Source organism: Eumetopias jubatus, unplaced genomic scaffold, assembly GCF_037043125.1.
Source record: "Eumetopias jubatus isolate StellerSeaLion01/CBP00866 unplaced genomic scaffold, mEumJub1_p1.0 scaffold_6, whole genome shotgun sequence".
Classification (NCBI taxonomy): domain Eukaryota; kingdom Metazoa; phylum Chordata; class Mammalia; order Carnivora; family Otariidae; genus Eumetopias; species Eumetopias jubatus.
The window spans coordinates 40409462-40551731 of NW_028274812.1; the positions used below are offsets into that span (position 1 = coordinate 40409462).

At 36.8% G+C, this 142270-nt stretch overlaps 1 protein-coding gene across 1 annotated transcript; it reads right to left on the reverse strand.

Moving 5' to 3' along the window:
* Positions 1-20467: 20467 nt before the first annotated feature.
* Positions 20468-80625, reverse strand: CLVS2 (clavesin 2). Its single transcript, XM_028117001.2, has 5 exons — positions 80237-80625; positions 69132-69306; positions 34010-34120; positions 27604-27824; positions 20468-20555 (listed from the first exon to the last, which is right to left on the reverse strand). Exons 1-5 carry the CDS (start codon positions 80623-80625, stop codon positions 20468-20470), a joined length of 984 nt encoding a protein of 327 aa, XP_027972802.1.
* Positions 80626-142270: the final 61645 nt, after the last annotated feature.

Genomic DNA, 142270 nt, shown 5'->3' on the forward strand with positions numbered 1-142270 from the left:
TCCCATAAACAGTACGGCATCATGAATTATTTATTTTCAGAATTTCAACTGGCTATGCCTGATTGCCAAATTTCTGCTGTCATGCAAATTCCAAAATAAATAAAATAAATAAAGCCCAACTGACATATTGTGTAACAAGAAATGTTCCTTATCTCCACCACTTGAAACTGGGAACAGGGACAATTTAAATGTTTCCAATTTATGTCAGTAATGTTTTGTTGTCCCATGCAGAACATCTCTTTAGGTACTTTTCCAGATGATCTGCTCCTAATACCACTTATCTAGCTATACCCAGAATCAAAGGATTCAGTCTATGTAATTTCTCACTTTCTCAGTCTGGAGAGAGGCCATTCAGGAAAAAAATTAAAAATCAACCCAAATTATTTTACTCATCTCATTTATTTTTGCTGCTTTTTCTTTTCAAAACTCCTGTTCTTGTTTGCTCTTGGAAGACTGGTAGATGCCATATGGTTAATATAATCAACAAAGTAAAGATCTGCTTTGATTGTTAGTATTCCCAGAAATCTGTTCAATATCTTTTCTTTCTTCTATGTCATTTTAAGGAGTAATATGGTAGGATCAGACTAATAGAGCCAATATAACAGATTTTCCAAAATTAAAAAACATAAGAGTAAGCATTTAAGTGCTTCTCATGTTCATTCAACAAACCTGTCCTGTGAAGGAAGAGAGCAAGAGACCCTTCCAGTGTCCCCATTTTCTACTCAAAGGAGATCATAATGTATCATAAGCAAGTGTACTTGTTCATGAAGAATAAGTCATCAGAAAGTAGGTTTCTCACATTTTTCTTCTCTTATAAAATGCTTTTGACTAAAAATAAGTCTTTAAAAAACTCTAACACATGTAATACATGCTGCATTTTTTCTCAGTTGTCAGGAACATTAGAAGCCACTTCTGATGATCATTTCCAAGTAGCTTTAGATAATATGTTTCCAATATGAATCTTTTGGAGAATGTTCATTCTTATTTTCAACTTATATTTTTCCTTTAGTTTTTGTCTTTGGCATAGAAATAGTGACATTTGCCCTCCCGAAATTTCACATCATTAGTCACTACATTGCATGGAAACTACTTCAATATACATACATAAATTTGTTTTATAAGATGTTCTGTATATCTTAGATCTTCCTTTTATTGGAATTTTGCTAATATGCCAATAGTGAAAACCACATTGCATTAAATAAACATAACAGAGATGGGGTTCTTTTATTACTACAAAATGACAAAAATCAATTTCAGTAGCAATTAAACAATTCATCTAGTTGTTTGTATTATACATGTTATATATGACATGCCTGATAAACTGTACATTATAGCATATGTTATGTTACAAAATCTCTATTAATTAGAACTCTTTAAAAAGCAGAGTATCCTGATTAATTTCTGATAATTTCAAGATATCTTTAAGTAGCAGAAAATTGTAGTAGAAATAACTTCAGCACTAGATAACCACGTTTTAGAAATCCTGCTCCTTCCACTTATTACTCTGAACTCATCTTCACAAAAATCTTTACTTTCATCAAAGTGAAGCATGAGTTAAAAATACCTTCTTTCCACTAAAAATCTACTTGGCACATAATATGTTCTTTTCTTCCATGTTTATTAAGGACATTTAAAAAGTAGATTAAGCTATGTATTAAATAATAGTTAAGGTAAAGTAATATAATTCTGTCTAGTCTAATTTCATTTTCTGTACTGCTGATAATATTGAAAACAAAAATAAACTATTGGGACTACAACAAAACAAAAAGCTTCTGCACAGTGAAGGAAGCAATCAACAAAACTAAAAGGCAACCTACAGAATGGGAGAAGATATTTGCAAATGACATATCTGATAAAGTATTAGTATCCAAAATATATAAAGAACTTATAAAACTAAACACCCAAAAAACAAATAATTCAATTAAAAGTGGGGAGAAAACATGAATAAACATTTTTTTCTAAAGAAGGCATACAGATGGCCAACACACACATGAAAACATGCTCAATATCACTTGTCATCGTGAGGTATCACCTCACACCTCTCAGGATGGCTAAAATCAACAACACAAGAAACAACAGGTGTCAGCAAGAATGTGGAGAAAGGGGAACCCTTTTGCACTGTTGGTGGGAATGCAAACTGGTGCTGCCACTCTGGAAAACAGTATGGAGGTTCATCAAAAAGTTAAAAATAGAACTATGATCCAGCAATCACACTACTAGGTATTTACCCAAAGGAAAAAAAAATACTGATTCAAAGGGATACATGCACTCTGATGTTTATAGCAACATTATCTATAATAGCCAAATTACGGAAACTGCCCAGTGTCCACCAGTTGATGAATGGATAAAAAAGAGTTGGTATATATATATGTATATATATATATATATATATATATATATATATATATACACACACACAATGGAATATTACTCAGCCTTAAGAAAGAATGAAATCTTGCCATTTACAACAACATGGATGGAGCTAGACAGTATTATGCTAAGTGAAATAAATCAGAGAAAGAGAAATACCATATGATTCCACTCACATATGGAATTTCAGAAATAAAATGAGCAAAGGGGAAAAAGAAAGAGAGACAGACCAAAAAACAGACTCTTAACTGTAAAGAACAAACTGATGGTTACCAGAAGGGAGATGAGTTAGGGGATTGGTTGAATAGGTGATGGGTATTAAGGAGGGCACTTGTGATGAGCACCAGGTGATGTATGGAAATTTTGAATCACTATATTGTACAGCCAAAACTAATATTGCATTGTGTGCTAACTAACTGGAATCTAAATAAAAACTTAAAAATATATATTGATAGTGAACAGATTAACCAATATTAACATTCATTTGTATTTTGAGACTTTGTCAGAATTTTCAATGTTGCTTAATAATATTCATCTCAAACAGAAAAGCCTTGATGTTCTCTGGCTTCTAGTTCAGTTTCATGACACTGTTGCTATTTCCCAACTCCCCATTCACCCTTGGTAAGTTGCATTCTCCATTGATAGGGCATGAGTTTATAGTGGTAAGAGCACATAAGGATGGTTGGTCTATAAGGCAGGAAACATTGGTCAAAAGCACTGTAGTAGCTTCCTCTTTCTTCAAAGGGGGTCTGGAGGACTGGAAAAGGGCTACTACATATAGAAATATAAAAGATAAAAAAGTATTTGGAGCAGAAGAGGCACTGAGTTTATGATTTCCTCTTATAGATGTTCTCCTTTATACTAAGATCAGTTTACAATGATTAACAGGGTCAATCTTTCAAGAGGACATGCCAATTATAAACCTTTAAGTACCTAAGAGTAGAGTGTCAAAATACAGGAAGTAAAAACTGACAGGACTGAAGGAAGTAATAGAATAGACAATTCAACAATAATCATTGGAGTCTTCAATATTACATTTTCAATAATGAATAAAACAACTAAACAGAAGATCAATCCGGAAATGGAATACACAAACACTAGAAACCCACTATATTTAATTGACATCTTCAGAACACTTCATATTTTATAATGTTTTATCTAAATATAAAAATGGAAAGTTTCCATTGTACAATAATTAACACTAATAGTTAACATTTGCTATGTATATACCAGGCACTATCCTAAGTGTTTTGCATGTTTCTTATTTTTAATAGTCACAACAATCCTAATAAGTACAATGAAGATTTTAAAAATTATCCTAATGTTTCATAGCTGATGAATGATAAGCAAGGATGTTATAGTGTGAATTATGTCCCCCTACTCCCAATTTTTTATATTGAAACCCTAATCCCCAGGACCAAAGAATGTGACTGCACTTGGAGATAGTGCCTTTCAAGTGGTAATTAGGTGAAAAAGAGGCTCTTAAGGTGAGTTCTAATCCAATCTGACTCCTGTCTTATAAGAGGAGGAAGTTTGGACATGGAGAAACACCAGGGGCATGTGTGCACAAAGGAAAGACCATGTGAGGACACAGCAAGAAGACAGCCATCTGCAAGTCAAGGAGAGAGGCCTCATAAAGAAACAAAACACGCCAACATCTTGATCTTGGACTTCTGCCTCCAGAATGGCAAAAAAAAATAAATGTGTTGTTTAAGCTATCCAATCTATGGTATTTTGTTAAGGCAGCCTTAGTAAACTAATAAAAAGGGCTTAAACTCAGAGTCTGACCTGAGAGACCACAATGCTAACCACTACTCTAGAGTATCGTGGCTTACATGGTTATTTTTCTTTGTTCCCAATTTCTAAATATGTATATGTTAGTCTAATCTATACATATTATTAATAGTTGTTTTGAACCTTTTTCTCCAAATAATTGTAGAGAGCTATTTAGGAATAAAAGTCACCTTAGATTCTGAGTAACTTCAGAAACTTCAGGTTTCATGTCAGTTCACAAATGATGAATCTTATAAGAAACTGCCCTTGATTCTGGATCACCCATTCTGAAAGGTATAAAATGATTTTGTTAAAAACTGTTTTAAAGACTATTTGGAGCTTTCTGAGCACTAAAAAATTTAGAGATAGAAAAAATCCCACTTGATATCTTGGTTACCATAACATTTCCTCTAATAATCTTGCAAGGATTTCGTCTTTGCTATATGATTATTTAAAGAGAAGGAATCCAAGGGAAATGACTGCTTGTTGAACACTTTCTGTGTATCCATGACCTCAGAAAATCCTGCCAAGCATTATGGAAGAGTGCATAGGCAGCAGGTAAAATCTGAGAGCTTTTTGCCTAGGCTAATACATAAATTATCTGCAAGAGAAAAATAAATGACAAAGCAATTGTTATTATAAGAAAATTTACTGTCACTTCCAACCAATATGGAATACCTTACTTAATGTACATCAATAATGTCTAGAACATTTATTATTAGATTAGTACTTAGCTTCCTACGCCCATAATATTTTCTTTTCTTTCTTTAATTTGTAATATTGGAACACATTGCATTGAAGCACACATCAAAAGTGTTAATGATAAAAAAAAAATATCACAAAGGGAATAAACACCAGGGGTAAAGTTCCTACAATTTACATTTCTTTGAAACCTAGATTAGGCTTTTATTCCAATGATCTTATTCTGTTAAAGTTCAAAGTTCTTAAAATGGCAATCAATTTAAAAAACTCTTTGTACTATTGATTTGTAAATACTCTGGCAATACCTCCCTCTAGAGAACAAATAGAAATGCCATATTAAAAAAACTATTTAAATAATGTTAAATTGGCAATAAAATAAGGGAAATCCTCAGATGATAAATATAAGACAGGTGTGAGAATCCAAGGAAGGATATCAAAGACTGATGACAGAGATTATTTAAAAATAAAAATATCTTTCAAAGATTGATGATAACCATTGACTTGGGACCTTTTACAAACCCTATTTCACCAAAGATTTTGGTTTGAATAGTTACTGAAGGTACAGGAAATAAATAAGGGGGCCCTTACAAGGCTGGAGCATTTGAAACACAGAACAATGAATGAAGGCAGGACTACCTAAGACTGTTAGACACCTGATGGGGGAGAACAACATTTGATCTCCATCATTCACTACATGGAATCATCAATTCCACTGAAGTCAAGGATTAAATGTCAAAGGCAAACATGTAAAACATTTTGAAAAAAAAAAGGAAAAAAATCATTTCCTATAGGAAAAAATCCATAGCTTTAATAATTTTTATTACAAAATAGGAAAGATTAATAGTTTAAAACCCAAATTAAAAATTTATATTAAATAGACAAGATTCACAAAATTTAACACAAAGGACAAGGCAAATAAAAAAAAGAATATAGTGAAATTAATAAAACAGGAAGCAAAGGTACAATAGAGTTTCAACTGAGCTACATAAACTCATAAAGCTATATAAAGAAGGTTTATTACAGTATTAATAAAGACATATATGAATAATCTGAGGAGTAGAAAGGGGAGATGAATACAAACACTGCATATGTATGTTAAAAAGTAGAGATTATTATAAAATCTATGCAAATCAATTTGAAAACTTCATTGAAAATGGTCAAATGCCTAGAAAAAGAAATACAGTAACTGAAACTGACTCAACTATTAACTGGAAACTTCCATAGTCCTAAAATCATTGAGGATATAAGATTAAGAGTTTAAATATTTACATGAGGAAAATACTAGTCCCAAATCATTTTGACTAAATTCTGCCAGACATTCAAATAAAAGATAACCCAGTATTACAGAACTATTTGCAAAATGATGTTTTTCAGAGATGTACACATAAATGGTAAATTATAGAGAAAGTAAAATTAATAGTTAACATAATTTGAGATAGTTACCTTTAAGCATAAATCAGAGGGCATCATGTAGAGACATAAAGGAGGATTTAAACTATTGGTAATGGTCTTTATCTTAGGCTGAGTGGTTGGCACATGGGTGCTCCTTCTGTATGTATACTGTACTACAAACTTTTTAACTACCAGTAATGTCAAAATGCTTTAAGACAATAAAAAATTCTTAAGCTTTTTTTATTTGATTTTTCAATAAATAATACATTCACAAAATTCAACAATAAAAAAATGTAGAAAGCTGAAAAATGAAAATTTCCTTCTCGCCCTTGTCTTAATCTACCCAATTTCCACCTCTCCCAACATACAACAAATGTTATTAATCCCTTAGGCTCTTCTACATTTCCTTAACATACAAATATGAATGTTTTATTTCCACCCCACTTTTTTACATTAACCGTAACATATTCTTTACAATATTCTGTCCCTCGCTGTTTTTCTCAACAATATATTTAGAGATCTATTTCAGCACATAAAGTGTTTTGTCATTTTTTTAGATTTGTATAGTGTTCTTGTTTATTTAAGCAGATTATATCAGATCTGCATATATCCATGGATATACCATATATTTTTAAGTTTTTTCTTCCCAAATATTTTTCCCTGCAAACAATTATTCTATAAATATCTTTGGAAATATTTATCCTTGGAAATATATTTGAATATATCCTCTGAACTATTTCTCATGTGTGCAAGTATGTCTGAAGGATAAATTCCCAAAAGAGTAGCTGGATCAAAGTATAGTCCCATTTGTAATTTTGATAAATATTGCCAAATTGCAATCCTTCCTAAAAGCAATATAAGGAGAGCTTATTTCTTCATAGCTTCCTTGAGAAAGAGTATGTTATCAGACTACTCCACAGTTTGAATTTGTATTTCTCTCATTTTGAGTACGGCATAGCATTTTTTCATATTTTTAAAGATACTATATTTTCTTTTCTGTAAAACCATCTGTTCATATCAACTGTCCATTTTTCTATTGGGTTTTTCCTTTTCTTATCAATTTCTAGAAACCTCTTACTATAATAGAAAGCTTGACTCTATGTCTGTGACATAAGTTGAAAATTTTCCCAGTTTCTTATTTGCCTTTTGACTTTGCTTAAGATTTTTTTCCATACAAAAATATTTGAATTTCATTTTTTCATTTAGTCAAATGTATTTTTTTTAACTTTTTGGAATTTGAATCATAGTATAAAGGCCTCTATTCCAAGATTATCAAAGCTTTCTTTCATGCTTTCTACCTATAGCTCTGTGGTTCCCTTTTTTTAATTTGAAATTTTTAATATATTTGAAATGATATATGATATGATGTATGGAGCTATGTTGTTTTTAATCATAATTTCTTTTCCCAAAGAGAAATCATATCTAAAATAGATCACTCTCAACTTAGAATACAATAGTATCATAAGTACATCTTTTTAAAATGCTTTATTTTAAAAGAGCATGACTCTGTGTATCATTTATATTCTCAGTGTGCATCTAATGTGCATCTAATACAATGTCTTCACACATTATTTTAAAAGTCATAAAAAAGCAGTCAAAAAGTCACATAAAATGATAGTGGCCAAGTAATTCCAAAGCCACGCTTTCCAAACTCAACAATAGCAATGCTGAAGTAATCTCCAGTAAAATCTGATGCAGAGCCTTTTTGCTCCCTTTTAGTGAACTGACTTAAATATGTTTATGCTTACATTAGCCAATTTATTAAGATCCACACTTGTCTCCATTTTTTTAAGGATTTCAGAAAATCCAATCTGTTAAATACTCCAGTCCACAAAATTCCTGTAGTAAGTCCTATGAGAACTGCACATCAAAAATAAATACAGTAGGGGAAACACCTGAATCGACTCATGAGAAGTTCTCTCAGACAGTGACCACAGCTCTCCTATGTATCTGCACAGTGGTGTGGCAGCCATCATGGAAGTAACATTCTGACCTACTTGCCTTAACTCACTGACAAGTGTAGAGAAGATGGTCAAGAGCTAGATGGAGTAGCTGTGCTGAGATGCTTCACATCCCATTTTCTTCTTGAAATCAAGGAACACATGATTCTAAACACGATAGATGGCTTTACTAAATAACTATTTCATTTAGAGATAAGCCTGATAAAGTTTCATCTTCCTGTAGAACGGGGCTTATCCTGAAGCTATTGATTGCTAAGATCCTGAAAGGCTGGGAATAGTGGATATATACAGTCTGTCTCTAATTTGAAAATCCCTGAGTACTGCCCTCTTTGAATGAGTAGATTTCACCTAATGCAATACTGGTGGATAATCCCAAGCAATGGAGAAAATGAAACAGGTTCATACGCAGGCAGAATAGAGTTAAATAGGAAAAGGGTAAGGAGAACAAGGGGAAAATTATTAAAAGCAACAACAATATCACTGGACTGGTTGAGCCTTGGTTCTACCCTCAATTTGTTATATGACCTCTAGCAAGACAGACTATTTATAGGTCTCCATTTATATACTAATAAAATAAGCAATTTGGATTATCTAATCTCTAAAAGATCTTCCAGTAGTGGCATCTATTATTCTCGAGGAATGTAAGAACAGAGGTAGTTTTTGGTTGAGGTGAGGGGGCTATACCTGAGGGATAATAATAAAACTTCTCTTGCTTTTTTTTTACTGAAGTGTTAATAAAAATCTGTCAGTCTCCATTAATCAAATATATTTATAATTAGTAAATATTCTCATAATTATTGCAAGTTAAAATATTTTTAGGTTTTTGTTTGTCTTGAAGTATAGTTTCCTTTACTTCTCTTGAGAAAAGTTTGTTAAAACATGTTTGTAATGCCCATTAAATGACAAAAGGGCAATTGTGGCAAAATAAGGTTTAAAATTCTTTGTTCTAGAAGAATGCTTTCAATTACCCTTTAATAAATAAGTTGTGTAAAAAATCACTATTTTTTTCTAAGACCAGCTAAAATCTTCAGTATATAATCAATGAGGGAAATAAATTTATAGAGATTTTATAAACAAATAAGTTCACAAAAGTAGGCCATCTGAAGGGTGTCTATATCTTCCTGCTTCTAGAATCAAGATGTTTGATTATGACCATAATAAATTATGTCTTTTCTTCATAAATGTAATGAGTCAGTTGTTGATGTTCTTAAATATTTTTATAAAAGTCAGTATGTGAAATAACTCTGTTTTTCTGTGTATTGATTAACATGCCATCTAGGCTGCCCTAACATATACACTTTCCTTTAGTGATTTTCTATATGAACAGAAATAGAGAAGCTCCTCATTTCCTTAAGATGGAAGTCATTTGCTGTTTTTTTTGCTATATTTCATAAGAGAAACTTTTATTTACTCATGGCTCCTCCTAGATGAATTATAATCAATATTCATGGTGTCTTCTACTCTACCCATATTTTGAACCTTTCCCATGATGAGTTTCTCTAAGTATTTTATAATATGACTTTGCTTTTTAAAAAGCAAAACTTCTCATTAAGTTTCACATACCAGGATTACCAAAAGTAATCCTTTTAATACTACCTAAATTAGTACCTTTGGAACTACAATGGTCAGAGCTTCCTTTAACTGTGGTACATAGAATATACCCAAACCTATCCAGAAAAACAATGGGTTTGTGGTTCTCTGTGGATAAGGGAAAATAACAGATGAAATGGAAAGATTAAATTGTATCAGAATTTGCTGATCTTTGGGTCCTCGTTGTCTTATTTTCTGATGAAAATCAATGTTTGTTTTTCAGTTATAATGAGTTAGAGCAGTAAGGAATCTACCTTAAAAGGGAAAAAATTGCACAGGAGCTGCCACCTCTGGACCACCCTGAAAGGCAGACTGTGAGCTGCATTACCCCTGAGTGTCAACAGCCTTACCCCCAGCCCCAGAAGAAGGAAGGAACTAAAAAACTCTAATAGTTATCCCCAAAACAGCATGGATACGAGAATATGATATTGCATTTTTCCATGAAAAGGAAGGGGCCAGGTATCAAAACTGAACTCACACTGTTGATACAATTATTGCCCCATTTCACAGATGAGGAAACAGAGTGCCAGCAGTCACACAAAGTAAGCTAGGCAAGTTTTCATCACATTGAAAACACCACGTGACAGTATATAACTTTGCTTATCTGCTGTTTGTATGTCTTCTCCACTAGAATATGACTTTCAAAAGAGCAGGGGCTTTGTTTTACTGCATATCCCTGGAACTTAGAACAGTATCTGCAGCAGGACAAGTGCTCAATAAATATTTGTTAATGTTGAAATGAAATAAACTGAAATCATCATTCAATCCACTCCACTGCTTCAAGGGGTAGACTTTATAATTGACACTGGCTTGTATCTCCACCTTGTCATTCTAGAAGTCAAGAAGTGACTTTATAGTGATTTGAAGTTATACCAGTTTTATCAAACACATTGGATCAAATCAACAATAAATCAAAATGACATTACAATATGCCCACACGTGTTTAAAATCCATCTGAAAGGGGCGCCTGTGTGGCTCAGTCATTAAGCTTCTGCCTTCGGCTCAGGTCATGATCCCAAGTCCTGGGATCAAGCCTTGCATTGAGCTCCCTTCTCAGCGGGAAGCCTGCTTCTCCCTCTCCCACTCCCCCTGCTTGTGTTTCCTCTCTTGCTGTCTCTCTGTCAAATAAATAAATAAAATCTTTAAAAAAAATCCATTTGAAAGCATTATATACTTCCAAATACTAACACCAATGTCATGTCTCCATATTTTAATGACATATTTATTCATAGCTATTTAATATGATATATTTTCTAAATTTACAGAAATTTAGTTTTTGATAAAAAGATTGAAAGGGATATATGCACATTCACATTTTTGAATCCAAAATTTCATTTAGTGACATTTTATTTAACAGAACTTCATTCATCCTCAGAGATCAAGAGGGACATGAAATAACCTCGACGTGAAGTGGAACATTAATACTATGGTTTTAAGAATATAATAGAGGACTTGTAAAATTCCTAAATCCATTTAAAAGTGGATAGAATTAATAAAATTTACCAATGAATATATTCTTATGATTCAATCATAAAAATAATGCATTAAAAAAACAACAAAATTTGGTAGAAGATGACATGAACTACAGTATCTTCCACGCACTGTGTGTGCTTGAACTTGAACTCTTTATTTCTGAAGTGATACTAAACACATACTTGAAGATTGGCAAAAAAGGATGTCACAGAGGCAAATGCCTTCTACCGTCCAGATGGCTAAAGATCAAAAAGTAAGAAACACAAGAAAATTCTGCCTTTTTCCCGAACATGGGCCATTTAGTCTCTTCTCTATAGAAGTTTTTCCAAATTACCCATTAACCCTGACTGCCATATATTTATGTAATTGGCAAGAAACATAATCTACATTGATTACCGATATGCTACACAGTACCCATTATAAAGCCACTAAAAGACTGATTGTCTTCTGAAAACATTTTCAAACGTCTATTCTTATTCTTCAGGTTATAGTTCCTTCTTCAATTTCACCTTCAACACCACACTTATTTTTAGTATCTTCTTAATAGAAGACCTGGTAGGAGATGGTAAAACTGGAAGCTTGAATTATTATAATGTAAAGAAAGGCACACAGGGTCGTGGAGGGAAGGGAATAACATAGGTTTGGTAAGAATGAGAAGATAAACTGCAAAGGATAAAAATCAGCAACCCATCACACCAAGAACAAATATCTAAGATATTTGGTTACTAAAATTATGAAGCAGTCAGTCCTAATTGTAGGGGGAAAAAGTATGGGGATAGTCAAGGAAAATAAATGTGATTGTAAGGTTCAGAAAATAATAGCTGCTATTAAAATGCAGAGGAGAAGGGAGAGAACCAGTTGGAATAGATGAACATGAGCAGTCCCTGTCATGTTGGTAACAGAACTATAAACCTCCAAAGTAAAAAAATATACAAAGATATCAAATATAAAATGCAACTGATATGACTTCTGTTAAAGTGTTCCCAGACGAAATGGTTGGAATATATATTTCTAAGATCATGGGAAGATTTTAGAAACACCAAAAAACTTAATTTATGTTGTAATTGTTTCAGAGAAGAAGTGATCATAATTTCTTTTTCCTCTCCTCTTCTTTCTCCTTTCCAGCTAAGGTAACTATCTTGGCATTTTCCCTTACTCTGGTTTCCAATATTGGAAGAGTTATAGTCTTTCAACTTCCTGCAGATTTTAAATTGGAACTAACTAGGATAATCAACAAAGAACAATTTACTATGGTTTTGAGCTCAAAATGACTTTTCATCTGAGCTATCTTGTAGTCTCTCCAAAAGTAAGGGTAAGCCATGCATATTATAGATAAAGGGTCTGATGATCTTAGAGTAACTTCCAAAGACCAAGCTCAAACACTAATATAAAACTTGGGCCCTGGGGTAGAGACCAGATTTGAGGGAGAGTGGGATATAATTATTGGTTCATGTTTCCATCATCATCAGGGAGGGGAAAACTTCCCCTTTGAAGATGAATAACAAAAAAATGTTTCTTATTAAGGAAAAAAAGTGGCGCCTGGGTGGCTCTGTCCTTAAGCGTCTGTCTTCAGTACAGGTCATGATCCCTGGGTTCTGGGATGGAGCCCTTCATCGGGCTCCCTGCTCGGCAGAGAGCCTGCTTCTCCCTCTCCCACTCCCCCTGCTTGTGTTCCCTCTCTCGCTGTGTCTCTCTCTGTCAAATAAATTTAAAACAAAAAACAAAAAACCACCTCTCCTTAAGTGCATACTACTGGCTACTACATAACACAGCATGCTGAAACAAATGAAGATCTTCATGCAATCTTTTTGGATTTGCTACTAAATTCCAGGCACTATTAAGGCACCAGTAATGCAACAGTAAACAAGACAGACAAAATCCCTGCTTGTGTGTTCATATTCTATTAGGAAAAAGTGTAAAATAAACAAAATATATAAGCTATATGGCATATTAGAAGGTGACAAAAGCTATGGGGAAGAAATAGAGCAGAAAGGGGAAGTATGAAGAACCATAGGGCCTTGTAATTTTAAATAGGAAAATTTAAAGAGTTCTCTCTAAGAAGGTGACATTTTAGCAAAGATGAAAGAAATGAGGGAATAAACTATGTGGATATGGGAGATGGAAAGAGGCAGAAGGAACAAAAATGCAAAGGTTCTGAGCTGGAGGAAAGGTTGGCAAACTCTTGGCACAGCAAGGATGACAATTTGGCAAGAGAATAAAGAGTAGAAGAAACATTCTTAAGAAATCTCTAAGAAAAGCCAAGGTCGGGGTGAGAGGGTATATTATGTAGAACTTTAGAAGCAAGAAATTAAAGTATTTAACAATTACTTTTGCATCATACAGGTGAAAAGTCCAACCCAATCAGAAAATATGCTATTCTGCTCTGCTGGCGCTTACAGACTTCCTATCAACCCTCCTCATTCTCTACTATAAGGACATTGGTTTTTATTCCAGCAGGCTTTGAGAAGAGGGACCTGATCTGAGCTCACTCTTGCTAATGTGTTATAAATCCACTCTAGCGGCCAAGGACAGAAGCAAAGAGATTAGTTTTTGGATTATTAAAATATTCCAGGTGGAAAATGTTGAAGTCTTGGAACAGGGTAATGATGTCATGGTTAGAGAAGTGGTCAGAGTGTGGATATTACATTTTGAAGGAGATCCCACAGTATGAGTTGGCTGATTTTGGATGTGGTTTTTGAGAGAGAGAGAGAGAGAGGAAAGAGGATGATTGGAAAGTTTTGAGCCCTGGAGCCCGGAAGGTTGAGTTGACACTTAGGGAGATGGAAAGGTTAAAGGAGAAGCATGTTCAGGGTTAAAGAAGGCAAGTTTGGTTTTTTGTAAGGGTTATGTTCATTAGTCATCCACAGAGCAATGTTTAGACACATGAATTCAGAGGAAAGATATTACTGGTCTTCTCCATGAATGGCAGATCCAAAAAAAATTCATAATTTTCCAGCACTAAAATCTTATATATTTTTGAAAAAATTTTGGGTAAAAATTTATAAATCAATAAGCAAGCATTCAATCCTATGCAAGTGAGTGAATTATGTTTATATGTGTATAATGTCACATTTTTTCTTAAAAGGCAACAAAGTGTTTATGGTTTCTGTCTGATAATTTTTATGATTCCTGTTAGACAAAAAAGGGGAAGAAGAGAGCATAGTCATTTTTATTTTCCGAGAGAAGTGATATTCAGAGACAGGGTTTCTGATGTTGTTGCAGTGTGAGGATAGAATACACATCAGAGCCCTGACCATCATGTCCTCATGGACTCTTTTTATTGGCCAAGTATTTAACTCTTGATATCAGAAATCCTTGAATTTTGAAATCATTTTCTGCATGTACACTTTAATACACTTTAATGCACTTTTTAGTGAGGAGTGAATTCCATATCTCTGGTTTTTTATACATGCTCTGATTGCCCTGGGTTTATTCCCACTCAACATACTTCTTCAGTAGCTACTAGAAACATAGCCTCCTCCTGACATGGTTTCACAAAGAGGCGGCAATAATTATTCTTGATAACCTCAAAAGCCGTATACAGGGAAGTCATCTGCATTCGAGCCAGAGAAAGTCATAAAGTCTACCAAACGGGTTCTAGGTAAATGTCTCTTTTCCCTCATTAGATGACTTTTCATCTACAGGTAAGTTAAATGAGGGAAACTCACAGAAGATACAAATGTATCTTCTTAATCATGTTTTTCAAATCAGGCTGAATAATTTTATTTTATTTAACATTTTGAAATGGGGTATTTTAATAGAATTTATTTAAATCAATGCTTTTTTATAATTTTGAATTTATGTCTAATGCCATAACTTTATATTATTTTTTTAATGCCACTCCACACAAAGAGTGAATTGTTATTTACTGATCATTCCCATTGCTATATGCAACTTAAACATTGATTTACTTCTTCATTCAAACTATCCTTTGAAATCTTGTCTAAAAGTCATACAATATTAAAAATGACATTTTGATTGAATGAATTCCTTTTCCCCTGTAAGCTCCAAACATAGAAGTGTCAGAAAAATCTCAGATATTCTAACCTAAATAGCTCACTAAAATTTCTTTAAAAAATAAAGTTATTGTTCATTTTTAGATCACATTGTAGAAATTTACATTTTACAGGTGCAACAGATCCAATACTACCAAATTCAGCATTCCCCATGTGCAAAATGAATGCTTTCTTAAAAGCAGAAATGTATACTTATTCAAAAATTATATTACGCCAGTTATATTATTGTATTGGAATAAATAGCTCCCTCAAATAGTAAACAGTGTGCTTAGTATTCTTATCAAGGACTTGTATAATTACCTCTTAGACATCTTGTTTTTTTTTTTTTCTGAACAGTTTTGAAAACAAAAACTACTTGGTTTTGGAATTTTATTTATCTTTTAAATAAGTTGAAAACTGAACACTGGATTAGAAATAAAACAATGCTTTGAATCTCTGTTGTATGTAAACCAGCTTTCACCCATTGCAATTTTTTAAAATTATTGAGGATTGGTTCACTCTTAAAAGTTCCATTAACATTTATTTTGATTTCATCTAGGTCCCTCTCATCCACCAAAAAAATTATTTTGACAGAATAAATGCATTGATATTGATATCATTAAGGACACAAATATTTGTATTGAAACTTGAAACTAAGTCTAATACTGACCAAACAACCTTCTTCATTTTAACAATGTCCACTATCTACTATAAAAGTGCATAATCTATGCTTATTTTTTTGTTTTAATTTCAACAGTATCATTTGCATCCTCCATCTTTGAAAAATAGTACAATTTGGCTATTTCAATCCACAGAATTGCTCTTGTACATTTTTTCTCCACAATCCAAAGGAATAAATTTCCACACTCATCACAGAATAGACTTCATAACAGTATCTCCATGTGTGAGGTTAACCTATGGATATTTATCAAATTAAAACTTGAATTTGTGAAAAATCATGTTCTCTAAGCCATTAAGGTCATGATATAATAATGTTTCAAAGTCAAGCCTCCTTTTGTATTCTTACTTATTTGTCACCTTTCAAATAGTAAGTAGTGCTAAATAGTTCCAACTGCATATTGAAAAATCAGTTTATTTTCAACTAAAACAAAGAAGAAAACAAATCCTCTTCACTGCTGTAGATAATCTTACATCCTGAATATTTAGCCAATCTTCTACTTTTGTGCCAGTATATTTTATACAACTTGCTGATTCTTACATGATCTAATGGCCTCATAAATTTAAAATGCACCACTATTTTTAGGCCATATATCTATATAGCATATTTAAATGGAATATAGGCCTACGAGCTTTGTGATGTAAAAAATATGGATACTGTATCTGAAAATTCAAATATTATGCCAGAGCTCTGCTCTTTTTATTTTGTGTGTTGATAATCATTCTAAAAAGTCCTCATGGCTGATGGCAACTTTTCAAGTAACCATTAAAAAATACACACAAAATAACCAAAAGAGGTATTAACCAGACCAGTTAGACATTTAGATAAAACAACAGAAGAGTACATAGCCTCACAGCAGGTTTTCTTGATAGAATTTCTCTAAAGGACCACAGACATATCTATAAACCTTTAAGTTGTTTGGAGAAGAAAAGGAAGTCGGTTTCTGAAGATACACTGCCATGGCTCTAAGGGTTTCTTTTTGTGAGTGATAAACATGTTCCCCGAGGTCTAAAACAGTGCTTCATTTTCTTGATGCATCAGAGGGAACTCCGCTCCCTCAGGAATATTACAGAAACTTCAAATGTTTAATTTAACAATGTGACCCAGTTAACAATGTTAAAGAGAACCTAGCTGCTTGGCTTTCCTGCTTATGAATGTATGAATTTTCAGTCCTGTCAAGTAAACAAGCTTTCTCTGTGAAAAGACTTAAGGAATGTCTGCCTATACTACGCAAACTATTATTGAAATAAAAGAGATCATGTATGCCCACTTCAAAAACTCCCTTGCAAACACCTGTATATTGTTTTAGCATAATGCCAGATTTATAAATGTGTTCAAGTTATGGTATTGAACTGACACAATAAAGACAATGCTGTACGGGAATATTCAAAGCAAGGCCTTAACTACCCTTCTTCAAATGATACTCATATTTCACTCATGATTTGGATGCATGTATTTACTTTTCTGAAGAGACTACAAATAGAATCCATATTCTAGCATCACTGCTTATCTCATTCTTAAAGAGGCACTTCTTCAATTTTCTTAGAGTGTATTTTCACGATAATCTCTTCCTTTTAAGATATCAAGCAAAAATGTGTGCAAATATCACTGACAATAAAAGGAAAGTTATTTATTTTTAAACCAGCTTTGGAAGCAGCTGCCCCTGAAACAACGGAAGATAAAAAGGATATAAGAAAGAGCAGAACAGGCAGGGTGAGAGAAGCAGGAACTACTGGTCTGTTCTAAATCAAATGTGGTAATCCTTTGATGTCTACATGTTTTCGGTAACAAGACAGCTGCAAAAGGAAAGCATAGATCTCAAAATAGGCAAATTCATTAGGGCAAACAGCCATGTGCGTGCACGCATATGTATGCACAAAAGAGAAAGCGAAAGAGAGAGCACTATCACAATTAAATTGACATATAGGAGTGCTTGTTTACTAAGTTATTTGACAATAGACATAGCTACATAACAGGAAATTACATTAGGGAAAAAAAATCCCTAAATGGTGCTAGTTAGCTGATGGTGAAAGGAAGATTTATAAAATTGACCAAATATCCTTTGACTAAGTAGCTCCAAAAACATTCCTGGACAATTGAGCTAGATTGAGCTCACAGATTGAGCTAGATAAAGCAATTTCAAAAGGCATCATTGTTGTAATTTGTTCATTCATTTAAAAATATTTTACACAATGCAGCCAACTCTCAATTGCTCATTTGAAGAAGAGCAGACGCACAGCAATAGGATGCAAAGTTTCCAAATGTTGGGTAAGGGAGATAGTGGGAATCATACTTATAATTAGATAGGTATACACATACAATATGCCCCTCTGGTTATTTTTATATATGACACTAGCCTTAAGAGAGGGAAAGAAGCTGGCTATGCTGGTTGACATCTGAAGCCGGTAGAATTCTAAAAATTGGCAATAAACGGTGTATATCAAGAGAAACACATGAGAATGAAAAGTTGACCATCCTTCTGTACATTGTTTCTGTTTTATCTTAATGCATCATATTGCCTAACACTTGCTTCTATAGTATATAAAGTCCAAGACTATCAAATATATGTCAGGTAGGCCAAAATATAAGAATCCTGTGGTTAGGGTTCTTACAAAGGTAAGAGTTGCTGTAGCTTTTTATCCCCAATTCATGCCAAGGTCTATAATATTTATGGGTAGAGCAGAGGGCCTGACAGTTATTCTTCCAGACTTGATTTGAGGTTGGCATTTTTAAGGTATATTTCAATCATATTATTTATGTATATTTATGTATTTTTACAAACACTGGTAGTCCGTTCGTGATACTGCAGATTGGTGTACTGCTCTTGATATTAAGAGTTTTGGTATAGAATTGTAAGTGGAATTTTTGAAGCTTTTGGCTAAAAAGTATATAAAGGCTGCTACATGCCTTTATTTCTGTTGGTTTCCGAGAGTTCCTTGAGATATTTTTCTTTCAAAAGAATATTTTAGTGGTAAATTTTCAATCTCAAAAATTACCACTCTGAAAAGGTGGTAAAAATCTTGCTTTTTCACACTGGAATTTGAAATTTAAAGTAAGATTTTTAAAATGTGCTATAATTGCAGAATTTTTATGAAATGAAAACTAACATAAGGATTCCACATCTAGATTTAAACTATAACATGCTATCTCAGATGCCCTCAGATGCTTTCACTATGTCTTATGGATGCAATATGTTCTTTCAATCTTTTCTGAAAAGAAAATCTGTACTTATAGGATCATTAAGATAATTACCTTGAATTTGTGAGAAATTATATTACTCTTGGTCACCTGATACTGCCTACATTATGTTGAGACCTGTTGTTTTGTGAAGGAAAAATATATTTCACTAAAATGACACAGATTCAAGATTGCATTACAAATTAAATTAGAATTCCCTTAAAACAGGTTCACTGAAAGTCTGTTTTACTATACCTCATCTTCCTTAACTTTAGTGGAAGTAGTTTTCCAGAGTTAGCATCTCATGTAATTATTTATAACATCTCTAAGACCATTGAGTATGTATGATTTATTTTATAAGCCTGTCACATCAAGGATTTATTAGAACTCAATAAAAATATATATGTGCATGTGAATATATATATATATATATATATATATATATCCAACCAGTGCACAAGAATTAGAAATTAGCCCCTTATCTGTACATGGCAACTTTTATGTCCAAAGTTAGTTGTCAAAACACTATTCACGTATGAGTTCTCTTTCTCTTGGTCAAAGAGTTTTGGGGGGACAATATTCTTAAAGTACATCAGACATGGATACAATAGGATCTCAAATAAAAGACACATTATGAAGACAGCAGTTTAAAAAAATCCACTCTCTTAGAATTCCACATCTTAATTTGGGGAACATATCATTTCACAAGACTCCAGGAATTAAACAACATAGAAGAGTTCAAGTGTTTAGTTTACCAGCTCTTTTGCCATTCCTTGTCTCCAAAATTCAAGGCCAGTGATAGTCACTAGGACACATTTTCTGTGAAATGAAAATTACTAGACAGGAAATACATTTATCATACTAATTTCCTAGAATCATCTAGTTACCTGTGTTCATTAAAAGTACATTGGAATATGACAATTTCAGAGAAAAACATTGAAACAATCACTATGAGAGCTAAAATATGGCTTCATAGGAAACAGGGCTACATTAAATTAGCTTCCATCGTGTATGTGTCTTTTCTGTTTTTTGTTATAGTTCATATCACTGGCATGGACTCACGAGCCAAACTTCTTCAATTTCAGTTACTACCAAAGTTTACAAACTTGATGTGAAGATTAGATTATATTTACAAAGAACTTGGCACTTACAGAATAAATTATTGACTTTTTTCTTTAACTCCAGACCAGGTCACCCATGGTTCAAGCAAATGGGAAACCCAGTGCCTTATTATATATTATGCTACATTAACATGAATAAATAAGTTTCCAGCTGGTCATTCCTCCACAGTGCTGTCCCTGTTGCTGAAAACAAGTACCTTCCATTTCTAATCCATGGGGAGTGCAGAGAAGTTATCAGTCCAGAGATAGTAAAGGTTGCATGTTTTCTTCCTCATTTTTATCCATGCGTTTTAATACTGTAGGATCGACTACCGATTGGGATCTGGAAATGACAAGGCCAGTGTCAGTTAGTTATTACCAAATAATTACGTTCCTTTCTCTGTCTATTGTCCGTTATTACTTTTCTCATAGATGTGGATTATCTTCCCTACATCAAGGGATTTATGAACTGAGAATGCTGCACATTTCGAGAGGGACATGCTTACAGTGGATTTTGTATCAGAGGGAGAAAACAATCCCCTTTGAGCTCTAAATAGAATAATGAGCAGCAAAGGACTCTAAATGCACCATAATAAGCTTAAGTTCTCTTCTTCACAATTGATCAGAAGTCTTTTTTTTTGAGAGTGAGAATTTATAGTAGAGGACAGATGGATGATAACAGAACATCTCCAAGTGGGAAATTATTACAATGAAATTATTGTTATGAGAAATGAAATAGAAATTATAGGAGTCTCAATTCCTATCTTAAAGAGCTCTATGATCTGCGCCTGGGTGACCCAATCTGTTAAGCCAGGACTCTTGATTTTGGCTCCAGGTCATGATCGCAGGGTGATGAAATAGAGCCCTGTGCTGGATTCCACGCTGGGTATGGAGCCTGCCTGAGATTCTGTCTCTCTCTCTCTCCCTCTGCCCCTCCCCCAGTTCAAGTACAAGCTCTCTTTCAAATAAATACAAATAAATACATCTTTTAAAAAAGATCTCAATGAAACACATTCAACATGAATGTGCATTTTTTAACCATCATTTTTTATTTCCAATGGCCACATTAGAAAAAAAATCAAAATTTGAGAATTTTTGTTAAATTTCCCACCACAACATCTGAATAAAATCAGTCTTACTCTGGAAAATTTCATGAAACAATTTAAGACTTAAAAAAAAACCCTCTTATATAGGTAGTGGCACTTTCTGATTAGGAGAGCAAGTGATTTGGACTCCTTATACCCACTTTTGATAGTAGGTGGGAATTATATCTCAATTCATCATTAAGAAACAACATGAAACTGGGAAGGAGGAAAGTCAATGGAACATTCTACTGTTATGGCAGGAAACTGCTTTCTTAATAGCTATGGCATTAAAGAAGCAGCTGCCCTTTTAAAATTCTCCTCGGTAATGAATTTTCCCCCTGCTGCTGCATTCCAGCCAATTGGCTATTGCTGTGGCAATATGCCTCTTAGCAAACCTCATTAACTCTCAAAAAGAAAGACTATAAGCTAAAATACAACTGCACATGCTAATGAAAAAGAACAGCAATGGAACTAATTATCAAAGCAAAAATAATTATAGGATTAACTGATTAATTGACTCATTCATTTAAATAAACTTAAATTCGGTTCTAGAGAGGGAACACGAAAGAAGGCAAGGACATTAAAACAGGAACGTTTTACTTCCTGAGTCATTTTCACTATTTTATCTCAATAATAGGTTATGTATGTCTCTATCAGAAAGGAGATCGACTACAGTTGAATTAGCAGATGAGTGAAAGCGAGCGAAAGAGAGAGAGAGAGAGAAGTTGAGGGAGGGAGAAAAGAAGGAGGAATAAAAGATTGTGTACCATTTTTAAATGCAATGATCATTTATCTTAGGAAAAATCATTTATCTCATGAATAAAATGCATTTTAACACAGCAGACAGTTGTACAAAACACTTAGGAATTAGACCTTTACCACCATTTTACTTAGGTTCAACTAAAGAAAATTGTTTCCCAAGAAAAATCCATGCTAAAATACAAAAAAAGTTCAGTTAATGTCCTGTACCGAAATATTAAGTTGACAACTGGTCCCCACTTAACTCCAAGTTCCACGAGCAGGGACTTCATCAGCTTCTCTCCTTACAGTGAGCACAACGCATATCACAGAGTCTGTTACACAACTGAATCTAGATATCTTAATTCTACCCAAGAAATAGTTTCCATACTGAAAGAAGTTTGGTATTAAGCATTTAAAACCAAGAATAATAAAGATAAAGCAATTTATCCTATAAAAAAAGAAACTCTTAACAGAAAACATGTTTTAAAATTCTCACAAAGTTAGATTTATTCTATAAATGTTGATGCATATCCTATTAATATCAATCAGTACACACCAAACTCTTCAGGCAGCACAAAGTACACAATTTAAGCATTTGCAAAATATATATATATATTTATATAATATTATATAAATATATATTTATATATTTATTTTTATATTTATATATTATATATGTAATATATAATATATATTTATATAACATTATATAAATATATATTATAAATATATATTTATATAATATTTATATATTATTTATATATATTTTGTATACACACACACACACACACACACATGGGCACACACACCCACACACAATCTTTTAAATCCTTATGTTCCTTGACTATTAAAAAAATGATTAGAGGGTATGGTGATTTTAATGAAATATTTTAAATTACAGTGCACTATCAACCTGTGATTAAATTCCTAGTTCACTTTTATCATGCACGACCAGTCTCAGAATTGTTGGATGATGAATACTGGCTCCATATGTAGAATAATTCCTCAATAAAACAAGCCAGGCAGAAATGATTTCCGATTAAGATTTTTTTTTTTTGTATTTAATTGTCCCAAATGTACTGTTATTTTAGTCCAGATTTTTTTTTTCTGTTTTATCTAAAACAACAGGGCTATTTGTACAGGACCACGACTTGTCAATGCATTGGTCTGCTTCTGCTGCAATAGAAGGAGTTGTTTATCATTAACTCACAGCATATCTGAGCGGTCTCCACATAGCCTCTGCTGTCTTTGCAATGAATAACCTATATTTTCTTTTCATGAAACCCAATCATTTAAGTTTAATTATTCAGGTATCATTTATTCATTCATTGTGCATCCACAATATGGTGCTATACCTTTGTGTTTAAGAGGATAGATTTTTGGACAGAAGGGGATTCCGATTCCAGTTCTGCTATTTGCTGGCTCTTGTGACCAGGAGGAGACTATTTAAACTTCCTAGATTTTGTTCTTTTAACTGTAAGATGGAGAAAAATGACACCTACATCATACAGATACACTAAGGCTCAAATTCAATAATGCATGCATAAATCGCAGCACAAATTCTGGCAGATAGCAAATGGTAGCAGTTAGGGAGATGACTTACAGAATCCTAGGGCCTGTTTTCCAGTATTAGCCGCGCTACTTTGCCCCTATGTGCCATGTGGAAGTTACTTACCTTCTCTGTATCTGGGTCTCCTCACCAATGGAAGGGAGATAGCACTACCTGATTAGTTGTTTACAGAAGCAAAGGAGTCAACATATACAAAGCATTAGATGGAGTTTGACAGGTAGGAACAATAAATGTTGAATATTATTCAGTAAAATCGGAGCTCATATTACCATGGCAATGTTAATATTGCTGTTCACTGCACTATCCTAGGCACTATCCTAGGTACTGGAGATGTAAGGTAAAAGATGTTCCCCTAGTATAAGGCCCTACAATCGACAACTTTGTATCTTTTCACATGACCATGCTATTCCTCCACAAATTAACACAGGAAAACAAAGTCCTCTTCCTACACATCTAGATAAATTCCCCCGAAAGGAGGAAATATCTACAAGTCTCTGGTGAAGGAATGATTTTTTTTTTCCTCTCAACCTAACAATATTACAAAACTGGGGAAAAAAAGTGGAGGAAAGGAGAGCAGGGGGGAACCTGGGAACACTTCTGTCCCATCCTTGATGGGGAGCTGCCACTCCCTGACACACAGAAGGTGAGAATCAAATGAAATAACTTTCTTAAGCTCATTCTTCACAAGTTTTCAGATAGAACCCTAAAAGCTTCGTAAGATACAAAACCTACACCAAGCAAAGGATTTCTGAAATTCTAATCAATCCACGTCAGAAGCAAGAAACTCAGGGTTGGGGAGGTCAACGTGCTGTGAGCCAAGTCTGCAGAGGACAGAATGGCCTAATTAATTGGAGAAGAAAATCAGGATCCAGAAAGACTTCAAAAGGTGGACAGACCGAGCCAAATCTAACAAGATGGTGTTAATCAATTAAAATTATCTGCTTAGAGGAAAAAGCTAAACACAGAAAGAGAGAATTATGAGGACATGGATCTATAAGTAAAGAATCTTCTAGTGCTAGGAAGCTCAATATGAGTTAGCAATGTGCTGTGGCTACCTGAACCACAGCAACGGAGGCAACAACAGAAGCCAGTGAGGGCAAAGCTAGGGTTCTGGAACTTAGATGCAAGTAGTGATAGCAACAGATGTCACCTACTCAGTTCTGAACACTGGACTTAAAAGGGGCCACTGACAGACAGCAGAGCGCTCCTTCATTCAGTCCACTAATCCCCAGTGGGCACCCTTTGTGTTTCAGGCCCTACTCCAGGCACTGGAGATTCAGAAAATGGGATAGACAAAGTCATTGAAGTCTTCATGAAGCCTAAATTTGGGGAGGGAACATAACGTTAAATAAAATGAGTCATTTGGCAGGCAGAAAATAAAAAAGGTGACTGATAGGGAGTGACCAGAATAAGGAGGAAGTAGAGATTAAGACTTAATGGTTGACCTCTGAAACAAATAATGCAATATATGTTAAGAAAAAAAAGCAGAAGAAGATAGCAGGAGGAGAAGAATGAAGGGGGGTAAATCGGAGGGGGAGACCAACCATGAGAGATGATGGACTCCGAAAAACAAACTGAGGGTTCTAGAGGGGAGGGGGTGGGGGGATGGGTTAGCCTGGTGATGGGTATTAAGGAGGGCACGTTCTGCAGGGAGCACTGGGTGTTATGCACAAACAATGAATCATGGAACACTGCATCAAAAACTAATGATGTAATGTATGGTGATTAACATAACATTAAAAATTTAAAAGAAAAGACCTAATGGTTGATAAAGACTTAACCACTCTCTTAGGGAGGTGACCTTGGATTGGGAGATGCAGGAAAAGAGCATCCTATGCAGCCGTGACACGTGGAAAGGCCGTTAGAGAGGAACAAGCTGGAGAGGGAGGCTGCAGGAGCAGAATGAAGGATATTATGGCTGAAAGACAAGGGAGGAAAGAGATGGCGGGATACACTTAGAAGGGTGTGGGGGCAGGATCAGATCATATAGCACTTTGTAAGCCATGTTACAGAATTTATTTTATTCACTGTATGATCAGCAGTCATTAAAAAATTTAAAGCAGAGAAGTGAAATGATCTGACTTAGATTTTAAAAGATGCTTTAGATTGCCATGTGGATAATATATGGGGGCCAGGGGAGCAGGGTGGGGGTAGAGGCAAATACCCAGGTAGAAGTTTGGGAGGAGTGTGGGCATGCAGACCGCAGGTGATAGGATACAGCCAGGATGTGGAGGATACGGAGAGATACGTGCTCTGAGGAAGGAACCACGTTAGCAAACACATCACAGAAGTGGTTGAAGGACATAAGCATTGTTAGCTGGTAAAGGCAAAAACCAGGGATCACCAGTGATAGCGGTTTCCAAATCCTCATGTAGCTCAGTTCCAGAGTGACAGCCTACGTCCTATCTCAGAGGGTAGACAAGGAAGGCTTATGTCAGCAACACATTAGACTCTATACCTCATGGGTTGGAACCCCAGTCCACTACACATAGACTGTGTGACTTTGAGGATACAACATCTGTTTAACAGGGTTGCTGTGAGGATAAAATAAATTAATGTTACGAAAAAGATACCTAGATAGGGCCTGACTCATGATAAGTACATAGTAAATGGCAAATTCTAACAACAACTAGGATTATTATTTTTATTAGAAGGAAGTTATTCTGGGGCACCTGGTGGCTCAGTCGGCTAAGCATCCGCTTTCGGCTCAGGTCATGATCCTAGGGTCCTGGGATCAAGTCCCACATTGGGCTCCTTGCTCGGTGGGGAGGCTGCTTCTCCCTCTGCCCCTCCCCCTGCTTATTGATTGGTGGAGAAATTAAAGCTGGAGATGTCTCCAGCCTTTCCCTTCTCTCCAAGGCATCGTGGAGCAGCCTGGGGAGAGGAGGACATCACACACACCAACAACAGTAGCAACGACAGCAGCAGCTGCACGAGGAGGCCCACTCTGAGAACAGCGGTGCCCCAGCATGAACACAACTGTGACCAAAGGACCCTTGGTTTTCATCAGAGAAAGATGCAAGATAGTGTGAGGGATGACAGGGGCGATGCCTTGGTCCTCCCTGAGCCAGGTGAAAAGAGACTTGCAGGGGCTGTGGTTCTTATATTTCTGTGATGGGAAATGAACAGAGAAATAATATTCGTTACTATTATCCAAGTGAACTCTGGGTTTCTATGGCCTGGGGGTATCTTCTGGTTTGCTACAGAATGCAAAGTCAGAGGCAGCTATACATTTGGGCATGTTCAGCAACTCCCCCGCCCTCCATCACCACTAAGCTGTGGCTGGATGTGTGTATGTTCACAGTGAATCCAAAACACCTAGGGAAGTACCTATTACAGAGTATGTGTTCAATAAACCTGCATTGACTGAAAGAAACAGGCATAAAAGTACCACGAGAGTCAAAGCAAGGAATCAGAACCTCACTCAAAAATGAACTTTATAAAGAGTAAAGCTGTAGGAAAATAGAATGTTTTGCCTCAGGAATGGCTAGACCTTTAAATCAGAAACAGAGCAGAGATACTAAAAAGAGAATATAAGTTTGAAATGTGTGTGTGTGTGCGTGTGTGTGTGTGTGTGTGTGTGTGTGTGTGTTTGCCATGGATCCCTTTCTTCAAATGAAATCTTATACAAAAGTCTAGGAAACTGCTTGGATAGAAGGAGAGTTGTTCTCGTTGTGGAGATGGGCACTGTTCCCACCCCACCTGCTAGGCCTCAGGTACTCCCCCAGAACTCTGAGGGTACAGTTTGAAAAACCACTGGATTTAGTGATCCCTAACAGCCTTGTTAGACTGTCTGTGAACATGGAACAAAACTGAGTTGACACTGCCTTGAATGACTTTATCTTTGACTCAGAATTCCTAGACGTCTAATCATGGGGGCATAAAAGGATTTAAAATCCCACTGAATATATACTCCCCAAAAGTATAAACCCAGGAGTTCACTTGGGGCATTCCCACACTGGCTACAGCCCACTTCCCAGCCACCTCCAGCATACCTCTTCATGGACTTGGGGGAGAGTTCCTTTTCCACCTCCTTCATGGGCATGGTGTAGGAATCTACATTGTATTCACTGTCATCATCATACTCGTGGTCTAGCAGTGTTCTTGCCCATGTTCCCATGTCATAAGGGGGCAGCATTCCTCCAAACTCAGAAGGCAGGATCTCGGGATGAATTAGTTGATGTAGACTGTTCAGGTTGTTACCATGCAGAAATATCTACAAATGCAAGAAAAGGGTGAGGAGAAACACACACAGGAGAATAAATACCATCCAAATGCTAGGAGAAGGGAGTGAGGCTAGGAAAAGCAAAAACAAGAGTTTTCCAAGTCTGTTAAAATAGTTAAATCCTTCATCCACTCTGTGAAACATACAGGGATGGTACTGTTATTCTAATATTTCATATAAAAATCCTGAGGCATAGGCATCTTAAGTAGTTTGTAGAAAGTCAGATAGTGGTTGCCTTAAAGAGCTGGAACCTGAAATTTGGTTTCCTACTTTATAGTTGAGGACATGAGCAGAATCCAATGGGCATGTTGATCTGTACATCATCTTGATGTTAGTTGTGCAAAGCTAATGATGTGCATAACGAATGCTGTTAAAATAGACCATTCTCATAAGGGACTCATCAACTATAGAGCCCATCCAAGTTATTAAGCCCAAAAGCTGTTACCAGTATGGCTTTCTCTTTTATCATCAATAAAAATAAGAATACTGTAACCACTAAATTACTGCTTCATAATGCAAAGTGTGTGATGTAAATAAAAGTAGATTAGCATCATCATAATGAAAGGATGAGTGAAGGTTCACATCCCAAAGGACTTATATTCTATAATGTTGCCAGTATCTTCTCTACTAGAGGTCTCCATGCTTATTGTTCAAATAAAAATGCAATAATGGAGTGAAAATGTAAAGCTGTATGTATACATTAATAATTGGTATTACCTAGAGCTTTTTTTTTAAACTAAAAAATTATTGGGGCACCTGGGTAGCTCAGTCAGTTGAGCGTTGGACCTTTGGTTTTGGCTCAGGTCGTGATCTCAAGGTTGTGTGGTTGAGCCACACATCGAGGTCCTCGCTCAGCCTGGAGTCTGCTTGGCATTCACTCTCTCCATCTCCCTCTGCCTCTCCCCTTGCTCTCTCTCTCTCTCTTTCTCTTTCTCTCTCATAAATAAATAAATCTTTTTTTCTTGCTTTTTTATTAACATATAATGTATTGTTTGTTTCAGCGGTACAGGTCTGTGATTCATCAGTCTTACCAATTCACAATAAATAAATCTTTAAGCTGAAAAATTACTCAAGGTACATACTCAAGATTTGTTTCTCCATAAATTACTATCTCTTTTCTTTCATTTCAATCTCAAAACTGTAGATCGGTCTTCTCTGAAAAAGCATTCGTGTCATCTCATATAATTTATATAATATTTGTTTAAGGATTATAGTTTATAAGTAACTTAGAAATAGTCACTCATGGTTTCTAAGTGACTCATACTTCAGGTTTATGATGAACAGGCTAACATAATTACCTTTGCTTTCTGTAATTTTAGAGTCCACTGAAGTAAATATATTGGAAAACAAAGAAAAACTAGACTACAACATCCAACAAAATGATGGGGATGAGAATTAGAAATCAACAAGTAATTTCAACAGATTATGGACCAGTAAAAACAGATGAGAGCAGGTCACTGGCCAAAATAGGCAGAGCAAACGGCTGCCTGAAATACTTGATACGGAGCCTACAGAGGTGGAAGATGACATCTGCTCCAAAGCACATTAGGTTAATTGCAAACTTTACACCTTCCAACTCCTCTTTGCAGAGCACAACAGCCCCCCTACCACACACACACACACAAACACACACACACACACTTAGGTTCTTCTCATAAGAAATCAAAATAATTTGGGGGGGAGTTAAGTTCGAGCACCTGAAATTCTTATTTTATTAGTTATACAATCTTATTTCATTAGATGTTTTTTCATGTAAGAAATCTCTTCAAGTCATGCATGAGTTATCTTAATAAATCCTTAGAGAAGTCAATGAAATCCTAGCACACTACTTCCTCTCTCTTTGCTAACATTCTGTTACATCCTCCCTCAACATCACTTTCAGCTTTGGCCTTATTTCCTCTTTCACTGAAAAAATAGGGCAACCAGATGAGACCCACCCACCAGCATCTGTGTCCCTATACTTTGCCTCTGAGCCTAGTACAATGGAAAGATAAACTCTACAAAGTCCATCCGCTCTCAAACAGAGGCACAAAACCTCTCTTGGCCAGACTTCTACTTCCAGTTATTAACCTATTTCTCCCCTTCCCTTTGTTACAAAACTCATCAAAGGAGTTGTTTCACTGTCCAAATTCTCTAGTCCCATTTTTCCTGGGGGATGGGAAGAGAGGTGGGTTGTTTGTCCTCTGATGGGAAAGATCTCCCAGACAGAGGAAATTTGATGATGTGAGAAAGACAGAAGAGAATTGCTTATATATATATGCAATATAACTGAGTAGAGGAGAGAGGATGTCTTCTAGTGCACAGGTGGAGAGGTTGGCCTTTGTAGAGTTTATCTTTCCATTGTACTAGGCTCAGAGGCAAAGCATAGGGACAAATCCAGGCTTTGCTTCCCACTATCGCATGAAGATGGTTCTCGTCAGGCTCCTTCTCATTGCTAAACTCAATGTCCAATTCTCAGCCCTTATTTTTCTTCAACTCTCAGTAGCATTGGATATAAATGACTCTCGTCATTGCAACATTTATTTCCAGCATCTCTTGATTTTCTCCTACTTTGACAGATGCTTCTTTTCAGTCTCTTTTGATTATTCCCCATCACCCCAACATCTTAATGTCACAGAGCTCCAGGCTTCAGTTCTTGGATTGATTCTCTTCTCTAAGTACACTTACTCCTTGGTGATTTCATTCAGTCTAGGGCCCTAAATATCGTTCACACATTGAACATAGATATATTGCATCCAGACCATTCCTTTGAGCTTCAGATTGCTATTTCCCCTCCCCAGTTGACATCTCCACTTAAGAGGTCAATGGGCACCTCATATGTCCAAAACTGAACTCACAGCTTTCTTCCCCAAATCAGCTCCTCCCTGTTTTTAATGTCAGTTAGTGGTATGACTGCTTCTAGTTCCTCAGGCTAAAACCGTCGACTCATCCTTAATTCCTCTCTAAGTTGTCAGTAAATCCTTTTGGTTCTTCATTCAAAATATATCACAAATCTGAACATCTGACCAATTCTGCCCCTACAACCCCAAGTTAAACTACCAACATCCTTCAAGCTATATTATTGCACTAACCTCCTAATTGCTCTCCCCTCTTTCACTCTTGCCACCTACACTCTGTTCTCGACACAGCAGCCAGAATGACCATGTCACAACGTTAGTCAGATCATGTTATTCTGCTCACAATTCCCCACTGACTTCTCCTTTCTCTTAGAATAAATCCTGTAAGGCCCTCCATAAACTCCTTCTTTGAACACATATACTACTTCCTCCCTGCTGAAACACACCCTGTACACATTTGTCTCAGGACATTTGCAGTGGATGTTTCTTCTGTCTTCTACCATTTCATGCAAGAAATCTTGTCCTTGTGGGCTCCCTTGCCTCAGAGTAGCTTACTATTCTAAGAGTTAGCCTAAATAATACTTTTACTTTACCTCCCTACACTGTGCCATTAAAGAGGTTATGGTAGGTGACCTGAGTGGAAGGGAGAAAAGTGAAATACGTTTGGGAATTAGCAAGGAATAGAAGAGAGAGTCCCCCATACTGAGGAACAGGTAGAAAGTTGCACCAATCAGTATGGAAGCCTGTTTCCTGTCAGCTCTTGGGAGTGGCAAGACCACAACCCTGGAATAGCTGAAGAGTGCATGGAGGTTGAATCCTAGGCATTGGGTTCCAGCTTTAGTGAAGAAGCTATTTTTCTTTTTCACAGACAACTTAGGAGCAGAAGGAGACCTTAATTCAAGGAACTAATACTGGCTTGAATAATGAGGATGTCAGAAGTAGCCATCCTGGATGGAAAATTTCGTTCCGCATGAAAGATTCCAGACATTGATGAGATTTTGAGAAGGGACACCCCTACCACCTAGGGTTGCTATTCCCATTGGTCGGTATGTTGGAGACTCAAAGTCAGATTTCATTTAATTAAAAAAAAAAACAAAGAACCAGGAGTTTTCTTTTTGTGACAAAAGATGCACAATTATTCTTTGGGTTTTCTTTTGCCAGTTTTTCAGAGCACAGATTTATAGCATCTAAGGTATACAGTGTTTGAGTAATATTATGATGCTGAATCACTTGGAATACCCACAAAGAAATATAATAGCTTTGCACGTTATATTGATTATATAAGTAGAAATCAGAAGTGTTTTAACCTATAACTGTTTTCTCTTATGAAGATTTACAAGTCATATAGTTTTAATTAAAATGGTAAAGCTCAGATATCTCACTTCCATCTAGAATAATGTTAGCCATGAATTTTTCCAGGCATTGTCAAAATTATTCAATTCAATCAAATAACCCCAAACCTGGAGCTTGGGGTTAGACTTGATCCTCCTTAGTCTTTTTCAACAGAGCAGTACATTGTGCTCAGAACAAATCACCCCTGTATTCAGTCTTTCAAGTATTTCTCATTTCACTCTGACTGAAAGCCCAGACCCTTGCAATGGAATACAAGACCCCCTATGATGTGGCATACCATATTCCCTTCCATCCCATCGTCTGCTACCCTCCTCAGTAGCTCATTCTGCTCCAGCTTTCTGCGCCTTCTTGCTGTTTGCCAACTAACCCTAACCTGAGGACCTTTGTCTTTGCTATGCCCTCTGTCTGGAACCCTCTTCCCAATAAACCCACATATTCAGCTCTACTACCTCCTAGCTGTGATTTAGAGCAATTTGCTTGACCTTCGATGCCTCATTTTCCCATTTATAGAAGGAGAAAAATAACAATGCTTCCGCTAGAGCCATCCTTGTAAGGATTAAATGAGTTAACATATGTAAAGTACTTAGAACAGCATGTGGCCTAGAGTGAATACTACAGAAGCATTCACTAGTATAATATGTACTAAAAGCCCCAGCAGGTGTTTTGGATCACCTGATCACCTCTTCATAAAACAAAATTTGAAAGTGTTATTTGTGAAGCACATCAATACATTTTTTCTGAATTCTAACATGTAAATTAATTTGATTCTCACTGGTAGAAACAATTCTTGACATAAATTGTAATTGTTTACAGAAAGCTTCCTCCTATACTACCGGAACATCTTCAACAAATTCATATTCAGAAGACCTTCTGTTCAATGTTTGATACAAACACATACTTAACAATTACCTGTCCTCTATGCTCACAATGAGGTTTCTACAACACGGCTCAGAAATACCTGAAGTGCTTTCTCATTCATTGAGAAACATGGAAAATTACCTTCAATACACATTTAGAAGTAAAGTATATTTTACTCTGGAACTAATCATCTGAAAATTGGTCACAGCACAGTGGTAAAAATAGCTCTAAATCTGGAGATATTTGGATTCATATATTAGCTCTACAACTCTACAGCTGTGTAAATGAGTAAGCAAGTTACTTAACCATCTTAAGACTTAGTTTTCTCAGCTCTGAAATAGGAGATAAGGCTTACTAAATTTATGCTTCAGAGTCTTTTGGAGGATAAAATGAAATAAGGGGCATTAAAATGCATTTTAAAATCTATACTATTAATAATAACAATAAATGTGTTCAGCATTTACCATGTACCATGCACTGTGCTAAATACTTTATATAAATTGTCTTATTCACAGAAAAAAATGAATGATTATTTTGTTGTATGTACTTTGAATATCCTCATTGTTAGATGAAAATCGGTCTTAGAACTCAAGTAACTCACCATTTAAAGAAATATTAATATTTCTACACATCAGCATTCTTTCTGAAATGTGTGACTGATCATGACAATCACTACAAAATTATATTAGATATCACAAAATTCACTATATTCAATGTGATACATATTGTGAAATAACTTTCATATGTCAACTTATAAAGTTATAACTTTTCTCTAGATCTTACTTGAAATTAAGTGAAATTACGTGTACTAGAAATAACAATCTAGCAACATGGCACAATTTTTTTTTTTGCTTTTAAACTGAGGCTTTAATATATAATGAATGTAATGAAGTGTTCTCCCAATTTGTGGGAAAGTACACTAGCAGGCTTTTAAGTATTTCTTTCATACATACATTGATCAGAATTAATCATAAGGTCTTCAAGAATTTTTAAATGTCTTGTATGTTGAACACTTATATGCAATGTAGAGGCACATTTGACCACAGCCAATATTAGATACACGTTATGCAGTATAATTCATTGAATGTGGGAGGAGAAAGAGTATAAAAAAAAGAAACAAACAGATACCCTTTTCCGAGTCTTCTCCTTTAGGAAAGGCCGGATCACGGTGTAGAGGGCATGGATATACCATGGTTGATTGACAAAATGAATTCCTCCAAATCGTGCTGGGAAACTATCCTAGAGGAACACAGAGTGGGGAGAAAATCAACACATGCTTTAGTATATTGAGAAGGCTTGAGGAAAGTCATATGGTATATAAATGTTATTCCACACACTTAAATGAGATGATTTGTATAGTTAAAATGAATAAGAAGGAAGAAACTTACTGCATGAAACACTGTAACTTTCAGGCCTAAACTGAGCAATATGTAATAAAGCAAATCCTTCTCAAGCAGTTTGTTGATAAGAACCCTAGCATTTTTAGGAAGTGCCGTATTTTAAGCCTACAAACTGGTAACAGTCATTATAGGCCAAGAAACAGAAGTAAAAGATATTAGGAATTTGTCAAATACTGAATCTATGTTAGGTAAGTGTTTTATTTAAATTATTTCTGTTAAAGTGTATTTAAATTAATTTTTTTTTAATTTCACTATAGTCATCTACATTGTGAGCACTGTCATATATCAAAACTCACTTTATTCTACCTTGTTTTATCGACTTCATTATAAACATTCTCCTTCCCTTATTTCAGCCATAAAAAAGGGGGGGAGGGAAACACGCATAAGCAATATAGGAACTTAATGTTGTAGTGTAAGAAACGTGGGGATGCATTTTGCTAGGTTAAATTAAGTCAAAACCCTCTGAGTGAACCCCACAGGAAGAAAACAGGCCTATTGTAAAGCCAGCCTCCTCTTCAGCAAGAACTCACTTGTGTAAGGTTTGCATCTGAAGTGATGTAGAGAGGTGTTTTCTTCCTGTCTGTGATTAAACAGGTGCATCCCACTTCACTCCGTAATATGAAGGAAATCCTTAAACTGAATGAATTGCAACATCTGACATCACTTGAATACGCTATGGATTACACATAAGTAGACTGATTCTTGCTACTAGTTCAAAATCCCACACTGAACTGACTACAAAAGTCTCATTAAAAAAAAAAACAACTATACCACTAGAAGTGTCTCTCAAGAGGTATCAGAATAACTGGCATTCTTCTGGGTTCTATTTAGAACATGAATGGGAACAAAGGAAAAGTAAAGGAACTGAAATAATCACAGATGCATTTTTTAAATTTAAACTTTTTCTTATATAAGATTGTCTAATCAAAAACATGCACAGCATGACCCCATTAAAATGTTTTAGTTTTGGGGGGACACTCAGGAGCATTAATAATTAATTCATGGTTTTCTGTGTTGATCTTCAGAGCCAATAAGCACTTTTTTTTACAAAACAATTTCTATCTCTGAGAGTAACACACCATAAAAAGACAACAGTACTTAAAAAAATAAATAAATAAATTAGAATAACAGTAAAATATGTCTCCTTTTATGTCAGTGCCTTACTTCTTTTATAAACAAGTACTTTTCATTCAAGAAGTTATTAGAATAATAGAAATGAATCAGATAGAAATGCAGACATAGTATTTTTTAAGTCATGACATTTTTATAGATAAAAAGAAAATAAAGTATATACAATAAAGAGAATGCTAAGATAAACATCCGTGTGCCCTCCACTCAGCTGGAGGAATAGAACATGATTGGTAACCTTAGAGTTCCCTGTATTCATGTTCTCTGACCCTCTCCCACATTTTAAAATTTCATATTGTAATTCTCTTGCTTTTATTTTATAAATATTATAAATATTATATTTTGCTTGCTATTTCTTTTATAATTTTGTATGTTTTGTTTATGTTTATATTTTATATTTTATTTATTTTTATATTTTTTATACTGTTGGGTTTTCTAAGCACTTAAAGTTTATAAATATGTCACCAAAGTGAATATATTCGTCTGTTGTCACATTACATTGTTTCTGAGGTTCCTCATATTTGAGTTTTACACATGTGCAGTTGTAGTTCATTGTCACAGCTGTATAGACTACTATTGTACGGTACATCATAATTTATTTTCTCTTCTCAGTGCATATTGTTTTCCAAATATTTTGTCTGTTTTGTTATCACCAGCCCTGCTGCACTGCAGACTTCATGCTTGGACATGTCTCTCGGGCATGTTCAAGTGTATGTGTGGGGCATATCGCTAAAGTGTTACTGTTGAGTCAGAGAGTGTACATTCTTCAACTTGACAATTGGTAACAGCAATTATATCAATTTATATGCCTCCTTCCCCCAGCAATAAGGAAAGTTCTAGCTCTTCCACATACTGCACTCGGTATTGTCAATCTGTTTCATTTTTGCCAATTTATGGTTTTTGAGACAGATTTTCATGTAGCTTTAATTCCCTAGTTACTTGATCTTTCCTTCTTTTAATTCCATCATTAATAACATTATTTAATAATATAACCATTTAATACATAGGTATTTTGTTCCTTAGTCCTTGAGCACTTGAATCTGGTTACTGTCTCTGCTGATCTTGTTTACGCTACCTTGTTTATGGTGAACTCATATTTGGCAAATACTAATCACTGGGAATCCTGAAGAAGCTGACTTGAGGATGCCTTTTTCCAGATAAGGTCTGTATCAGCTCCTACTAGCTCCTACTCCTACACCTACCAGCTATCAACCTGGTTTGGCTTTAATTTAATTTCCCATTTGAGGATTTCTCTGATTGTACAGTGAGTATTCAAATCTCAAACTCATATGAGACAATTATGGTCTCAGATTATCAGAGACTATTACCATTATTATTAATACCAATATTGTTATTACTATTATTTTTCCACGTACTTTTTGGAGAGGTAGAGAGGTTTATTTAAAGGCTTCCTAGCCAGCAGGGATTTTCCTAGAACAAACCTTCCCTAACGGTGTAGCACCTGGATGAATGCAGTCTCACATTTAGTCCCCCATTTGTCCTCAGTGTACACAAACCTGGTCTCGGCTTCTGCCCACCCCAGGCCCTCTAAAGCCATAGGTTTCCCCAGTCAACATTTGCCTCCAGAACCCCCTAGACTTCACTTATTCTCCTGTTTTCTGTTTTGTTTTGTTTTTCCAGAAGGCTTTGTGTTCTTGCTTCATGGTTCAGGGGCGGGTGAGGAGTGGTGACTTCTCTCACATTCCCTAGAGTTCAGCAAAGAATCGGAAAATATTTTTGCTATGATTTATCTAACACTTCTGTGTTTCATGTCAGGAAGATCTTCAAGAATTTTTAACCTACTGCACTACCTGAAGCAGAACCATTTAGAATGCTTTTAAAACACACTCCCGAAAGGGCATTTAATCTCTAGAACAAAACTGAATAAACATCAGCTACCAAGTTGTGAAGCTAAATGTCTTAGCTCAGTGATTTTTAAACTGACAATCACATGGAGGCCATGTATCTTCTATTAAAAAATGAATATGCAGACATACACACAAAACTTACATGAGTTCATGGGCTTTCTTAGATATATCTCTACGTAAAGAAGGACTTGATCAGCACCAAGTCACAGTTGAGACAGGAGGAAAGAGAAGGGGAAACACTGACTTGGCAGTGAAGTTCATCTAGGTTAAAATTCGGATTCAGGGTCACCTCTCAGGCATCAAAGTTCAAAACAAGGACAATATAATCCTTGATTCCTTCCTTCTCCTCACTGTGATGCCCATGTTTCCTTCTTTTCTCTTCTCCTTGTGGTATTACAATGCCTTGCATGTTATGCCTTCCGTAGCTGTCCTCCAGTCCTTGCATATTCTGTTTCAGCTTTTTGTTCGGTGTTCTTTGTTTTTGCTTTTCAGTTTTGGAGGTTTCTATTGATATATTCTCAAGCTCAGAGATTCTTTCTTTAGTCATGTCCAGTCTACTAGTAAGTCCATCATAGGCATTCATTTCTGTTACAGTGTTTCTGATCTCTAGATACCTTCTTTTTCTTTCCTAGACTTTCCATCTCTCTGCTTATATTGTCCATCTGTTTTTGCATGTCGTCTACTTTATCCATTAGAGTGGTTAGCATATCAATCAAAGTTGTTTAAAATCCTCAATCTGATAATTCCAACATCCCTGCCGTGTCTGGTTCCGATGCTTCCTCTGTCTCTTCAAGTTGTGTTTTTTGACTTTTTTTAGTATGCTTTATAATTTTTTTCTTGATAGCCAGACATGATGTACCAGATAAAAGGAACTGCTATAAATGGGCCGCCTATAATGCGGTTGGTGAGGTGTGGTGGGAGAGAAGTGTTCCACAATCCTATGAGCAGGTCTTGGTCTGTTAGTGCGTCTTTGCCTCTGGACTGTGAACACCCAAGTGTTTCTCAGTTTTTTTCTCTTCCCTTAGGTGGGACAGGTAGCCTAGAGCTGGATACGTATTTCCCTTCTCCCATGTGGAAGGCTAGAGTTGGGTATCTTCCTACCCCCCAGGCCAGTTAGGTTCTAAACTACCCCAGCAGATTAGGCTCTGGTTAACTAGTTTCTCCTGCGGGCAGGCCTGTTAAGAATAGAGGAGGGCACTTGTGATGGGCACCAGGTGTTGTATGTAAGTGTTGAATTACTAAATTCTATACCTGAAACTAATCATACACTGTATATGAACTAAGTGGAATTAAAACAAACAAACAAAAATCTTGGAGAAAAACAGCAGAGTGCTCTGGCATATTTTGAAATTTTTTTTTTCCTTTCCCTCTGACAGAAACACAAGGGGATTTTTCCCTAATATTTCCTGAAAACCTGGTCCAGCTCCTGGAAGTAAATCTCACAAAAGTGTGGAGGGCCCCCTAAGACTGGGCTCCCTGGAATTTTTAACTCTCAGCCTCATTCCCAATGAGCCTCCAGCAATTTGTCGTTTAATGTTCACGACGTCCTGCCCCAACATTAGTTCCCACCATGGTTTGCTTCCCTTTATGTGTCTCTGCTCCAGTAAGCCAAGACTCCCTGTGTTCATCTGTCTGTCCCTCCAGTCTTGGTGACAGTGGTTTTCCCTGTTACCTCACTGTGAATCTAAGAAGGGTTGTTGATTTTTTTAGTCTGTCCAGTTGTTTATTTGTTGTTAGGACAAAGTGGGGTCTTCCAAGCTTCTTACAAGCAGAACTGGAAACCAGAAGTCTGATCCTCTCACCTCCAATCATGCCCCAAGCCCTGCAATACTTACATCCTCAGCTCTGTGTAGCTTCGTATTTTCATATTCAGCCTCACAATCACTGTAAAACACCGAATCCTCTGTGTCCACTCCCCTGCTTGGCACCACCTCACTTCGCTGAACGCTCTTCATGTCTGTTGATGTCCATGTGCAGTTTTATAGCTTGTTGACTTGTTCTCTCCCTTGTGCCTGGGATGACCTCCCCTCCCTTTTCATATTGTCTTCTCAAGCTGATCTTTTAAGACCTAGCTCAGGTGACACCACCTCCAGGAAGCTCTTTTTGATCCCTTCTCTCACTTTTCCATGCCTTGGTCTCCCCTTGAAACCCCATTCTCTGCCATCATGAGCACAGAGCCCAAATCTCTCACTGTACTTGCCATATGACCCTGATATTGTCTCTTCATTTGTCCGCCTCCAGTGTTAAACTGTGAGCTCTTGGAGTGCTTGATTATGTGTTTTATATGGTTTGTTGGTGCTGGGCCTACATCCATTTCCACCCTATTCATGCCCCACCCAATAGGGTAGGGGATGGAAGGCTAAAACACAATAAAAAAGTTGATTGGTATTGCCAACAATTACAAAATGGTATCAATCAAAGCAAAGCCTCTACCTTCTCCTCATTGACATATAAACTGTATAGACACTATAGATATTGGCACTATGGGCACAAACATACATAAGTGAGTTATTCATATACTTCTAGCAAAGTATGTTTGCCTCAAATGTCTAGTTATTCAAGAAGAAAAGTTGGAGAATGCATTATTAATATATTATTCAATTCTTTAATTGATTTTGATGAAATACAAAAATTATGTGTTAGGATAATACTATTACAAGTAAATTGTCAAATTTGGGAACAACATAAATCAGTATAATTTCTGGTACAATCAAGGTAAAATTTGCAGCTATAAATGAGCAAAATGAGGTTTTTTATGAGAATTAAAAATACAACTTTGGTCTTGTTTCACAGGACTGTCTAGAGTTCCTAAAATGATGAAGAATGTTAAGAAGTGACCTCAGCATAAACATAAAGAAAATTGTATGTGGGGCGCCTGGGTGGCTCAGTTGGTTGGGCAACTGTCTTCGGCTCAGGTCATGATCCTGGAGTCCCAGGATCGAGTCCCGCATTGGGCTCCCTGCACAGCAGGGAGTCTGCTTCTCCCTCTGACCCTCCCCCCTCTCATGCTCTCTCTACCTCATTCTCTCTCTCAAATAAATAAAATCTAAAAAAAAAAGAAAAGAAAATTGAATGTGTAGCTCACTCATTCAAAATTAAATTCATTAGCCTTTTAAAATATTTATTTATTTCAGAGAGAAGGGGGGACAGAGGGAGAGAGTATCCCAAGCAAACTCCCCGCTGAGCTCAGAGCCCAATGTGGGGCTCAATCTCACGACCCTGAGATCACAACCTGAGCCAAAACCAAGAGTCAGACACTTAAGTGACTACACCACACTGGCACCCCCATTAGCCTTTTTTTAATGTTTGTTTTTCCTTTCTACCTTTACTGCACTTTTATGAAGCATATAATTTCAACTATTATATGCACTATGGCAAAGTGCATGTAATGATGTGTCATAGTATGCAACACCTAGAAATTACACTTTTAATTCCATAACTCTAGCTCTAAAATTATACTAAGATTAAAAATATTGCACTATTATTTTATGATGATTTTAATATAGTTATTGGACATGATTATTGTAGAAATTCTGAACGTCAAATAAAGTATAATAAAAAAAGTTACTCATAACCTTACCAACCGGAGACAAAAGCAATCTTAGGGGATGCTTCTAATTTTTTTCAGTTAAGTTTTATATAGATGACATGAAATTCTATATAAAAGTCTGGAATTATGAGAATAATTTTTACAATGCTTCATAGGTATAAAACATATATGATAATATTACTCTCTCTAAAAGTGTGCCTAGGTATAGAAAGTAGAAGATGACTGTTACAGCAGTTGGTACTACTTGTTTCTTAGATTATATCAATATTAGTTTCCTTCAGATATGTTTAAACTTAAGATTGGTCAGCTTTACAAAGAAGGTTAGGAGGAGGGGAAGATGGGGAAGGCATCCCTCAGAAGGACAGATCTAAAATGCAGCCCAGAATATTGAAGAGAATGGAGTGGAAATGCAAGAGTCCCCAGTGAAAGGTTGCCAATGTGGAGAATACAGATTTAACATTCTGGATGGTAGGAAAGCCTCAATTAAGAGTTCTGTTAATAGAGAATTCAGAAAATGTTATTAAAGAGTTCTCTTAGCTAATCTAATAAAGGAAATCAGGACATGGCAAAAAAAAAAAGAAAGAAGAAAGAAAAGAAAGGAAAGAAAGGAAAAGAAAAGAGAAGAAAGAAAAGAAAAGAAAAGAAAAGAAAAGAAAAGAAACTGATGTGTCTTGACATACTAACCACACCATATTTTCCTAAATATGTCTTTTGGGGGTACTCTTTCTAGCTGGTATAATAACATTTGTATACTCATGTCTATCTTTTAGAATGTTGTGTAAGCTATTTGTATACACAACCCACCTGTCTTCTAAAAGATTAAGATTCCTGAAGGAAATCATATTTATCCCAGTTCCAAAGTTCTGCTTCCATTCCCCACCTCTACTATTCTGTGCAGTGTCTGGAACTAAAGAGAATGGGGCTATAGCTGCGATCCCATATATGTAGTCTCATTAATACTGGGCAGGCAGATCTAGGCAAGTCATTCCATTGCTTTCATGAGGGAAACAAGGATTTTTACCAAAATATTCTAACTAGTGTATTTTGCCAAATTGAGAGACAACAGCCAGGAAACTATTTAATGACCAACTAATTGGAATGTCTTTTTCTATGCCTGCCTCATAACTGGTAATGAGCCATGTGTAAATGGATGCAAATAACAGATTGAAAACAAAGGCTCTTGACCTGGCACAGAGATAAGTTTTTAAACTGGGGTTGTCAAATGTAGGAGGATGCTTCACCTCCAACCTCTTAACTTCTAACTGCCTGTTAAAACCTCATGCTATCCAGGTAAGCAGACAGTAAAGGAACTGGGTTAGATGCAAAGAATTGTGTAGAAACAAAATTTCACCAAAATAGGTAATTGCTCTGACATGTAGGGAAACAATAATTAACATTTTCTAAAGTTTACTTAACACTTGGGAGTTTGAGAAAAGAGAAAAAAATAATTAAATGGCTAAAAAATGAATAGTCAATTATTGTTAGAGGAAACAAGTCAGCCTTCAAAGATATATCACATTGTATTTCGAAATAAGCACTTAGCAAGATTTTCTATTTGATGAGCAATCTCCGAAACAAAATGAACATAAATTACAGATTTAAATTTTAATGATTCCTCAGAAAACAATGTCTTAATTTTAATAAGTGTTTTAAAAAACATGGATTAACCATGACAGTTCATTTAAAAGAGTAATTAATTGTATACATTAATTTCCCATTAATATGTGGCATTGTAGGTAAAAATTCTTTTTAGAATTAAAAATTTTTAAGATATGAATATATTTTGAAATGATTTTTCCCTCCCAAATGTTAAAATCCTAATCTAAATATGCACTAAAATATAGATAACTTTTTAGATTAAATTTTTAAATTCAAAAATTAATGTCCCTAGATTTGCATTTGCATACTTTACGATATCTGTTTGTTCTAAGACCTTTGGCAAAATGTCAGCTATTGTTTAAATTGTCTATCATGAATGTGTGTCAACATGTATTTCTCTTAAGGGTGGTCAACAGAATGTGCTCTACCCAAAGGCAAATACATATCATTTCTGACATTTCTATTTAAAAAGTAGCCATTTCCCCCCATCCTATATACATCAGTATTGAGCTAATGAAGACTTCATGACATTGTGACTCCTAATAATTTTCTTTTGCTCTGTCACTCTCCCTTTATGAAATTCAGTTCCAATTATAGAGATGTGCTAGATTTGTTCTTTTTCAGTTTTGTCTGAGGGTGTCCTCTGGTTTAATTTTTAAGTTAATTAGAAATGATGCCCATATACAATGAGGTTGCCTGATATTCTCCTTCACAGGGTGCATAAAAGAAAGCAACCAGGGACTTACAGAAGGGCTGTATGTTCTCGATGCAAATTACTGGAAAACCCGAGTGGATATATGCTATAGGGAGCTCAGGTCTCACACCAACATTTTGAATGCAGAAGGATTTTATTGCATTGCTTTCATGATTCTACAATCAGAATTTATTGTTTGGACTAAGAGAATCTTTTAACTTTCATGCAAGAAGACTAGGAGGGATCCTCTCAGATCACTCAGAACACAGTGGTGGTCAAGGGCTTCTCCAGGTTATAAAGCCACAGGTGCAGAGAAAAGCAAGAAGCTACCCTTTCCTCATCCAAGACAGCACCTGATTATCATCTGCTCAAGTGAAAATGAGTGTTTTGTGATGTTCTTATCACTGCTGTAATCTTAATATAGACCCATCATTTCTAAATTTTTAATTTTGTTTTAAAAGTCTTAAATAACAGTATAGTTGGCTTGTTTCAACCTACAAAGAATAACCCCAATTCCTTTTTTGACCAATAATTATCATTTGTAAATAACAAGTAAACATATCATTTGTAAATAACATGTGAATATATTGTAAATAACAACATAACTTGTTATACACTGATGCCACAGACAAAACACAATGTCATTCCATTTTTTTCTTTTCCTGCTAGTTTTGAACACATGTATTGAAGTAATCCATACATTCTTGACTTCTAGGTTCCAGTGATAAATCTACTTACCCATAAGATAAATGCGTCTCTGTCAACAAAATAATCCCTGCCACATACACAGAATTACTAAATAGAACAGAGAGGCTATTATGGAGAGAAAGCCTCCTAGAATTCACTATGACTATATGGTCAGGTCTCTGAAATTTGTGAGCTAGAACTGACTAATTTATCTCAAAATCTCAGTATATTCTAATTCTAGACAAATCATTATTTTGTTGTGTTTTTTTTCCTGTGCCCACCATTAATCAGTTGGTGCTGGCTAACTTTGCTTCAAACACGACGCTCCTCACCCTGCAAGGGTCATTGGAACACAAATGCTGGTTTATTAGTTTAGATAAATCCCTACACCTGAATAAAACTCTTAAATACACTGGTGACTCAGGGGCATCAACTTTGCATGGAGAGAGGAATGTCTGAGTCTTGAGGCAGCTTAGTGGGATATTATATAAAATATTCCTCCTCAAAAGAGCTCTTCCTAGCTAAAACTATTTCTTAAAGTAAAACCAACACGGAAAACTAATTGGAACATGTTTAGTCATCATATAACTGAATGGGCAAGAAGATCTTTCTTTTATGAGCAAAATAAGTGTGCTATTCTCCCCAGCTACTTTTTCTGTCAGAGAAGGTTGATAACAGATTGAAGCAAATCACAGCCACAGAGCCTTAACACAAAGACACAAGGCTTATTTAAGTTGATCACTGCTGGTGTGTGCCTGGTACACGCAGGAGGCAAGACAGCCTGGAGAACATGACACAGGGCCATTCTCACACCTCTTCACAACTCATGAAATACCAATTTCAATCTAGTATAACAGCAGGAGAGAACCCAAAGTAAAAATTACCAACTTATAAAATTGTTAATTCCTAAGTCAGGCTCTTCTGTTAAAAGTGAATGCATAGTAAATGTAACAAATAATTGTGCCATTTCTAATCAAAGTACAATATGTAGTAATTTTCTATGACCTATATATTGAGGCCTCTAGCTCCAATCTATAAGTCAACTGCAGCAGACCTTACTATTACCCCAGCCAGTATATCAATAACGGATTAGGTCTCTCACTAGACTTTTAAACTACTTTAGTAACACATATTCAGAAGTGCTGACATTCTCACATTCAAAATTGCCAAAGGGGAGTTAAGCTGCAGAACTTCGGCTAGAGGAATTGAGAAGAACAAATTATAAAAAGAATTAGGCAGAAGTCCTTAAGTGGATATTTCAGGACACTCCTGCCTACATCAGGCATGCGAAACTAGACCAGATTATTTTTAATGATGAAACTCAATGCTGCAAGGGTTTGGCAAGACAGGAGGCGTCAGATTCTGTTGAGGGAATATAAATTGGTAAAACATTCCTGAAAGAAACCTCAAAACATACTCCTTTTGTCCCCCTAATGCCAGTTCTAGAAACCAATTATAAAGAAATCATTGTTAGAGTAAAAATTTATGTACAATAGTGTTTTATACATATTTTGTAATGAGGAAAACATTGGGATCAATTTAAAGTTACTTTAACAAAACAGTGAATGAATGAATAATGTGTTTATAATATATAATATTCAAGAGCAATTAAAATGGCATTTTCAAACAGTTCTTAATGACAGAAACTAATCAAAATATGATATTAGGTTAATGAGTCAGGAAAAACACTAATTTATTTTAAAAAGGAATATAAGGTTTAGAAACATACATCAAAATATTAGCGTGGTTAATTCTGTGTAATTGAATAATAGGTGACTTTTATTTTATGCTTTGTATAGTTTATATTTTTCAAATGTTCTTATATGACCAGGTACCACACACACTCACACACACACACACACACACACACACACACACACACACCCTCACACACAATACGTCTAATGGTAAAAACATCATATACTTAAAAAAATATCAACATAAAGACAACAATATAGCCCTCTAAGCATCTATTAAATTTAGCAAATATTTACTGAACAGTACTCTAGCCTGGGAAATATAAGGGGGATGTGAACGAAGCAGAGGCTTTACCTTGAAGGAATTTATATACTACTGGTAAAGAGAGTAACATAAACCAAGAAAAATCATTTCCACAAGGTGTGTTTAGGTTTGAAGGAGAGAAACAATGCCAGAGAAGGAAGAGGAAAATTAGAATGATGATGAAAGTACTCCCAAAAGAAGCAGACTATGGAGTAGACTTTGGGGTGTCAGTGAGAATCTGGTAGTTGTGGATGAGGGAATGGAGCAAGTTTAAGAGTGTCCTGGGGAGAAGGAGCAGTAGGACCAGAAATAGGAAGGTTGGGCCACCTTTAAGATACCGTTGCCAGGAGTGTTTGTCAGGAGTTGAGGGTAAGTGTGAGGAAACGCTGGTAGCATGGCTAAGAAGACAGTTGTAGAGTCTCCTTGGACCGTCCAGGTTGTCTTGCCAAAGGGTTTGTACTGGGCATTATTGAGAACAGAGTGGTATGTTACAGTCGTGCTGTCGGAACATTAGTCTAGCAGTGGTGTGCAGTTTGTTATGGAAATCTGACATTTTAATATTTATGTTTTAGTGCAACCACTTTGATGTGGAGACATTTTATCTCAGGTTAAAAAAAAACAGCTAGAGTTTTAGTTTAATTATCTTTTAAATGACCAAGTAATGTGTAAGCCACCATCTCCCAGGTCTTTCATCATGGCTACCCACCACAGGACAGCAGGGATGAGGTGGTGAGGGTTAGGGATAGTAGGGCTGGAGTTAGACTAGGGAGCCGTAGTTAGAATAAGGATGGAATAAGGGTTATGGGTGTCTCTGATGCCTATTTCTTGAAATAGAAAATGGTGATTTGATGCTTTGACTTGCCCAGTTTGTTGGATGAACGCTTGCAAAATGTCCTAGTTTACCTGATTTCAAGAAGATGGAGACATGCAGTCAAATCTATTAGCATTACACAGGTAACTAGAGCCTGAATTTGAATCCTATCAGGGTCTGAAACCATAAAGGGAAAACAAGTTACACATGTTAAAAATATGGGGAAGATACAGCTTAACAAACGGTTGGATGCAGAGGGGACCTACCACAGAATGGCTGAAAGCAAGTTGCTACTTTCTAATCTTGGTTAGTTCACCACTAATTGTACTAGAAACTGATATAAGAAAAGGATCAGATTTAAGAGGAGGTCTGATATGTTGATATTTCAGTGTTAGTAGCCATACATGTGAAGATATCCCAAAGCTTGGATAGCTCACACTGAAGACAAGACAGAAAAGCAGAAACAGAGCAATAAATAAATAAATAAATAAATAAATAAATAAATAAGATAAAAAAATAAAAAAGATTCGTGACTACATTGAGAAGCTATGGTAATCTGCATACTATTAAAATAATAATAATACACAATTTCCTCCTAATTTAAATTCCTGACCAATATCACGGAGCTGGCTTGAGTAAAGAGTTGGAGAGAAGAGGTCATTGAAGCCAGAACGATGTTTTCCAATCATTTGCCAGAACACTTTTAGCTCTACCACTGTCTTCCAAGATTGTGTGATGTCCATATGGGTTGTGAGGCAGTGGCTTATAGAGACAGCTTGAGAGAGTCTAAAGATGTTTCAGGCACGTGTCCTTCAAAGAAGCACACATGAAAAACAGCACGACCAGGGCTCACGCACGGTGTAGGCAGTCCCCTACTGCATGACTGCTAATGAGGAATTCCCATTCAGTCTCTGAACACCTCTGCAAGGCTGGGGGTAAGGAAGATGATGCCTCAGTTTAGCTAATCTGAGAATATTTACCTTCTCTTATTTGTTAGTTTTACAACAGGAAGGAAGCAAATGTTCAGATCGGGATCACCATCCCCTCTCCAAAATTCAAAGATACTTAATGAGTGCACCGCTAACTACAAAAAGAACTTTAAAGGCAATGCTTCAAAGATTTCACTTTGCTCTTCTTGTGTTGATCACAAAATTCTATGGATACTTACCAATTTTGGTTAATTTGAGAATACTCTAATTAACCACAAGGAAATTCATGTGGCCTCTGAAAGATTCTTTTTCCTTTTGCTTTATCCCCTGTTACTTTATTGTCAAATAATAATCATCCAGACCTATTCCTTAGAAGTTTTCCTTCCCATTACTGCAAAGTCTTCCTACAAATAAAGTTCCTTAGGAAGTAATACTCAACAAGTCCTTGACCCATGGTGCACTTCATTGAAACAGCAATGTCAATGATTTGCCTTTACTGTCTCCACATAGCAGTACTGTGCACTCAAGGTCTCCATTCATTCTGGAATCTTGCAATGTAATTGGAGAGTTTGTGTTAGTCTTTGGCCTGCCAATTTGTATAAACAAGATGTGCGAGCATCTCTATCTGATCAAACATTCACATCAGAGCAACCACATACATCTGCAATCTTTCTTTTCATAATCTCAGTAATGACATGTAAATTAAAAATAAATTTCCAGCCCAGCCCCATACAGTTGCATAAGATCTCAAGGAAACACAGATTTTTTCTGAATAAAGAAATGTTTCCAACTATTGCTGTGTGTTTGGATGTGTGCTTGCATGGTTTATAGAGCTCGCTGGCTTTGACAGAAGTCTTCCCAGCAATTCAGGAGTATAAGCAAGAGATTACATTCCTTGCCTTCACCCATCCTTGAAACCTAAGTGAACACAACAATCCTGAATTACTGACAAAGCTGTTAAATATCTGTTTTATATAACATGTGAATCTGACTAGGACAATGCATGTCATTTTAGACATTGAAGTATGTGACATATTTAGGCTGCTATGTTGATTTATATAATTTTTTTAAAAATTCACTCTACTTTTTAAAATAGACCGTGGTTCACCTGTGAGTTACAGTTTAGGTGGATTCTAGAAAGTCTGTAGATAAAACACAGAGTTACATTTTTCTCCAACATCTTTATCTTCAATACTCTTCCAACCCCATCCAAATCATTTGCTATTAGATCAGATCTTGATGATAATCTTTTTTTCCTACCATCTGCTTCCCATTCCTTCAATACAGGTCTTATCTGTATTCATGTTCGTGTGTGTGTGTGTGTTTGTGTGCGTGTGTGCGTATCCAAAGGAAAGTTCCATTTGAAGGTTTATGTATTAACTCTGAAGAAATAATCCCCACATTTAGGCAAAGTCATGATTATATGTAAAATTCCTTTACATATAAGTGTTAACAGAGGATTTTACTTTGAAGACTTTTGCTTTTATCTCTAATATTCTTTCTGTCGTATAGATATAATCAAAACCAATATGAAACAGCAAAAACCAATCCAACTTCTTTTAATGATTCAAAATAAAAATGCTTTTCTAAATATTATCCTATGGTGTTCATCAAAAGAGATAATAAATATTATCTCTTCATTCTCATTCAGTAACTATTTACTGTTTCTAATATATACTGGCACAATGCTGATGGTAGGACCCAGACAATGTGATAGGTCACTTTTTTCACCATTCAGAAGGTATATGTAACTATTTATTGAATAATTTTTTTTAAATTTTGTGATATTTATAGACTCACAGGAAGTTGCAAAACTGAACAGGGAGATCCCATGCACCTCTTCCCTGGCCTACCCCAATGGGATACTTTACTAAAATATACCATCAAAACCAGGAATTTGATATTGGTACAATCCACAGAGCCTAATTAGATGACATCAGTTTTGTAAGTACTCATTTGTAAGTGTGTATGTATGTACTTCTATGAAATTTTATCACCTGTGTGGCTGTGTGTAACCATCACCACATTTAATGTTATCATTGCTTATAGATTTGACCCGAAAAAAAGGAACAAAATCTATTTCTCTTAAGGATGTAAATTTAAAATATTTTCTAAGTATAATCCCGTTGTCGTCCACAATAAAAGTGGATTTTTAAGGAAATAATGCCTTACCCAGAAAACGATAAAAAATTAGCTTGTCATTTTAAATCTTTTAATCACATGAACCAAATAACATTAGTTTGAAATGTTTCCTTTAAAACAAAAAAAGAGGGGAATCTGGGTGGCTCAGTTGGTTAAGCGTCTGACTTCAGCTCAGGCCATGATCTCAGGGTCCTGGGATCCAGCCCCACATCAGGCTCTGTGTTCAGCAGGGAGTCTGCTTGAGCATTCTCTCCCTCTCCCTCTGCCCCCCCACTTGTGTGTGCATGCTCTCTCTCTCTCTCTCAAATAATAAATAAATCTTAAAAAAATTTTCTTAAAAAGTTAATAATGCCAACATGGAAAAGATAAACCACAGTCTTGAGTCAAAATTATATATCTCAAGATTGAGGAAAAAACACAACCCTGAGGAATAATTAATTTTAAAAAGTCTCACATTGGGGTGCCTGAGTGATTCAGTCAGTTATGTGTCTGAGTGACTCAGTCAGGGTGTCTGTGTGACTCAGTCAGTTAAGTCTTCAGCTCTGGTCATGATCCCAGGGTCCTGGGATGGAGCCCCAAGTTGCCTCCCTGCTCAGTGGGGAGACTGCTTCTCCATCTTCCTCTGCATCCCCCCCGACCCCTGGGCTCACTCGTGCTCTCTCTCTCTCAAATAAATAAATAAAATCTTTTTTAAAAATCTCACATAGATAATAAAACAATAGACAACAAATAAACTTTCAGTATTTATGATTTACAGAATGCCCATAGCTTCTTGGACCAAACTATCATTGCACCGTTTTAATTTTATAACTGAGAAAAATGAGGTACAGAAAGATTAAAGATTTGAAAGATTAAAGCTCTAATCAAGCTGTTACTGCTCGAGGTGAGCACGGACTTTACCACAGTTTCAAATCTTCTTTTTAGTCCACTCTGTTGTAAGTTTTTATTCATTAGTAAGTGTGAAAGAGATAAAAATTTACATATGAAACTGGCACTCTCATCCTAAGAAAATACTGCACATATTCCTACAGCAGTGACATTGCTTTGATCATTCTATGACCAACATCTACCTTTATCATTTTCTTAGGCAAAGAAGAAAATCAAGTTTTATTGATGAGATAACATGTGTTAAGCCCATTTTTTACCATCCCTTAGTGATATTAAGATGCCATCCCTGCCAGGGCGGCTGGGTGGCTCAGTTATTAAGCATTTTCCTTTGGCTCAGATCGTGATCCCGGGGTCCTGGGATCAAGCCCCACATCGGACTCCCAGCTCGGTGGGAGGCCTGCTTCTCCCTCTCTCACTCCCCCTGCTTGTGTTCCCTCTCTCGCTGTGTCTCTCTCTGTCAAATAAATAAATAAAAATATCCCCCCAAAAAAGACACTCCCTGCCACCTGTGGATTTTGCCACTCAGTTGAAATAAAAGTTTTACACTCTGTTTTATCAGGGAGGATTTCAATGGTTTACAACTATACATAAAATTATTTAGAAGGAGATGAGTATTGGGGCACCTGGCTGGTTCAATCAGTGGAGCATGTGACTCTTGATCTCAGGGTTGTGGGTTTGAGCCCCATGTTGGGTGTAGAGATTGTTTAAAAATAAAATCTTTTTAAAAAAAGTAGATGAAAATTTTCTGATTTAAAATGGCTGAGCACATATATCTTTTCCCTTACTCCTGAGACTTCATTGAAAGTGATGGAAGAGGAATATTTTTTAAGAAAATAAAAACTGTAAACAGTGAGAGAAGTGGAGGAAAAAACCATCATTGCGTAAATTATTTCAAAGCATTTTTAAAATAGGAGAAGGAGATAAAAGTCTCATGAATAAAACAGAAACAACATAGGTATGAAAGCCAGGGGTGGCGGGATAGAGATATTCAATAAGAAATGGTAGATTCAAACCAAGAGTCAAGTGAAAAATGATCCAAAGTGATAGCCACCCAGCAAAACTAGAAAGCAATTAGACAAATTAGAAGAGAAAGGGCTAAAAAAAGAATGGTTTTTGAAAGAATAGAAGAAATTTCATGAGTAAACACTATGAAAAATAACCATAAGATATTGGCAGTAAATAGTGGGAAAAGACCTTTTACAAAATTTTATTATAAGCTCTTCTCTTTTATTTTTTATGAAGAAGTAAATATCTTACCTAATACAAGTGTGTGTGTGTGGGGGGGTGGGCTTGAACTAACAAGCCTGAGATCAAGACCTGAGCTGAGATCAAGAGTCTAACGCTTAACCAGCTGAGCCACCCAGGTGTCCTCCGATACAATATTTTTAAATGAAGTATAAAAGAAGGAAAAATAAGACCAAGAGGTTGAATCATGAGACTAATGAAACAAAAAATGGGCAAATATATCCCTGAGTGTTTTAGCATTAGAATTGGAGTTGTACTCCCTGACAATCTTCTGAAAATGGCCACTTAAAAGTTTATTAGATTCTTTAGCCGATATGTGAGCTAGAGTTCGAACTGGCATTGGCTTGAGAAAACAAAGATGACCTAATAGAGACACCTAATGCAACAGAAACGTATCCTTCCTCTGCTCTGTGATGTACTGAATGATAACCTTTCAGGCAGGATCAAGATGCTCCTTACAAAATTATTTCCACTTCATCCTAGCGCACAGCAAATAAAGCAGCATGTAAGTCCCTAGGATTTACTCCATGTGGTTTGGCAGAGGTAGTTTGAATTTCAGATACTAATGTGAAGAAGAACGTATGTGCTGTCATTTGGATCTGCACAGCCTAGTTCCACTCCAATATTACCTGGACAACAAAGTCCAGTTTGGAGCTATGGAGAGAGACAAAGTGAATCACCTCTGGAAAAAAAAATGTTACTGAAGATAGGGGGGACCCTCAGCTTAGCCAGCAGGAAGTGAACAATCTCCAAGCATTCATATATGAGTCCGAACAACATATAGTTTCAGGTGACATAAAGCGTGACTTCAAAGCAATTCACTCCTACTTCTTACTGCTAGAGCTTTGAGAACATTAAAACAGAATATGAGATAAGATTCTTGGATAACTGGGACTCCACTAAAGATTGAACATTACACAATGGATTCAAGAATCCTGTCTCTCACCTGTCTCTTATAATAGCTCCATACGACCATGAGATCAAAGATCAGGCACAGATAGACTTGAACAAGAAAAGAACTAAATTTACACACTTTTATTAACAGCCTATTTAAAAACCTGTTTCAAAGAACTAAGAAAAAATAATATAAAAGGAGACATTGGTATATTATAAGACAGCACTGTGATGGTGATAAATGTAACTTTTTTGACAGTCAGCATTTGCAGTGCTTTGACAGAGCTTTGCTCTCTCCAAATGGCTTGCTAAATGTCCAGTGTGCTGAGGTTATGAGCATTTCACTAGTTGAGGGTGATGCATCCTCAGGTTGAATAGCATTCTCCATGTAAGATGATTCATGGGAACTATTCTCACAGGGCTTTTGACAAAAACTGCCTCATCAATCTGTGTTTTAATACACTGTTTCCTTACTACCTATGAATTCATCATCAGTATTTGTTAGGATTATGGTTGATGGCATGCTTAGAGTGAACCAACAACATGTTGCAACTGTTAACAATGTTTCCTTCTGTTTAATCCATCCTTTATCACAGAACCGCTAGACTTATCTATTAAAATATACTTATCCTATCAAGTTGAAACTTGACTGATCACCTACAGAATGGCATTCATGACCTTCTACTATTAGGTATTTACTAACTTTGGTGACCTTATTCCCTATTTTACTTCTTCATGAATGTTAAGATATGACTAAATAACCTACTTGCTAATATCCAAATGCATTGTGTACATATTCACCTCTGTTTTTCCCCCAACTGTTCTCAGACTATAATGTGGGTTTTTTTTTTTTAAGATTTTGTTTATTTATTTCAGCCAGAAAGAGAGAGTGAGAGAGAGAGCATGAGCTGGGGGCTGGGAGTGGAGGGACAGAGGGAGAAGCAGACTCCCAGCTGAGCAGGGAGCCTGATGCAGGACTCGATCCCAGGACCCTGGGGTCATGATCTGAACTGAAGGCGGACACTTAACCGACCCAGCCACGCAGGTGCCCCTATAATATTTTTAACAATGCATTTTATTCCTTTCAAAATCCTTCTAGGACCGTCTATGGATATCTCTTTTCTTAATCCTTTCCCTAAGTAAGATATAATTGCCCTGTTCTTTTTGCACTTTTACAGATCACTGGCTATTTAGTAATATACGAAGTAAAATAAATAATATATATTAAAATGATGTGATAGAATATGATATAATAATATATATAAATAATATATTAAAATATAAAATATATTTTCTAATAGTGGGAAATATTTGCCAAACTGATCAAAATACATGTGGAATAATTATACTTTTACTTGGGGATAAACTGACAACATTTTTTGCGTTTAGAAGTCAACCAGAATGATACACTATTCAGAGACTATGTCATGACAGAAAGGGATGGAAGAAAAAGCGATACATATTTGGAGAAGGAAATTATAAAATGAAAAATATCAGATCGTTTCTAACGTTCAAAGGAACATACATTCTATGTTTTTGAAATATTTTTCATGTAAAAGACAGTGTATTAGGTGGAGTGGCAGTGACCCTGTGTTCAAGAGTTGGCATAAGAGGTGGTATAAAGTGCAAGATTTAGAGACAGGTTTTAGCTGAATTTAAGAAAAAGTTTTGTGCCAAACTCTTAAAGACAGCAAGGTCTGCCTGTAAGAAGCTGCACTAGCAGGCTCTAAGTGTGTATAAACAAAAGTTGCATAATCTTCTCTTAAGACTACCACAGAAGTTAATTCTTATGTAAGATGGTCTGGGTAGTTTTTAAGTTTCTTTCAAATGCTAAGATTCTAAGATTCTAGACATGTCGGGGCGCCTGGGTGGCTCAGTCCCACATCGGGCTCCCTGCTCGGCGGAGAGTCTGCTTCTCCCTCTGACCCTCTTCCCTCTCGTGCCCTCATTCTCTCTCTCTCAAATAAATAAATAAAATCTTTTAAAAAAAAAGATTCTAGACATGTCTACACTAAGCTTTTCATTACAGCATCTGACATAGTATTTGCTCTTGAATTGTGCACCTATTAAAACTGATTTAGACCTGTATAGAATGGCCAACAGCCCAATAAAGGATCATATAAAACGCCCAAGAAATAGCATCCTTATTAGATGAGAAAGATCACATTAGGAAGCTTTCTGATATTTTAAGACTCAGTTTTCCATTCACCTGCACTTAGTTATTAACCTAGACAGTCTATAGGAAAAAAAATCCAGTCATGTACCTGTAACCCTTAAATATTTAAAAGTATACAAATAATACATCAGACTGTATAAGATCATGCTTTAGGAAGAAAGTTGTAATCAACATGTCAAGGAGGGACTGGATAGGCGCAAGCTGGACTCAGGGCCACTCATTTGTCTTTTGAGATAACCAAGGCGAGAAAGAAGATTTCAGTGAGGACAGGAAGGAAAGGTGGGTAGGAAAAGACATAGACAAAAAGTACCCTCCCCTTCTTTTCCATTATTTCTTGGTCTGTGCTACTATGGAATTCCAGCATCTCTGTGCTGGACTGTTACAAAATTCTCCTAAATTCCCACTTTTCCAGATTATTTCTTTAAAATTTATCCCACACAATAGATATTTGTATAGTGAAATCATGAACAAATGAATGACGTCATATTAATTTTTGTATTGGCCATTTTTCATGATTTGTTTTTCTCAAAATACCCATTGATTCTCCATTCTTTGTAAAATACAGTTTAAATTCAAAGTCCCTCCTATTTTGGCCCCCACCTACCAGATTCCTTCAGCTTATCTTTCTCACCTACCTTGTACCAACCCTTTACATCAGACTGCCTAGACTTATTACATATTCTAAATGCGATCCAAGCATTTTCACCTCTAAACTTTAGCTCTGCTGTTTCCTTCCTTTTATCTCCCTACATACCCATATTGTGTCATCCTTGACTATCTAGTTCAATTTTCAGCTCTTCCATAAAACCTTTCTAACATTTTTAGTCATACAGCATAATCTCATCCTCTGAACTATTAAACAATTTCTGTCTGTAAAATTTATTTTGCCATTTATTTAATTGATTTTAATAATATAAGGGTATAACTGAGAGTCAGAAATAGCATGTATTCTTTAAAAAGCATGATTGTCTTTATAAGGTGTAATTTCTGTCCACTTTTTTGTCTTTCAGTTCATCTCTGGCTATCTTATTCAGATTTGCATAAAAATATTTTTTAAAATAAGGCTGATTGATAGCTGTTGAAATTCAATTTCCTTCCTTCTTCCTACCAAAAACTAGTTAATACATGCCAGGTATATTAGTATAATGTTTCAGATTATATACCAGCCTAGTCACTTCATAAAACACGTTTTTTTAAGCAAGTCTGATCTTTTACTACAAAGCATATTTACATTTCCACTGACTCTGCTTCCTTGAAATCCTGCTGCAGATTTTTTTGTGGTCCCCAAACGTGACCCATCATAGCTCTGTATGTTAGCACTGCACAATTTTCTTAAGATGAGCAGCTGCAGCTGCCTGATTCTATTAATTTACTCATCAACCTATGTTAATATTATTTTAAAATAGAATCTTTTAATATGGCATATTGTATATTTTATACATGTATATTATATATTTATTTGTTAAATAATTTGCTTTATTTTCTACTGTATATCATGGCTATTTGAAATAAATATTCTATAATTAAAATACTATGTCCCCAATGGTAAAATGTGTAAAATGCAGAAAGAAGAAAAAAGAAAAATTTATTATAGTCCAATCACCCTCATGTAATAATTGTTTACATTCCAAACACATTAACATAAATGTGATAATACTTTACATTCGTTCATATCATATATATTTTACTTAACATTATACACAGTCATTGCTCATATTATTATAAACTCTTTGCAAACATTACTCCTAAGACTTGAAAAATCATCTGTGGTAGAAACAACTTGGTATTGTGGGGTCCTTCTTTATGGGGATCTGTACTCCACTTCTGGTCCTGGATTCTGAGTCTGAGAACTGGGTCAGATCAGGAAACTAGGCATGGTGTTCTAACCTTACATTGGGATAGCTGTCTTCATTCCTTTTCATTTGTTTTGGCTGAATATTTTAAGCAACACCTATTGTCTTCAAATCTATCTTTCCCATAGGAACACCATAGCCCCCAAAGGCCAGACCCTATGACTGCCACTCTAGCCTTGCCACTCATTATAATAATTGCTCTCAACACACTTCTGATGTTTAAATGCCATCACCTGGCCAGTATTATTTCTGAATCCTACAATCCCAATTGGTCATGAAGTCCTTTTAGTGACTTTCTCTAATGTATCAGCTCTCTTTTTCCCATAGTTCTTTTGATTAGCACTTCCTCTGAATCTCTCAAATGCCTGAGATATTACACCATCCAAAGTATGCTCTCCCAAAAATATCTTATCCTACTTCACCACAGGTAAAAGTTTTAAGAGCTGCAGTTCTACAATAGGCCTTTAGTCCACTCAAAACCAGTGATATGATCCCCATAAAAAACGTAGTCTTAACTCAAACACATAAACTATGAAACTCAGGATAATGAAAAAAAAAACCCTACTTCATCAGGGATTGTGACGAATTCTAAAAGTAGATGGGCTCCCTTTAAAGGCAGCAATGACTAGAGAAGATCAAAACTAGAAAGCAGAAAATTGCAGACCCTAACAATGGAATTTCTAGGAGCTCTCCGTGGTGTTGCTCAATTCAGGCTAAGCCTCCTCTGATGGTTTCTATGCAGCACAGCAGTCACCTTAGCTTTTCTTTGGGTTAAGGTCCTTTCCAGATCTAAATATTTACAAAACTAGAAAACAGCCTCTTTCGATTTGCAGCAGAGTACTTTGACTCTTGTTTCACTAGCTTAATTACATCTCTCAGTTTAGCACCTAGCAGTAACCCACTATGACACTGACCATCTACCTGGGTTGAGACAACAGACTACAGTTACCACCAAATGTAGTTTGTTTACTAGCTCTGTAGCAATCCATTATTGTCCTAAATGGAGTAGAATGTGCTTTCCTTAGCCATATTAGCAGAGATAATGGGATGACCAGAGGCATCTCTTTGAGATCTTCTTTTGAAGCCAGTTGATAAAGTTGTCTATCTGCCTGAATCATTACCCAGTTGCAAATAAATCTGGTTTTCTGAGCTTCAGAGTCTTAGGTTATGTGGGCATATAGTTATTTCCAACAAAAAAAATTGTGAGTATATCCCTTAGAATTTGGATTTTGGAAATAAATTTATTCCTTATTTCACCCCAGAAAAAAATATATCGCTGGGAATTTAGATTAAAAAACATAATAATAACAAAACTATCGCCACATGAAAGAATAATAATTTCTCTCGAGACTCATATGTTAAAGTAAAAAAATGATACCTCATAAACTTCATTTCTATCATTCTGTGATCAAAAACTAGATAATGATTGGCTTTAAGGCATTAAGGAACTTACAAGTCAATACAGCAGATTGAATAAGCTCACTGGCCTCACCTCCCTCTACAAATTTAAATGACAGTAAACAGTACAAACAATAGTAAATTTACAAAAGCAGTGTGAAAGAGGCAAAACAATATTAATAAATCAGATATTTGATAAAATTTTAAAATATGAAAAATACATGTAGTTTTGACTTCTACCTCAAAGATGGGATAATCATACTTTTCCTTATTCTTCCCATTAAGTATAACTTAAAAAACTGGGCATTACACATAAAGAAAACATGAGAAAACTATGAAAGGTGAAATCACACCAGCTAGAAACCTTAGGATCCAAACAATGACCTGGGTAAATACCCTGGGTTTGACTTTGCCTCATATATCTCAGACTTAGAGCTCAGGAAACTGACAACTGGAAATTCCAGTGGGCACAGAAAAAAAAAACCCTAACAAAAGTTTTCTTTCACTGGGCAAAGGACCAGGAAAGGTGCACACTCACAACATACAAAATTTTTAGGCTATAATTATGCCACTCCTGCCATACACCACGGCCGGGGGTGGGGGGAAGAAAAGAAAAAAGAAAAAAGAAAAGAAAAGGGAAGGGAAGGGAAGGAAAAAATGTGACCTCATCACCACCCACACCAACAAAGGGTGAGAGGGAAGTCTAGAATGGTACCTTTTCCAGACTGTTATGAGGCACCCCACCCCCCACACTGGTGGTCAGAGAAGAGTGAGTGAGCAGTCAGGACTTTCATTCTCTACTACATCATCGTTAACATCCAGTTGTGAGCTTGTACAGTATTTTTATAAGACATTACCACAAGGGAAACATGAGATTTCTCTGTACTACTTCTCAAAACTGCACATGAATCTACAATGACCTCAAAATAAAACTTAAAAAATTTAAGAAATAAATACATGTGATCATAAGACATTATGATATACAAAGGATTAAGACCACAGATACAAAGTCCACAGTATAGGAATATGAAAAAAGGGATCAGAGAAAAATTCAGAAGAAAGAATAATAAAAATGTTTGTTTTTCCAACTGAAAGAATAATAAAAATATGTCATTATGGTCTGGTAGACACATAAAAGATCCGCTTCTAAGTGTGTGCTTGCAGATGCCAAAGATGAAGAAAGATACTAAAATCTTTTACAAAATATAAATACCTACAAAGCAACAGGGACTTATCTGAAATCAGGCTTCTTATCAAAAATAATGGCTGTTTCATAGCTATGAAGTAATGATTTCAAAGCACTGAGGGAAAATTATTTTGAATTTGTATTTCTATGTCTAGCAAAACTATCAACCAAAATGGAAATGGAATAAACACATTTAAAAGAATTCAAATACTCTGACATTTTACCCCCCTGTACTCTTTCAGGTAAAACAAACAACCAAACAAACAACAACAAAAACTAGAAAAAATGCAAAGACTTGAAGAAATGAACTCCAAGAAACAGTTAACATAACACAAGTAAAATTTTAAAATTTTCTGAGATGGCAGTTTGAGATAAGTAAAAACCATAACATGAAATAAAGAGCTCCTAGAATACCTTCAAGAGGAAAGTGGCTTCCTTACAGTACACAATATGATTGAACAACTAGGTACTAATGATGTAACTTTTACTTTATTAATTTCTGTACTGACTAAAATTATACTGACTTCTGCATGTATTCCCTGTGTGACTAAACAATAAGTAAAACTCCAACTGGTTTTTAAAGCACTTGATAAATATTGGATGCTGGTGGACTCTACATCCTGGTTTGACAGAGATTCCATTCTCTAAATCTTTACAAGACTGTATATAGTAGGAATCCTTTCAGTGTTTTAGTAGCTAATAATCTTTCCTAGGAGTTTCTCAAGTTAAGTCACCTCATTAAAAAATGTATTTTCATTCTCAATTTTTAAAAAAGTCATATTCTCATTTTATGAAAATGAAGTCCCAAATTCAGGGGATTTCTCACTTTAAGCTAAAGCAACAATATCGCTATAGTTGTCTTGGACACCGTCTTAAGACTATGGAGAAATTATTTAGCTTTTTCTCCCTTTAAATTCAGGATGTTTGGAAATACTCATCTTAGGAAAGTTGAACTGATTGAATCACAGCCGTGTTACCTTTGTAGAGATATAGTTATAGTGACCAGGTATAAAGAAATTACCAACCCCCTTATCTAGGCAAAACTAGTCAGATACAGAGACCGCAGTCAGTACAGAGAATGGATTGTAGGAAAGATGCACTTATCCAGTGTGCTTGAATGTAGCAATTTTACTTTCTTGAAACACTATCTAATTATCACCTCTTCCTTTCACAGAACATAAGCAAACATAAAAAAAAGTTATTTTAGGGAATCAGTTTTGTGAAAGAGAATACAAGATGTCCACCATTCCTCTTCTTCCTAGGATCACAGCTAGACTACACTTCTTCACTTCCTTTGTAGTTACGGGTATCTACTTGACTGAGTTTTCTAGCCAATAAAATTTCAAAGAAAGCAATGTGTACTGTTTTCAGGTCTGGCCCATAGAAAAATGTGTAACCCTCCATACTTTTTACCTTATAGGAAAATGGAATGGAATTGAGCAAAGTGACCTGAAAACTATACCTAGAAAATGGAAGGACAACGAGGTGGAAGGAACATAGTCATTGACTCACTAGGAGACACACTTTATTGGACTTCGTAGAAAGATTATTGAGTCAATATACACATTTTGGTTTGTTTGTTATAGCAGCTATTACTACGTTATGTAACTACCTCACACTCACCCACATCTTAAAATTCGAACTAATTGGGATCTTGCCAAAATGTAGTTGACTTTAAGCTATAAAAACACACTGTTGGGGCATCTGGGTGGCTCAGTCAGTTAAGCATCTACCTTCAACTCAGACGGTGATCTCAGGGTCCTGGTCAGTGGGGAGCCTGCTTGTCCCCCCTCTCTGCCCCTACCCCATCTCCCTCTTTCTCTCTCTCTCAAATAAATAAATAAAATCTTTAAAACACATACACACACTGTTATTAATTGTGCATCAAACAGTAGTCTAGGAGGCACTCCTACTATGAGTTTGTTGTAGTTTCTCCAGTTGCAGATGTGCAGAAAACTAAGCCCATTAAAAACACTACATCAAAAACTAATGATGTAATGTATGGTGATTAACATAACATAATAAAATAAAATAAAAAAACAGATCTTCAGTACAGTTATGATGAAGAATAAAGAGTATCTTCCTTCCAGGTCAATCTTAAGAAAATATAACAAGAGTGTTACCCATGGATGAGACAAAAGAATCACTCACCTCCATGATTCTGGAAAAATGGTAGCAGAATTTTAAAATTTATGAAAACAAAAATGACACCTTAATTTGAGATTTCAAAAATGTTTGATTTAGATGTACCTGAGGTTATATTTATGAAGGCAAAATGACTAAACATTTGAAAAATAAGCATGTCAATTTTATCAACATCTGTACGAAAATCTGATGATATTAGGGTCCTAATCTTTTCCCAACATTATTAAGATATGATCGACAGGTAAAAATTATATATATTTAAGATACACAGCATGTTTTGTTATATACACACATTGTAAAATCATTGCCACAGTCAAGCTAATTAATACATCTGCCACCTCACATAATGACTGTGTGGGGGGGGAGGGGTGAGTGTGTCGGGGCGTGTGTGGCAAAAACACTTGAGACCTACTTTCTTTGCAAATCTCAAGAATACAGTACATTGTTACTAACTATAGTCACCAAACTATACTTTAGGTCTCAGACTTATTCATCTATAACTGAAAGTTTGTACCCTTTGACCAGCATCTCCCATTTCCCTCACCTCCCAGCCCCTGATAACCACCATTCTACTCCTGTTACTATGAATTTGAATTTTTTTAGATTCCACATGTAAGATCATGCAGTCATTTGTCTTTCTGTGCCTGGTTTATTTCACTTAGCATGTTTCCAGGTTCATGCATACTATTGCAAAAGGCAGAATTTCCTTCTTTTATAAGGTTGAATAGTATTCCATTGCATCAGAACTAATTTTTTTGAAAGGATAAGTGGCTGTTCACATTTTGCACTTTAGAACTGAGGAGAGTGAAAAAATAAATTTCCATTGGGGGAGAAGGACATATCAAGATGCATTTGCATTGCTACTAAAAAGAATAAAAGAGAACTTGCACTTACTCATCTTTTTTGTTCTCTCGTTAAGGACATATCTAAACATAGCCAATAAAATGAAACGCAGAGCAGCTCATGTGGTTCGTTCAGTTTTTCATTATGGATAATTATTTTCTATCCATTTATCGTTATCTCACTGACTCAGACCAAATGATTGCTATTTGCTTCTTTCCCTTTTGTCACTGCAATTATTTGGTTATTTGAGGCAAATACATTCTCCTTCAGTAGTGTAGAGGTATTAAATTGAGAATGTAGAGGTATTAAATTGTATTGACAATTACTAATACTTTAAGTCAGCAAGTATGTGTTAAGTAACTCTAGAGCACCCATCTCTTCATTTTTTGTCAAGGGTGACACGTACTTCTTACAACTAGACATTTTAAACAGATTTAGCTGCTAATCAAAACATAAAATAGCAATTGTAATGCCAGAAAAAATAGTAATATATATACATTTATATGTATATATGTACATATATACATACACAGAATTATCCTAGCCCACTATCAAAGGTTATATAATCCTTAGCCCGCTTGCTGAACTGAATATTATATATAGCTTTTACATGCCTATTGTCAGCTTTTAAAAAGACTCCAACGTCCTACTTCTGGGAACGAAACCTCTCAGCCAAACCACCACATTCTCACACCATGAAATAAAGCAACTTTAAGGGTTTCACTCATTTGTTTTAGGTTAAGTAACAACTGAAAGGAAGCACACTTAGCTCAGACAGCTATGCATGTGATGAAAAAAATGTCACTTTTTTTACACACTACCCTTGTCACTGTTTCTCAATATGGTTCTGCCTGTGCATACAAAATGTGGAAATAAAACGCTCCCACCTTCAGGCTGTCTGAATGAATACAGTTCATGAATCTGTGTTTGTTTTTTAAAAAGATAGGCATGGTTTCAGCCCTCTCCCATCAATGCACCATAATGCTGCCTTAAGTTTACAAGGTAGCTTGAATACAAGAAGTTTCTGCTACTGTCCAAAGCATTTTAAGCCTGAACACTATTGGCAGGTTAACAACCATTGCAAAGAACACTGTTGCAAAGCACAGAGTCCTTTTGTTTTATTACAGATTTCTAGTTTACCCAATGTCTCACTGAGTTCTTTTTTGATATTCTCTCTTAACCATCACACACACACACACACACACACACACACACACACACACACACACACACACAATTTGGAAGCTGCCAGAAATTGTGGATAGGATTTAGAGGACTGCACAAACTAATGCTGGACTGAAGTTAATGGGGCTCTTCACCCGCTAGTCTTGGACAGTGATGTTCCAAGTCATTAGCATGTCTTCTGCTTTTGGCAAGCTCCCCCTGGTAGGACTGGGCTTCCAAACAGTCAGAGCCAGAATTTGTAGAAGCAGTGCTGTCTGCCTTCCACATGAATGACCAGAGCTCCCAGAGCTAACAGATCGGTGGCTGCTCCTAACATTAGACCCTTTAGACCGAAGAAAGGGCTGGCATTAAGTACTGTGGATTGATTACATATTCTTTATTCTTTCACAAGTCCTATTTATTAAGGGCTCTTAAAATATCTGGCACTGATTTAGGCATTTTGTGATGGCCCTGACATCTGAGTTTTATGTAGCAACTCAAAGAGCTATTCAGTTCCTTGTTACAGCCAATCCCCCTGACAGCAAGCCGCGCCTTGACTACATTATGTACTTTTCAGCAGATGGAGTTTGGGGATTCTTGTGAAATTGTAAAAGAAAAGCACTGAGACACAGCAGGACAGAGCTAAGAGGGAAAAACAGATAAATATATCCGAAGAACAATGAACAGCACAGGTAGCGTTAGTATTAAGTTAAAAAAAATGACAAATGAGAGATTCTGGATTCATAAAAGAGTTTGAGTTTTTCATTACTAAAGAGTTTTAAGAATGGTCATATTTTATGAGAAAAAAATAAAAATAGAACAAGGACAAGAAATTTAAAAAGAACATCGTTTCACTGTAAATTCAAACAGTCTTAGCTGTTCCAGGTATTTCCAAACATTTCATGTTTTAATTGGCTTCCCAGGGCTACAAGACACATCCACTTAATCTTGTATTGATTTTCTAAAATGCTTCCTGTTACTATGACTACCCCAATCAATTAACTTCTTATTAGTAGCAAGATAATTTTCTTTCTTGTTTCTTTCCAATGAAGTCTGAATAATTTATTTCCACAAAAATATCTGTTGTTGCCTTCTATCTATCAAGGAACTACATTATGTTGGTAAAAATGTTTGAGGCCTTTTGTTTAAAAATGTGTTTACAGATTCTGCATGGAGAAAGCATACAGAATTGCCTTGGACCAATATCATGAGTGGCTTATCAATCTGTGGTTGTGTTGATAAAAGTTCTCTCTGGCTACAGAAAAGTGCCTTTCACTTGGCCTTTATCACAGGGAACTGAGAGACTTGCAATTACTCAAGGAGGATTTTCACTGGGAAGAAGAAAATCGTTCTGCCATAGGTCAGCCATTGTGACTTCTTTAGTTAGAATTGTATTCCCTATCCCAAAAACAAATTTCACTTGTAGTATAGCGTGAGGATTTGGCATGGGGAGCGAAGTTACTATAATCTGAGCCTACCCGCTTTTTCTTAAACACAGCCCTGGAAACAATAGAAACAAGATTCAAGAGAGACGCTGGTCTTTGGAGTCAGACAACCTGGACTCAAGCCTTTATGTCATTTGAGAAAATTTGGTTAACTCTCCTAAACATCCTGAAGTTTCATTCCCTGTCCTACAAAATGAGATCAATATAGTTACTCCATGGTAGTATGGGGGCTCTCTAAATCTAACTTCTCCATCCTTCTATCCAAGTCCTTTCTTCTACTGAAGAGATCTTTCCAAAGCAAAGGCGTGATCAGGTCACTTGCTTGTCCATGTATGGAGAACACAGGCCAAATCACATAGAATGCCATCCTCCATCCTATTGAAACAGTTCTTAGCCAGCCTTTCTTGGCTCATCTCTGGTCATTTGCCTCAATTCACGTCTCGGTCTGGCCACCTCAAAACAGATTTATCATGTAACTTCAATGCTTTACAGCTGTATGTTTGTTCAAAGCACCTCCCCAAAGTTCTCCTGCCCAAAATGTTCCTCCCGTCCTTGTCCACTCAGCAAACTCTTGCTCACCCTTCCAGACCAAGGATGTCCCCACAGTCGCCACCTTTCCAACCGTGCCTGGAGTTTCTCCCCAAGAAAACAAAGATTAATTTTTACTAGGTGAAACAATCTCATTTTTCATTTGGTTTCCATCATGAAAAAATATTTTATTTGGCACCTAACATGAAAATATCTAGATGCTCCTTAACCACACAGTGAAGTGATAAAAAAAAAAAATGCAATCTGTGTACTGATAACCTAAGCACTAAAAGCAAAAGATCATGTTATTCAGATCCCAAAGTTGACCGGCTTTAAGTCTAAATAGTCTAAGTAGTCACTGAATTGTGAGAAAACCAGCACACATGCAGAAAAATATGTCACCTGCCAAATAAGCTTATCCACATCAATTATTTTGAGCATGGCCATCACCTGTTAGGTACAAGATGTATCATTTCTAATTTAATACTATAAAATTGGTATAAATGAATAGACTGAGATTCAAATAAGGTAAGTAATTTGCCCGAGTATTTAGTATGTAGCAGGCTTATCATCCAAACCCAGGCCTATCAGCCTCTAAAGCCTATTCTATTTCCACTCTTCCACATTATCTCTCTATTGACCTTGCATTTTGATCATAAGTAGGTCTTAAAAGCAATGGTCTATGTGTCTTTCTCCCAGGTTTCAGGTGCTATCTCTAGCCAGGTCACTCAAAATACTTTTGCTTGAGAAAAAGGGGGTTGGTGTGTGCATTTAGATAGGTTATACCTAAAGAAGAAAAGAGATGGGGCCTCTTCAAAGCACAGTTGCATCATCCCATTAATAATACATATCATTAAAGTAAGTTTTCTTCCTGGCACTAGACCCATTGATGACCTTTCTTATTTTTACTTCAACTCCTTAGAGTATTTTTTTATGTTTGCCTGAATAAAAGTAACACATTATAGCAAGATTACAGATTATAAATTATCACTGAGTTATTAAAGATATCTTCATCTCTTAATTTCCCTGACTGGGTTCATTGGAAGGTGTTTGCTATTGTGGTAGTATTGGTAGTCTTGGTGATGGTAGTGGTTGTGTTTAGCAACCCAACCTAAAATTGTGTACATATCTTACTTCAAACATTTTCTTGGTCTTATGTTCTCAAAAAAAGTTTATTGGTGCTTTGCCTGAAACATGGATCAAGGCAACAATGTTTCTCACAGAACTTATGCAAAGTAAAACAGAGGAATAATTAGAAAAGTCAAAATGTTACTTCAGTAGAAGACAAACTAGGAAATCATGCTTGTCTCAATGAATGGAATGTTTTTAGCACATCTTCTATTCTTATTTGGAATTACTATTTTTTTATCTAGATATAGACATAGATACATAGATACAGAGCATTTAAAAATCAATCCAAACTGGAGAAAAACTGAGTTTAAAGGTTAATAACAGGGGCCCCTGGGTGGCTCAGTTGGTTAAACATCTGCCTTCAGCTCAGGTCATGGTCTCAGGGTCCTGGGATCGAGTCCTGTGTCGGGAGGGGGGGGGGTCCCTGCTCAGTGGGGAGTCTGCTTCTCCCTCTCCTTCTTTCTCCTCCTCCCCCACCCACCCCCCCAGCTCATGCTCTGTCTCTCTCTCTTTCTCTTTCAAATAAATAAACAAAATCTTTTTTAAAAATAAAATGAAGGTTACTGACGTGTCAAATTTATTCCCCATAAAGACTTCCTTTCTTTTAAGTGGCTTCCCAGTTGGCAACCAGGGGAAATCAACCCTGCTTCCTCAGTCTGGGTCCTGGGAGAAAGGAAAGGGGACTGAAAGCTTCATGGGGAATAGAAAGAAACAAGGCAGCCAGCACAGGTCCCCACCTGAGGAGGGGATCCCTCTCTCTCCAACATAAACACAGAGATTTAAATTGACTGTAGTTCCTATCTTGCTGAAACTTAGCACTTAAAGAAATTCGGATTGTGGCATGGCTAATGGGGAAGCTCCCAAACATGTCCCGGTTGTCAGTTCTCCCTCCTGGACTGACTTACAGCGCTACTATTGCATGACTCCATAAAGTATGTAAGTTGGCAAATAGCAAGATACTGAGTCTATTCTTGAGGTGTTTTTTTTTTTTCAATTTCTATGAATAATATGAGTTCTCCAGTTCTTCCTGTAGCTGAAGGCCTCGCCTATCCATCTTGCAAAAAGATGACAAGTTAAATTTAAAAAAAAAGAAAAAAATAATTATGAAAGGCTAAATTACCATTCTGTGCTAAGTAACATGGTTGTGGTAACCAATTTTCTTTATAAAGTGAAGGACACTTTACACACTGCTGGCAATAGTGCAGAATTAGGACTGATTCCACATGAAAAATGCATTTCCGAACATGCTTATCCTGTGTCCTCTCTCAACCCATATTAACTGTCTCTATGGAGTTTTACAAAAGATGTTGTTTAAGATAAGACAGGAGCACCGCTGACTCCCGCTGACTCACCCAGAGCAAGTCAGGAAACCTGCATCAGGAAAAAGCTATGCAGAGAAAAAGGATCAGTGTGCCTTATTCACTTCAGAGGCAAAATCCAAACTGTAAATTCAATTTGATTAAGATGTCCTGCTGCCTGGAGAAATGGACCATTTTTAGTGAGTCATCAGCCATCAATTTAAGTGCCTACAGACACAGTCAGAAATTACTATGGAACAGAGATCTGGATAATTTTGGTTATTCAACATGAAAAACTAAAGTCTAGCATTCTGGCCTAATGAATGACAAAGATATAATTAGTCATTTTAAAACAAGTGATATTTTCAGTGGTAAAAGTTACAAAAATTAACTGTTGACTTGCAAGCTTCTAAGATGCATGTTGAATATACAGAGAATAGTAACTAATACCACTCAAGAGTTAATTTGCAAATTTGTTAAAGAATTTAAGATTTATTCCATAAGTATTATATACAAGGTACTGTAAAGCAAACCACAGAAAGTGGGAGGACATCCTAAAACTTAAAAAGTGGGTTTATGACATGTCACTAATTAATAATTGATTTTCCACTTTATAGTTCCCAACCAGGTTAAGAGTCATTCACTGGAAGAAGCACCATTCCTATGTAAATTCCATGTGATGGCCCTTCCACCAAAACAACAACAACAAAAACCTGAATTAAGTCTAGAGAAGTAATTCAAAACAGTGATTCCAAATCTTAGATATCAAAATGCATATTGATTTATTGCTTTCCTAACAGCTTTTTGGGCAACATGAAGATATTAATGATCATATCCCTAATTCAGGAGGTTAAATGGAATAGTAAAACAAATATTTAGCTAATAATTAATATACACAGAAAAAAAAGAGAAACAAAACAAAAAAGCCTAAATAGCTAATAAAATCCAAAACGTGCTCTTTGTTCTGATTATCATGATAAAAACCTCAGGTCATCACCCACATTTATGCTTAGACATAGTGAGGTTTGTACCTAGTACTACAAACCCCATCTATTAAAAGGTCCGTATCTTTCAACTTTTCTTCTATAATCCTTTGTCCAGTTAGTGTTTTAGTGTTAGTGCTAAAAAACTATTTTAAAAAAATGTTTTTATTATTCTTTAAGTAAGACATTTTGTCATTCTAACACATTAGATAAGAGAAGTCAAACACGAAAGACTGAGAAACTGGGTAATTTGTTAATTTTTACCTGAAGGCCTTCAATAGCCAATCGCAGCATGCTTGGTGTAAGTTTGGAGGCTTGCTTGAAGGTGAAGTTACTCCAGTCTATGATCAAAACAAATCCATTCACTTGAAGCTCAGGATCTTCAATCATGGCTTCTAAAGAAAGTAAGATGGCACGCAAAATATCCACCAGTGTGTACCTATCAGCAACAGAAATGGACCGCATTAAATCTAACAATCACTTTCGGCAAAGCTGTAGAAAGTGTTTAGCATACTGAAAATTCCTTTTAAAATACCTCAGGAGTCTGAAGATAATTTTGTTTAGAAATCTTTTTCCAAGAGGAAATTTATTTGCTGCACTCCAGGGACATATTAGAATTTAACATGTATTCTCCCAAAACAAACTAAAATGCTTTTGAAAATATTTTGTTTTCATATTTTACAACCATTTCCTTTACCTCCAGGTCTTCCTATGATTTTCTAAAATCTCATCTCAACTATCCTGAAAACTAGGCATGGTATTTTTTTGAAGTAGTTCAAGAATGCCCTCAGTAATACTGACATTTCACACCTTCACATTTGGAAAACTTGAGAATGAGATTTGAAGGAGTTTCACCAATAAACAAGAACACTAGGGTAAACAGCTATGGTTAAAAATGTCAGCAGATTTTAATCACTCATATGGAGTTAATATCATAAAGATGCAATGAAAGAAAGAAGGATACAGGATTGAGTCTTTATCTTCTTCAGCCTTGCACCTTAGCACAGTGCCTGGCACATTGTAGGAACGCAATGAATGCTCTTTACATTCCTGTAGAATGGGAGTAGACTAGAGCGCCAAGGCACTGATTACAGAGTAAGATACTGCCTCAGCGAAGGCAACAGAATGAAGAGCAAAGTAAAAAAGGCCAAATTTGAGAAGTATTTTAGAGGTGAATTTGTTAAAATGTAATAATTAGACACAGAGACTAAGATTGAAGGAAGAGTAAAAGATGACACAAAGATTTTCTAGCTACAGAGCCCGAGTAAATGGTAAAATCTTTCATCAAAATCAGTAATGCAAGAAGAGAATACTGTTGGAGGATCTGGAAATGTAGAGTTTGGAATAAAGCCTATTGTAGTGTTGGTGAGAAGTATGTAGTACACCCAGAAAGATAATATCAAGTAAACATCTGAAAAAGTAGATCCTAAACTGAAGAGAAAGCTCAAGGGGGGAAATTCCAAAGTCAAAAACACACAGACCCCAAGTTCAAGTAAGTGAAGGAGGTAATGTAGTCAGAGCTGAGAAGAAAATGAAATAGTTATTCAAGAAGGGAATCCCAGCATTTCAAGAGGAATCACCAAATTTATGAAAATGCTAACATTTCAAGTTTTTCCCCCTCAGATATTCAGGTGGAGACATCTAGGAAAAGCTAGAGAAAGAAATGTTGACTTCAGGAAACAGGTGGGACGGGAAGGGCTGGTGGATTAGGGATAGAAATCCCTTCGACGAAGATAGTATGAGGCAGTGAGTACATATGAGGGAGTAGTTCTATTTTTCACTTCTAGAAACATTTGGAGGCGAATGGAGAAAGCATAGTAGTCCAGAAAGGAACTTCAGGTGATTTTTCACTTGCTCTGGGTCTCGTTTCCTCATCTGTAAAATCAGTAGTTTGGAATAGAATCCCTTTGGGATCCCAGCATTACTCAAGCCTACGGCACGGTGTCAGAAGACTTCAAGATGGAATCTCTTCCCTGTCCTTCATTAGCAGTGTGGTCCTGGACATGCCATTGATCTATAATTCTGAGGCTCAGTTCCATTATATGAAAAAAATGGAAGTACCTATGATTAGCTTACTCGATCTCACTGGCCATGGGGGGCAGGGGAGGCAAGTTAAAGACACAATTCAGGGGAAAGCAATTCCACAGTGTTAGGTATACAGCAAATGCTCAGTAAATGTTGGTTGGAATAGATACAGAGCATACTTTTTATTGTAATGGTAACCATAGACATAGTGTACTAAGCAGGATATAATCAGAACTAAAGGTTATTTGTATATTATACTTAAAAATGAATGATGACCTTTAGATAGCTTATTACTCTTATAAAAGGCAAGAATCAAGAGATTATTTTTAAACCTTTGGAAGGTATATAGCCTATCTTACAGGCATAAAGATGTGGCATCCCAAAATACTTCCTGAATACATAAGATAATAAAATTTTGTGTAGAGTGCTATTACCTATTTGTCTTTAAATCTGTAAAATATGTATGGTTGAATACCTTATTTGTCATTCCATGGCTGGCCTATCTCCTCTATGAATATAATAGCCTAACACAGTGTTACAGCCTTCCTCCTCCATCTTTCCAGTCTGTGTAGGTTTATAGGCTTTTTTGTCATATTTCTGGTTTAAATTTGGAGACCTGTTTAAAAAAATACTCATTTTAATTCCTGAAATTCAAAATAATAATTTTTCTAATTCTTAATTAGAAAAGCCCAATTTAGAATTTCTCCCCATTATGATTATTCTTATGTTACCTATAGGAACACCAAATAGCATTAATAATACCAAAATGGCATTAAGTAAAACTTGAATCTGAAATCAGCTTTGGAAGGCTGATGTATTATATCCAGTGAGAATAAACCATAGCACCAGTAAAGGCAGACATCAAGAGGCAATTTGTTTTAAATAACACATTTTAAGTATGGTTTTCCAAAACTGAGGCCAAATCAAGAGAAAAATTTACAGACATATCATTATTCCCAAGGAAATATAATAAGGCAAATCCTATGATCAGCGATGAAGAAAAGCAGGTTTGCCAAGTTTTCAAGAGCAAATTTCACCAAGTTTTTAAATTTATTATCTTTCTTCAAAAAGAGAATCAAATGATCCTTATATAAATCATTTTGATGTCCAAATTGAAGAAAAGAAACATTAAAACATCTTAGCTAACTGCATTCAAAGGGCAGGTCAAAACTACTCTTGACACTCCAGTCCTCTGTTGTCAAACATGTCACATTACTACCATTAGCAGCTCAGCAGGCTCTTCATAAGCAACACATTATTACATGAGATCTTGCCAAAGTCTGTCAAATATCTTCCAAAGAAATGGAGGATTTTATTAATTTTATATCTTCCGGAATCCTACTTGCATTCTTCTCTTTGAAATTATTTTTCACTGTTATAATCTACAAACCTGAGGCCACTACAATAAGTATGCTTGTGTTTGAGGTTTATCTCCCAACTGTAGGAACTCCACCATTGTTAGTCTTCCGTTATATGTTGGAAGAAAGCCATAAATAACAAACTAGCACATTAATGCAGCTCCCGACTCTTGATTGTGCTTCTCCAAACAGCATTAAGTAAAGCCTGCATCTGAAATCAGCTTGGAGAGGATGATGCATAGCAGGTAGTAAGAAGAAATAATAACACCTAACAACTATATAGACCATTGCTCTTGAAAGACAGCAGAGCTGTGATAATATGTAAAAACCATATGGAGAAGACGAACACCTGTATCTCCTACAGTCAAGAGCAGGGAAACTTGTTCTCCTGCCTCTGGCCATGCAAGGATCGGGGGTGCTGACTGACCTGTGCCGTCCTGGGGCTTACAGAGTGGCATCCTCTACAACTTACAATCCTTGCAAAGAGCAACCTAAATCGCAAACAGGTCATTTCCTTCCTATTCCCCAACCTTTTCTTTCAGCTTGACAAGGAAAAACTGGCATCTGGGCATCACATTGAACAGCACAACAAGCAATTTCCCTTTGTCACTAAATCAATCAGCTGTTATTAAATTCTTCATTAAGGCTACCCCCACCTCTCAGTTTTCATTAAGCCACATTTCTCATGGCTGAAGCACTTCTTATTAGAAAGGTGCTGAGGGGAAAGGCAAAGGCGAAGAATTGCCTCTATTAATGCCTCGGGGTATCATTAGCGCTAAAGCTGATGAACCTATCTAGGTGTTTTATAATACTGAGTGGTAATAATAATAATACCTCTATCTGTGTAATCGTTTAAGATTTCCAAGGCAATTTCAAATGCATTATCTTAATCTCAAAACAAGCTCAAAGTCTCTATGCTGGCTTTGTTCCTATTATTTTGGAGATGAGGACACAATCTCAGAGAATTTGAATGGTTTGCCCAGAATTATCCTGGGAGTAAAGCGGGGAGACTAGATGAGAAGCCGGGTCTTTCTGACACTTGACTTCTTTGCACTCCCCATGCCACCTCATACCTAGAACACAGTCTAATGAATAGCTGTTCTGCTTTCTCAGGTCTCCGTGGCATGTGTGTCAGAAGACAGATCAGAAGTCAATACCAACGTGGCACCATGCCAGGTTAGAGGGCAAGCTCCAACCTGGCCCCAGCAGCAGGTTTTGAGGAAGGAAAGGCGAGAAGACATTCCTAAGAGTCTGATGGGAAGAGGAGAGGTCTACAAACCCTAGAGAAAATATGAACTCTGAAATAATCATCTGTCTGGCTTATATCACTGAGCACAGAAGATTAGCTGTTTGAGCCTGGCTTTTGTTTTACTGCTGTGGGAATGTAGGTGAGTGAGAACAAGTGAATCACTGAAAATGAAACATCTACAGGAATAATGTCTTTCTTTGGAGAAAAAAAAAGGTAAAACAGTGTGTACCTACTGCCCTCAGAATAAATAAAATAAAACAAAACAAAATAAAGTAGAACTGTGCTGGAAAAAATGCTAACATCAGAAATGGAACTTTTCTTTTAAGGGTAGAATACTCTCAGCAAAGGTCTGCTAAGTGCAGTCTTTGTCTTCGGAGATTTACTCCAGCAACTGAACTTTCTAACGGTCTATTCTGATGTTCAGTCAAGATTTTCTAAACGTTAGATGGAATTCTTTCCCCTAGATTTGTTTTTCTCTAGACTCCTTTCGGTAACTGTCTATACACACACAAAAAGTTTGACCAACTCACTTACTAGCTGTATGGTCATGGGTGAGACACTCAACTGCCCAGAGCCTCAGCTTCCTCATCTGCAAAATGTGGATATCAATAGGACCTGCCTTGTAGGATTGTGATAAAGATTTAATAGATTAATGTTGTAAAGGGTTTAGAAGAATACCTGGCACATCACACATGCTATAAAAGCCGTTTTAAATGAATGAATAAATGAAGTAATTAATTAATGAATTAAAATGAAACAATAAGAGGTTAAATTCTGTTAACGGAGAAGGCGATGTTCTCTCTGCACAACACTGAGGAGCCCGCAGCTGTCCCTTGGCCCTGAACTTCGAGCACAGGCAAACAGTACCCACATTAAGCACTTACAACCTCTCTGGTAGTTATTTAGCACCTCACGTTTTTTCTTCCCAGAGCTCATATGCCCCTTGACGGTACAAAGAATGTGTTACATGTCTTCATTTGCCCCTGGCACCTACTAAATTTCTATGTATGTAACAAATGCTTGACTCAGGCGTATCTTTTAAAAAAATGATTTGAATTGAGTACTCTTGGCTCTGTTTGTTATTTGATGTTACAAGGACCTGACATACAGGGACATCCTTCCTCCCACCCCCTATCAGGAGTGCTGTTTATTGTCTTAGTAAAGTATATGCACCTGCTCCCTGTGATATAAAAGAGCTCAGCCTTTCCCAGAATGCAGGAAATGTAATTCATTCACTAAGGATAACATTAATTTACTATCTGTTGGCTTCTGTTTTAAAATATCTTTAAACATTTCTTTTGAGGCATCCTTTCAGTGCAGTAACTTCAAACCCTTTGCTTCTCTTCAACTTTGTTTAAAGTTGCATATCTAAAATATGAAAATAGCCCAGTTCATGCCAGACCCCATCAACATCCTACTTTAAGGTTGGCACTCTTGGTCTTCGTTGTTATTTCAAGATTATTTCACTAATTACTGTATAATTGCCCCAGTTTCTAGAGACCGTCCTATTTTTTCCAGAGATTTATTCCAGTATTCCACTAACATTTCTCAGGACAATTTTTTTTCGTTCCCATTTTCCACGGTATGAACCAAGGGCATAGTTTGGAATAACCTATAGTTTCCAGAATATTTATGAAAAGAGCCTCCTGATAAGGAAGCAATACAGAAGCTCTGCTGGGACAGAAGTCCTGTGGAATTGACACTTGCCATTTCCAGTTTTGACTGAATCTCAAAATCCACCCATAACACAGCACAAGATGCCTCCAGGATTTGAAGGGTAGGGATTCCTGACCTTGACACAATATAAAACACTGTAAAACAAAAAATTGAAACATATCTGAATAAATATAAGTAAACTTTAATAAACTGAGACAAGAAGTCTTCAAAAATCAGGCCTCAAAATTAAGCCTACAATCGGGCTCCCTGCTCGGTGGGAAGCCTGCTTCTCCCTCTTCCCCTCCCCCTGCTTGTGTTCCCTCTCTCGCTGTGTCTCTCTGTCAAATAAATAAAATCTTTAAAAAAAATTAAGCCCATATTTTGTTTGTTTGTTTGTTTGTTTTAAGATTATTGAGTATGAGTGTTTCTCCTTAATTGTATAGTTAATTGCCCTTGACTATTCCTAGTAATTTTTACTTTATTTTGTTTTATTTTATTTTAGTGCACTTCTAGAGAAGAACGAAACTTTGTGGCTGGGATTAAAACAAATTTGTATAGTCTATGGCTGTTTTAAAATGTTAATTTATTATCAACATAACCTTTTAATTTAGAGACTGACCACATTATTTTAATACATGGGAGCATATTCACAAGTCAATCAGAACTTGCAAATATCATTATTTTCTTTTTCATGAAAAAGCCACACAATAAGAATAAACAAACTGAAAATAATATGTTTTTTAGGCAAATTCCAGGATAAGCTAGAGAATCATAGCCTGATGTTTGACTGGCCGGTCTTCTATCCCTTCCACAGCTTCAATACTATAAGCGATCATCAATGTTTATCATGACAAGCCAAACATAGTGCAAGATGGTCAGTGCTTTGAAATTGCCACTATATTAGGCATCATTTTGGTTTAGCTGTATTTAATTGTTTTCTACTGGTTATTAACCAGATTCCAGATAAATGTTTGTTTGATGTACAAAAGTATAGAGAACTACTTTATAATTCTAATGAAGTAAAATACTACTGATGACCTACTGGCCAACTATCAGAATGCATGTCATCATTATGTTTCAGGGGCCCAATCCACTCATGAATATTCACAGGAAGTATGTTCCAGTGAATTTCAACTTCTCAGATACCTGCTCCTATGCTCCAGAGTCTAAACCAGTCTCTACTTTAATTCCAAGCTTCCTTTTCCTAAGATAGTATGATCTCTTCTAGCTTCATGTTACATTATCCTCACACTCTATTGTTGCAATCAGGTGGACAATTTGAAGGTATCTGCTGAGTCTTAAGCAGGACACTACCATTCAGGAAGGAAACACAGCATATAATGCGTGGAAGACTACTGCATCTTAGCAATTTGGTGTAACAGTTCAGTTGTTTTTAATTTTATGGAATTTATTCTTGTTTTCAGAAATTATGTTAGACAATCTGAAAGAAATGAGATAAAATTATATGAATCTTTACCAAGGTATAGCCTGCTCAACAAATGTAATAAATCATCTGACCCTGTTCTATCCTTTTTAGAAAAACCACAGACCACATTGAAAGTCATTTTAACATTCTACTATTTCAATTATTTTTTAGGTATGTTAGAAGGCAGGTACACTGTAAATATTTTTATTTTACCTTAGTCTTCCTGAAGATTCCATGTCTCCCATAAAAGCTTTGGAAATGGTCCAATTCTTTGCAATAACCTGAAACTGACCTGCACCACACTGCAGTATAAAGAGACACTATTTTATTTATAGTCACCATCTCACACACATTTACTGTTGCTAGTCCCCTGAGGAGCACAGAAAACTGTCCTACAAATTTCACACAAGAGAAAGTACACAACTCAACAAATATCAACTAGCATTAACTCTAGATCACCTGCTATTATAAATATAATAACATAAGACTTAGTCTTTTTTATTATACAAATTAGTTATTTCAGAGGTCTTTACAAAATTTTTTCAAAATGCGATTAAAAGAATCTTGCTTTCCCTTTTGGGAAGTTGGAAATAAGCTGTTTTGAAAGAAAGGGAACATTTTCTTCTACCTCATTTCTGGAATTTCCCTGTGTAATCCTGGACATTCCCACCAATTGTCTCTTTAAAACAATGCTATTTTACTTTCTTAAAACAATGCTGCTTAAAAAAAAAAAAAAAAAAAAAAGATTGTTAAAAGCCAGGCAATTCACTGAACAACTCAAGGAAGGTGGTCAGAATTGTGATCAGATGTGCAGTCTTCTCAAGAGACCCAGGTTGTTTGGTCTGGCAGGATGAGAGCAGGATCCGACTCACAGAACGGGAGAGGCGTGGGGACCGAGAGAATTTGGCATGTGGCAGATCCACCTAACAGAACGGTAGTATGGGAAACATTGAGGGAAGGTGGCACAGACTTTGTTAAAATTCAAGTCAGATAAGAATTGAGGCTGCAGAGTGTAGAAAGGAAAGGGATTCAGATCCAAGGTCGGAAAGGGGCTGGTGACATCCTGATACTAGAGGAAGAAACTGCCAGAAACCATCCTACAGGCTTCAGAGCAGTTCTTATGCACATATCCCAATGATAGAAGTTTACAGAATATGTCAGGAGGATAGAGCTGCTTATCCACTAGTCCTTGTTACTGATATATGCAGATCTGAGATGGGGGGAGGGAGTAAGAAGGAGAGAATGATTTTTTTTTCTAAGAATATAGGAGGAATTTTAGACAAGTTCTAAATAACTTGTATGCCTTCTGATCTTGACATAGTATAACTTCTTGATTATACCTGTTTGTTTCCAACTGTAGAAGTAGAATTCATAATTTTTAGCCTGTAGGTCCAGATAATTTTTACAGGACATAGCTTCTCATTTTTAACTTCACATACATGAAATTTTAATGTTTAGGATTTTTGTGTAGTTTTAATAAAAATAATTTTATATGCCTATTAGTAAATCATCTCCCATTGTAGATTTCCAAGGAGATAGATTTTCATTACTAGTAACCTATCCTTTATATGAAAGAATAAGACAGACAACTAAAACAGTTTCTTTAGTAAATCTGGAGTAATCAGCTTCCCATATAGATGAGAACTATAAGTGACTTTCATCTTAATTAGGCTTATAAATCAGTGTGAATATTAGTTAACTTATAAAAATAAGTGAAAAAAGTTCTGATATACATGCATGTCTCTCTGAACGCAATCTGCCTCTCTAATGATATCTTTGACAGACCCTGAGATATATTTAAATATAAAATTTCCACAGCACCCATTTCACTGTAGCTCAATAAACAAAATGCCAATCTAACTGACATATGGATTAGGTTCCTTCTTGAATAGTTTTTTTTTTCAATTTTGATATATGCAATAATTGGTTTGCATGACCTTACAATGTACATCTCAGATGGGAAAAAAAATAAAAAACTTAAAGAGAAATTGTGGTCAAAAGATGGCATTTCATGGGCCTTTAAACTTTGGCACCTGATAAAAAGTAGAGTGAGATCTTTGCAAGTAACCAAAATAAGGAATAGACCTCCATTCCCCCTCAATAGCTAACTCTGTAAGTTTCTTAGCTTTATGATTCCTTAGGTAGTAATTTGTCTTTTTATTTACCTAAAAGAAATCAGAGTAGTTCTCAACTTAGAATTACAGGGAACAGGTAACTAATGAGTAAAAACTTGTTAAAAATATTCACTTACATTCTAAGATTCCAACAGTCTGAGAAGCCTCTCTAGAAAACCATAAGATCAATAAGCTTTCTCAGTAACTGTAAAAGTCTTTTACAATTGTTCCAGAGATGTTTCAACTAACCAGATGCATCAAAAGTCACCATTCACAGAACTAAAAATACACCAATGTTATAACAACCAGCTCCTCATGATTCATAGTTCTGGTAACATTTTCAAGTTCCATGAAATATATTTAGCTTTGAACTTAATTGAAACTACCTTACCCAAGACCCTTTCATAATTTTTTATGTCTTTCAGTCTGAGAAAATATTTTTTTAAAGATTTTATTTATTTATTTGACAGAGAGAGACACAGTGAGAGGGGGAACACAAGCAGGGGGAGTGGGAGAGGGAGAATCCGGCTTCCCACAGAGCAGGGAGCAAGATGCGGGGCTCGATCCCAGGATCCTGGGATCATGACATGAGCTGAAGGCAGACGCTTAACGACTAAGCCACCCAGGCGCCCCTGAGAAAATAATTTTAATTGAGGAAGTGGAATAGTTCTTCTCTGCCTTTTTCTGTTATAATGTAGATGAAATAAGAATATAATTTCTCTTCCATTAAAAAGCAATAGAACTCCAAAAGTCTACCAACCGACATGTCTGAACATTTTCCACTTCCTTACAAAAGATGAAAAATCACATCAGACAGGAAACACATTCTTTAGATTAGTGACAGGTGTAGAACGAGCATACCAGTCAGCCTTTATTTTCAGTGTCAGTAGGCATGCTCAGCGGCAGAGGGTACAACTCTTCCTTTTCATTGAAGTGACACACATCATATTATTCCTTCATCTACACACCACCAAGCAGAAAAGTTCCCAAGCGACAAAACTACTTGATCTTGGTTGAATGCCAGGATATTGTTTAAAAATAAAACCTCAGTACTAAGGAGACAGATGATGATGATGATGATGATGATGATGATGATGATGATGGTGATGGTGATTTTGATGGTGATGATGATAATGAACTACTTTAAGAATTTCATTGGGGGAGGGAGGAAAAGTTGTCTCCATTCTCATCCTCATTTCTCCACAGAACAGTAAACTTACTCAAGAGGTGAAAAATTTAGCAGCTTTATTTAGAAGTTGAATGATTTAGATCGCAGCACAATAATAGGGTTCAGGAAGCATTTAGAGCTGCAGTAGAAACTAGGTGCTCACGAAGTAAGAGTTTCAAAGGTAGAAATAAAAGCCTTTCTACCACCCCTGAGGATGCCCACCAGAACCTCATTTTGTAGTTCCAGTTTCTCTTTTCCCCCAGCCAAATAAACAAACACTTCAAAGCTTTAAAACCATGACACTACTCAGGGTAAATTCTGGAAAATGGGAGAGTAAAAGAATCCCTAGGACAAGTTTGAATTTAGGATTTACCTGCTCTGATCCCAGTTGGCTGCAAAAAGGACTAGAATCTTCCTGCCATAGTGGTCCAGATTGGCCAGGCCCCCAGGGAAGCCATCCTTCAGTGCCTGCTTGATGCCAGGGTCAGTGGCCTTGAAGCTTTTGAACATGTCCAGGTTCTGCTGCCGGTACTCAAAGTACTGGGCCAGGAGGCGGAAGGCCTCAAAGTGATGAAACTTCCTGGCCCGCAAGAAGCGTAAGATGAAGGCATCATCTGTGCGCAGAAAGCCAATGTCCGGCCTGGTGATGACCATATCCCTCACCTCCTGGATGTCCTGGTGCAGTGTGTCTGGGTTCTCGTTGAGCTCCAAGCGAGCTTTCTCCAGGGTCTCAGGAGAGAGACCAGCTTGCAAATGAGTCATTGTTCTGCTTATTCCTGAACCTTCCCTTCCTCTTGCTGACTGTCCCACAACAAACCTGGCCTTTGCCACCACCACGCTCTGGCCTCTGGACCTCACTGCAGCCTGCTTCCTCTTCTGTACAGGATATTATTTGTCTTGGTGTCCAGACTAGTACCCTGTTGCTCCTGCTTTCCCGCAGCTTTTTTCTGGGGGATATAAACTTCTTTTCCCACCCCTTAAAAACAACGAGTCACTTTAGTTCCTTCTTCCCTTTCTTTTAAAGAGATGTGGAACTCTGGTGGGCCCAACACTCCTTGTCCTTCCTCAGTCCTAACAAAACACCCCTAAACCCACCCAGCGCGCTTGGCACTGATCTTGGTACTGTCCTCTTCTCTTCCAAGATGTAACAAAAACAACCCCCACGCACATCTCAGCCCCAGCTCTGTGATGCTTCTGCGGTCTCTACTGAAGGATGCGCCTGCCAGGGATAACGATGGGAATTCTGATTAATAATAAGGTGGCTCTTCAGCGCTGAGCTCCAGGGCGGGGAGAGAGCGTCTTTGCCAGAAAGAAAAAGAGAGAAAGGGAAAGAGGGGGGAAAGGAGCTTATTTTTCCTTCTGCTTATTCAAAGATGCTATTTTTAAAAGACATTTGTAGGATTTTATTTAAAATGATTATGATCCAATTAGGTGGAGACTCTGCAGATAGCGCACCTTCCCTCCTCCCCTCCTAGATACACCGTGATCTCAGAAGGCACCAGAAGGGTTTCTGGTGGCGTTGGCACCAGCGTGGGCTTCCCCCCCCCTCCAGCCCCACCCGCAACTTCTGCCTTCCTCTAGCCCTTTATTTCAACGGAATTATCGGGGGGAGGGGGTGCGCAGGAAGGAGGGGGATCTCTCTCACAATATACGTTTCAAATGCGAGGTTGGGGGCGGACGGGGGAGGGGGAGAAGGTAGAGAAGAGGAGTGGAGAATAAAATTAAAATGTCTCTACCTTTTCTATAAAACCCCAAAGCAAGAGAGAAGAGCAGTGGGCTCCTACCAGCAAACCCGGAGGCGGGGACGCTAAGCAATGCGGCACTCCCTGGCATCCATCAGCCCCGGCTTCGGCGGCGGCGGCGGCGGCGGCGACAGCAGCATCAACTCCTCTCCGTGGGATGGCACGAGCAGAGAAGAGGGGCGGCAGCTGGGACCCGGGCCGAAGACGCACTGGGGAGCAGCCGTGACCACATCGTCCGCCAGCAGCCCGCTGCCTCTCCTAGCAGGAGGGTGGGGGTGCGGAGCTAGGGCCACCGGCGTCCCAGGTCCTCGCCTGGCCCTGCCATCCGCGTCCCCGGGAGAGGAGAAGGGAGGGAGCAGGGTTCCAATGCCTGGATGGAGAAGGCCACGCGGGCGGCCGCCGCCTCTGTGCGCCCCAGCGGCCGGGCGCTGCGCGCGGCGGGGCGGCTGCTGCGGGGCGCGGGGCGCGGGCCTCTCCCGGTGCGCGCCGGGCGGCGGGAGTCAGGCGCGCCCCTCCGGGCTGAGGCTGCTGCGGCGGCTCCGGCTGCCGCGGCTAAAAGAGGACTCGGCTCAGCCCAACTCCTCTCTAATTATCCCAGCACAGATCTAGCGGCGACGTAAGCGCTCACTCAGCTCGCGCACGCACCCCGCTCCTCTCGCCCTGACTCGGCTGGGTAGGACGGCAATTTCCGCGGCATTCAAATATCCTGAGCCCCAAGTTTAGCCTTCTTGTCCGCACTCCGGGGCAGGCTACTCGAGCGGGCATCACCTGGCCAGGCGGGGCTGTGACGCCTGGCAGTCTCCCCACGCCCCTCTCTCACCCTTTGTGTGCAAGACCCCAGAGCGGCCGGCGAGTAGCCTTTGTGGATGGTAATTCACGTGAACACACATTTTCTAGGTCCCATAGGAGATCGTTTTGATGTGGAAAGCGTACGGAAATATTTTGTACTTGCTGCATTTGTAGTTGACAGAAATGTTCAATTTAGAAAAGAAGACCAGAGTGGTTTCAAAGAATTGTGTTGATGACTAAACCGGAGGAACTTATATGAATAGTATTTCAGCCATAAAGTCTGGCTGCTGAATTACTATTGAAGGGAATGGAAATGAGCACTGGGGCCAAAAACACAAACAGTCCCAGAGGAAGGAAAAATAGACACCCTTCGACTTCTCTTCTCATAATAAAGCAACTATTTCTGGAGACACATGCAATCATTCCCTTTAGTTTTATACATCTGTATACTAGAATCATCACAAATGAACAGGAGTCTTTGAGCTTAACATGACTGTTTAAGGGTTTGAAGAAAAGGAATGTTTTCTCTTTTCAAAGCACAGCATGTATTACTGAGCCTGTCACCAAGAGCAACTTTGGCTTACAAACTAGAATGGGGTCTTAAATTCAAGTAAACACAACGCAACAAATATTTCCTGAGCTCCACTGTGTGGGGGGCATCGTCTTGGGTTTTATGGATAGAATAGGCGGTCTTGAAATAAAATCTTGTCATCCTTGATGACCATTGGAACACTCAGATTATAGGCACACACTTTTTGTTGTTCTTTAGCAGTGGTGTTCACAAAAAGAGAAAAAAAGAAGAGGGATGGCAGACCTCTAGCATTTTATTAGTTAAATTAATGCAAAGTTTAGTAAGAACCAGAATTAGAGAATACGTTACACACATACACACACACAGCATCATTATTCCCACGGAATTTACACTTTAAGGAAGGCAGAAAATTACACACACACACACACACACACACATAAGGTCCTTCTAGGACTTCATATAATTACAACTCTTCAAAAGCATTTTGAATGTAATATGAACTATTAAAATAATTTGGTTCACAGTTCAAAAATTTTTGAAAAATTTATTTTTGGCCACTATTCTAGAATGTGAAGAAAATTTGTGTCATGTGAACTGTACGAAAAGCTTTTATAAAGAGGTTTCACCAATATCGAGAGTTCTCCATTGATCTCTTGTGTTTCTGAATGTCTTAGGAGCAAGGCAAGAACTGCCTTTTTCCCAGACTCTCTGTTCAAGGCTGTGTGTACAGTGTCTACGGTGCACAGCCTGGAAGGAGCATTTGAAGCTACAGATGGTACCTCCATCTGAATGAAAGGTTTGCTTTGAGCTTTGGGAAGGTAGAAGTAGTATCTCCCTTCTGAGCAAAGGGCAGGCAGGTATATTTTGGTTCCCTGATCTCAAAGCTACTGTCCTGTGATGCCACCCACTAGGTGTACCAATGACATCTGACCCTCTTCTCTTAGGCTTGTGGGGATCAGGGCTCAGGAAACAAGCATAAAATATGTTGGTGCTTAGACTGCTTCTGTGCCTAGGTGATAAAGTTGTTTCTCTCTAATCCAAGGTTTTTGCAACTGCCACGGCAGACATGAAATGCTGGCTAGGTGAGCTGTTGGCTTGCAAGTAGGGTTACATCTTAGAACCTACAGGTGCTTAAAAACCAATTACTTAATTTTGTTCTCTGAGATGGAAACAGTAGACTATAATTTTAGAAAGGAGTTAAAAGATAAAATTTGTGGGTCCTAGGTATGGTGTGACCTGTATTTAGTGATGGTGTTTTTAGTATTTATCAATGACAGATTTGCTTCAAATAAGGTTCATTTTAATCTATCAATATATGATGTAAATCACCTCTGTCATGCAGTAGGTTTGTTGGAGTAGGTCAGATGTGTGTGTGTGTGTGTATATATATATATATATATATATATATATAGGAAATTTTCATTATATTAACAAAGTATTAAGTCCTTACTCCAATAATTTTACCACTATTCACTCTCTACTTTAACATTTGAAATCAGTTCCGAAACCAAAATAAATATACAGAGTATTCTAAGAATTAAACAAGGTGTTTATCCAGATGACTTCAAAGCATTTGATTCCTATTCAATATTAATTTACTTTGCCCAATTAATGCAAAATAATGTGGGAACTAAGTAGGAGAATACATTAACTAAAAAAAGGATTCATTAAAGTATTATTGGAAAAATAATTAAATTAACGGCTTCCGGTGTTTTCAAGGAACCTGAAAGCAGTTTGGTTTACTGCCATATTTAAAGTGGACAGAATAAGTAATTTACATTTCAAAACATTTTATCCCATCTATTGTTAAATAAAATATACATACAGAAAGGGGCACAAAACAAGATGTACAGCTCTATGACATATTACGAAGTAATCACTTGTATAAATACCCACCTAGGTTAAGGAATAGAACACTGTTACTACCCACAAAGCCCCTCCTTCCTCCCCTCCTAACTACTTGCTTTGCCTCCCAACAAAGGAAGCCACACCATCTTCATTTTGAAAATAATCACTTCCTTGTTTTTCTTTAAAATTTTCCAACCAAATACTATGCACTATAATTTAGTTTTTCCTGTTTTTTTTTAACTTAATTGAATGTAATCATTCATTGTAATTTTGTGACTGGCTGCTTTCATTCAATATTATGTTTGTGAAATAGGAGTCTTTTTCCCCAAGTTGCATATAGTTAGTTCATCCATATTCAGTGATGATGCATGGAATCCCATTTTATAAACAATATACTTATCTGTTCTACTGCTGGTGGAGATTTGAGTTGTTTTTCTATTTAGGGCTGTTATGAGTCATGATGTATAAACATTCTGATCTACATCTCTTGGTGCACATGGACATAATGTTGGAATGAAAGTGTTGGGTCATATGGGATGAGCATCTTCAAATTTACTAAATGAAGCCAAACTATTTTCCAAATGGTTGTGCTATTTTACCCTCCCTGCAGAAGTATATAAGAGTTCTCACATATCTCACTCTTATTCATCATTTTAACTTTATCCCTTCTGATTTTGAACATGTGTATCGCATGTTGGTTTGGGTGTAATTTCCACAATTGCTAATGAGGTTGAGCAAGTTTTCATATTTTTTGGCCATTTGTATAAACATTTTGTGAAGTGACATTGCTCTCTTAATAGTGTCTTTTGATTAGCATAATTTTAAGTTTTAATATAGTTCGATTTTTCTTCAATGAATAGTGTTTTCTGGGCCCTGTTTAAGAGAGTCTCAAGGTCACTCAGATATTCTCTGATATTACTTTCTAGAAGTTTTATTGTTTTTGCCTTTCATTTAAATCTACAATCCACCTGAGACTGAATTTAGTGCATGGCATGAGAAAGGGATGGAGTATTTTTTATATGAATATAATGAATATGATATGACTCAGCACCATTTTTTGAGACTGTTTATTGACAAGATGATCTTTTTCCTATTGAAAGAAGAGCTACCATTGTCACAAAATAATTGTTCATATAAGTATAGATTTAATTCAATATAAATTTTAAGTCCCACAAGACATCATTGTTCTATAAACCAGTGTTGCTCAGTGGTTCTCAAAGTGAGCTTCAGATCAGCAGTATTAACATCACCTGGGAACTTGTTAGGAATATAAATCCCCACCTCTGACATCCTGAATTAAAATCCTGGTATGGGATCTCATGGTGTTGTTGCCAGCCTTTCACATGATTCTAATTTACATTAATGTTTGAGAATCATTGTCCTAGATTTACATAAATATTTATCCTTTTCATTGTTCTTTATTCCTTCTTGTATCTCTGAGTTTCCATAAAGAATTGTTTTTCTTTTACCTGAAGCATACCCTTTAATATATCCCTTAGCACAGATCCTGAGGGCTTAAAAATTACTTGTTTTCTTTGCCTGAAAGCCAGTTCTCCTGCTTTACCTGTTGAAGAATATTTTGGCAAGGTATGAGAGTCTGGATTTGCAGCTATGTTCTTTCAGCACTTTAAATATTATAATCCAGTTTTTTTTTTTGGCTTGTGTTATTTCTGTTGTGAAGTTAGCTCTCGACTCTTTTCATTATTCTTTTGAAAGTAATCTCTATTTTTCTCTAGCAGATCTTATTTTTTTCTTCCTGTCTCTCATTTTTAGCAGTTTCTTTTTATCACTTTGGTCTTTTACCACCGTTTAATTCTTGGATTACTTTATACATTTAAAAAATCCTTCTTGAGATTTAGAGGACTTCCTGATGTTATCTTGATGGATCTCATGTGTTTTTGGATTGATCTAAGTCAGAGTATCTTCATATGTTGCTTCTGTTCCATTTTCTTTCTCCTCTGTTTTTGGAATTCCAATTATACAGGTATTATATCTCCTCACTGTTTCCTCTCTGTCTTCTTATGTATCTTCTGCATTTTCCATCAATTTTCTCATCTTTCCTTTTGGATATTTTCTGTCTAAACTGCTTTCAATTTATTAAATCATTCTTCAACTCTTGTTAGTCTGCTGTTTTATCTCTTGACTGTCTCTCATTCAGTTCTTAATTTAATATTTTCTAGTTCTAGGATTACTGTTTAATATACAGATACACACATGTATGTCAATTATGTTGGAATTAGCAATCTCCGTTTTTATCTCTATAGACATAATAGACAGTGATTTTAAATTCTTTGATAACTCCAATGTCTGGGTTCCTGGTGGATCTACTCCATTATTAATTATTGTTTCCATTGTTTCTGCTGGTTCTCATTTTTTATTGTATTATCTCCTTGAGTTTTTGCCTATTTTAAAAAATTACATCCTGGTCATTGAACTAACAAAAGTACTTATAGCAATAAATTAAGATCTAGAATGATGTTATCTTAGTCCAGAGAATTTTTACTGTGGCTTTTATCAGTGGTCTATGTCCATACATATGAATAATTGGGCACTAGAACTACATCAGTTTAATCCTATTTCAGGGAATGAAATTATCTGCAACCGAGCTGCAGTCTCTATAAAGGCAAGTGCATTTCTAGTTTACTTCCCTGTGGTGGACCCTGGAATCTAACACACATCCCCTACACTTTTGAAGCTGTCAAAAGTACTGGTTAACCTCTCAAGCTCTCTCTTCAATACTAAAATGCCCCTCAAGAAAAAGTAGCCCCCAATACTGGACATCCCTGCTCTTACTTCCCCCTGATCCTCTGTTATAGTTTCTCTGATATCTTTAAGCAGGCTTCCCTTTGTTGATTGTCATTTCTTGATGTCCTCAGTATTCCTATCAATCTCCAAAATACCCAAACAGAGTGTTTTTTCTTAAGGGACTGTAGGATAATTTAAACCAGTTTCCAGATTTTCTTGTTACTTATAGACTTTGTTGGAGACCATAATTTTATACCTACATCTATAACAGATACTTAAGAGGTATATGAAGCTATTTTACCTGTAGGAACAATGCCTGCATTATTAAATCACTCCTGGGAGCTCACATGTTCATGAAAAGAATAAAAATTCATTCAAACATTAGAACACATTTCTAAATTTTTCCTTTAGTAGTTATTTCTCAAGTGCTTTTTTTTTTTAAAGATTTTATTTATTTATTTGACAGAGAGAGACACAGCGAGAGAGGGAACACAAGCAGGGGGAGTGGGAGAGGGAGAAGCAAGCTTCCGGCAGAGCAGAGAGCCTGATGTGGGGCTCCATCCCAGGACCCTGGGATCATGACCTGAGCTGAAGGCAGATGCTTAATGACTGAGCCACCCAGGCGCCCAAGTGCTTATTTATTTCATCTGTAAGTTTCACTTGCAGACAAGTGACAGCTGATCCCCAAAATATAAGAAAATGTTTATATGTTTAAAATTTAATTAAATTAAAATATTAAGCTGGGGATTTTAATTTAATTTTTATTTTGAGATAATTTCAAATTAATATGCAGTTTTATGAAATAATACAGAGATATCTCATGCACTCTTAGTTCAGTTTTTCCCGATGGTAACATCACAATGAGGATATTGACGTTGATACAGTCAAGAGACAGACATTTCAATCACCACAAGGATCCTTCCTGTTACTCTTTTTTAGCCACACCCACTTCTCTAAGCTCTGCTTAACTCTCAGACCCCCAAAACCGTGTCCCTAATATATCTAAATGCACTAAGATTTTAGAATTTTCTTCCTTCCACAATTAGAGGATTCACAACCAGTAGTCTCCCTAACACAAGAGAGCATCAAGAGAACTTTGAAATAATATCGTGACAATTTCCATTGTCGCAATTATAGTACACAATCTCCATCGTGGTAGTTAAAAGGCAAAACTCTTTCCTCCAGAGCTTTATTTTTACTTTTTTACTTTTTTTTTGTATCTGTGTAGTACTACAGATAAGTTAAAAATTAAAACAAAGGTATTGCCTTTAAAAGCATTACATTGACTAGGTGTTGCAGATGTAGTTGACAAATTCTCATTTCATCTTAGTATTGTGTTACCAATGATATCACACCTTCACAGAAACCAGTAATAGGAAATTGATCCAGCTATTCCCCTGATGATACAAATGCTTCCCAGAAACCCTATTAGATGCAATGGAGGTGATTGTATTGCTCTTCTTTCTCTTGGAGAAGTAAATGTAATTAAGGAGATAATTATATTAAATCTTACTAATCCGACAAATTTTGCTTAAAATTATAATAAATAATATACATGACTATTTTAACATCATTTCATATCACAGATCTATATTAAATTAATCTTTTAGTTATTTTATTTTATTTTGCAAAGTTTCTCTCTACTTTTAATAAAGATTTCTAAATGGATATACTTTGCCCAGGTCACTTATTTCCATGTGTCAATAGTTCCAATATAGTTGCACAGGTGAAACTAGATTAAAATAATCATTAAGGACCACCTCAAGGAAAAACACTCTATAAAAGATTAAGAGGTGTGTGTGTGTGTGTGTGTGTGTGTGTGTGTGTGTGTGTGTGTAGTAAAAAAGAGCAATGAAGTTCTGGATGGATGTATATAAGCTTCAGCTATTTTTATCCTAATAAGCAGACATGTGTGCACTCCCTGGGCAGCAGTTTGGGATCAAAAATACTAATTCCCTAAAATGAGTTTCCCCCATTTACAATACTAAAGAGTCTGTTAGGGTAAAGATACTGTAATAGATAAACATGTGGAAAACTACTCTTTTACTGGATCTCCTAGAGTTGTCATTTCTTAAATGAATGCGGTTGTATCCAGGCTTGTCAGAGTGGTGAACATGCCAGGGACTAAATGTCACCCTGTTGGTGATGTCTCGTCAGTAGATAAGAACAAATTCAATTCTGCCTCATTGCTCTTGTTTTGAGGCATATCATTTCAGTTGTAACATATTTTCATACCAACTGCTCAAACTTAAACTGCTTTCATTTTCTCAGGCATGATTTTGTTCTTAAAAATATTGACAATCTGGGGCAACTGGGTGGCTAAGTTGGTTAAGCGGGGACTCGATTTTGGCTCAGGTCATGATTTCAGGGTCCTGAGATGCAGCCCCAAATCTGTTTGAGAGTCTCTCTCTCCCTCTGTCCCTCCCCCCAACTCTTGCACGCACCTCTGCATGTGTGCACTTTCTCTCCCTCTCTCTAAAATAATAATCTTAAAAAAATATTAATAATTATATGACTGTGTCATATCTACTAAAAATCATCTGATAGGGCCTAGGTTTGTTTTGATGGAATAAAATTAGCGAAATTTCACATGTGTTAGAAGTAAGTTTTCTACAACAGGCACATAGAAACCATATGTATGTTTGCCCTGCCTTACAACCCCAATACTAAGCACACATTAAAACTCAAAAGGCCACCAGTGAAAACAAGTGGAAGAAAAATAAAACTTGTAAAGTTAAAAAAAAAAATCCCTATGTGTTTCATCGTAGGCCATTTTTTTTAAAGTGGAAATAGTCCTCGAAATATACAAGTAACACATTTTAGATTCTTGAAAGCAGTTGTCTTTGACATTTGACTCAATGTGTTATAAATAGGTTTTTCTATGATTTTTTTTTTTGCAGTTCATTTAAATCATCCTTTGGAAGTGTTTCCCTTAGATTTTCAGTGGCTCACTTCCTCTCAAGCTGCAGTTACAGAAAGCCACGTGCCTTTCCCAAACTGTTTATCTTCTAGCTTACTAAAGAGGATTATACTGTAGAAGAAAGCCTTGAAACTTTCTAGTCGGCTATGTGTTGATGGATTATTAAGGTGACATTCTTAGTGATACAAAGAATGCTTTAAAAAATCATTCTAGGAAGTCATGGATTGATCCTCCCATGAAGTTTAAAAAAATGTTGTTTAAAGATGCAAATGGAGTTTCAGTCCTTTACGAATTCGTTTGTTCTTTCACCAAATATTTATTGAGAACCAATTATGATGTGTGCCCTGTACTAGGCAAATCTGCTTCATTTTCAGCTCGGTAGGATATACTATATATAAATTATCTGAACTATTAGAGGCTTATTTGGCCAAAGCCTCATTTTCAGGGTTATATAGCTAAGAGCGTGTTTTCTGGTTTAAGTAGGCATAGTTCTATAAATTTAAACAGAATCCTTCAGGATAATGACCACTACCAGTGATAGTCTAGCCTTTCAAATTGATGCTATAACAAAAATTTCCCTCTTTAGCATCCTTTATTTTTTCTTTTTTAAAGATTTTACTTATTTATTTATTTGACAGAGAGAGAGTGTGTGTGAGAGTGGGAACACAAGCAGGGGGAGCGGGAGAGGGAGAAGCAGGCCTCCCGCTGAGCAGGGAGCCTGATGCGGGGCTCGATCCCAGGACCCTGGGATCATGACCTGAGCCAAAGGCAGACGCTTAACGACTGAGCCACCCAGGCACCCCAAGCATCCTTTAAAAGCAGTTCAATTCTTCTGAGCCACTCCACACAGCTCTTCTCAGCCTATTTTCGATATCATCCCATAAACTCATAGATAAGATAAGCCTTCAGGTTTTGTGCAATCCCTGGAAAGTTTGCCTTACCCAGTATTCTTCCTCTCAAAAAAAAGTATATCCAAAAGGAAGATGGAGTTATAAAAACCCAACCCAGAATTCTCCTCTCAGTTGGTATGTGTGAAGAAAAATGATTTCCAAATGTCAGTACTTTAAGTCTTAGTGGTAACCATGTGATATGATACACCCCACACCTGGTCTTTACAAAATGTGTTTGTTGACTCTCTGTAATTAAGAGCTGCTGGTCTTGGCCTCATCAAATAGAAATTTATTTAGTTTTTGTGTCTGAATGGCGAGATGTCTTTGTTTGCTAATAGTACTGTTGATGACAGTTTTTAGCTTTGTCAGCTGCTACCTTAGTGTCTCTGCCTCTGGTTGACCCAGCTCCTCACAGCCAAATCCCAACAGGGTGCTTCCAAAGATTCTGGCCCTTTTCAGATTCCCAGATCAATCAAAACAAAAGTAAAGTGTCAACCGGAAGTTCCAAATTCAAATGGCATGAGAGACCCAGCAGCAGGGAACCTGACGATGTGAAGCAGCCCGGGTAAGTCCCCGGAGCATGTGGGTAACTGGTCGACTTGAAAGCATACTGATTTCTTTTCACACTGTGAGGGCCACTGAAACATCTTCAGCGCTGCCCATTTGCAACCCTTGACATTAACTAATATCTTATTTTTTAAAATTTTTTATTGTTATGTTAATCACCATACATTACATCATTAGTTTTTGATGTAGTGTTCCATGATTCATTGTTTGTGCATAATACCCAGTGCTCCATGCAGAACGTGCCCTCTTTAATACCCATTCTGCCTAAGCTATTCCTCTATGATGCTTCCAACCTGAGGTTTTGTGGACCACTGCGCCTTCTGCATACTTATGTTGTGCTGCCTCTCTGTCCTCGCCCCACCACCTCCATCGCTTTAGTGACTCAACTCCCTGGGTCATGTGGTGCCAGAAGCTGGCCTTAGCCAGCATCCATATATTCTCCAGGTCACAGACCTCAGAACTGCCTTGTACTAGACCCACAGGTGTACCCAGTCCGTAGGAATGAGCCATGAAGCATGTCCCAGATCCCTGTGTATTCATTGGCTGTCTGGTTGCTTATTCTGGTTGCTCTACTTGTGGTTAGAATATTGCCTTTTATCTGATACCAGGCACCAGTCATCAGTAGGCCGTTTCTCCAGAAGGTGACCATGAACTCTCTGACTGTTGAATGTTCTCCAATCCAGTCTAAGGACTGCAGGGTACACCTTGACTACCTGAACGTGAGGCCAGGCCCCAGAACCCACTGCTTCTGGAATCAGTCAAAAGCCTGTTTCTCCTCCAACACTTGTGGGAGAGATATAGGCCCCTCCAGAAAAGCACCAGGGGCTCAGCAACATCTCAAAGACGAGATATTTTTGGCTCCATCTTCCTTCCTTTATTCAACAAACATTGTTCCTGAATCTATCAAAATTGCAGTATACCTTGAGTAGCCCAGAAGAGGCCTTAACGTGGCAGTCGGCTCAAACTGTTAGCTGTTCATTTTCACACTACTTGGTTACAAGGGTTAAGAGACATATTTATGATAAATGCTTCCCGAAATTCAGCAACGTTGCAGTATGTGCCTATCAAATTACTATGGGAAAAGATTTGAACAGCTTTCACAATGAGGCAAAACATAATAAGACAGTAATATCATAATAAGAAAAAGACTGTTAGTAGCCATTTTATCCAGGTAGTTTTCAAATTGTATATTGCCAGAACGGTGACCACTGAAAGTAATGTCCTACTTTTATCTTCTGACCCTGTAATCCTCTAGAAGCTACAAAACAAGACTTCGAAGATAGTTGCAAGTTTTCTGGGATCCAAGTTACTGGGGAATATCACAAGAGTTTGATGTATATCCATGATGGAGCAGAAGAAATAAAATACTGATGTCATGATATCAAAAATAATCAAAGAATAAATAAATTTATAAGGCTATAAGAATTCTCAAAATATAAAAGAACTGAGGCGAAAAAAGCAGCTCAACTCTTCAAAATACCCATTGCTTCACACATATGGATTTATTCATTACCCCCTATAAGCATTACATCCTTCCTCCTGGGGCTACCCATTCATTACTCCTTGCTCCCAGCTTCAGAGAGGAGCTCGAGCCAGGTGTGTTCTGGCTTCCCAGCAGAGGGAGCTGCAAACTTGCTAGAGCTTGACTAACATCTAGGGGCCAAAGGCACAACGGTCACCTGGGGTCTGGGTTACCTAACTAGTGCCAGTTGAAAGTAGGGTTGCCTGTTTTTGTGGGGGTGGGGGGGGAAAGATGATCAGATACGTTTAAATTTCAGATAAACAACAAATAAAACTTTTTTTAGCATAAATATGTCCCATGAAATACTTGAGACATACACATTTTTTAAATTAAATTCAAATCTAACTGAATATCCTACATTTTATTTGGCGGGCCTCGTTGAAAAATCTGTTGCCTACAGAGGGAATGAAAGAAACTCTAAGAGTAAAAAAAAGGGGGCCTATTTTACCAATATAAGAAATGGAAATGGAAACAGGGAAGAAATAGAGGAAGAAGCTGGTGAGCAAGATCATGGAGATGGCCCTGCACCCAGGGGTCAGGTAAGCAAATGCCTGTAGGACTTAGGGGGTGATGGAGAGTGTGAGCAGTTGATTCGAGAGGGACTTTCTATAGGAAGTCAATAAGGTGTCTGCAGTCTGAGAAGCTGCTTATTTGATTTGTCTGGTCTAACTTACGTGAATACCTTGACTCTTAGAAGCAGGGCAGACTCCAAAACATGCCTCCATCTCCTGCAAAGGAAACTGAAACCTGGAGAGTTCGAAGTTCAAAGAAACTCAGTGAGTGAGTTAAATGTGTCTTTGAGCATGATCTCAGCCTTTGAAATGTGCTATGGTTTAAAGGATGTGGAATCGGCAGGCTCAAGGAGATCCTTGGGCTTCTTGGAATAAAAAAACAAATCTTCCTGACACTGACTTCCCAACACCTGACGCAAGCCGGTCTCAAAGGAGCCACTGTGGATGTTTACATTGATTTGATGTTTTGTGATTACGAGACTAAAAATCATTTTTCTCCAAAGAAAATAAATGGGTCTTTCAGAGCATCAAAGACTATATATTTGTTTCAAAAATAATCAGTAAATCAAAATGTAATTGAGACTTCTAAAAGGGGGAAACAAGTAATCTGGTAAAATTAATTGCATCTCTATTAACATAAAGTTGAACTGTTTCATTTTGAACACTGAAAACATATTGAAGCTATCTCTGAACAAGACAAAACACTCCTGTTTTATAGGAAATAGTTAGCAACACTCCAATGTAATGTGACCAGGATTTAAATTATGGGATGGATGAGGAGTACCATGTAGAGGTAAAATGAGCTTGATTAATTTCTGGTGATGTGCCTCTGGAATAAGGTCCCATCTTATCCCCACTCACGTCGCACCGCTAGCCAGACGCCTTGACCGCCGCAAGACTGCCACTTTTATAAACAGCACATCCTTTCCACTAAATGAACAGCATAATGCACAGGAAAGACTGGTGCTTCAGCCTAAGAGGCTCGACCTGGAAACAAAATCATTTTGAGCATAAAATATTACATTAGACACTATGAGAATAAGGAAATGGCACGCAGTTAGGAGCATCAGTCAAAGCAAAAGCTTTAGCTTGTCTCATAAGCTTTATCTTTTTATTATAATGCCCAAACAGCCTGGTTTACATAAAAATTAACTTAGCTGGTGTGGCTTAAATCACCCTCTAAAGTTCATTTTACTACTTATATAAGAATATATTTTAAACTTTTTCAAAGTGGACCATTTCTTATAATGTCAAATAATAGATCAATATTATGCTAATACCTATCAGCTGTCAACCTACTTCCATGAAAATGATAAAATGAAAATGGATTCTTACATAAAAAAAAAAAATTTATCTTCTGCAGAGAAGTCACCAAACTCCTAATACTGGTAACTGTTTAGATGAAGGCAGAGAGAGAAGATCAAAGAGGGATACCATAGAGCTTTAAGTAATTTGGCACTATTTTATTTTTTAGTATGTTAGTGGGTGTACGGGTTTCCTCATGATATTTTTTCTATTTCTATGTCTTAAATGTTTCATTAATAAGCTTTTAAGAAAGAAGACATTGGAGTTGCTTTAATCATACACATACTTCGGTGACCTTTATATACAGGTCAAGGTATATGATGCACATTTATTTAGTATTTAGTATTTTGTATAGAATTTAGTATTTTCTTTAGTATTTTGTCTTTTGTCTTTTCACCCAACCTCTATGATGTTTTCATATTCATCCACTTACAAATCAAAGAGTTTGATGAGCTATCAAAAGGGCCTTGGATTTTAACAAATGGTTTCACTTACAGAGTTCTTCAACCTGACGAACCCCTCTAACTACCACCCTATCTTTTTCCTCTCCTCTCCTCTCCTTTAAAAGTTTTGAAAAAGCCGCATAAGTGCCCATCTCATCCTGGTCATCGTCCAGCTGCCCTTGACCATGCTCTCTGACCTGCTCCGTTACAGTGTATTCACCAGGAATTAGTGGTTGTCACTAACAAATTCTTGCTAAATATCACTTAATCTCTGTAGCATTTGCACTGTTAATAACCCCATCTTTCTTGTCATATTAGCAAGTCTTCTTTAGGCTTATGAAATCTGATGTTTATTTAGTTTCTCTCTTTTGAGTCCCGTTTCCACCATTTATTAGCCATTTTCCCTTAACAGTTTACCCTAAGCCTATTTTTACCTCTAAGTTTAATTTTCTTCACTGTAAAGGTTACTCACTGTAGCATTACTTGGACTGTTCATTGTATTCATACAATAGAATACCAAGAAGCTATTTTAAAATATAAATCAAATCAATTGCAATCATCTGGTTAAATTAAGTTGCACAAAAGTAACACAACTCTTTAAAAGAATGATCAATAGCAATATAAATATGCAGAGTGTTTAGAGGGATATGCACTAAACTTTACCAAAAGCTTTTTATAGAACGGAATATAGAGTTACCTTCCAAATTATGTATTTATATCATTGTGAATTTTGTGAAAGCATACATTACTTTGATGGCTATAAAATATGGAAGAGAAAGTGAGAAATAGGAGTATAACACACATCATTGTTGTCAGATTGATTAAATCATATAGCACTTGGCACTATGGTATATGGAAAGCCTACAACAAACATAAACTATTATTGTTACCTCACTGCACCTTTGTAGTAGTTTCATTATTCTTCCTCCAATCCTAAAATGTTTGTTTCTTAAGATTGCATTTTCAGCTCCTTCCTCATACTCTATGCACATACCCTGCCACTTCCATGACAAAGACTCACACCTCTCTAGGCAAATTACCCTAAGAAGCTCCAGACTCCCTTACCATAGTCTCGAGCATATTTCTGCATGTAGATCCTTCAGGCCTAAAAAAGCAACATACATAAAACTGAAGTCTTCATCTTAACCTTCCGTAAGTACTCTGCCTCTGGGTCCCCTACTTCAGGGACTGGTACGACTATCAAGCCATTGCACGAGCCAGAAACCTGAAGATCAACCATTATTCTTCCATCACCCTTCACAACTAATCTCTGGTCCAGTCTGATCTTCCCTTTTATCCACTTCACAGCTCTAGAACTCATCCACTTCCAACCAACCCCATTGCCATTCCCTTGTTCAGGCCCTCCATCACATCTGTAACCACCTTGTATTGGTTTCATTGCCCTGGCTTTACACCAATTCATTTATTCAACAAGCATTTATGGAGCTGAGTTTATAGCCAGCAGGGAGAAAAATAAGTAAATTTGTAGTTACAACTTCTGTTTCCATCAGTGTCAGCTTTATTATTCTTATTCCATATAATATCACATATACATTATTCACATTCAATTTTTTTTAAGAACATGAGGATCTTAATGTGATCATATTATAGGATGACAATGATATGGCAGTGATAATACAGTTGGTCTTGAAGATATAGAGTAGCTAAAAACCAGTTTAGAGTTGGACTGGGAGATCTCAGGGAAGGCTTCCTGGAGGAAGCGACACGAGTTGAAGCCTAAAGTATGAGAAGGTGCTGCCTGGACAAAGAGGAAGGGGAGAAATGTCCCAGGTAAGAAGCACCATTTTCAATATCCCAGAAGCCAGTCTTCTTAGCATGAAACATTCTGTTGCAGTATGGCTGAAATTTAGCATCAGGGTACAAGAAACAGGCAGATCCCTGTATATTTTGTGAGGAGATTAGTTCAACTCTGTCCTCTGGAGGTTGGGAGCTATTGCATGATTGAAAGCAGGAAAGTCACATAGTAAGATGATCGCCCTGACCACAGGAATGCCAGTTGTTGCCCTTCAATTAGAATGAACTTTGTATCTCCTCTTTAAGACTCTTCAACAGTTCTCTACTTTCCTCAGCCTAAAGTCCAGGTATTGTCTGATTCTGGCTTACTTCTCTACTCATTTCTCTTGTCATTCACTCAGCTTCAGCAAAATCAATCTCTTAGCACATTCTCGAAAGAAAGAGTACTACACAGTCTTGCTTCTGAGTCTTTGCATACTCTGATCCACAGTCTGCTCCCCAGTCCTGGAACATATTTCTTGCACCCTTCTTCACTTTCAAGGTAACAACTGCTGATCATTCAGTACTCAACTTGAAATCAACCTCATTATAAGATGTACCTACCTCTATCCAAGATTGATCTGTGCTCCTCTTCTGTACTCATAACACTCTATGATAAACTCGTATCACATATCATGCTCTAGTGCAATTGTCCACTTTCTCCTTTTTTATCTTGTTCTCTAGTGTGCATAAGTTCTGTAAAGTGAGGGCTTTGTCTTGTAGGCATATGATAAACACATGTTGAATGAATGAATAACATCATTTGGTTTTCTGGTTTAGGGAATATACCAGGTTTCTCAGGGAATACAAAAGCTCGAATAAATATATCAAGTAAAATATACTAGCAGTGATTTAAAACAGATAAGAAATAGCTTTATAAATTACATGGTAGAAAGGGCATTAGTAAGAGTCAAGAGACCAGATACCAGTTATGTCTCTCTTACTTGCTGTACTATTAGGCTAGGTTATTTAAGATCACTTAACCATGATTTCTTCACTTGTAAAGTAAGAGTGTTCAGTTAAATGACTTCTAACATTTCTTTCAAATTTAAAATCCTTTACTCAGATAATAACATTAAATGTAAGTAGAATATATGTTAAGTACAAATGCTTACCAGACTGCTAAACTAACAATATGCTTTATTTACTTCTATTCAGTTGTGTAAAATGGGAGTAATGGAAAAAAATATTTATAAGCCATCCTGGTTTGACTAAATATGTTTCACACTCTCCTTATAAATTGCTTTGTTTCTTGTGCTTTTGCTACTGAATGGAAAATCTAATTTTTAAGTAAAATTGAAGTGGAACACATTTTGTCTCAACTATAAACGGTGACTTGAACCGTACTTTTAAATCTACTCTTCGTAATTCAATTCTAATCACTGTGATTCAACTTTAGATAGAAATTCACTTATCAATTGAATGATCCTGTTCTCTGGCTGTGTGTTTTATTAGTACCTTTTCATGCATTACCTTCTTTGATTAGAGCAATACAGAAGCTGGCACGGAGAATTCAAAATGTTAGTATTATCCTTCTTCAAATCAGTATGATTTAATGTCAGAACATTGCCATATGGCTTACAGACATAGAATTTCCAGTTTTAGATGAATAAGGTAATATCACCTTTGAGAATTTATCCACAAACTGTCAGAGCAAAATTAAAAGCAATTCATCAAAAGAGCATACTGACTGTCTTAGTAGAACGGACATTGATTCTGTACCCATTAAAGCAAACATGACTCACACTGAATGGAAATCAATTGACTCTATCCATATAATAAGCTTGATCCTCCCCTCACTGTCTAGGAGAATGGAGCTATGAAGATGACTAGGGGAAGGAGATGTGCTCTGTATGTCACACAGCACCGTACTGAAGTTCAGGAAAGCTGAAGAGAGTCCCAAAGAATGCGTGGGCTGCGTGGGCAAGTTAAAAACAGACACGGGCCAGCATGCACGCTCCACTCCACTTAGCTGCCAGCCGCTGATCTGAAGAGGGAACTGCAGAGGGAACTCGGTACAGTGGTGGCCCCCCGGGAGAGACCCAGCTTCTCCATGGAAGAAGACTGCACTAAGGGGAGCATTTGGGTGAGGGGCAGAAGAGGCCCCTTCTCCCATTTTAGTCAGGTGGTATGCAGTCCTCAGGGCAAAAGCGTGAAGGGCATGTTCCCTAAAGGGTTGGGTGTTGACGTATCTCTCATAGCGACGAGAATTGCACAATGCATCCTCCCTATGCTGCTAGCATAGACACAAAGATTCCCCAAATGTATTTTTTAAATGGAAAAAAACTAAGTTCTCGGGTTCTCCATAGTTTGTGATATAGCACTAGAATGGCCAGAACAAAAGCTTTAAATCTCATCAACTCCATTTATTAGATATTCTAAACCTTTCATGGTTTATACAGACAACTGAGCATTGCAGGGTGAGAAAAGAGGAACAACCACTGTGGTGCCTGAGAAAGCGCTTGGGGTAGCGTGAACTCAGTAAGCCTTACACAGAATCATGGGAGCAGCTGCCTTGACTAAAAAGCTTATTGTGATTCTAGGCCATTTTTTCCCACAGAAACTGTTTAATTACATGATGTGATATAGGACATTTAGAAAAACTGCTGATTATAATCCTCTCTTCTCTTATTTTTATTTAAAAAAATGTTTTCTATTATCAATTACAAATACTCTATTTAATCAACCTTCCTTTGAGCTTGTGGATAAAAAGGAAGGAAAGATCTATGTATATTTCTTCAGACCTCACACTTGTTTCATGCAATTTTTTTTAATGGTCTCTCAGGGCAAGAAAATATATTACCTTGTATTTTATTTTTTCAGGCCCTGGATACAAATTGCAACCCATTAGTTCAACATTCTGTTTTCTTTCCCACTCTTCTTTTCCTCTGGATTTAATTGCTCCTTACTTTGTCCTAACTTATCTGTACCTCCTTCAAGTACATGCTTTATACTCTCTAGCAGCTGACCTTTTTTTTTTTCTTTTGGCATGTTTTTCTCTATGACAGGATTACAAGCTCTTAAAGGGCAGTGCCCATGGCTTTTTCATCCCTTACAACCACAAAAAAATGGTACTCTCCGAAGAGGAAAAAAACCTCAATATTTTTGTGTCCAATTGAACTAACTTTAACTAGTCTAAAATAATCTTACTTTTTAAAAATCATTTAGGGGAAAGCATAATTTCTTGCAAATAGTCAGTCATTGTATTCATCATGAACACCATGATCTCTAAGAGTCCATGTGAGAAGATTCATTTAGTCACCATGTTAGGCAGCAATACACCCAAAACACAGAGGTTGTAAACTAAATGCAAAGATCTGATGTTTTAATGTAAGCAGCAATGCAAAAACATAGCATTTTTTTCTTGCTATTACTATTTACTAATAAGTATCTAAATGAAAAATGAAAATTTTTGTCAATTATATGCTGTTTTATTGACAAAAGACTAAAATGTCAAATGCTCTAAAGGTATATTTTATATATACCATATATTCAATTGCTGTTTCTAAATAGCTACCTGCTTGACGTTGGTTGAAGTGACTCACTTTATACTTTTCATACAGCCTTGTACAGATTATGACTTTAATTCACTTTTTACATGCTTGTTCTTCCACTTAACACATATTTATTTGGTGCTTACATACTTAAGCCTTGATAAAACATGCCTTTGTATTTGAGGTTTACAAAGCCAATTTCCATTCTTTACCTGTTGCATCCTTGTAACAACCCAGTATTTGTCTCTGAGGTAAAGGACATTTTTAAATTCTCACCCTAGAAATAAGAACTGAGGACACAGAAGTTAAGGTGCATGACAGAAATCCCATTGTTAATATGTGCCTGAATTAGGACTGGTAACTCAAGGGAACCAAAAGCTTGCAAAGTCTCCATTCCATTCTCTACAACGTGAGCATATCTAGAGGAATAACTGTGATTGTCATATTCATTTGAATATTTTCTTGCATAATTCTTACCCTTTAATGAAAGCTCTATGCAGATGAAATTATTGACAGGTGAAATGACATGATGTCTGGGATTTACTTTGAAACATGCTGTGAAAAAAAGTTGAGAGTAGTGAACAATTTAAAAGCAATGGGAAAAAATGATAATTGTTGAAGCTGGGTTATGGATATTTGGGACTTTGTTATGCTCTTCTCTCTATTGTTGTTCATGTTTGAAAATCCCCATAATGAAAAGTCAAAGAAAATAAAGAGGATTTTGAAACACCCCCTTGGGAGCATAGATGGTAAATTATTCAAGTGGAAGGTTCCTTCTGATGTGACAGGAGAGTAAGTTTGGAGAAAGTCCAAGATTATAACTCTTAGAATTTTAGACCTGAATATTCTAGTGAAATTCCTTCCCTTTCAATAAATAAAATTTTCACTTTCCAAAGTGTTCACTGAGTAGTCAAATTATTCCATGGTCTAACCAAACAAACAGTTCAAGGTAAAATTAGGCATTAAAAACAAAAATTAAAATTCCTTCTCAGAACAATGGGCAAGAACCATACAGAAAGGGGAAATGATAAGAAAATTACCATTTGGATATGTCATTTTCAAATTCTATATACTATGGCTTGTAACACTTTATTTTTTTTAAAGATTTTACTTATTGGGCGCCTGGGTGGCTCAGTTGGTTAAGCGACTGCCTTCGGCTCAGGTCATGATCCTGGAGTCCCAGGATTGAGTCCCACATCGGGCTCCCTGCTCAGCGGGGAGTCTGCTTCTCCCTCTGACCTTTCTCTCTCTCTCATTCTCTCTCTCAAATAAATAAATAAAATCTTTTAAAAAAAAAAAGAAGAAGAAGTTCTAACAGTGAGCATCACTGCGTTATTCTTGATGTTAAAAGAAAAGTTTTCAGGTTTTGCCATCAAAATGATGTTAGCTGTGGGATCTTCATATATAACCTTTATTATATTGACATAAATCCTTCTATTCTTAGATTGTTGGGTGTTTTTATCATGAAAATGTGTTGAATCTTGTCAAATGCTTTTTCTGCATCTACGATCATGTGATTTTTATCCTTTGTTCTGTTAATGTAATGTATCACACTGATTCATTTTCAGAGGTTTAACTATGCTTACTTCCCAGGGATAAATCCCAAAATGTCATGGTCTATGATCCTTTTAATATGCAGCTGAATTTGATTTACTAGTATTTTGCTAAGGATTTTTGCATCTATATTCATTGGGGTCATTGGCTTTAGTTTTATTTTCTTGAAGTTTTTTTGTCTGGCTTTGATATTAGGGAAAGGTTGGTCTCATAGAATAAGAAGTGTTGCCTCCTCTGTCATTTTTTAGAAGAGCTTGAGAAGATAGATCTGAAGCAAATAATACGTTATATGTTAAAAAAAAAAAAGAAGAAGAAGATAGCAGGAGGGGAAGAATGAAGTGGGGGAAATCGGAGGGGGAGACAAACCATGAGAGATGATGGACTCTGAGAAACGGACTGGGGGTTCTAGGGGGGAGGGGGGTGGGGGGATGGGTTAGCCTGGTGATGGGTATTAAAGAGGGCACATTCTGCATGGAGCACTGGGTGTGATACGCAAACAATGAATCATGGAACACTACATCAAAAACTAATGATGTAATGTATGGTGATTAACATAGCATAACAAAAAAAAAAAAAAGAAGAGCTTGAGAAGAACTGGTGTTAACTTTTCCTTAAATTTTTGGTAGAATTTGCCAATGAAGCCATCTGGTCTTGCTTTTCCTTACTTAAACTTCCTTCTTTCAGGACACCTGGGTGGCTCAGTGGGTTAGCACCTGCCTTTGGCTCAGGTCAGGATCCCAGGGTCCTGAGATGGAGCCCTGATTTGGGCTCCCTGCTCAGTGGGAAGCCTGCTTCTTCCTTTCCCTCTGCAGCTCCCCCTGCTTGTGCTTGCTTTCTCTCTCTCTCTCTCTCTCTCTCTGTGTCAAATAAATAAACAAAATCTTAAAAAAAAATAAATTTCTCTTTTTTTTGTTGTTGACAGTTTCTGATTACTGATTCAATCTCTTTAGTAGTTAAAGATCTGTTAAATTTTCTATTTCTTCATAATTCAGCATTGGTAGGTCCTATTTATCCATTTCTTCTAGGTTATCCCATATGTTGGTTTATAATTATTCACTGAAGTTTGTGTAGTGCTTTTTATTTCTGTGGAATCTACTGTAATGGCTCCTCTTTCATTTTTTATTTCATTTATTTGGGTTTTCTCTCTCTCTCTAAATCTAGCTGAAGGTTTGGCAGTTTTGTTGCTCTTTTCGAAATACAACTCAGTTTCATTGATTTTTTTTCAATTGTTTTTCTATTCTCTATTTCCTTGATTTCTGTTATGATCTTTATTATGTCCTCTGTTCTGCTAACTCTGGGCTTCAATTATTGTTCTTTTTCAAGTTTCTTGCCATATAAATTTAGTTTATTTGAAATCTTTCTTCTTATTGAACATAGGCATTTACTGCTATATGCTTTTCTCTTAGTACTATTTTTGCCACATCCCATAAGTTTTGATATGTTTTCATTTTCATTTGTCTCAAAATATTTTTTTAATTTCCTTTTAGATTTTTTTTATTTCATCCATTTGTTGTTCAAGGGTGTATTATCTAAATTCCACACATTTGAATGTCTTCCATTTTTCCTTCAGCTATTTTGATTTCTGGTTTCATTCCAGTATTGTCAGAAAGATACTTGGTATAAGTTTCCATCTTCATTAATTTGTCAAGACTTGTTTTGTGACCAAATATGTGATCTACCCTGGAGAATATCCATGTGTACTTGAGAAAAATGTATAGTCTTCTGCTGTTACGTGGAACATTTTATATATATCTGTCAGATTCATTTAATCTCTATTGTTTTTCAATTTTTCAAGTCTTTTGTTTCCTTCTTGATCTGTCTGAATGTTCTATCCATTACTGAAAGTGGGGTATTAAAATCTTCTATTCTTATGTTGCATGCTGTCTATCTCTCCCTGTAGGTCTGGCAATGACTGGTTCATATTTTGGGTGGTCTGATGTTGGGTGCATATATATTTATCACTGTTATATTTTCCTATTGACTTGACCCATTTATCATCACATAATATTTTTCTTTGTTTCTTCTGATAGTTTTTGACTTAATTTTTTTTGTCTGATACAAATATAACAATCCTTACTCTCTTTTGGTTGTTATTTACTTGGAATATGTTTTCCATCCCTTCATTTTCAGCCTATGTGTCTCCTTAAATCTAAAGTGAGTGTCTTCTAGGCAACATATAGTCAGATCTGTTTTTTTTTTTCAATCCATTTAGCCACTCCATGTTTAATCTGTTTATGTTTAAAATAATTACAGAAAAGGAAGGACTTACTATTGCTATTTTATTCATTGTCTTCCTGTCCTGTAGATTTGCTGTCCTTTTTTTCCTATCTAATTGTTTTAGTGTTTTGTGATTATTTTGTAGTGACATGCTTTGGATTCCTTCTCATTTTCTTTTGTACATCTTCCACAGTCATTTTTTTTTTTTTTTTTTGCATTATGGAGCTTACATAAAACATCTTATAGATATAATAATCCATTTTTAGCTGATAACAATTTGAATCACATACAAAAACTCTACTCTTTTACTTCTAGCCCCCCCATACTTATTTTATGTTATTGACGTCACAAATTTCATTTTTTATATTTTGTATCCATTAACATATTTTTAGAGTTATAGTTATTTTTTATACTTTTGTATTTCAAATTCTATACCCTGTGTTTAACTCAATGAAATAGTGCTTAGTGTATCTTAATTTGCCTTTCAGGTGGCAGCTTAGATATACCTTGTAAGAAGTGTTCTTCAAAAGTTATGTATAAGCATTAGAAAAAGACCATGTGTTCAGTTACATGCTTACACATAACTATTGAAAAACACTTTTTACAAGATGTATTAAGTGAAATGTGTCTCAAAATGCATTACAAAATTTATGTGCCATCAGTATGGTATTACAGTATTCTGTATTTGTCTACATATTTATCTTTATCAGCAAGCTTTATACTTTCATGTTTTTGTGTTGCTGGCTAGAATCCTTTCATTTCAACTTGAAGGACTCTCCGTGTCATTTCTTATAAGGCCGGTCTAGTAGTAATGAACTCCATCTACTTTTGTCTATCTGGGAAGGACTTTATTTCTTCATTTTTGAAGGACAGTTTTAGTGGATATAATATTCTTAGTTGACGGGTTTTGTTTTTCAGCATTTTCAATATATCATTCCGTTCCCTTCTGACCAGCAAGGTTTCTTTTGAGAAATCTGATAGTCTTATGGGGGTTGACTTGTACTTGGCAAATCCCTTTTATCTTGCTGCCTTTAAAATTAGACCATTATCTTTAATTTTTGACAACTTGATTATAATGTACCTCAGTGCAGACATCTTTGAATCATTCTAGTTAGAATCTGTTCAGCTTATTTAATCTAGATGTCCATTTCCTTCTGCAGATTTGGGGATTTTCAACATTATTTCCTCAAATAAGTTTTCTGTCCTTTTTCTTTCTCTTCTCTTTCTGGGATGCCTATAAAGTACATATTGGTTCACTGGATGATATTTCATAAGTCGCATAGACTGTCTTCACTCTTTTTCTTTCTTTTTTTCTTTTTGCTTCTCTAACTTGATTGTTTTAAATGCATCCTCTTATGAATTTTTCATTGAAGTTATTGTATTCTTCAGCTCCAAAATTTCTGTTTTGTTCTTTTTTGTGTTTTCTTTTTCTTGGTTGATATTCTCATTTGGTGTAAGCATCATTATCTTGAGCTTGTTTAGCTTGTTATCTTGTTATTTTGAATTCTCTGTCAAGTAATTCATTTGCCTCCATGACTTTAGGGTCAATTTTCAAAGACTGTTTTTTTCCTTTGTGTTGGGATTCATACATTTGAAAAAACAGCCAGATCTCCTAGTCTTTACAAACTGGCTTCAAACAGAAAAAGTTTCACCAGTCAGCCCAACTATAGATTCTAGGGGCTTCTCAAACCTTCCCTGTTGATGCATCTTCCCCGGACTTGGGTATGTAAATGCCCAATTATAGGGATTTTCTGTTTACTTTTTTTTAGCAGCTTATAATCTCTCGTTTCTTCTGTTGTCTGAGTGTAGTACTATAGTTCTCTGGAGCTGCCACAAGCCACCCTCTTATGTTCTCAGTGGCCCCAAGGCTTTTAGAGTGTGCCAGATCCTGTCAGCACTCCCAGTCAGCAAAACAGAAACTAGTCCCTTGAACAGCCTCCTGAGAAGCTGGAAATTTGGATGCATGCTCCACTCTTGTCTTCTTCCCCCAGCCCAAAGGAGAGTCCACCAAGCTATTTATCAGCCTCTATCCTCTGGAGGAGCAACAAGCCATACAAGTCTCTTTTATTCTCAGCAGCCCTCAGGCATTGAGTATGCCCATCCTGTCAGCACTCCAAGAGAGACAAGACAGAAATCTCTCCCTTGGGCAGCCCCCTGAAATATTGGAACATTGTATGCATGCTCTAACTCTTTCCTCCCCAAGAAAAAGCCAACAGTTGGGGGTTTTCTCCTGCTTATTCACACTGACCTGGGAGAAGGGACTCTGGCAAGTGACAGTGTGCTAGTCCAGTCATGTTTATTCTTGGAGGCTCCCAACCTGATGCCCTTTCCTATCCGAGCTTAGATTCAGGGAAGACAGAAGCTAGTCCCTTGGGCAGGCCCCTGAAAAATCTGAATGTTGGAAATGTCTCAATATTGTCTTTCTCTCCCCAGGGAGAAGCCAGAAGCTTGGAGTTTTTTCTCAATCATGCTGCACTGTGCCAGGGGGGTGGGACCATGGTGAGTGAGCACCAGCTTCCATGCAGCTGTTTCCACACTTGCCGGGGGTACAGGAGTTTCTTAACTAGTTTTTAGATTTCTCACAAAGGGTATTGATCTGTGTATTGTTGTTCAGTGTCTCTGTGGGAGAAGGAAGATTTGGGGCCTCCTATTCTGCCATCTTGCTCTAACAGAACTCAATTTTGTTCATTTTTTAATTCCGCCCATTCAGTCCCTGGCTCTCAAGGGAACCAACTCCACCCACCAGCCTCAGGAGTGGGTGTAACTGAGTGGGATGACTCCAGGGGTCATCCCATTCCTTTTGCTAGTGATAAGATTAGCTGGGTTTAGGCCATCGAAATTCAAAGAAAAGATTGCTGTTGTTGGAAGGTTCTAGGAAAGTCCACCTTCTTCTGAGAGAGCCTCCAGAAGTGATGTTCTCTCTCACTCTTCCTGCATTCTTCCTCATGTGAATGAGGAGGCATGAAGCTCAGTTGCTATTGGCAGGCACCTTAGGGCCATGAAAGAACTGGCCTTAGGTCGAAATCCAAACTGTGTATCACTGCACAGACAAACCAAAGCACCAGCGCCCTTGAAAATGTATTAGGTTAATTGAACCCATCAACACTAAAGCCCACCCTTAGCTTTGGATTTCATGCAATGTGGATCCTTATTATATAAGTTTGAGTCATATATTCTGATTGCTGCAGACCAAAGCATATGGGATGAATCAGAGAATGTCAATACCTCTAAAGCTCAGTTCTCTGATCTATAAGGTCCTTGTCATGATTAAATGTGATAATGTTTGTAAAGATTCTTCTATCAGTGTCACACATTCAGTTCTCAGTATTAGTACCCTCTTATTTTTTGTATAATGAAACTCAGTATTTCTTTCTCCACATACCTTTAGACTTATCAAGGAAAGTGCTTTCCGTTTCTTGTTCGCTAAGATAAAAACAAATCTCACATGGTTCCCAAAAGGAAAGAGTACAATTTCTCTGACAGAAAAAAAAAAAATGTGGGTTTTTTTTCTCTTTTTTTCCCAGGAACAAGATTAGTATAAATCCCTTGTCAATTCCCACCCCTATGCCTCAGTCCCACATGTTTTTTTTTACAAAATTTCAAGTTTGCATGCCTGAGAGAACTGTTCATTATATTATAAAAATTGTAGTAGAGGATCTAAAGCTGACAGTTCGTGTTCCAAGTCTAAGAGAAGAAAGAATGTTCTTGCAGCAAACTCGACAGATTCTATTTGGGCAGCGGTTTTTACATAAGAGCAAAAAGGAAAATGTACTAACATGGTAGGCACTGGACTAAACCCTGGGATATAGTCAGCCAAATATACATAATTTACAAAAATGCGAAAGTAGTGGGAGATTTGAGGCCCTGAAGATTCTCATTTGTAGTTTGAGGAATCAATTGGTTCAGTAACTTCCACCCTGATATAAACTCCCACCTCTTTTCATAGAGACCTTGGAGCATCAATCAGATGGACACTATGGCAGGTAATAAGCTAGAACAGATTTAAGCTGATGCAATTAACATTTAATATTTCATGCCCCCTTGTGAAAGATTTGTGCCTTTATGAACTGTATCGTTTATATGGTTTGTAGAGTCATTGGATAAGTGACATTGATACAAATAGTGCCCATTTTAACAGAGGGAAGAGTCTTAATTTTGTGTGTTGTCAGGCAGTGTTTATGATACTTTAAACCTTCCACACAGCTAGTGACAAATTGTAATTGAAGAGACAGCTAGCTTTAATATAAGTCTACTATAGATTTTTGCTCTCAGAACATATTATCAAAGATATTTTTTTCCAACTTAATGCACATCACTGCCCTTCACTTATGGATTTAGCTTCCTACAGAGTTGTTTTTATTTCTCCTACCTACATTTTCTTTTTAAACAAGAGCTACACTTCCTTAAGCTCCTTCGATGTAGCACGCAGTTTGGGAATGCATGCTTTCAAATACTGATCATATTACCTTCTAATCCATCAATGTCCATAGCTTTTAAAATGGACCAAACCTCTGTGGAAAGGAAGCATACAAACCTAACCTAGAAAGGTCTGATAGAGAGTATCAGCTGAATCCTCCCAATGTATAACTTTTGTTTGTGAATAAGGCATTTTAAGAAGTTCATTAACTCTGAGACTGCTTAATCATGATTTACAAAGAATCTTGTACTTACCTTGCACGGAAATAGCTGTTCATGCTTATCTTCTAGATCTCTAATACAAGCCTTCAATTTAGGAGCAAAAGGTTATAATAAGTCGGTAGGTTAAGAATTAATAGAGCTTAAACAATTTTATGTCAACTGAACTATTTATTAAATCCTGTAGCACCAGGGGTGCCTGGGTGGCTCAGTGGTTAAGCGTCTGCCTTCGGCTCAGGTCATGATCTCAGGGTCCTGGGATTGAACCCCACATCAAGCTCCATGCTCAGTGGGGAGCCTTCTTCTCCCTCTGCCCCTCCCCCCTGTTTGTGCACGCGCTCTCTCTCTCTCTCAAAAAAATAAATAAAATCTTAAAAATAAATAAATAAATACTGTAGAACGAGGTTACATTGGGAAAAGTAATAAAGAAATTATAAGGCATAGGTCCTACTTTAGAATTTAGTTGAGAAAGGAGAATAAAATTTGTGGATATGTATGTGTATGTGTATATATTTTATAGGGAGAGTTTTATAGAGCTAGAGTTATATATTATTATATAGTTATATATAATTATGTAGCATATAGTTACATAATTATATATTATTTATATATGTTATATATATAAAAGTATGTTATATTATATAACATATTTTTAATTGTGCCTAATATACATGTAGTATTATATTTACATATATATTTGTATGTGTATATGTATACATGGCTTATTTACATTTAATATATGTTTATTATGTAATACACATTTATTGTCTATAATAATATAATTATATGATAAAGCACCAAAATCTAGTTGTTTTATTCATTCACTCAATAACCATTGTGGAGTAGAACAGTGGTTGGCAATTTGTTTCTGTAAAGGACCAGATAGTACATATTTTAAGCTTTGAAGAGACCATATAGTCTCTGTTTAGTTCTACAATACACAAATGAATGGGTGTGGCTGTGTTCCAATAAAAGTTTTTTCTGTAACCAGTAAGGCTCTCGGACCTAGCCTCTATTTGCCCGCTGTCATCATTGAATCCTTGCTTGCCCACCAACACAAGGACTCCTTGTTTGTGGCTACCACCACAAGGTTTAGTACTTGTTTCTACCTAGAATTCTATTTCCCCAGATATCTGTATGACTTGTTTCCTCGCCTCCTTCAAATCTCTGCTCAAATATGACCTTCTGAATCAGCCTTTCTTACCATGTTATTTACTACCATGATATGTGATATTGAGACCTCCCCACAACCTTGTCCAAAACCCTGTATTTTGCTCCATGGCACTGATTTAGCTCAGTGGTTGGGAAGAGCATAAATAGACTCTGGAGCAAAAATGTCTGGGTTGAATTCTGGTCCTTTTACTATTGACTGCATGACTTTAGGTTAACTATTTAATCTCTTTAAAACTCATTTTCCCTTATCCATAAAACGAGCATACCAACTGTATATAACTCATGGAGCTGTTTGAAATGATTAGTTAATATATAGTTAGTATAATACATATAAAATGCCAAATTCATGTTGAACTGAATGAAATTTCTAAAATAATAGAGGAACAAAAAGAAACAACCAACAGAAGGCAGGGAAGCAGGGGAAAAAAAGAAAATATGAAAAGCAGAAAACACAAAATAAGTTGCAAAAACAAATCCATATAATTAACCATTAATTATAATCATTAGCTCCAAAACATATAAATGGCTTAAATCCACCTGTTGAAAAAACAGATTGTTGGGTTAGTATTATTTTTTAAAGATTTTATTTATTTATTTGACAGAGAGACAGCGAGAGCAGGAACACAAGCAGGGGGAGTGGGAGAGGGAGAAGCAGGCTTCCCATTGAACAGGGAGCCTGATGTGGGGCTCGATCCCAGGACCCTGGGATCATGACCTGAGCCAATGGCAGATTTTTGAAAGAAATCCACCTCTATGCTACTGACAAAAGAAACATCCACAACACTCACACACATATATACACATACATATACATACAGATGGAACATAAAATGATGGGAGAAAATACATTTTGCAAAAATTAACCAAAAGAAAGCCAAAGTAGCATGTTAATTTCAGACAAAATATAAGGCAAAATGCTTTAGAAGAGATAAAGAAATACATGAAAATAAAAGTACAACTCCATCAAAAGATATAACAATGATGAACTTGTATGTACCTGTCTAAGTCTGTTATAACAAAATACCACAGACTGGGTGCTTTATAAACAACCAACATTTATTTCTCACAGTCTGGAGGCTGGAAATCTGAAATCAGAGGCCCAACATGGCTGGATAAAGGCCCTCTTCCGGGCTGAGGGCTTCTTGTGTATTTTCAGTTGGCAGATGGAGCTAAGAAGGTCTATAGAGTATTTTTTATAAGGATACTAATCTTATTCACGAAGATCCACCTTCATGACTAAGCACTAAAGGTGCCACCTCCTAATACCATCACATTGGGTGTGTTGGATTTCAACACATGAACTGAGAGAGGGAGGGATACAAACATTCAGACCACAATAGCACCTAAGGTATATGTGCAAGAATTTTTATTGTAGCACTATTTATAAATGTGTTATTTCTCAAAGGTAGAATCCAGGTGATGTTAATTTTTAAATTCTTTTTAAAGATTTTATTTATTTATTTGAGAGAGAGAAGTTGGGGGAGAAGCAGAGGGAGAAGGACCAACCGACTCTGCGCTGAGCACATAACCCTCCAAGAGTCTGCATCCCACGACCTTGAGTTAGTGGCCTGGGCCAAAATCAATAGTCTGTTGCTCAACTGACTGAGCCATCCAGGTGCCCCCAAGTTTTTTGTTAAAACTTTTTTCCTGATTGTATATAATGGACATTATTACATATAATTTTTAAAACCAGGAAAATAAATAACTTTAATTCAAACATTTACAGGGAAAGCACAAACATTTAAATATGTATGCATCATGACATCAACATTAATTTCTATTTTCTGGAAGGAATGCTAATTAGATGCTTGTAAAATAGCTATTGCCAACTGAATATCATTCACATTCAGATGTTTCTGTTTCTTGTTGCCTCTAACTTTAGTTCAGTATAGCAATTTTAGCCATATACCCATAGTAGAAATTCTTCACATATTTATTGAGAACATAAATATTTATTAGCTTGTCTTATTTCCCTCCAGGGTAACCTCAATCTGTATCACCACCCACCAACTCCAGGCTCTCATTTTCCACACTTCAGTTTTGCAGGGTGAGGGTGTATTATTTATGTTTTCACATATACATTCTAAACATTTGGGATGCTGTGAAAACCTTCTGCTCTCATTATCACTCATTTAAATCATTTTGCACAATGCCACAAGAGAAATGGTTTGAGAAGGAATAAAACATTTCAGTTGTTACATTTTAATGATTTAAGCAGAAATGTCTGGATTATTTTTTTTTCAAACACCCTATTGTCATACTAAAGGGAAATTTTTTTGCATCCATGGGTGGTTCTTTCTTAGTCACCTCACCTCAAGCATTTGCTTACATGTTCTCTCTCAAATCTCCCTCTCGCTCTTTCTCATCCCTCTTCTTAAGCCTTGGGATAAGCTAGAACTAAGGAAAAGAGATAAGCATTAAATCGCAGGTAAAATTAGAATTTTGATTTACGCTTGGTTTTATTTTTTAATATCTGAAAATGACTGAAAAGCTATAAAATCATTTCCAAATGCTGAGAAAGGGGTAGGAAGGATTGATCCTGGAGAGTGTGTTTGTGTGGATGTGTTGGGAGAAAGCCTCTGCTTTCCAGCAGTACTCTCCTGAGTTCCCTCCACGTACAAAACCAATTAAAATTCATTTCTAAGGTCTGGATTATTCATATCATCCCACTCCAGATTGTGCTCACTGGCCTCCATGCAGGGCTTTATTATACAAGTGTTTCCAAGTTGACATGATCTCCAAAGGTCTCTCTTGTACTCTTAAGAATACCTGATCTTCACTTTGTCTCCTCTTAAAATATCTAATCTTCAATTTGTCTCCACCAAAGGAGCTGCACTCTTATCTTCAAAATGCCAAAGTTCCATAGGAATCTGATGTTCCATAGGTCAGAATTCACTCTTACTTTAAGCTTTTATACTAAGTCAATTCTTTCATGCATTGTTTCCTCTTCTTAGGATGAATTACAATTTGTAAAATTGAACTTTCATATGATTGTCCCACCAGTTCTCCAGAAATGTCCATATATGTCTGATTCCCAGATAAGAATGTAGTTTGAACTCAAGTGGGAATTCCCACCATATCAGTCAAAATCAGTACCTCATCAAGTTATGTAAACTCTTGTTTTGTTTTCTTAGCAAAGGAGTTACCAGAAATAGTTCAATGCACACTATAGTTAAAATTATAATTGGAAATAATTAAGCATTTAAAAATATGTACACATGTGAAATTGTAAGTATCCTGTACCACTAGACCATATGCCACATATACTTGTGATTTTTAAGTTCATATCTTTCTGGAAGTGATGTCAAGACAAAACTTTCAAAGAATGAAATCTTATCATTTGCAACAATGTAGATGGAGCTAAAAAGTATTATGCTAAGCAAAATAAGTCAGAGAAAGACAAATACCATATGATTTCACTCATATGTGGAATTTAAAAAAAAAAAAGCAAATAAAAAACAAAGCAAATGAACAGTGGGCGGAGGGGAAGAGATGCAAACCAAGAAACAGACACTTAACTATAGAGAACAAACTGATGGTTACCAGAGAGGAGGTGGGTGGGGAGATGGGTTAAATGGGTGATGGGAATTAAGGAGGGCACTTGTCTTGATGAGCACTGAGCACTGTATGGAATTGTTCAGTCACCATCTTGTACACCTGAAACTAATATCACACTGTATTTTAACTAACTGGAATTTAAATAAAAATTTGGAGAAAGAAAAAAAAGACAACTCTGTCAAAAACATCAATAACACTAATACTCTTTCAATAACCACAATAACAAATACTCTTTCTATCTTTTGCTGACACTTCCTAATTATTGTCACCAGCAACCAACAGATTTCTTCATTTTAGAACCTCCCACTCTGTAGTTATATGACAGGCACCAAAAAGGCTGTTCTAAGCAATGGGTTGTCCCAGGTTATGCAGTGATAGACAGAGGCATGACATTAACATATAAACTACAAATGGGTTAGGTGTGGAAATGGATAGAGTGCATGGTTAAAAATAATTCCAAACAGAAAACCTAGATCTATCATTTCAAAGTACACACCTAGTGACATCTGCATTGTAATGGAAAAGCTTGATTCTTCAGTTAATATTCAGCTTTTGACACTTGATTTCACTGCGCATCACTGATCCTCACATTTTAAAGAAACTTTTCTTTTCCTATCTTTCTACCTATTTCATTATCATTATTTATGGTCATCAAATCCCTCCAATAAATCTAAGTGCATACATTTATGTCAGAATATGCCTAATTGGGTATATTTGTGTATACCAGTGTGTGAGATGGTATAACAGCGATACCAGAAAAGACTGGTTTCCAAGTGTAACCTGTGAGGAATAAAAAGAAGGAAAAAATTAAGCATTTTAAGAATCGACTATCTGATGAGACTAAAGTACCATCAATAAATTATCTCATTTAATTGCCATAAGATTACTAGTATGTCCTCTTCTTGCTAATGAGGAAACCGACATTCAGAGAGGTAAGAGGCTTGCTACAATGTACACACTCGTTAATTACAAAAATGGTATTTGAGCCTAAGTCCAACTACAAAGTTCTTATTCTTTGAATTATACAATAATTCCTCTCTTTTGTGCTTATATTCAAATACAGTTGGGGATGTGTGCATTTGCCTGAATACATTTTTCTTTTAAAGACGCCAGAAATAGCAGATGTCTGCACATACACAGACTGTGTAATCACAAGGGCTGAGAACATCAGATAGGCTGTTCCAAAGCATAAGTCTTATCCAGCAACCAGACTTCACTGATGATTAACAAAATATATGACAACTGAAGCACCATGTCCAGCATCAATATAACAGAGGTTTCCAACTGTCAGATACAGATTCCTGAGTCCATTTCCCACACTGGGAAATGTTGAGGTTCCAGGATAATGAGAACACTGAGGGCACGTTCAACTAAAGGAAACCCCTTAGTTTTGGAGTCTGTGCACTTATGTATCATGTTATTCACGTAGCTCTGTTCTGGCTATATGACTTCTTCAGTGCAGTTGTGGTCCATATATTGCAAGTTGTTTACAAAAAACAGACTGAACAAGGTATATGCTTCTAAAATGCACTCCTAAGTCAGTCATCAGTACATGACAAAAGTGCAGCACCCCCATTTATCATCTAGCTAATAGATTCCTTTAGTCAGTATTAGAGAGGACTGCAAGTTGTAGTCAAAATGATGTTAGATTTTTTTTAAAGATTTATTTATTTATTTTTAGAGAGTTAGAGGGCAGGGGAGAGAGGCAGGGGGAGAGAGAGTCCCTAGCAGACTGCACTGAGTACGGAGCTAATGCAGGGCTCCAAACCCGACCCAGAGACGACGACCCAAGCTGCAACCAAGAGTCAGAGGCCCAACCAACTGCACCACCCAGGAGCCCTGGTGTTAGATACTTTTGAGAAGGAAAGATATCAGGTATAACAACTTCTTGTCAACTCTTTCTCTTTGCAGAGTTTATTGTATAGAGATTAGCTATAATTCTATCTGGATCTTGAAAAACATGAGAAGACAAATATACTCTTCTGACTCAAAAAAAAAGGATGGCTATGATTGTCTATATAATATATATACAGATTTAGAGCAGCTGAATGCATTTACAAACTACTTGTGGTAATATAAAGCTGTTTCAGAATTAAGACATTAAGTTGCCGAGTACTGTTTCAATGTGTCTGGGACAGAGCTTCTGAGAGTATGCCTAGAAAAAAAAAGAGGTTCTGGAAAGGCTCTCAAAAATATTCTTCCTTCTCAATTATGTCAATTAAAGATTATTAAGTTTTCAAGACCTCTCTTTGGACTATCAATCATTCACATCTATGCATGAATTAATCAGTTAATTTTTATATGTTTCTTGCTACAGATTGGCAGATTTAATAAAAGAAGAACAGAATAAGTAAATTAGGTGAACTTTGGGGAATGAAAGGCCTAAGTTGGGTCTCAGAGTAAGCAATTTGACAGCAGTAACCAATTTGAGGAGAAAATTGGGGAAATGCCAATACAGAATGGGAAAGAGAACCAGAAGAACTCTCAACACAAATCCAGCATCCTAGCAATGTTGACAATGGCAAATCTTGATGATGTCCCCAAGACCACACCTTAAAATCAACATCCTGTTTGTCCGTTGTATACCCTGTATACAACACTCTCCACTCTGCCTGAATTAGTCTTGTCAGCTAAGGAGTACTAGCTTTATAAAGGCAATATCTCTGTATAGAAATAGAGCCATTGAACTTTCTTTTCAGACTACTTGTCTATTAGTAGTAAATAATGAGAGAGGTTGACTTTAATATAAATGCAGCTTAGGCTAGAGGAGATACTGTGTCTATAACTAAAACAAAAGGTTGTCTACAATGAGAAAAGAAAAAATGAGAATAAATAAAAAAGGTTCATGAAACTTACAAATATAATGACTGAAATAATAATTCAACTAGGAATTAGATGATAACATGGAGATTATCTCCCAGAAACCAGAACAATTAAAAAGAGGTGAAAATGTGAGAGGAAAGATAAAAAAATGAAAAAGACCAATTCATAACACAAACATGTGATCACTAGAAATTCTAGAAAGAAACAATAAAGATAAAAGGGGGAGGAAGTTATTACTTAAGCAATAAAAAACAAATATCCCAGAGTGAAAGTAAGATAACAAAGGTGGACAGCACTGAAAGAAAAAACAAAACACGACATCTGATTATGAAACTGTAGCACACCAAGAACGAAGAGCACTTCCTAAAAGATTCCCAAGGATTAAGTTGATCACTTGCAAAGTTGTGTACGAAAATTCTCATCACTAGAGCATGGTAGACATAGTGCAATCCCTTTTTAAAAAAAAAAAGATCTAAGGAAACACTTTTTCATTCTAGGAGTCCAAAATGAGACAATTATCAATCCTTTTGACAACAAAATTGAGACATTTTCACACACACAGAAATCAAAAAAATTTACATCCACACACTTTTCTTTAGGACATAATTTAAGGCAATGTCCAATCAACCAAGATCTCAGCCACGAAAAAGTGCAGCAGACACATTTCAAAAGCCAATCTTTCTGTTATTCCTGCTTTTGGTGGGGGTGGGGGTCGGGGGTGATCAGAAGGCCATCTACCTCTCTTCCAGATGATCTTGGAATGGTGATCTGAGCTCCTACCTTATGGGTAAATTTTGATTATTTAAACCATCATACAAATTCCATTTTCCTTGCCAATAACTGGCTTAGGAGTGAGATGAGAGCAGAAGTCTGCATAATGGCTTCTAGGGAAGGTTTTCTTAATCCTGAAATAGAGAAATATAAAAGGAAACTCTGGATATGTCCATGGCCTATATGTGATGCTTAGAATTGTGGCAACCATGTTGCCACACTGACAGCAATAAGAGAGTTGGACAAAGATGTGCTGAGGATGGCAGAGCAGGAAGATGGAAAGTAAATTGTAATCTTGTTTTCATTTCATTGCTGAAGTAGACATCCATGGAATTACCAAATCTCAGGCCTTCTTTTGTGTCAAGTGATTATTTCTATAATCACTTAAGTCACCTGGGTGTGGTTTCCTGTTACTTGTTCAAATTATTCTACTGATACAAGATAAAGGTATAGGATTCAGGAAATTGTGGAGTAAAGGATGGAAAATAAAGAAAATCTCAGAATAATAGTTATGCAATAGGTCTAGGTAGCAAACAAGGACAACAAACATTCAGAAGACAGCCTCTCGGGAAAAGAGGAAGTTAATAGAATTCTTGATTGGTAGGGAAATCAAAAAATAAAAATACCAGAAACAGACTCTTACCTACAGAGAACAAACTGATGGTTACCAGGGGAGGGTGTTAAATAGGTGATGGGGATTAAGGAGTACACTTGTTGTGATGAGCATCGGGTGATGCATGTAAGTGTTGAATCACTCTATTGTACACCTGAAACTAATATTACACTGTGTGTTAACTAACTAGAATTTAAATAAATTTAAAAAACCAAAATAGAAGAAAAAAAACACTTGACAATGAAATAAAAAATAGGGGTGCCTGAGTGGAGCAGTCAGTTAAACATCCGACTCTTGGTTTCAGCTCAGGTCATGATCTCAGGGTCCTGGGATCAAACCCCAGGTCAGGCTCCATACTCAGCATGGAGTCTACTTAAGATTCTCTCTCCCTCTCCTTCTGCCCATCCCACTCATGCTCTCTCTCTCTCTCTCTCAATAAATAAATAAATAAAATATTTTTTTAAAAAGTAAATAAATAAAATAAAATAAAAATATGAGACACCAAATAGTACGCAGGAAAAAAGGCAAGAAAAACTAGCTAGAAAGCAAAAAACTGTACACCCAAGAAAAAAAAAAGCTCATGGAAAATGCCTGGTTCTGTAAAGAACAAGATCTTACTATTCACAGTGATGTAAGCACAGCTTTTCTTTTGAATTTTAGACTTAACTCATGGAAGAACTGAAAGACTTAATTTTGATTACAGAGCATACTGCAGATATTATTAACATTAACAATTTAAAAGTTTAAATGACAGACCCTAAAATGAAAAAGATGGAAAAGAAATTTGAAAACACTGAAATCCTTACCCTACATATTGAGAAATGAAGATATGCTATCTCCAAATGGTACAAAAACAATCATTTAAGTATAGAAATATACTAAAATTTATGGAATAGGTAATTATAATCTTGATAGAAAATTCCCACCACAAGGTCTTTGCCTTTGCTGTCCCTACGGTCTGTAATGTGCTGCCCAGACTTTTGTAAGGGGAATCCCTCTCCAGTCAGGTCCTAACCCAAGACCTTTTACCAAGAAAGCCTTCCCTGACATGCCTATGTAAAACTCTACTATGGTTTCAACCACTTTTTTCCCTGAACATTACCATGCTGTGTTGTCTTCATTTCACTCACTAACATCTGAATTTTCTCATTAATTCACTTACATGCTAATCCTCTCCTCACTGGACCATACGCTCTTTGATAGTAGGGACCCTATGTGTCTCATTAGTTGTATCCCCACGACCTCATTCATAGTACGCCTCAGTGAATATTTCTTGAATGAATAAATGAAGGAGGGGGATGAAATGGTGTAAATAAGCCAACATAGCAAGAAATGAGAATATCAGACATAAGATTGATAACATACAACATATCAATATGAGGATATTCCTTAGACATATAAAAACAATCATAGGGGAAACAGTTAAAAGACTTAAAACTCATTAAGTTGCCTTTTAACAAGGCATTTGGGGAGGCATTATTAATAGTCAGATATGGATTTTTTTATACATAGTGTTTGAGACTATATTTACAGTTTTCTGTGTGATGACATTTACTATCCTCAATCCACTTTTTTAACCACTTAAACCTGTCTTCTTTAATGCTGAGATTAAAGATCACAAATTGAGGAAGATGGTGCAACAACTTCATTTCTTACACAATAAATACAATATCTGGATGAATCCTTATCCTTCAGGCAATGCCCTCACTGGTATTTTATGCCTTGAAAACTTTTTCCAAGGGGGCTTAAGAATACAAATCTGAAACAGATTCATCTTCTGGAATGTTGACTTATTCTTTCACAGCCAACTAAGAGCTTGATCTGGACTTTAAATTTATTACAGAAAACAGGAAATTTAAAGAAAAAGAATTTATTTATAAGTATGCCAGTGTCCATTACCTGCCCACAAAAAGGTTTTTTTTTTGTAGATTTCATAATAAAAAGATGTTTTCATTTGAGTTTAATATTTCTGGGAGAAGTAACAAGGATTTACTTAGTGCTTAAAGATAAGGCCTGAAGGAAAAATATACTTTTAATTAAAAAATAACAGTAATTTTTGAAGGATACTGAAACCAAATTAAAATGCCTGGGGTTCTAATTTAATCATAGGCCTAAAAGAAATATTACAGAAAGAATTTCCTTTTAATTCCATAACATAGGCAGACTTAAGACATTTCTTGGTGCCATTTGACTGTGTATTTACTCCTGATGTCTTTTATGTTGTGACACCGGCTGTTGTGTGTTCAGTAGAGTTTCTTATCGAATAATCTATGCCCTAACATTGAAGTGTTTGGTATAAATTCTCTGATTTGACTCTGATAAAGTAAATGACTTTGGAACAAAAATCCCTGATGAACTGTGTATACCCAGATTTGACATGCCTAATAATACCCTTTACTTCCACCATGAGTGTGAATCAACTTTTTCAGTAAAAGATGGAGAGCAATGTAGAACGTGACAGTAAATGAAGGAGAAATAAATGAGATCATTTCAAGCTTTAAAAAATGACAGCAAAATCTACACAGAGTAGTTCATTCCTTTTAGAACCTTGCTTTAGGAACTTTCATTTCCAGCCACATGATGGAAAAAGTACTCTTTCACCCTTCTTGTAAGTAACATCTTCTCAAGTGTATCTGTGCATTGGTGTAATTGATGTATGCCAATTAATATATGAACTGGAATGATTTATACGTTGGTTACCTCTTCTTCACCAAGATTAGAGAACAGGAAACAAAACTAAGGGCAGTATGGAGGTTCCTCAAACGGTTGAAAATAGAGCTACCATACGATCCAGCAATTGCACTACTGGGTATTTACCACAAAGATACGAATGTAGGGATCCGAAGGGGTACGTGCACCCCAATGTTTATAGCAACAATGTCCACAATAGCCAAACTGTGGAAAGAGCCAAGATGTCCATCGACAGATGAATGGATAAAGAAGATGTGGTATATATACACAATGGAATATTATGCAGCCATCAAAAGGAATGAGATCTTGCCATTTGCAACGACGTGGATGGAACTGGAGGGTGTTATGCTGAGTGAAATAAGTCAATCAGAGAAAGACATGTATCACATGACCTCACTGATATGAGGAATTCTTAATCTCAGGAAACAAACTGAGGGTTGCTGGAGTGGTGGGGGGGTGGGAGAGATGGGGTGGCTGGGTGATAGACATTGGGGAGGGTATGTGCTATGGTGAGCGCTGTGAATTGTGCAGGACTGTTGAATCACAGATCTGTACCTCTGAACCAAATAATGCAATATATGTTAAGAAAAAAAAAAGATAGCAGGAGGGGAAGAATGAAGGGGGGTAAATTGGAGGGGGAGATGAACCATGAGAGACGATGGACTCTGAGAAACGGGCTGGGGGTTCTAGGGGGGAGGGTGGTGGGGGGATGGGTTAGCCTGATGATGAGTATTAAGGAGGGCACATTCTGCATGGAGCACTGGGTGTTATGCACAAACAATGAATCATGGAACACTACATCAAAAACTAATGATGTAATGTATGGTGATTAACATAACAATTAAAAATTTTTAAAAAACCAAAAACTAAGGGCATATCTAGGACAGAGAGCCATAAAATCGAAACAGTAAAATACTCACTCCTTTGGTCTATAGCATCCAAGTCCTCTGGGTCCTGACTGATCTGTCTGGATGTTCTGCCTATTATTGAAACTTGGGAATTGAAACCTTCTACTGTTATTGTATTGCTGTCTGTTTCTCCCTTCAGCTCTGTCAATGTTTGCTTCATTTTTTGGGTGCTTTGATGTCGGATGCATATGTATTTATAATGCTGTATCTTCCAGGGCATTGACTCTTTATCATTATATAATGACCTTCTTTATCCCCTTTGACAGTTTGGAGTCATTTTGTCTGATATACATATATATCTGTATACATACATGTACATATTCCCCTCTTTTTCAGTCTATATGTGTCCTTAAATCTAAAGTGAGTCTCTTATAGGGGCGCGTGGGTGGCTCAGTCAGTTAAGCATCTGATTTCAGCTCAGGTCATGGTCCTGGAGTCCTGGGTTGAGCCCCACATCGGGTGGGGTCCCTGCAGAGTCTGCTTCTCCCTCTCCCTCTGGACCTTCCCATTTACATCTTTTTATATTGTGTAATTATTAAAAAGTTTGTGTAGTTAGAGTTATTCTTAATACTTCTGTATTCTAACTTTTATACTAGATTAAAAATAATTTATATACCACCTTTAGAGTTTTCCAGCACTCTAGTATTCTGTATTTGTCTATCTACCTTTATCAGTGAGTTGTAGACTTTTATATGCATTTGTGTCGCTGTTAAGCATCCACTGTTTCAACTTAAAGAGCTCTTTAGTAATTCTTGAATGACAGGTCTGGTATTAAAGATTTCTTTCAGCTTTTGTTTGTCTGGGTAAAACTTATCTTTCTGGGATGCCTGGGTGGCTCAGTCAGTTAAGCGTCTGCCTTCGGCTCAGGTCATGATCCCAGGGTCCTGGGATCGAGTCCCGCATGGGGCTCCCTGCTCTGCGGGGATCCTGCTTCTCCCTCTGCCTCTGCCTCTCTCTCTCTGTCTCTCATGAATAAATAAATAAAATCTTAAAAAAAAAAAACATCTTTCTTGTATGTTTGAAAGACAGTTTTTCCAGATGCAGTATTCTTGTTTGCCAGTATTTTTTTTTTCTTATCCCACTTTGAGTATAGCATCCCATGGTCTTCTAGCCTGCAAGGTTTCTTTTGAGAATCCATTGAGTCTTATGGGGGCTCTCTTTTATGTAATAAGTCACTTTTCTTTTGCTGCTTTCAAAACTCTTTGTCTTTGACTTGTGACAGTTTGATTATAATGTGTATCCAGGTATATTTATTTAAAATTATCCTGTTCAGGGTTCTTTTTGGGCTTCACAAATCTGGATGCCCATTTCCCTTCCAAGATTTGGGAATTTTTCTCCATTATTTTTTCAAATAAGCTTTCTGCCCCCTTTTCTCTCTCTCTTTTCTTTCTGAGAGTTCTATAATGCATATATTGGTTCTTTGGATGGTGTCTCAAAGTCCTGTATGCTTCCTTCACCATTTTTCATTCTTTTTTTTTGCTTCTCTGGCTGGATAATTTCAAATGACTTTTGAGTTTACTAATTCTTTCTTCTAATGATCTAGAATAATATTTAATATTGAAGCCCTCTAGTTTACTTTTCAGTTCAATTATTACATTTTTCAACTCCAGAACTTCTGTATGGTTCCTTTTTTTTATAGTTTCAATATTTGTTGATATTCTGCTTTTGTTCATGTATCATTTTCCTGATTTCATTTAGTTGCCTACTTGTTTTATAACTCACTTAGCTTCTTTAAGACAATTATTTTTAACTCTGTCAGGCAATGAATAGATCTCCAAATCTCCAGGGTCATTTACTGGAGATGTATTCTGTTCTTGTGATTGTGTTATGTTTTTCTCATTTTTTTCTGTTCCCTGTAGCTTGGCATTGGTGCCTGCATTTTGAAGAACAGTCACTTCTCCTCGTTTTTATGAACCAGTTTCCAGAGAAAATTACTTCCACCGATCAGCCGACCCGAGACTCTGGGATCCTCCCATCTTTTCTACAGATACTCTCTGCTCTTTTGTGTATGTACCTAATTAAAGGGGATTTACTGGGTTCCTTTTTCTTTTCTTTTTTCCCCCCCCAGAAGCCCATAATCTTTTGCTCCCTCTAGTGTATGACCGCTCTGCTGGGCTGGGATTGAGAGGCATACTCATTCCACTCTTCTCCTTCCTTCCCTGTGGAGAGAAGCCTCAAATTCTGTGCCTTCTCCCAATCTCACAGAGCTCTGCTGGGTGCAGCAAGTCACCTGGCCCTTTTCTTTCTTTCTTTTTTTTTTTTTTAAGATTTTATTTATTTATTTGAGCGAGAGAGAATGAGAGATAGAGAGCACGAGAGGGAAGAGGGTCAGAGGGAGAAGCAAACTCCTTGCTGAGCAGGGAGCCCGATGCAGGGCTCGATCCCGGGACTCCAGGATCATGACCTGAGCCGAAGGCAGTTGCCTAACCAACTGAGCCACCCAGGCGCCCCACCTGGGTCCTTTTCCTTTGTTCCTAGCTGACCCTACCAAACTGTGCAGTTTCTGTCCAGCTCTGGGGGAGGCGAAACGGAAACCATCCCCACAGGCAAAGCACTGAAAAGTTAGGATTAGTGGAGGTGTGCTCCAGACCCTCCCTCCTGGGAAAGACGCCCCAGGTTCTATGTCTTCTCTTAATCTCACAGATCTATGCCAGCCGCTCTAAGCTACCTGCTCTTTTTTCTTTGTTCTTAACTGAATGGAGGCATCTGAACTACGTTAATTCCATCAGTTCTCCAGGTGAAATGAGGTGGAGACTTGGCTTTTGGAGGCATGCTCTATTCTCTCTATCCCAAGTACCGAGATGTGCCATGTTGGGGAGAGGTTGATGCAGGAAAAGTGAGATCACTCTTACCCATTTTAATGTAGCTGTTCTCAGTTTTGTACTCATCTGAACTATGGCAACTTTTTAAACTGGATTCTGGGCTTCTCATAAAGTTATTTGGTTCATATATATTGTTAAATTGTGTTTCTGTGGACGATGAAGCCTGGGACTTTGTATTCTGCCATTTTTGTGGGACCCTTTATTTCATGAACTCCTTCTGTAAAGATACATTTTATAATTTTTAAAAGATCTCTAACTAACTTCAACTATAAAGACAAATAGAATTATTTTAATATATTGTTAAAAGCTTAAAAACTGTAGTCAAATGCCCTATGATTTGTAGGGTACTCCCCCTAACTTTCATTTAACTTAAATTTTGAGACAAAATTTTAAATATGAATATTGCTTAAATAACATTTTTAATGTTACAATAAGAGCTACTTAAAATTGGGAGCGGACAATACTAAATTTTTGTTATTAAATGCCTACTTTTATTTAAGTTTATCTAACATAGTTATCATTATAGTATTTACTTCTATGAGTTGTGATAATAAAATTGAAAGAGTTACTGTTTTAAAGCTTAACTTACTGAACAGTAAACATCCAATGAGTGTCATCATCCAAACAATTCACTCTGAAAGGCTAAACATGCCAATTGTGCTGCAACCATTTTTGGAAATCCTCTTTTGAACTGTCCTTCCCAGAAACTTAGGAAACTATATTCACTGTCCTATAGTTTCATATTTTATTTGTAAATGAAAATTCTGCATTTTACCAAACATAAAATGAGATGCAGAAAACTATTGTCAGTGTCTTCAAGTGTAGAACGAACAGGGAGTACAGATGCCATGGATAAATGTTCAACTGACAGATGGAGAGCAGTAGGTGGTCACTGTACCTGGAACAGTTCAAGGAACAGATGGGTATTTGTCTGTGTCTCTGAACAAGAATGAAGGGACACTTATTTGTTGCATTTGAAATGATGATCCAGAAAGATATGAAAGGACGGAAAACCACCTTAAGAATGACATGGTGAGCAAACAATGAAGACAAGTAAATGCTATGGGCTACAAAAAGAAAGAGCACATTTTCTTTCTATTAAAAACACTATAGTCTAAAGAAGCTTGACCCAAAGCCCAAGTCAAAATATTGAAAAAAAAAATTTTGAGATGCTATAGATCCTAATCTTTTTACTACCCAATTACACAAACACACATTTATGTCAAATTTATGGGAGAACCTATGTTATTTCAGAATGCTTTTTGGTTAGTATTTGAAAGCTCTCTGTCCTTTCATTCTCCTTGGGTTGCCTAAGTAACAGAAACTAATATGATAAACTAATTGGCCTAAGTTGGTAATGATGAATAATAGAGTTGAGTTATTTCTTCTTAAAATCCTTCCTAGACTAATGGTAAGAAAATAAGATACCTTTCTGGGGCGCCTGGATGGTTTAGTCGATTAAGCTTCAGACTCTTGATTTTGGCTCATGATCTCGTGAGATTGAGCCCCGCTTTGGGCTCCATGCTGGGTGTGCAGCCTGCTTAAGATTCTCTCTCTCTCTCCCCTCCCTTTTCCCCTCCCCTCCCCACTCTCTCTCTAAAAAAATAATAGTAACAAGATACCTTTTTGAAACCAAAGAACTTGCACATACAATTGAAAGTTATCTTTCCAAGAAAACTTCAACTTGGAAAACTATAATATATATACTCATTCCAGGGAGGCTGTCAGTAGTTGAAATATAGTTGAAACTTCTTTTGCAATTGCCTGTATACAAGATCTGAGACAAAAAAAAAATCATAACTTTACATTTACATTGTGATTCTTAGACACACCAATCTAACAAAATATCTTTCTCGTCACTTTTGGAGTCAAACTAGTTATAGAAGCCTCCATTGAACATAATTCTCGACCAGGCGGAAAAGCTGGAAATCTAACACCATTGAAGATTTCCATAAAAATTTGATGTAGATTCTGAGGATTCAGGCCTGAATTTGAATCTTGCATCTATATTTATAACCATGGGAACTTTGGTAAATATTACTTAAAATCTCCAAGTCTAAATTTTTCATCCATGAAATGATAGTGATAATACTGCTAATGTTTGAGCCAAAAATTGTGATGCCAGAAGATGGAGGGTAAGAAGTAAATTTTATGAATTCAGTTTATCCAGAGCCTAACATAGTACACAATACATGGTATGCATTCAGTAGATGTTTATTTACTGACTATATAAATGAAGTTTTATTTTTAAGAAGTGGTTACTTGGATAGAAGAGTTTGTACATTTTATTAAGATTATAGGAAGTTTTGGGAAAAACAGTCCGAGACTACTAAGAACTGGAGGTACAATTTTAAATAGGAAGTCAAGAAAGAATCTCACTGGAAAGATGGAATGTGCAAAGACCCAAAAGAGTTGAGGAGATGGATCATGAGGCTACCTTAAGGGCAAATATTCTAATAACAAAGCCCTATGGTCGGAGCACTTTGGGCCTGTTCATAAAACAGCAGAGAGGCCAACAGGTACAGCAGGTACAATACAAAGAAAAGATAGCAAGAAATAAAATCAAAGATATAATGGGGTAGCATGTTGAATAGGGCCTCCTAGACCATTGTAAGGACTTTGGCATTTGCCCTGCATGAGATGGGAACTGTTGAAGTGTTTTCAACCAAGGAGTGGTTTGAAATTCTTTCTAATGAGATCTTCTGGCTATACTGTGTTGTATAAAGGGATGGGAAAGAATGAAGCCAATTAAGAGGTAATTCCATCAATCCAGAGGCAAGATGATGGTGGTTTGTTACAGGGTTGTAGGAGCAGAAATGATGAGAAATGTGTAGATGCTTAGTATATTTTGTTGATGGACTGGGTGTGTATGCTATAGATTAAATGTTTGTGTCCCTCTCCCATGAGGGGAGAGGGACAATCCTAACCTTCAATGTGATGGTATTTGAAGGTGGGGACTTTGGGAGATGATTAGGTCATAAGGGTAGAGCCATTTAACAATGCTATTGTTCATGTATGCTATATTTTCCAGTTACGAAGTTTTAAAAAATAAAAAAGAAATCTCAAGCCCTCCCCCTAATACACACACACACACACACACACACACATACACACACACACACACACATAGAGGCTTGAGTCCCCAAAGTCTGAGGAATTTTCAGAGATGGGCTGGGAGGTTAGAGCTAGTTGAAGAAATAAAACCAGCATAGCCTGGCTTTTTTTTTTTCTTTTTTTTACGAAGAATATAGGAGAAAGGAGGAAGGGCAAAGAATGAGCTATACCTTACCCTAGTATAAATATTCTTAGGTACTGTAGTCTTCAATGGTAACTTAATTCATTAGACACGAGTCATGGAATTCACTAAGCGACTTTGCAGCACCCTTCCCCCCCACCAAAACATGCAAGTGTAATTTAATTTCACTGTATCATTGTAATTGTCTCATTACCCAAGCTAAAATTTTACCTAAACACTATCTCAAAACCAAGTGTGTAAGATGGGTTCAGAAAGAAAATGAATAAAATAAAAGCCTAATGAAAACTTTCCACATCAGAAATACTAAAATTTTAGGTCTTAGCTGATGCCTGGATTTCCTGTCCTTTTTATTTTTCAAATCCTACAGTCAACAATGTTCCCAATATCCTCTCAGTAAATTCATTTTCTGCTTAAATCTGTCAGAGTTGCTTTGTGATGCTTATAACTAATGGACCTTGACTGATAGAATTTCGTTTCCTGTACTATTGTATGATTGAATGCATAGTCCTCCAAACTACTTCTTCTCACAGCACCCTGGGAACATCTGATGTAGAAACAAATGCTCTTCTCCTAGAATCATAGGAAGAAGTTAAGTCAATAGAAAACATACAAAATACTGTGTTGGTATTTATTCCTAGTGCTGCTGTAACAAGTTACCATTAACTTAGGGACTTACAACCATTTAAATTTATTTTCTCATAGTTCTGGAGGTCAGAAATCCAAAATAAGTCTTCCAAGGCTAAAATCAAGGTGTTGCAAAGGCTTGTTTCTTCTGGAAGTTCCAGGGGAGAATCTTTTTCTCGACTCTTCCAACTTGTAGAGGCTGCCTGTGTTCCTTTTCTCTTGGCCACACCACTTGGATCTCTGGCTTCATTCCTTACATTTCCTAGTACTGGCTCTGATCTTTTTTATTCTTTTTATAAGAAAGAATTACATTTAGGGCCCACCAGGATGATCCAGAATAAGCTCCCAATCTCAAAATTCTTAATCATATTAGCAAAGTCCTTTTTGCCATTGAAAGTAACATTTACAAGTTCCAGGGATTAGGATGTGGATATTTCTCAGGGGCCAGTGTTTATCATAAACACCTAGACCGCCTATTACTAAGCATAACCTAAATTAAGTAATCCCAGGTCCTTGAGGGACTTCTGATCTTTTTTATATTAGAAGTCTTCAGTGTCCTCTAGCCTTCAGCCTACTTCTGGGGATTAAGAAGACCCAAGTGGTAGTAAACTTCTGGCTGCCAAAATCAAGGGAACAGAAGGTGCTCTTGAGAAGAGACCTTCAGGTGAAAACAGTCACACAGATAGACGTACAGTGGTATGATCTGCGTCATTGCCTGCCCACCTCAGTTATGACTCAAAGAGTGTACATCACCAAAATATACTTGCCCACGTGTTCTTGATAAAGAAGAAAACTCTATTCAATCTGCTGGCAGTCCGTGTGTGTGTGTGTGTGTGTGTGTGTGTGTGTGTGTGTGTGTGTGTGTATTTGATAACCATGAATATCAATACAGGACATTATAGTCCCAATACAAATGCATTATATTTATTTATATAAGGACACTTTCTCATCCCATATGTCTGCTTTAAGAAGAGGAAGAAACACTTCCTGATGGTCTCACTAGGTGATCATATAGTTGCCTTGACCTGTGGGGAGTGATTACCATCACTGAACATCTCTTTTTTTTGGACAGATCTACCTTGCGTTACCAAAGCATCAGCTTGCCCTTTCTATGGTCACTCTATTCTAATCACTAACCACCTAAATGATTCTGCTTTCCCTAGACATCCCAATTAGCTCTGCAGAGCTCCATTCAGCTTCACCTCCTAAAAGTCAAGCGTCATTCTGTGAACTTATGGACTCCCACATATTCTTTGGTTCCAGTGCGTCAGGTTATCTCATGCCTTTGGTCTTGCTTTGAGTCTCATTCCTTTCCTTTCTTTGGTTCTGTCAATTTGTGCCTTTGTTTCCTTCCACCCATTAATATAAGGTAACTCCTTGTTTCATTTCCTGATATTTCCTTTGCTTTATCTAGAAATGTGAGCTGTCTTCAAATATTGAAGTGTGATCACATTACTGAGAAATTCAAATTATTCAACATAGCTCTAAGAGAATTTGCAGGAATTAATCATTAGGAATTATGATGAAATGGATCTAGGTTTATGTTAGAAAAGGCTTTCAAACAGTGCTCTTTTGAAGTGGAATGAGGTGATTTACAAGAAAATTATTCGTTAGAGGTATTCATATAGAGGTGAGGTGGTCATCTATCAAGAAAAGTATTGTGAGTAGAGGAAATTCTATCATTAAGTAAATGGTTGGGTCAAATAATCCCTCAGGATTTTTTCATCTCTAAGTTATAGGATTCCAAGTCATATGGTATATGTATTAAAATGTATTTTTGCCTATATTAGAAACGTATTTCATGTTTATAATATCTCTTTAGGTTGGTAATGGCTCTTATTTTGTGTAAAAGTAAATATAAGTATGAAATAAAAGTATATGTTCAATATAAAAGTAAAATGATAAGAAGCAGGCAAAAAGAACTGTTGTTTTTACTCAGTGCGAGATTTTCTATGAGGATGCCTATGAAAAAGTAGAGTTGCATTAGTGAAAAGGATCATGATATATGTATGTCTAAAGTGTGCTAAGGTTTTTAAATTACCAATTATCTTGTAGTACCAAGGACCTGAATAATATACATGTGATACTTGGGTGTTAGCAAGTTTGCCCCTAAGAAAATATGAAGTATAGCAAGTTGAAAAATTAGCAGAAAAGAGACAAATACAACTAGGGAATTGGAGGTTGAAGAAGCCAAAAGAACAGATGGGCAGAAGAGACCACGAGGTTAGCAACAATTTCTGTAACGGTGAGATTTTTGCCAGCGATGCCACCGTTAATGCTTGCCACCCAGAAAGACACGTCATTGACCTATATTAAGGCTAATTCTTGAGGTTTTATCACTTCATCATAATAGACCTATTTCTACCATCATTCATTTTACTTGGAATGCTGTTCTAGGAAATATGCCTGAACTTAACTTAATAAAGTTAAGATTAGGAACTTTCTAAACCATGTACAATACTCAGGGAAGCGCTTTATTGAGTGAATTATTCACTTTCTCAGATATAACATGTTCCATCTGGGCCTGATATGAAGCATAGAATTAGCTCTTTGCAGGAGACATTAAAGAGTTCAACGTTTCTAGAAACTAAACGCCCTTGAAAATGCCTATGTTAAGAACAGAGCACAGTTGGTGTTAGGTGTGGAGAATGGGGTGGTGTCCCTGATCACCCTTAAGGAATGTAGAGAGCTTTCTCTGAACTGGTGAGGCACCCCAGACAGTACCCTGCATTCTCTGAAAAACTCTCCCTGGTAAAATTAAAGGGTATCTATCATTTTCAGGAATTATTATATTCTTAGAGTTCTGTAATTTTTTTATTTTTTTAGTTCTGTATTTTTAAAAGTTTTTTCTAATTTTTCCTTATTTCCTTGATAATTTTTTAAAATTAGAATAGTCACTCAAATACCCACCTTTATACTTAGTCCTGACTTTCAATAATTTATAACCAAATACAACAGAGTTTTACAAATTTGTATCCATTATCCATTTAGTCTAAGAAAAGGACAAATATATATATGCTCTGAATATGAGGTGGGGCACCGCAAGGATCCTGATGGAGTTTACAATTCAAAGAAACTCCCTACCAGCTCAAGTCATTGAAAGTAATTTAAAGAGAATCCCTATCTTAATTCATGGCAACACTTCTTAAAACAATCTTTGCCTATCTCCTGTTCTTTAACCCTGAGTTTGTCTCCAAAACTTTTGCGCCTACTCCCTACCTGCTGCTATCATGAAGTCCTGTCACATTCGGGTAGCAAGTGATTTTTGTCTGTTCTTCAATCTTCCTTTGCTTCTCTTGTCCTCTTTCTGCCCATATGCTTAATCCTGAATCACAAGATCTCAAAGATAACACTGGGAAGAAGAAAAAAATTCTTAGATTTGGGGGAAAGTAAACAGGTGAGTTAATAAATATTACCTTTAGCAATGGGGTAACACTAGATGTGTTAATAAACTTTGTCCATTACCTTTATTAATTTGACAAAGTGAGTATCTACATGTTCCAGGTACTACTTTATTGCAATACATCAATGAACAAAACAATGATCCATGATTTTGTGCAGCTCGTAATATAGCAGAGGACTGACAGTAAAATTCTACAGTGAAAAAAGGAAACATAGAGGTCTTGAAAGAAAATTGGGACTTAGGGTCAGAAGGGTAACACGTGGAAGAAGGTGAGCAAATCGTGAATGGTCTCATAGATACTTATAAGTACTTGACAGTTCCTGAGCGAAATGGGAATCCCTATCAAAGATCTGAACAGACTTTCGCTACTGCTCAAGTAGAACAAAGTTGATGAAAGAATTGAGTCATTGCATGACTCATAGTGGGACAGAATGGTCAAATTCAAAAGAACTTTCTTCACAGCAGCCCTTCCTCCTTCCCAATAAGAGTAGATATACTGTACAGCCTCTGTTGTTATAAGTACTAACTTCTAATAGCCCATTAATACGTCAACTAATAATAGCTGATTACCCCTAAAACATAAAAATATTTTTAGGGTTTCATTTTGAGATACACTATTAAGTGAATTGACTCTTCAGAATAATGATTGATGGTAAAAAACAAAACAAAACAAAACACTAGTTCCTTTTGAAAAGGAAAACTAACAAAAATGTAAGTGACACAATTAATGGTCTCATCTTCAAAAATCTGAAGGATCAAGCTAATAAGTGAAATTAAAAAAATATATCAATAACATTTTTCTACTACTAAACCCAACATCAATTATTTAATTTCAGCCCAAGATCATACATTATATAATATTGATGTTATTTGAATTTTCTGGCTTTGTTTATATTTGATTTATAAATGTTTCATGGTTATAATTTATAGTTGTATTAAAACCAATAAGTATAAAAAATTTATACTGGGTAATATGTTTATAGATTTTAAAAATAATATTGTGATAGGAATTATAAAATCAACATGGGGAAAATCTACTTTAAAAAAAATCTGTGTTCTCCTTATGTGTGAGAAATCTGGATTTGTGCTTGCTGTTAATTATATACATCAGCTTGCTTTTGATTGAAAGTAAAGAGAATTGAGAGAATAATGTGTAGGTCACTCAGGGAATAGTACTTGGGAGAGCTTAGGGCTCATGCGAGCGTGGCACCCTGGAGGGAAGTCCAGGACAGCTCAGCATCCTGAGCAGAGAAGCCCAGGGGCCCAGCTGAATGAGGAAGAGACAGAGGGAAGTACAAGGAAACTTGGAATTTCTCATAGACCCAGCCCCAATGTTTCTGGTTTCTTCTACTCCCTCTTCTTAGAACAACAACAAAAGACTCACAACTCCAGAAACCAGAAAAACATAGCAACATACTTTATTTAACTGCATGTAGTACTAAATATGTTCTCATAGAGTAAAAAGGAAAAAGGAAATTAGCCAGCCAGTTATTTTCTATGGAAAAATGCTCTAGTGGTTCCTAAACAACTAATTTACACCTAAGCTTTGGGAAAGTAATATATTTATGAGTTGGAGACTATCTATGTTTCATTTTTGTCCCTATGTTTCAGCTGTCTAAATATCTAGTAGACACACATATACTAGGAAATATATAACAATGTAAAATTAATATGCAGTAAATAATGTGTACAATCCTGTAAGTGTCATTAGAAGGACAAAATTCTCCAAAATTTCTGCAAGGGTTCCTTTTTACATAAACGCACAGCACTGTCTACCTCTTGCTAACTCATGTTCCTTGAGGGGCAGGCAGCCTGTTATTCAGACAATGATTAAATGATTAAAAGACAATTCAGAAATGATTAAAAATTATTATCCAGGCAGATAATCCTGGGGGCCAGAGGGAGCCACCTTTGTTTCATATTGTGAAAATTATCTAGATTATTGCTCCAATTTAGTATTTGGTTTTAGTAGTAAGGGTTTGGACTCAGAAGTCTCTAAGGCTACAGCGCCCTACCTTCACACCCAGAAACCATGGTAACTGACTGCGAAGGCAACTTCCTGGGCTGCTGTGTCTTTTCTGGTTCTTTACAGCTGACACGCGAAACACTGCTGTATAATCAGCCAATCCCACAGATTCTGCAGTGAGCTTATTACCCTTTATTGATAAGGCTGGCATCATCAGTTTCTGGATGGAAGTGCACATAAGGCAACATCGTGGAAAGAGGTGATTAAGTTTGTGCTGTTCTATTCTGCTCTCATCATTATGTGACAAACTATGGTAGCTCTCTCTATTTTATTATTCTAATTACATTCCCAGGAGGCAGAGAAAAGTGAGGAAGTGTAATGTCCTTAACATAAAAACACATGCCTTTTCCCCCGAAATATGACATTTATATTTTTCTGATAAAGGAATATCCCAGAGATTATCTGTCTCCTGAACTATAAATAAAATAAGGAATAGGCTACGGGGTATGGTGTGTGTGTGTGTGTGTGTGTGCGTGCGCGCACGTGTGTATGTTGGGAAGGTTAGAAATTCATTAAATCAAATACCATTGAAATGTGGAAAGCAACTTTATTATTTTGAGATTCCACATAGTTTTAATGTGTCATTAAATAAACTCCACTAATTAGCATGTAAATCCTCCATTTACAGCACCTAAAAAAATATTGAAAGATAGTATGTAATAGTTTAAAGACTAAATTCAGGAGTTAGATTACCTCAGTCAGTCTTCTACCACATACTGCCTGCAAGATCTTGAGCAGGCTACTTACCAGCCCTACCAGGCTTCAACATCTCTAAAATGGGGGTAGCAATAGTTCTTATTTATTTAGACATTTATGAAGATGAAATAAGTTAATATGTAGAATTCAGAAATATTCCTAGAATTTAGTGTTTCATAAATGTAACCTGTTATCATCATAATTATTACCATTACTTTACTATTACTGAACTATTAGAGGGATGCCTGGGTGGCTCAGTCGGTTAAGTGTCTGCCTTCGGCTCAGGTTATGATCCCAAGGTCCTGGGATCGAGTCCCGCATCGGGCTCCCTGCTCCGCGGGAAGCCTGCTTCTCCCTCTCCCACTCCCCCTGCTTGTGTTCCCTCTTTCCCTCTCTCCTGTCTCTCTCTTTCAAATAAATAAAATCTTTTAAAAAAACTATTACTGAACTATTAGATATAAAATTAGATTTCAAAAATAAAGCGAGTAATTGAAGACCAAAAGTTTAATAAATAAGTACTAGAGAAAAGGAAATAGATACACAAGTGCTTCAAAAAATATAAATGAATGAATGAATAAACTTATTGCCTTTTTAACTGGAAAGGGTCTTGGCAATCACCGGATACAAACGCCACATTGTACAGCTGTGGGCACCAGCTACACTGGGAGCGGTTGCTAATCCAGGCTCCTAGAGCTGGTCTGTGGTAGGGAGAGAGGCTGCCAGAAATCACTGACTCAACTTCTTAATTCCTAGTCCATTTCTACCTCATTACACTAAATCCCTTTTTAATTTTTATACCACCTGTTAACTCTGCTAAACTCAGCATTCAGTAGCTCTAACTTTAATTGCAATATTCATAAATCTAGTAATTACAGTCTTCCTATGACTGGGTCTGTTCATGTGTATGCATACCTAAATGTGAGTATGTGGTGTTTTTTAATAGCTGATAACGACCAAGTAAACTTTGTAACTTGCTGATGGTGTATTATATGTTTTGAAGTTATTCTAGGTACAGTTTGGTGGCTAAGAGCCTTGGCTTTCTTATCAGACAGGACATTACTCAACTCTCAAACCGTTATTCTCCATTTTAATAGGTGTGCCTCAGGTTTCTGGCTTGTAAAATCAGGATAATAACAATAACTCCCTCATGGCCTTCCTGCCCTGCCAAACTCACAATGCTGTGATGGGGATCAAATAAATCAGGGCTTGGATAAGGACTTGGGAATCATTAATGTTCTAAAGGTAAGTAAGCAATTTTCATTAGGTGTTGTTCATCTTGGCACAAGATAGGAGGTGGCCGAGGTGTGCAGATGAGCGAAGGCAGAAGAGAGAAAAAAGTTGGTGTTTGAAAGTAAATGAAGCCCAGGGTGCCTGGGTGGCTCAGTAGGTTAAGCTCCTGCCTTCGGCTCAGGTCATGATCTCAGGGTCCTGGGATCGAGCCCCACATCGGGCTCTCTGTTCAGCGGGGAGCCTGCTTCTTCCTCTCCCTCTGCTGCTCCCCCTGCTTGTGCTCTCTCTCTCTCTCTCTCTCTCTCTGTCAAATAAATAAATAAATAAAATCTTCAAAAAAAAAAAAAAAAAAGCAACTGCCTTAGGCTCAGGTCATGATCCTGTAGTCCCAGGATTGAGTCCCACATCAGGCTCCCTGCTCTGCTTCTCTCTCCAACCCTCCCTCCTCTCGTGCTCCCTCTCTCTCTCAAATAAATAAATAAAAGCCTTAAAAAAAGAAAAGTAAGTAAATGAAGCCCTCCAAACCAAGCCTGATGCCAAAGCAAGCCGCCTTTCTATTGTTGCATACCTGGGCCAATTCAGAGCTCTCTCCCGTCTTGTAGAAAAGCAAGCAAGTGTTCTTTCCTCAAAGTGGTTGCTCTAGTTCATTTTCCCTTCCTATTTTCCCTGTACTTCCCCTACCCTAAAACATAGCAACCAAGACTTCCAACTTCCCTTCACAACCCTTCTGGAGACAGCCAAATGAAACCTGACACAAAACGGGAGTTCTAATATCACCCTCTTTCTCTCACACTTTTGATCTATCAGTAAATCCTGTTTATTTCTCATCCTTGATATTATGCCCTCCCCTGCTACAATGGCCCTCATCATTCCCCATGTGGAAACCTCCTGACAAACCTTCCAGCCGCCAAACCTTCCCCCACAAACCAGCCCATCCCCTGGCCTGAGGCTGATATTTTAAAAATATAAATCTGCTCAAGTCACTCTATAACTTAATATCTTTACTTCAAGTTCCTGGAAAGCACCACTTGGTTTCGGCCTCTATGCCTTCTTATGCATTGTTTCCTCTGTCCCCAGAATGCTCTTCCTAACCCTATGCAGGAGACATTTTTGGTAAAGAGAAAACAATTCCTTACCTTAACATTTGTCGGGGATGAAGGTCGATTACTTCTTATATTTTAAGAATTAAATTGATTGGCTGTTTGGTTAGTTTATTTTATTCAACAGATTTGCTCTTTATTCAGTATATCATGAAAGTCTTTCAAAAACTGCAATGCTGCTCTCAGAAATGAGGATGGAATATGGAATAAAAAGCTTCCAAACCAAGTATGAATCTTAAATTGGAATGTGGTAGACAGAATATTAAGACAGCCCCCAAATCCCCAAACCCTGGTATACACACACTTTTTCTAATTTTTCAATCAAACATTAATCTAGGTATTGATGTGAAGGGATTTTGTAGATGTAATTAAGATCCCAAGTCAGTCAACCTTAAGATAAGGAGATTATCAAATGGGCCTTATCAAATCACATGAGCCTTGTAAAAACAAAGCATTTTCTTTGACAAGTGGCAAAGGAAGAAGTCAAAAGCTCAAAGCACAAGAAAGAATTGAGCAGTATACCATCATTGGCTTGAAGATTGAAGGGAACAAGTAGCAAGGAACGTAGGTGACATTTAGGAGATCAGAGCAGTCCCCGCTGACAGCCAGCATGGAAATGAGAATCTCAGTTTTTTTTTTTAAGATTTTATTTATTTTTTGACAGAGAGAGAGACAGTGAGAGAAGGAACACAAGCAGGAGGAGTGGGAGAGGGAGAAGCAGGCTTCCCGCGGAGCAGGGAGCCGGATGCGGGGCTCGATCCCAGGACCCTGGGATCATGACCTGAGCCGAAGGCAGACGCTTAATGACCGAGCCACCCAGGTGCCCCGAGAATCTCAATCTTATAACTAAAAGGAACTGAATTTTACCAATGGTTAAGAATGACCTTGGGAGACTTTCCCCAGAGCCTTCAGATGAGAGAACTCTATGTAGTCAACGTCTTGGTTTCAGCTTTGCAGTACTCTGAGAGGGGGATCCAGCCATGCCCTGCCAGATCTGACCTACAGAGCTGTGAGCTAACCAGTGGCTGCTTTAAGCCACCGATTTTGGTAATTCATTACACAGCAGTAGAAAACCAATATAAGGGGCTTTTCAATATATTGAAAACAACCGTGCTCTATTAACCTTTCCTTAACTTCCTTCTCTTCCCTTGGTGCACCTGGCTTAGAGAATCCTTGTTTTATCATATTAATTGAAAGTAAATAATGTTTTTATCAGAAAATTTATTTTAAGGATGCCAGGAGTGGCCACTAAAAAAAGCAATAGGACTTTTTTGTCCATGTACATATCTCCATGGTTTCTACCATGCTAGCGCCCACCACTTTGAACTCCAAACCCAGAGTACAAGTGGTAGGCATAGTGAGTCAGAGAACCATTAAGATACTTGCCCAAGGGGTGCCTGGGTGGCTCAGATGGTTAAGCTTCTGCCTTCAGCTCAGGTCATGATCCCAGGGTCCTGGGATCGAGCCCCACATCGCGCTCCTGGCTCAGCGGAGAGCCTGCTTCTCCCTCTGCCTCTCCCCCTGCTCACGCTCTCTCTCTCTCTCTAATGTCTCTTTGTCTCAAATGAATAAATAAAATCTTTAAAAAAAGATACTTGCCCAAGATAACGTAGTAAATGATAGAACTCAGTCTTAAATATCAAGCTGAGTTTAAATCCAGCTCTGTCCCTAGCTAATAAATTGGCCCCTTTTCCTGCATCTATATAGTGATTCTTAACTTGGCTGAACACTAGAATCACCTGGGAACTTAAAAAAAAACAAAATAATTCTAATGGCCAAACAACACCCAAACTAATTTAATCTAAATATCTGGGGTTGTGTCCAGGCATTGGTAATTGTTAAAATTGTTAAAATTCCCAGGTGATTCCAATGTGCAACCAAGTGGGGAACTACTGGTCTATAAAAGAGAACTCAGACTACATAATATCAAAAACCTCTTTCCGCTGTAACATTTATGAGTTTATGTTTAGTAAACAGAAATGTAATTTAACAAGCAATATTTTAATGATGAGGAGGAAAAGGAGGTCAATTACTATTTAAGGCTACAATTTACTACAGATGTTTGTGTCCCTGAGTTGGCATAATTTCAATTCAGAGGACATGACCATTTTACCATTTTAGCAGCCACCTTAATAGGACACTTTGATGTAAGAGCTAATCTTCTGTGGATATGACTTTGAAGAGGGTAGAATACAGAACAAAAGGGAGAAGAGGTGTGTGTATTGGTTTACGGGGCACAGGGTAGGGGAACAGGAAAAAGAAAAGCAAAGAGAGAGAGAGAGAAGAGGTGAGGACCGGAACTAGAGAAATAGACAATGACATATGCCCGAGAGTGAACTGAAGGACATTTCGATGCTGAGACGTAAGAATAGCTGTCCAATTTGCAAAGCTTTCTGTCCAACATGACTATTACATAAAAAGCATTCCGGGAATAGGAGTACTTTAGGGACATCAGGGAAAAAAAATGAGTTGTTTTTCTTAGCTTAGTAGGCACAAGACAGCAGAAAACAGTCCTGTAAAAGGAAACACTATTAAAATTAAGAGTTTTCAAGAGATATAAAATTGGACCAAAAAATTACCATCAGAATTTCAGTCCTTCGGAATTCCTAGAAATCTTGCTGGGGACACTGACATTTCCACTGACTGGGGTTGAGGGCTCTAGAATTGATGCCACTCCTCTTGATGCTGCCATTTCCTAATCTATAAAATGGATTCAATAATGGGACCCACTTCATAGCATTATTTGAAGATGAAATGACTTAATAGTTATAAATCACTAAAAGTAATTTTTGGTACATAGTGTTATATAAACGTTTATTGATTAAAAAAATAAACATGTTTAAATGAGCAAGAAAGGGTAGTTAAAACAGTGTGGTAGGGGCAGAGGAACAGACAGATAAATCATTGGAACAAATTCAAATCTACACATAGACCTAAATATGTGATTGGTCAGTATGTGATTAAGATCACATTTCACTTGGGTGAAAAAAGAATGGAGTATTCAGTAAATAGTGTTGGCACAACAGCTCCCTTCTGATTTGTCTTTCCACTTCTTGGTGAACCAAAACTGTGGAAAAAAGACACTGAGCTCAGATTAACCTCACTTGCTCCTTCTCTCAAGCATTCATGTAGCTAAATAATTTATACTTTTAACTCAGTGTATAGACTGTGATCTCTAAACCCCTAAACTGCATATTTCAACTTTATTAAAGTCTTCAGCTCTTTCCATTGTATTGTATGGTTGCCTTTAACTCTGGTTTTAGAATTGGAAATCTGCTTTAGACTGCATCAAGATACACAGTTCTATGTGATGTATGTTTAAATGTCTTAGTATGAAAAAAACAAAAAACAAAAAATAGATGTCTTAGTATGAACAGTAAACATTCTTTCTTACACAGCCTTGCTTTTTCTTTTTTAAAGATTTTATTTATTTATTTGAGGGAGGGGAGAGAGAACATGAACAGGGGTAGAGAAAGAAGCAGACTCCCCGCTGAGCGTGGAGCCCTATGTTGGGCTTGATGTGGGGCTCAATCCCAGGATCCTGAGATCATGACCTGAGTCGAAGGCAGACACTTAACCGACAGAGACACCTAGGCACCACCAGCCTTGCTTTTTCTAGTGTGGGACAGATTAAGCTGGTAATTGAGCAGTTTATACTGGCTCCATCTTCCTGGAACTGAAAGCATTCAGTTAAAGCAGGGTTAGTAGTCCCCTGAGAGTATCTGCCCCAAGCCAAGAGGAACCTATGTTTCTCAGCTGTGACATTTAGTAGTCGTGGGGGGTGGGGGGAGAGATGGCAGAATGGAGGTCCAGTCAGCACATCAGTATGTCTATTATAATTCTTGAGGCTGCTGCATTGCATTTAGAAAATGGCCACATAATTCATTGCCAAAGACAACACTGTTATAGCCCCTTTTGGTCATAACCAGAGCCAGGAAGAATGACTGACTGTGTCAATTTTGAAATACTATCCTCATGTCCTTTCCTATAATGATGGGATAAAGCAAAAGCATGGCAATGTCCAATAGCTCTGGAGAACATCTGCCTAGTATGCAGCAGGTTCATATTGTAAAGGACAAAATTACCCTAACTTGTTTTAGAAACAAAGCCTGTGATTCTTTGTAGGGTATTTTTCAATCTACCTACAGAGATTAAACGTTTAAATGGTATATATCATTTAATAATTTTCCAGAAACCCCTGAATCTGTGACATTTGACCTGCTTGCTAACTCTCACCTTTTCCTATCCCAATATGTCCTCACCCAGGTAATTCTGCTTTGAAAGTCACAAACTCAGTTAAATGTGCCTTTCACTCAGTGATGTGTTTGCACCTTCCTGGTGCAGTTCCTTCCCTGGCCTCTTAGTGCGCCCTGCTGGGCTCCCCTGGAAATGCCACCTGCTCTTAGACAAGCTTCTTACATACACTCACAGATGAAACATGGTCTCTAATACTGTATGATCCCCAAAATAGTTTCCTCCTTTTCCTTGATTCACAGATTAACTTAGCTAATAAATATTTAGATATCAACAGTTTATGCAAAAGTTTGTTCTTTCTCAGTGCAATGGATTGAATGTGCGCTCCCACTCCCCCCATTCGTATGTTGAAGCCCAATCCCTATTGTGATTATGTTTGGAAGTAAGGCCTTTGGGGAATGATTAGATGATGAGGGTGGACCCCTTGTGAATGTGAGTCGTGCACTGTGAGCACACAGCAAGAAGGGGGCGGTCTACAAGGCAGGAAGTGGGCCCTCACCAGACACCAGATCTGCTGACCCTTTGATCTTGGACTTCCAGCTTCCAGAACTGTGAGAAGTAACTGTTTGTTCTTTAAGACCCCCAGCCTATGATATTTTTGTGATAGCAGCCTGAGCTAAGAGGTTGGTTAACTTGAATAGGTATGAAGGGACTGAAAGCGATTTTCTGAATGTTGAAGTCATTCTTGTTAATCTTGCAGTGCCTCAACAGGCATGCTTAAAATTGTGCCTGGGAGGGGCGCCTGGGTGGCTCAGGCGGTTAAGTGTCTGCCTTCAGCTCAGGTCGTGATCCCAGGGTCCTGGGACCGAGCCCCCCATTAGGCTCCCTGCTCCGCGGGGAGGCCTGCTTCTCCCTCTCCCACTCCCCCTGCTTGTGTTCCCTCTTTCACTGTGTCTCTCTCTGTCAAATAAATAAATAAAATCTTCAAAAAAAAATTGTGCCTGGGGGTA

Coding starts and splice junctions, on each gene's coding strand:
- CLVS2 (XM_028117001.2), bottom strand. CDS start 80,625: ATGACTCATTTGCAAGCTGGTCTCTCTCCTGAGACCCTGGAGAAAGCT. Junction 69,307..80,236: donor GCCAACTGGGATCAGAGCAG/GTAAATCCTAAA, acceptor TGTTGCTGATAG/GTACACACTGGTGGATATTT. Junction 27,825..34,009: donor AGGAGAAGACTCGGAAAAGG/GTATCTGTTTGT, acceptor TTGCATTTGTAG/ATATTTCTGCATGGTAACAA.